At 39.7% G+C, this 144,179-nt stretch overlaps 4 protein-coding genes across 11 annotated transcripts; all 4 read right to left on the bottom strand.

Annotated features, from left to right (window-relative positions):
• Positions 1-3,203: 3,203 nt before the first annotated feature.
• Positions 3,204-8,310, bottom strand: EAPP (E2F associated phosphoprotein). Its single transcript, XM_064423975.1, has 6 exons — positions 8,152-8,310; positions 7,498-7,679; positions 6,763-6,861; positions 6,302-6,425; positions 5,349-5,468; positions 3,204-3,830 (listed from the first exon to the last, which is right to left on the bottom strand). Exons 1-6 carry the CDS (start codon positions 8,223-8,225, stop codon positions 3,566-3,568), a joined length of 864 nt encoding a protein of 287 aa, XP_064280045.1. The 5' UTR covers positions 8,226-8,310; the 3' UTR covers positions 3,204-3,565.
• Positions 8,311-10,158: 1,848 nt separating this feature from the next.
• SNX6 (sorting nexin 6) lies at positions 10,159-38,202 on the bottom strand. 2 transcript variants are annotated; one of them, XM_064423974.1, is made up of 14 exons: positions 38,133-38,202; positions 37,925-37,972; positions 32,386-32,490; positions 30,530-30,640; positions 28,805-28,926; positions 26,714-26,837; positions 25,408-25,503; positions 24,048-24,153; positions 21,552-21,627; positions 20,260-20,299; positions 19,044-19,130; positions 17,990-18,149; positions 16,853-16,938; positions 10,159-10,365 (listed from the first exon to the last, which is right to left on the bottom strand). In XM_064423974.1, exons 1-14 carry the CDS (start codon positions 38,136-38,138, stop codon positions 10,312-10,314), a joined length of 1,221 nt encoding a protein of 406 aa, XP_064280044.1. In that variant the 5' UTR covers positions 38,139-38,202; the 3' UTR covers positions 10,159-10,311. The 2 variants fall into 2 exon arrangements, with proteins under 2 accessions (XP_064280044.1, XP_064280043.1); XM_064423973.1 differs by having other exon boundaries at positions 37,925-37,975; positions 38,133-38,191.
• A 20,167-nt stretch (positions 38,203-58,369) lies between these two features.
• On the bottom strand, positions 58,370-64,087 carry CFL2 (cofilin 2). Of its 2 annotated transcripts, none has more exons than XM_064423971.1 (4): positions 63,930-64,087; positions 62,205-62,512; positions 62,032-62,108; positions 58,370-61,940 (listed from the first exon to the last, which is right to left on the bottom strand). In XM_064423971.1, exons 1-4 carry the CDS (start codon positions 63,930-63,932, stop codon positions 61,828-61,830), a joined length of 501 nt encoding a protein of 166 aa, XP_064280041.1. In that variant the 5' UTR covers positions 63,933-64,087; the 3' UTR covers positions 58,370-61,827. The 2 variants fall into 2 exon arrangements, with proteins under 2 accessions (XP_064280041.1, XP_064280042.1); XM_064423972.1 differs by lacking the exon at positions 63,930-64,087 and adding an exon at positions 62,641-63,483.
• An 11,954-nt stretch (positions 64,088-76,041) lies between these two features.
• BAZ1A (bromodomain adjacent to zinc finger domain 1A) lies at positions 76,042-141,202 on the bottom strand. 6 transcript variants are annotated; one of them, XM_064423951.1, is made up of 28 exons: positions 141,185-141,202; positions 139,761-139,910; positions 132,530-132,808; positions 119,120-119,263; positions 112,515-112,616; positions 110,510-110,597; positions 108,818-108,952; positions 108,161-108,263; positions 106,014-106,180; positions 105,124-105,219; positions 102,578-102,716; positions 101,982-102,128; positions 99,529-99,624; positions 99,176-99,400; positions 98,354-98,519; positions 97,955-98,068; positions 97,291-97,415; positions 95,072-95,680; positions 92,329-92,492; positions 91,992-92,146; positions 89,319-89,467; positions 84,555-84,635; positions 81,832-82,079; positions 81,511-81,734; positions 79,762-80,231; positions 78,585-78,727; positions 76,827-76,914; positions 76,042-76,297 (listed from the first exon to the last, which is right to left on the bottom strand). In XM_064423951.1, exons 2-28 carry the CDS (start codon positions 139,871-139,873, stop codon positions 76,107-76,109), a joined length of 4,761 nt encoding a protein of 1,586 aa, XP_064280021.1. In that variant the 5' UTR covers positions 139,874-139,910; positions 141,185-141,202; the 3' UTR covers positions 76,042-76,106. The 6 variants fall into 6 exon arrangements, with proteins under 6 accessions (XP_064280021.1, XP_064280022.1, XP_064280020.1 ...); XM_064423952.1 differs by lacking the exon at positions 141,185-141,202 and adding an exon at positions 140,593-140,713; XM_064423950.1 differs by lacking the exon at positions 141,185-141,202 and having other exon boundaries at positions 139,761-140,085.
• Positions 141,203-144,179: the final 2,977 nt, after the last annotated feature.

Here is a 144,179-nt window from a genome sequence, read left to right as displayed (position 1 = left end):
CCACACCATTTTCTTGTAGTCACTAAATATCCCGATTTTCTGGCTTTTGGGATTTTTGTCAGCCGCACTTCATTTGATCATATCTCCTTTCCAGAGCCTTTGTAAGCCTTTCTTTTCAGGGTCGCGAGATTTCGTTTCCCTTCCCGAAATTCCCTTTCGGGAAGGGAAACGAAATCTCGCGATTTCAATGGGAATCAATTGGGCAACCTTTGGACCAAGTCCCAGCACTTGACAGCATCCCGTGCCTTTTGGTGGGTTTGAGCTTGCCGAAGATTTTTTTCTTTTTTTTCCAGTATCCGTGCCATGGCTCTCATATCTTCCCCTGCCAGTCGTGTCTTCCTCCTCGACTTTTTGCCCTGCCTTTGCAGCATCTGTGAGCTTAGTTTTGGCATCTTTTGGTCCTTTGCACTGCACATCATAGAATCCTAGCCCATTTTCTAGTAGTCACTAAATTTGAAAAATTTTTTTTTTTTTTTCTTCAGCAACCATGCCTTGGCTCTCATATCTTCCCCTCCGAGTTGTGTCTTCTTCCTCGACTTTTTGCCGTGACTTTGCAGCATCTGGGTGCTTAGTTTTGCTAACTTTTGCTCCTTGCACTGCACCACATTTCCTCCCACACCATTTTCTTGTAGTCACTAAATATCCCGATTTTCTGGCTTTTGGGATTTTTGTCAGCCGCACTTCATTTGATCATATCTCCTTTCCAGAGCCTTTGTAAGCCTTTCTTTTCAGGGTCGCGAGATTTCGTTTCCCTTCCCGAAATTCCCTTTCGGGAAGGGAAACGAAATCTCGCGATTTCAATGGGAATCAATTGGGCAACCTTTGGACCAAGTCCCAGCACTTGACAGCATCCCGTGCCTTTTGGTGGGTTTGAGCTTGCCGAAGATTTTTTTCTTTTTTTTCCAGTATCCGTGCCATGGCTCTCATATCTTCCCCTGCCAGTCGTGTCTTCCTCCTCGACTTTTTGCCCTGCCTTTGCAGCATCTGTGAGCTTAGTTTTGGCATCTTTTGGTCCTTTGCACTGCACATCATAGAATCCTAGCCCATTTTCTAGTAGTCACTAAATTTGAAAAATTTTTTTTTTTTTTTCTTCAGCAACCATGCCTTGGCTCTCATATCTTCCCCTCCGAGTTGTGTCTTCTTCCTCGACTTTTTGCCGTGACTTTGCAGCATCTGGGTGCTTAGTTTTGCTAACTTTTGCTCCTTGCACTGCACCACATTTCCTCCCACACCATTTTCTTGTAGTCACTAAATATCCCGATTTTCTGGCTTTTGGGATTTTTGTCAGCCGCACTTCATTTGATCATATCTCCTTTCCAGAGCCTTTGTAAGCCTTTCTTTTCAGGGTCACGTGATTTCGTTGGGAATCCATTGGGCAATCTTTGGACCAAGTCCCAGCACTTGACAGCATCCCATGCCTTTTGGTGGCTTTGAGCTTGCCGAAGATTTTTTTTTTATTCCACTATTCGTGTCATGGCTCTCATATCTTCCCTTGCAAGTCGTGTCTTCCTCCTCGACTTTTTGCCCTGCCTTTGCAGCATCTGTGAGCTTAGTTTTGGTATCTTTTGGTCCTTTGCACTGCACATCATAGAATCCTAGCCCATTTTCTAGTTGTCCCTCAATTTAAAAATTTACAGACAAGCCAGACCCTTTTTTAACGTGCAGTTTGAAAATATCAGGCTATAATAGATATTACAAATAAAAAGCAAGAGTTTGCCTCTTGGGCACACACCTGCATGAAGACAGAGAAGGATCCGGAATTAACAGTACAGTGGCTTCGTAGGCATAAATACCAAATACGGGAGCTCTTTGTGCTTCCATAAAGAAGCTCTAAATGTGCTAAATAAACATAAAAAGGCAAACTAATTATATGGTAATACATCTGACTATTAATTTCTTCTTAAAAGATATCATCATAGGGAAAAATAACAATAAAGTCCAGTACTTTCTTCTACTATGTATTTGTAAATATACGTATTTAAATGTACAACATTTATCTGTATTACTAGGCATTACTAGGCATGTTGTTTTACATGATCAGTGGCAGAACAGTCCATGCCAGCAATAGCAATATAAGCTCATCTTCCACTGTATAGAAAGAAAATTTTCAGTTTTTTGAGACCTTCAGGAACCAAAAATCCAAATATCATGACAATTCCTTCTTTATCAGAGTGTCCGGGTTTTGGCTGGGACAAAGTACATATTCTTGTCATTAACTTGGATTTAGTCTGAGAATAATGTTCTCATGAACACCATGATGTTTTGGTTGTTGCTACATTAACTACTAAGGCCCCAGGACAAGTGACCAAATTGGCCAAAGGGATATTCCATACCCTAGAATATCATGCCCAGTATATAAACTGGGCGAGTTACCTGGAAGGCAGATGATCACTGTTCAAGGACAAGCTGGCTCTTGGTCAGCAGGTTGTGAGCAGTTGTGTTGTGGTGGATTGACCCTGGCTGGACACCAGGTACCCAGCAAAGCTGCTCTGTCTCTCCGCTCTGCAAATGGACAGAGGAAACACACACAAAGGTCCATGACTAAAGTATTGGGAGAGCTCACTCACCGAATACCATCATGGGAAAATCACACTGAACTTGCAGATATTAACTGAATTTATTACTAACAAAATCAGAGCAGGATAACGAGAAGTACAATAAATCTTACTTTCCCCTAACTCACCCTGCTTTTTGGGCTCTACTTCCCCCACCAGAAGTGCAAGGAGACAGGGAATGGGGGTTATGGTCAGTTCATCACCCATTGTTCCAGCCACTGGTCCGGGAGAACTCCTTCCCCTGCTCTAGTGGGGTACCTCCCACAGGAGACAGTACTCCACTGACTTCTCTAATTGAGTCCATCCCACAGGCAACACTTCTTCCCAAACTGTTCCTTTGTGGGTCATTTTTCCAGAGTGCAGTCCTTCAGGCAAAGCCTGCTCCAACAGGGGCCACAAGTTTTATCAGAACCCTTGCTTTAGTGTGGGCTCCTCTTGCTGTGGGTTTGCAGGTCCAAATTTTCCATCCCACTGGGGGAGGGGGTGGAGGGAGTGAGCAAGCAGTTGTGTGGCCTAGTTGCCAGCCAGGGTAAAACCATAACACAGACCACATGTGCAGATCTACCAAGAACAGCCTAACGACATCAAACATTCAGACTGAATGTTGTTTATCCCTTGCTATAAAATAACCAATGCAGCTATGGAAAATCAGTTACTATAAAGTGTTTATTCCAAGAAGCCATTCTAATACACACTGAGATAATGAATGGGTAGTATATATACAGGGAATGATCACAATATACAGATCTTACATGGTATTTACAAAATATTTAATCCCCAATGATAACCCAATGACAACCGCCTGATGGTGGGAACGAATATCACTCTCATACACACGCAGTTAACGGTATGCTTTTTATAAACTTTGCAAAAAGTCCAACCATTATAAAGTTCTCAGATAAAAATGCGCATTTATAAGATTACATTTTCAAAAAGGCGAGTGTGCCTGCATTTCTAACACTTCCCATGCTCTTAAAAACACACAGGATTTTTCCCTCTGCATTTCCCTATTAGGAGTGGCTGGCCAGAACGTTGAAGAAGTGAAAAACTTCATCTTTATCCATTACTGCTACTTCAGTTGAGCATTCAGTACATAATACTGGATGATATATTTCCTCTTCTTCTTCATTTGATTGTATAGAGCCAATTTCTTTGCTGTGCTTCATTTTCTTACTTCTTCTCTTTACCTTCTTTCTGTATTTCAGTATCTCCTCTTTGTTAACAAAGCAGTTCATCACAAACATTGCTCTGTACTGTGTTTTGTAAGATTCATGTCTGTGGAGAAGGGGAGAAAATGCAAGTCATACCATTCATACAACTCCACTTCCAAGAAATCTGTTACCATCACTGAATATGGGATTAAAGATAGGAAGTAACATGCCAAAGGGCTGAAAGCCAAGTAAGTAGGAATTTTATAAACAGAAGTCACAGCTACAAAAATATAAAAACATAGAATTGCAGCCATCTGTTGTTTTTTAAGGCATTTTTAAAAAATACTGTCTGTTGCTGAAAGAAACGCCCTGGAGTACAATGGTATTGGAACTGCAGAATTATGCATTGCTACATGTACCTCATAATAGTAAAAGATCAGGAAACTGTGAGTGTTAATGACTCATCTACTGGCACTGACATCCTACAATGTCATGCAAGTCTGAAATTCCTTTTTTATAAATAATATTGACATTATCACGCTAGAAGCAGCATGTCTATAATAAAACATCAAATTTCAGCTGTCATCAGTCTTAACAACTGTATCTGTATGTAGCAAAATTCAGTACTGTAGTTCAATTTAACACAATGTCCCTCAGGCTGCAATTTTACAGCAGCCTGAATGAATACAACAGTGGCTGCAGAAGTCCAATCTCAAATTCTGCTGGCTTATTGCTTGTATGACACTGTGCTGAGCTATTGCAGTAGATTAAACCCAGGAAAGACCAGTCTGACAATAAAAATATAGTTTTCTGTTACCTTCACAAACTGAAATACTTAACTACAAAAGAAGGTCAAGGAGTACCAGTGCCAGCAAAGCAAAAACAGAGAAAAACAGCACCCCGTACTTAGATGATTTCAGGCTGCTGTGGAATTTCATCCTCTATCACCAAAAATACTCAATAAATGACAGGTATTTTATTCCTCATTTCAGAAGATTTCTTTCTACTTCACTCCCAGTTCTAGAGTCCTTTCCTTAGCACAGGTTAGCAGCACTAACTAGGCCTGCAATGCAGTCAGATACTGACGAGTAGCAAAACACACTGTGGACTCTCACCTAAATACCTTCCTGGCACTTTTAAATGTAACTGCACTCAAAACCCTAACTGCTGAGACTCAAACCAAGCAAGAATACACTACCTTTATTTTGCTTAATCCTCCTTTAACAAGCAGGATTTGTTAAACAAGGAGAATATTTTTAGACAAAAATAACCTATAATAGCTTTATGCCGCTAAACATCAAGCCAAAATATATATAGATAGGTATCTCTAAAATCCCCAGTCTGCCTGAAATACCTGTTGAGTCTCCACAATTATTATTTTTAAAAAATTTTACCTACTCCACTACACTAACATTCTACCCTGTTCTTCCCCATCTCCACACTGCAGGTTAAACTGATCATCACTCATACAAACCAGCATCTAACCCTAAATCTGACTCACACCTACCTGCCTTCTCATTATTAGGGCCACCTTGCAAGACAGAGTTGATAAAAATCCATAGATCAAACTAAATATACTAACAATACTACTGACCAAGAAAAATAAATTACAGAAAGACCCCTTATTGTTCACTGCTGTTACCTCTGGCAGTCCAGGCACAGTGTTGTCATGCAGGCAGGGCAGTTCAGAACAGCATCACTATTTGGAACAGCCGCGGGTTTTGCCTGCCGCTGCTGCGGTGCTCTTCTCTGGTTACGGTACCTGCCAGTTCCAGAGAGGAGGAAGCAGAGACAAAAAGTGAAATTACATGCCCTTGCTGTTGGTCATATCACTTCAATGTCAAACCTTTCTTTGCATTAAAATACAGAAATTAATACTTGGCTCATTCTGGACACCTTTTGCATTAACTCAAAGAACATAAATGTGGACGTGAGGGGAAAACACATACCAATATCTTCTGATTTACAGAGTATTTTCATTTGGGGAGACAAACACATCTGGCATGAGAATTTGTGCCTAACTATCCCTGTCCTCTGACAAAGCAGGCATCTCTAGTACGATCTCTGCAGGCAACATTCATTATCTTATTCAACAGATTGAAGTGGAAAATTTTACTTCTGCTGCAACAAACATTTTTCTACTTCAACCTTCAAAAACCCTCATTAAAGTACCTTTGTATTGTTCCTGTTTTCTCTGCACATTTTGTGGCTTGCTAAGTTAAAAGTTTTCCAAAACCAGAAATTCAGCATTTATCAGGAACAAATATTAATCAGCAATCAAATTATCTTGCAACATTTTAATTCATAGCATGATTGTTCAGACGAGATCTACAGACAAAACTGGCTTAGAGAATTTGGAAATCTTGATTTTAAAAATTCTGAAATTCTGTGATGTTTTGAAGACTCAACTTCCATTACACACACCCAAAACATTTTATAGGCTTTAGAATTTCTTGTGCTTTAAGTTTATATATAAAAAATAGTTTCATATCATGGATTTGACAGCGTTGGTTTTTTCTCTACATTTACCATTTTCATTTAAAATTTTCAGTTGATGTTAAGCATTTTATAATTCAAATATTTATGGTTGCTTACCCTCTCCTCTGTGAGTCTACCCACTCTTGGTCTCTGCTGTCTTCTTCTGGGTCATACAGCAGCTCATCATTGGAGAGAATCAGACGTTGCTGATGTTTTCTGTTTTTCCGGACATCCTGTGTATCTAGAAAAAAATTGTGCAAGAACACATTACATCCATCAGACACAAATTATCAAAATATACCATATACAATTTCCAATTTTCATTTCCCATCATTGCAATAAACCAAAACTGGAACTTAAATGCCTGTCTCATCTGTCCTCCAAGTGCATGACCCCAAAGCATTACATTGGCATACATCATAAAATTGCAGGAGCTACACTGAGATGATACAGGCTGATAATTCCCCTCAGAAATGCAGCCTTCAAAAACAGCCTCTTGACCCCCCAAGAGGATTTTACAGGATCCAGGAGAGTGAGTGGTACTATAAAGATGCCCTCCTCTTGCCTCTGTCATTTACCTATTTTATCTTCATCCTCTGAATCAGAATCAAAGTAAACATCATCATAGTATTTTGAAGTGCTGGCAGATCCAGTCAGCCCAGTGCTTGAGGAAGTACCTACAGATGAAATCAGAAGTGGTAAGAACACTAAAAGTCCCACTGAAAGGACAGCAAGTATAAAGCCCAGAACAAACCTTTACTTTCAAGTTACTGTGTCCAGAGTGCGCTGTTCTACCTGGGTGTGTTAAATAACAGCTCTCCCAGTTTATTCCCATACCCTTATCATTCACATCACTTTTGTTACTTCATTTACAGTCATTCTCAGAGCAAAGCTGCTCCCTTCTCCCTCAAAGATAAACTTCAGGTACCATTTGAAGGACAGTTTCTCCTAACACTCCCTTTAGACACAGAGGACACCACACCAAATATGCCTGTCTGTGCCCTACAGAATACACACAGGACATCTTTAGTCATGTGAAAAACATACAGGTGTTGAATAATGTTTCACAAACTTTGATTACAGTAAAATCCACTAAAAAAGTCCCCCAAAATTTCAGGGCCAGATGTTCAAAAATACCTACATAAACTGCCAAGCAGTCACAGCCCCTCTGCATCATAATTCCTGTTCTGTATGTATGTGTAATGTAAATACTGCTACATATTCTTAACTGTACAACCAAAACCTGAAGATGATTTGGCCACTAACACATAATTCATTATTTCATATGCAAGCAGATGTTAAGCTTGATTTACCCATTTCGGGTGATTTCCATTTCCCTTCCATAGTCTTCATGGTGGTGTTTAGTTCTGCTTCCATCTCCTTTTGGAACTCATCGTCACTGGAAGACTCACTCTCGCCAGTCAGGCACTCCCGTATCAGCTTCCGCTTCTGGTCAGGGGTGCCATGGAGGAGCACGTCCACCTCGTCCTCTGAGCTACAAGCATTGAAGCAGTACACATCTAATTATTACATACAGGCTACAACGTGGACATATCACTTGGAATGAACACCTGAACTGTGTGAGTGCACGGGAGAGCATTTACTCCTGAGTTTATGGGCAATATACATATTAAAACACTTTATTAGCTATGGGGTATTGAAACTGGTTCAAACGCAAAGGAGCTTCAGCCGGCTGCGTGCGGCCTGGCTCAATGCCCCGGCAGCTCTCGCTCCGCGCAGGGAGCTGTGCGGTCAGAAACACGCCGCTTTCAGGGAAATCGCCGCGGCTGATGTGAGGCCGATCCTCCTGCACTCCGCGGCCAGCCCGGGCTCGATGCCCAGCGCCGTGCGAGACCCACGGCTCGGCCCCGCCAGCGCCGCTGCGCGCCCGGGCCAGCACACGCCAGGCGGGACCGAGGCCCGCCGCAGCCGGCCCGAGCCCTCCCCCGGCCGGCAGCTCCAGGCACCTGCTGAGCGCTCGCTCCTCGTCGCTGGGCTCCTCCACCACGTAGGGATCATCCTCCTCCCGCAGCCGGCTCATGGCGCCGCCGCTGCGCTCGCCCGCTGCCGCAGCCAGGCCCGGCCCGGCCCGGCCCCTTCCGGGCGCCCCGCGGCTTCCGGCGGCCGCGCCCCGCCCGGCCCGGCCCGGTTCGGCCGGGAAAGGCGCCCCCGCCGCCGGGGCCGGGCCACAGCGGGGCCCCGGCCGCTCCCGGGCCGCCCCGCAGCGAGGAGCGGGCAGGCGGGTCTTCTCCCTTTTCTCCACGGAGTTGCAGGTCCTCGGGTCACGTACTAAGTACTTTTTTCCAGAGTTACCGACACAGAGAGCTTTAAGAGACACACCCAATACCAAGAGGCTTGGAAAAAATTTAATGAGCTAGTAACACTCAACAGCAAGGACTAATCTAAAAACTGTTCCCACATCCTACTTAAAATATTTACAGTATTGTTAACTATATATACATTGTCATCGTTGTCCCTTGTATTTATAGATGAGTTCCTTAGGAATTATACCTGTTATATCTAGAAGATGAACACAGTATTAGTGTAGTAGGCATTGCTGGGAATACTCTCTGTACTAGGCAAGTTGCCGAGACCCACTGGGCACTGGGCATCGAAGCCTGAGGTGATGGGTACATGAATCAAAGCACAATGCAAACTTCTCTGTCTTTGCTATGTTTTGATGTGCAAGACAGCAGGGTAAGTATACAACACTGTGCAATTCACCCTATCTGAGAAAAACAAAACAAACCACACACGTCTGTGTGGCATTACAGGGCATCTGTAACCAGACGCTGACTTACACTGATCTGCATTGCCAACCACAGCATTCACCCAAACTTCCATTCACCCAGCTGCTCCACTGAAGGCCTGCAAACAGCACATATTGCTTATAAAGCAGCAATCCCACTGTGAAGAGACGTTCTTCAAGTAAAGCCTCATTTTATGACATCGTGAAACTACACAACATAGCAGCACCTCTTGGAAAAGGGTCATAGTTCAAGGAAGGGAGACCAATCAATACAACTAACAATACTGGATTCTTAGCTCTAAGTCTTAAGTCCAGTTAGCAGAATGAGATCCTCTTAACACGCTCCTTTATAGGGGATACCTTCACTTTTTTCCTGAAGCAAAACATTTTATCTGTATGACAGTGGAGCAGTATTACTTTTCACTCATATTTTATGCACCTTCTGAACTCTCTTCTGGTGCTTTATTTCCCCTTTCTCAAAAGAAACCCAGGAAGCTCTCTCAAATGTACTTCTGCCAAAGAAATTGCAGAGTCAGCCACCAAGCTCAAAACAATTTAAGTACACTGGATAGGAAAGTCACAGACAAACAGATAAAACCTGAGAATGCAAGTGAAAAGTACTGGGCGAATAGTGTCAGACCAATCCAATATTTAGTCAATGGTTTTTACACGATGAATAGAGAAAAAAAAAACAATCTAATTTACTAGAAAATACTAAGCTTATAGATGATACAGTGTCTGCATCATTTTAGAAAAATCACTGATTTCATGGTTTATTTTACAATAATTGGATTAGTCTACAAGTTAAGGCAAACATACTAATGCATCTGCTTTTCTTTTTAAATCATAGTTATAAAGGTTACACAAAGTTCTCCAAAATTTCTAGGAAATGTTCACAATTGAAAAAAAGATAAGTTTTTTGATATAAGTACATGGAAAAAAAACTAAGACAGTGTATACAATGCCATTATAGTAACAATATTCAAATATCTAATGGTAATATTTAGACCATTTGAACAATGTGCTTCAAATGGTGATCTTCAGAAATTACTTACAAAGGTAAATAAGATTGCAGCTGTATCATAGTATTCATAACATGAACATTATTATATTGGCTATTTTCACAAAACCCGAGCATTTGGTTTCTGAACAATGAAAGCATATAATGATTAAATAAACATGAATATGTATGTATAACAAGTATGCTGTTCATATAGTCTGGAGCTACTTTCACATGTTTAATTCTTTTGAAAGAAGAAGCTTGCTTATGTGCACTTTGTCCAATGTTTTCTCCAGGGAATTGTAAATGCCTATTTAAAGTCATGAAAATAAAATCCAGAGGAGGGCAGCCCTTGTTAGTGGGAGGACGGAACGTAGCTTATGTGTCACCATTTAACACTGCCAGGCAGCTCTGCAGAAGCTGTAAGTTACCCTGTAAAAATAAAGAAAAATATCACCACATTTGTCTTCTTTCTTTTAAGCCTGTGACAGAACAATGTTTTTTAAATAGCAATGATACAACTAAAGAAGAATAGACAGGTGTTAAACTTATGGAAAAATATGTGTAATAACTTTTGTATTAAATTTTTTTTGTATGTAGGAATATAGTGTCACGGAAATAGAGAGCCAATCTGAGATACAAAAATAAGCACTTAATACTCTTTCATGTTTCTTCCTAGAGATCTAATCTGGCCACAAAAACTATTCACTGCAGAGCACTGTCTCAGCAATGAAATCCACAGTTGCAAAGCTTAAAATATTTTATATAGCAGGGCTATTTCTCTGTCTCTAGAATGAGATCCCCTAAGTCTAAGTATTCGTGTGTTACTGAATACCGTGAATACTGTATTCATCAGCAAATATTAAACGATTCATAGCACTCGGGATCTCCTCCCTCATAGCAGCCATTTGACGGCTTTGTTCAAGGAGGAGGCCCCGTTAGACAGACAGCAGACTGATTTACATGCTTAGCCAGGTGACTTAGCCATTACAGCTGGAGCTACAGAAGTGATTATCAGAACATTAACTCATCTTAACTCTAAGCCATGCTCTGGCTGCCTTTCCAAACACAGTTTTTAATCTTATTTAAAGCATTCTGGCTCTAACATAAAAATACACAGACTGGTTTTCAGGTATCTGAATGAATTTAGAGAACTGATACTGTTGTGAATAAAGCAAATGTAATTGATAAGCCAGAATTTATTTTGCAGGAAAAAAACCCCACCAAAACAACTCAGTATTCATATGTTCATTCATGTATGCTTACATCACTTTAAACTACGAGCTATTCACTATGAAATACCTGTACTACATTTGTTCCCAAATCTGAAATCTCTGTGTAAGAAAAAAATGTTGGGCTGTTGACAGTGTTAAGAGTAATTCCTGTCAGGTTCAGATAAAATGCAGGAACAAAGCAGTTTGAATGCCCAATTACGAACATAGAAGAAACTGCTGACTTCTAAAAAAATTTTGGATCAAAAAAGAAACATATAAAAAATTCAGACACACAGAAGCATGTAAGTATCTGTGATTTCCATGTCTTTCATAAACAGTCCACAGAAGTCCTTAAGAATTTGTAAATACTCCTTCAGTTAAAAGAGCTCCAATGACATTTGACAGATAAGCAGGACATTCATTCCTCAGCACCAAAAGTTAAAATCATAATTCTATGCCCCCTTCAGGTTCTTATAATCCAGATTAAGCAATTAATTGATTTAAAGGCTTGAAAGCAGATTCCCAGTTATGCCTACTAAATCCTCCTCAGTCTTATCTAGAAGGCAGCAATATCAGTTACAGCTTCAACAGCTTTTTTGTCTCTTTATGTCTACACTGGCAGAGGACAATCACAAGCTATTTTTCAGACGGTTGTAATTCGGTGATATGAAGAAGTTCTATATAAGAAGATACATGAGGACTTGGTGGTCCATCTTTGTGGGGTACAGGATTCGTAAATTTAAGGTCTCTGCTACTGAAAAGCTGATTCTTGACTGCAATGATCTAATGAATTGAAAGGAATACTTCAGTCTGAAGTCTTCAGTCTTCAAATAGAATTCAATCTGAAGTACATTTATGGACTGCATACATTACCTGTAACTAAAGTGTGACAATCTTTTGGCCATCTTATTACAGAAGCACAAAGTATATTTGTAATTTACAGACCATTATGTAGCACTCTAAAAAAAAAAAAAAGTTACCAGAACATCCGTGCTGGTTTTGGCTGAGGTAGAATTAATTTTCTTCTCAGTGGCTAATATAGGGATATATTTTGGATTTGTGCTGAAAATTATGTTGATAACATAGAGATGACATCATCATTGTCAAGCAGCTCTTACTCTGCCTTTCCTGCTTCTTGTACTGGCACGCTGGAGAAGTGGCTGGGGGTGCACAGGAGATGGGAGGGGACACAGCTAGGACAGCTGACCCCAAGTGACCAAAGGGATATTCCAGACCATATGACATCATGCTCAGTATATCAGGTGGGGGAAATGAGAAGGAAGAGGGGGGCATTCAGACTGTTGTCTTCTCAAGTCACATCCCTGCTTTCCTGAAGGTGGATGAACATCTCCCTGCCCATGGGAAGCAGTGAATAAAGTCCTTCCTTATCTTTGCTTGTGTGCATGGCTTTTGCTTTCCCTGTTAGTCTTTAACTCAACCCACCAGTTTTCTCACTTTTCTGAGTTTTAGCTGCCAGCTGGGGTTAAACCATCACAACATCCTTTACACCACAGTTGTTTCCAGACTAAGCCAGCCAGTCTACTCAAATTTTCAAAATAGGCACATAATTCATTTTCATTAGATCAAATTTACAAAGTTCACAAGAACCTTATTTGTGATCCTTGTTTAAATTATAATAAATCAAGGACAATAGAAACTGTGAGCCATTACTCCTTGTGGATGCAGTATCTGACATACTTGACTTATATCACCACAACTTGAGAAAGTCCAATATATTCAGACTCAGAAAAGTGTTTCTTGCCAGCTCACACTCCTAAGCTGCAGATATTAAAATTATTGGCAGAACCAGAATGACAGAAACACCCTTTTCAGGAAAGAAAGAATTACTGACAAAACATTTCAGCAAATCCCTTAGCACTGCATTTTGCTTACTTCCTTCTTCTATCAGTTCCAAACAGACATCTGTTGCTAGTACAGAAGAAAGAAATTCTTTTTCCAAAAAACCCAAAGAGGCAAGAGTGTATATGTTAGTATTTGTGGAAAATATATGTTTCTGTTTATTTAAGTGAAGGAAGTGGCTGTCTTACTCAGTTGCAATTCAATGTCAAAAGACTCCAAATGTACAGCCAAGGCTATGAATGTCATATGATTATAACTGTAGGAGTTTCACCAGCTATCAAACCTCCCTTCCTGAACATGAAGTCCAACACAGGAATACTTCAAAATCCAACCATACTGAACAATGCACCAAATTCAGATTTTGCACCAAAATGGCCAAACACTTACTCAGGCCTTACATTAGCTACAGCTGCATTAAGTCATGAAGAAACACAGAACTAGCCAAACAGAAGCTAAGCACTACCTAGGGCAATAATCATCCAGAAGGGCCACAGAAGAAGAAACATCAGTATGTTTTGAGTAGGTCACTGACCAACGATAATCTGAAGCTTTAGTTTGGCAGCTATTATAAATAAATCTAGGGTACATGCTGCTGCTAAGAAGACAGCTCTCTTTTACTGCCAACCTTCCCAGACAAACTGTGTGTTTTGATACAAGGGAAAACAAGACAAAGTAAAGCTTAGGAAAACCCAGAGCAGCTTTCAGCACTTTCTTACTATGCAGCTGCACACACAATTGTGCCAACGTAAGGGAAAGGAAGAGTCATGCATCATCATCCTTCCTGGCAGCAGTCTGCCCTTTCATCAACTTAAAGCAAACCCAACCGACTGATTTTTAGTTTTTTTTCAAAATTCTTGAGTTGCAATTCAAAATAAGAGGATATCAAAAATAATTCCAAGAGGTAAGTTATAAGGAAGTAGTATGAACATAACTGGGCAGAGAAGGTTTACTTTAGAAATTGTATGTACAGTGTCCCTGATTTACTGAGTTTATTTCCCTATGGCCCTCCAGTCTTCTAGAGATACAGACAGGTATAGCTCGCAAAATGCAAGCTGTGCCTCAGAACCTTCTCTCAATTCTTTGGTCACTCTGACTTCTGTGCAGCAACCTCTGTTGTTTTGGGATTTGTGTTTTTCTTTCCACACAGAGCAAGTAACTTTAAACTGCAAGTCAAGCAGCAGCCTTCATTGTGTCTGAATTCCTCCAAAAGAGCCTCTCAGGTGAATTCAGCACCTACTGCTACATCATATTTCACCTCTGTTTTTTGTGTGAGGCAGCTCAAAATCCAGAAGACACATGGCTAGACTGATTCAGAAACAATGCATCTACATGGCATCCTAGTCTGGAGGCACTCACTACTGAAAAAAACCCCATAATTGAAGACTTCTAGGAAAAGTCTAGCAGTGGGTATCCATTGTCCCCAGACCTCTTCCTTATTAGCATTTTTGCTGGAAGCAAACACGTACACTTGGGTAAGAGGTCATGTTGCAAAGTTTGTCAGTACCTGCTCCACACTCAAATGACCAAGCAATTGCCATTTTGTTGCTACTTAAACTTCACGTGCCTGCCTCCAGTAAGTGCAAGAGCACAGAGACAGAGACTGCCAGCATCAGGAAAAGTATTTTGCCAAGAACCTAGAAGCAGGGGGCTTTTGATCTGACATCATTGACTGCCTACGTGAAAAACATAGCTTTCTTTTATGCTTCCATCAGTCTTCAGGAGGAATTAGGTGTCCAGAAACAGCCCAGCTCACCTCAGTCAAAACCAGGGCTACTTACTCCTTGAAATGGAAGCATTGTTCATGACTTGCATTTCAGTCATATTCCTCTAGCACTGCTCTTCCCACATCAGGGCACAATACTACATTAAAAAAATCCCCAACAAATAAGTCTTTTAATATCTTATTTTTTCCTTTTATGGAACTAACCTAGAAAGTGTCCACCAAACCACTTCATCCTTCACTAGCATACAGATTAATAAAAACCTATCCATAAGACTCTCTTCAAATACCTTGGTTACTGCATTCATAAGAACATTCCCCATTATATAATGCTGAAAAATACAACCTACTGTACTTGTAAATTTTGTAATACTCAAACCCAGAATTCACAGAAAGAAAAACACAGCAACCAAACTGATCCATCTGTAGCAGCTTAGCTTGTTTGTGAATATGAAACAGTGGCATTGAAAAAGAGACTTTTCGAACCTAGTGAGAAACAAAACATCTTTCTTTCAAGAGGCTACATTATTTGTTAATGTTTCAAGATTTATCATTCTTAGTCAAAACTACCTTCTATTATTGTAAAGCTTTAAAGATTCAAAACTCTCTGATGAATGTTGTGCTCCATGATGAAGTAGGTGAAAAGGGTCAGCAAAAAAATTCATCTTCAAAAGCAGAACTACAATTCAAAGCTTCTATTACAGCTTCATGTACTCCTTGTTATTGAATTTACTAAGACAAGGCAAGTCACAGACAGACTATTCAAAGAAATTAGTGTTAAACACAAGCTGTGGCAACAAACTAAAGCTAAAAATCATCAAGCACTTCCAGGTACTGAGGACACAGGAAACACATATCAAGTTGAAAGCTACAGAATTTAAGCATCTTCCCCCTGCATTCCACAGTTATTAGCTGTCAAAATTAAAAAGAATATTATTCCAACATTGTGACTTGCATAGTTAAAAGAAGTGATTCTTTAATGGAAGACAGAGACATTGCTTAAGCATTCCACTTCAAGGCATGTGGAGACTTCAGCAGAATCAGTTACAAGAGATGATGAAGAGTCAATGACTGAAGCCAGACAGAGGCATTCCCTTACTAAAGCACAAGATGGCAAATCAATAAAAACTGTTCAAGTGAGATTGTCAGGACTATTTGAAGTAAAGACTGTTTATTTGAAAAAAGAGTCATGTGTTCCATACATTACTGATTGCTTTACCAGCAATACATAAATATCCCATGAAGCTGAACTTACACCTACAAAGATCTTTAAAAAGAAGTTCCTCAAACAGCCCTTATTACTGCACATGGGTTTTACAAGCAATGGGTTTAGCAGAAGGAAGAATGACACCATCGACACTACTGAAAAGAAAGTAAAGCAGCAATACACCTCTTAACAGTCCTTTCAACAGATATATTCTGAGTTAATTCATAGCTTCCTAACCAATGCAGTTTCAGATTTGAAGAGAAATGCTAAAGAACTGATTTTTAAGAGAAGGCTGCCTCCAGGTATAAGACTGTTCAAATAAGACTGTTGTAGTCATCCATGAAATCAAATACATTGTGAAATTTAAGGACAGTACAGGCCTCCTGAAGTTCTTTTCCCACAAAAATTTATTTTCCTGAAAAGGCTATCTGCAACATGCCTCTTTTGTTAATGGTTTAGAGTTTAAAGGCAAAAAGGTTCAAAAAGCATACTCATCATACCAGACAAGCCAGTGTGATCTCGTGCTTAATATCCTATACATCAAGTCCTAAAATCTGGCTAACAGGAGAAACCACTTCTTATCTCATAGTGAAATGGAGAGATGAAGTTTTAAAAATGAGTAAGTTCTCAAATTCTGCAGATGTAAATATCAAACAGCCAAATAAACATAAAACTGAAGGCAAAAATGGCCTTCCAGTTTTCCAAAGGCACCTCAAGCATACCAATCTCTCAGAGACACCGCCTATACTTCACTTTCTCTTTATTAAAGAAATTTAATCTTTCTGGACAATACTTAACTTATAATTCACCTTCCTGAATGTGAAGTGTGTATCATACAACAACTGTAGCCATTTTGGTTAATCAAGTATATAATATTCAAAATCACTTGAAATATAGGCCAAAAAGGATCACAGTTACCTTAGCATGCTTCAATTCCAGTTCTGCTAGTTCCACCAGATTTTTTCTGAATGCTGCAACTCTTCTTGTTTTAAAGTCTATCAGTTCTATAGAAAATAAAAATGGACTCAATTAACTGTATCCCTGCTAGTGACTTCAGCTATTAACAGACATTCATTCAGGATGGAAGAGGTAAAGGGTGAGAGAAGGAAAAAAGAAAAACCTCACATTTAATCTCAGCACATTCTGGGCTCAAAAATACTGCAACTCAGTTGGAAGAAAGCAAACTATCACTGCAATTCCTCACCTCTAGGTAACCTTTTGTGGACATGAAGCTCTTTTGAAAAAAGACTGCCAAGTGGATGCTTTTAACATTTATTTCTCTTATTCCATCTACACTGCTCTTTCAAGGCTGATAATTGAAAGTCTTCAGGGAATATACTAAGCTAAAACTAGGGTGAACAACAGTATGCCTTCTGCATATACTGCTGTGGCTAACAGGATCACTCATTCTCCATTGTCTCATTTACAGGAATCATTAACCAGATTTACAGGCTCAAACAGCTCTTCAATGATAAAAACAGGAGAGCATGGTATTTAAACCTTGAACAGATCTGCCACAAGTGATGACTCAGATACCTACTAACTCACTGAAGTTTAACCTAAAAAAGACAGTAAGCTTCCAGGAGAAAAGTAACACGTAAGTAAGGTTCCTTTTCTCTATTAACTCTGTAATGCAGTGAAATCTCATTTCATTATTTCTCCCTTCTCTAAAGTAGTATCGGATCTATGACAGACTGGTGCCTTCACAGAAGAAAGCCTAAAACCAAAAGGGGAATTTTAACAACACTAAAATATTTGTTTGCTATTACTGCTGACAGTTATCATTTCATATCCTAGCTTATGTTTGTGGAAAAAAAAAGCTTTTTTGTGCAAACAAGTAATTTGCACCTAGACTTTGCTCTACCTATCAGAGCTATGAGAAGCCAAAGAAAAATAGAATTTGAACTTTCTAAAATAAATAATAACTAAAAGATCATATTCCTGCTTAGGAAACAGTACAAAAATCTATTCTTATTAATTACATTAATTCTCATTAATAACATAATAAAATGTTAATTTTCAAGTAGTAACACAGATCAAGGACCACCCAAATACCTTGTTTGGCTGATTCAGAAATTTTCTCAAATTTCTGACAGCATATTTGCTGAGTAGTTTCAGCTTGCAGCACATCTTTATTTTTTGCTCTTGCTTTATCCAATGCCTTATTAGCATTTTCATAATCCACTAGTGACCTAGATCTTCTATATAGGAGATCCTATTAAAAAAACAAAGGTTGTATGGAGTTTATAAGACTCTACCCAAGGATTTTATTATATTCCAATAATTTAACAAATCAAATAAATTTTAGTCCTTGTTGCTGTATTTCAGTTCTTAGTAAATTATTTGCATTCACTTTACTTCATCCTCCAAGTCACAAGAATGTCCATACTAGAACAGATCCACAACATAATACTGTCTGGTCTCCATCTTGTCTGACAGAGGCTAGCAACAGATGGCTTAGATCAAACTCCAAAAAGCCAAAGAAGGCAAACCATGGGAAATTTCACAGCTTCTTAGATTAGAAACAAACTACGTTTAGATTATGTATCTGAAATACACACAGAGCCCAAGAAGTAGCAGTAACATTTTTTGTGCAACAGTTTGTGATCTTCTAACTACAGACATTTACTGTCAAATGCTTGCTCATTCTGTGATGTTATTTAACCATATCACATCAAACAATAGTAAGAATGAAATTTTCTGTAAGCACAGAATATCAAATTCAGCCCATGTGTTTTTGTATCAGCACTAGTTGATTATATGGAATATCTAATTTTAATATTTAAAAAAAAAGCAAATAGCTTGCAATTACAAACAGCAAACACGCTGCAAACACAAGAACAGCCCTTCCAGTGTTTCTCATTACTGAATGATTTGGCCTTGACAAGTGACTTACTCAGTTCCACACAGTCAGTCCCACAACAGCAACTACTTTGTTACTCCTTATATTTAACAGAAATGGGTTTTACAGCTAAGAGAAAACATGCAGGCTAGAGGAGGCAGCATTTTAATCTATCTATATTGTGAGTTGATGAGCCCATATCACTTTCTCTCTCTTTTTTTTATGTTAAGAAACCACAATTTCACTGAACAAAAACCATAGATTCACCTTAGCAGCTTGGGATTCCCTAAGGTAGTATTTCAGAAGATCAGAAAGCTTAAGATCTTCATCAGCAGATACTCGAGCCTCTATTTTCTGGAAAAACAAAATAAACCACCATCATAAAACAAAAAAAAAAACAGTAAGCAAAAGGATCAGCTTAAAAACATCCAGACTTTGGGTATTCATTTGTATGATACAAATTAAGTGTAAAATATGCAGTATATAACAGATGGTCTTTTTCAAACACTAAGATCAGGCATTAATGACAGGATACTTAAAGATGCAAAATCAGAAGCATTATTAGGATTTTGTATTAAAATGTAAGGAATAAGCTGATCTGCAAGCAGTAATTGACAACTGGCTTTCTATATTAAAAACTGCTTTTTTTCCCCAATACCAATTATATTAATCATATGCTAGAAAAAATGTAGAGAAACAAACCTATATTAAGAGTTGCACAAGCACTTTTATGTTGTTGTTGAAATCAAAGGAAAACAAATTTTTAAGGCACCTTTGCAGACTAATTGTGTAACTGCATGTGCTAAATGGTCTAAAAACCAATAAACTAATTTGCTTGCATTTGAAACAGATTAGAAACAGTCTGCAAGTGCATTTTTAAACCCCAATTTAAAAAAAGGATAATTTCTGAAATGTAACATTTTGAGTTAAAGCAAGTAATTCTGTCAATTTTCTTTAAAGTATGTGTTTATGCAGATACAATTGTCAGCTTAGGGAACACACACATTTTTCATTTGGAAGTTTTTCTGATACATGGCATACATCTCTCTAACAAGCCAAATAAGCAGGGCAAAAGAGAAGATACATGAAAAACTGGTTACAAGCATAAGCAACATTACTTTTGAGTCAAATAATTGCAGAAACAGATCTTGGCTCCAGAAAAAAAACAGTATTACCACCTTTTTTTTTTTGATTAAGGATTCAATTTCTTTATTTCTTTTATCCATAACAAGTTCTGTGATTACCAGTAACAAGTATGCAGGACCTCAATGCATTTTAGAGGAATAGAAGGGTATTACAGCAGACTGCCTAGAAATGTTTGGCAGACTGAGAAGTCCTAAGGTTCATTTTACAAAACACAACTGAAACCTTACACTTTCTCCTTCCATACTACACATTGCTTAAATGCTCCATCTAGAAGCACCCATATTAATCCACACATTAATGCCTTGTTGACACATGATGTCCCTTTCGTAGTACATACCCTTGTTTTGTCAAACAACTCTGACACCTTCAGAAAAAACCTGTGCAAAGGAAACAGCTCATATTACAACACAGTAATTAGACTGTTCAAAACATTCTACTTACACTACAGTCTGTGTCTGGCAATAAAGATTGCAAAGGCATTGCTTACAGTTATAATTCACTGGACTCAGAGAACATACTAAGTTTCAAACTTCAAACATGTGGGAACTGGGCAATGTAAGAAAGGCAAGGGACAAACAAAGCATAACAGATGGATATTTTTAAGTAAAGAAAAATTGCTCAGCTCCTCAAGGATTCTTTATGCTTCTGTGAATTAAACCCCTAACACCAGAACCATGGTCAATGGTCTTACACTATTATCAAGTGTCCTTTACACAAATTTGAATGTACTTTTCTTCACACAGTAAACATGACATATGTCATCCTACTTGGAATTCAGGGATACTGAGCAACAGTGTGGCAACATCTCCACTGCAGGAGACAATATGCTTCAGTCTTACAGCAGACTGAATTACAGTCAAATGATACTATTTTGACAGAAGGTAGATGTGATTTCTGACACACCCTAATGGACGACAACAAATATCAATACTATCATCAAAGTATCTGGTATACAAGCTATCACCATATCTGGAAGTACATCACTGTAATTCAGGTATATTAGAAAGTTAACTTTCATGTCCTACCTGTCATCACACTGACACCAACATCACACCGTGTGTGTATGTTGACAAGCACTGACATCTTTAAGGTAGTTAACTAAGTTTTACTGTCAGATACACCAGACTTCAAGCAAATCACTGAAAGATTAAAGGACAAACATCTGTACGTAGAGACACTGTTTAAAGTTCTGGGGATCTCTGTAGATTCCTTTGTTTTCCTAAGGGCAGTAAACTTCCCAAAACAGCAGAACTATTTTTCAGGATGTTGGTACACTCAGAAAAATCCATATACTCCGACTGAGACCTGTGCTTGCTGCATATATCAAAGCATTTTTTTTAAAATGGTGAAAGAATTCTGGGTTTTTTCCTTATTTGATAAGGACTTTTCCATCTCAACTGCGCAATTTTCTACACTTTAGAAATTAGCATTTTTTCACAGACGAATACTAAAACAAAACTGTTAAATGCAGCCTGCCAAAGAAACGAAATAGTAGAGAAGAAAATGTTTTGATGTGATACAGCTGTAATAAATTCTGCTTTTCTCTTAACAAGAGCTATGAATCTCAGCAGGCCACCACTAAGACTGCTACACAGCAAATGACCCTGTAGGTTATTAACAATATCTTACTTGCATATATCTGTGGAGTCCTGCGTTCCTAATGCATATAATGAAGAACCAATTCTATTGTAGTCATCCGCCACATCTAGAAAAACAAACAAGCACTTTTACTACCTCATTCCTCTTCTTTCTGAAAATTTTGAAATTCCTTTCTTCAAAAATAGGTATATTTCTAAAACCACATGCTTCAACACAAAAGTAGAAATAAAATTGCGATCCCATCACTTAATAGGAAGGATAACTTCACACAACAAAAACAGTGCTTTCACCAAATTGCAAAGTCTGTAATTTACCTAGGAGTATTTTATGCAATTACAACCTGCTAGGTGTATTAATTGTGCAATTTTTTTTTTTGTTTTATTTTGGTGGAAGACTTAATGGTTAAAGTCTGAATTTAAATTTTATTTTAAAACTATTTGAGGAAAAAAATCACAGTTTAACAGCAGCAAAGTCTGTGTGTTTGAGAGCAGTTAATTGACTACGAACTCCAAACTACAAAAAATACAGCACTATATACACAGCACATTGTCTAGCACATCCTTATTTTTAGAAAACCCTTACCTCTTCAACAAGCAGTCACTGGTTAAAGTAGCATTAATGTTAAATCACTTTAAACAATAAATTATAAGCAATATTTCTAAGAAGGCTGCATAATTTCACTAGTGAGGTATTGTTATATAATATAAGAAATATAAAAAGTAAATTTGCACACAGAGCCTTTTTAAAAACCTTTAGGTATTAACTCAGTGGATGATGAAAACTAACAGATCCAAGCAATGAACAGGAAAATACATTTGTTTTGTTATTTCTGAAGTTTATATGCCTTTAAGCAGAATTATTTTTTCCTAATAGCACAACCTTAACAGATTGAGTAGGTCAGCCTCCACATAATTCATTAGTCCATATGTATCAATGCAGCTGGTTACAGTGAAGAATGGTATTATGAAGCAATTAATCTCCCCTTCTATTCCTCCAATTTCAACATAAAAATTGATTTTCTGCTGGAAATGGCAAGTTGGTGTCTCTGCAAGACCTGCAGCTCTGTGTTGATCATGTTATCCATAAACTAGAGATTGCCCATGTCCAAAACAGGTTTCCCAAGTCATTGCTCTACTCCTCTAGCCAGAATTTCAAAAGGTGCTATTTGTCACAGTTTGGCAGAAGTTGTCAGTAAACATTGTACGTGATTTGAGCCTGGAAACCAATGAAGCTTTGTCATGAGTTTGATCAATCCTTTCCCATCAGATCCTCTACAACCTAATTTCAAAGGATTTTCCCACTTCTACAACTAATGTTAAAGCCTTTCTCACTCTGTAAATAAATCTTGGCACTTCATTACCATGAATAAAGTTCAGTTCTCATTTTAAGAAAGCAACCAAAACCACCAGAAACCACTTTAGGGGGTAACTGAATGCATAAGCAGGGTCCTTAGCTCACTGAGCCATAACTGACTCTTTCCATCTTCTACCATAGATACTTAAACTACAAAAGACTCAGTGTTCATGCAACAGCAAGAGAAGCATCTGAAGAACTCAGTAAATTCTTGGTTTAACATCTTATGCAGTATCCGTTTTAGAGATCTTATCAATGGAGATTCATGAAAGGTTTGTGACCTGGTTTTGTATGAACTGTATTACTTTAGACAGCAAAGACAGTATCTGAAAATCAGACCCAAACTTCAAGGAACAGACAGAATCTGGAAGATCAATTTTGATTTATCTAGGCAGAAAAACTTAAAATCAAGGGCAACACAGGTCAATTTCTTCTGAGCTTCTCAAAACACAGTAATCCTAAATCAAACACAATAGTCCTAACCCAAAGATTTTTCATTTTCTCAAATAAATGAACTGCACTTGAGAAGACCATCTAGAACTTTCAGAAATCACAATGCCTAGCACTCAGCTCACAAAGACAAATCAATAGGCAAGTGGTAAATCTTGTCTCAGTAAGAAAAGGGATCCTGCAAACCAGGCTACTCAATGTATGCATTGCTATTTCCATTCTAAATGGCTAAAAAATGGAAATCTAGTCTAGAACCAATGGCCCAAAGAGGAGTTTGCCACGAGCAAAGGTAACTTTGTTAGCAAGATAATGTCATGCCCAGTTTGCCAAGACATTGCCCTCGATGGAATCAACCACATCTAGTCTACAACAACTGCACTAGGAGTAAAATCACCTGCACTGCCATATTACCCACCTCTACACCTAAATGACTAAATCAGACTTCAAAAAAATACTAATGCTTAAAGTGTATTTCTTTTCAAGCAGACAGCATGAAGAATAAATATATACTCAGTGTTGCACCAGGCTGTTCTTACTCCATCTAGTTTACTGCAGCAAAGCCTAAACTTAGAAAGTCAGATTGAACTTCTTTAGACTCAGAAGGCTACACTTGGAGAAACGAACTCACTTTGCACATGCAAAAAATAAACTAAAAATTACTTCTCCTCACTAACAACTTCTGTACACCTTAATCAGTACTATTTGCACCCTGAAAAAACTCACTTTTATGTGATCTTGTCATTTTATCAGATTTGGCAGAAGCATCTTTGACTCGGTTGTGATATTCTACAAGGAATGTTCTCTCATGTTCAAAGAAGTCATCCACATCCTACCAAAAAAGGGAACAATTAATAAAACAGGATTTCACCACTCTCTACAGAGCAATTGCACAGTAAAGTTGCACATTTCACTGTTGCCGTGACAGGAAATGCATCTGGTTTTGTTCTCCAAAACACCATTTATATGAATTGATTTGTTCTCCACCTATATCATGACCTTAAGTTTTATTAAGAATTTAGTAAGAATTAAGAATTCGCAAAAAGTACGCTAAAAGTCTATATAACTAAACATGAAGGAATAGCAAAGGATCACCAAGGGTGACAGAAAAACAGAATACATGTAATCTATTTAGAAAAAGGGGAGAAGGGATGAAAGTCACCCAGCAGCACAGAGGCTGGGGTCTCAGACAAGTTGATTTGAACTCCTAGCTCAGAACACTGATCTTAGTGACAGACTGCTTTCAATCTGGTAAACAAAGGTAAATGTTAATATTGTCTGTAATATAATTTGAGATAACTGGTTTATCCTTATTTTCATAAACCTAAAATAACACAGATGCTCAATACCATGGAATAGCCTATAACATGGGCTTTGAACAATATTACAAAACTGGAAGTTATTTGGACTTTGTGTTTTTCTCCAAGTCATAATTAATCCATGGTTATATCCACTTTCCAGCAGTTTAAAAAAATATTTTAAACCTAGAAACTTTTAACTCTTGTAAAAATTGCTACCAAATGGAAGGTCACCATTAGAAAGAAAAGAGATTAAAAGTCATCCTCTGCAGAATTTCTGCTTGCTATGAAAGTGATCTTGTAGCTTTTGGAAAAGTAAAAATTAAATTGAATTTTCATTACTTTTTTTTTTTTCCTCAGTAACATTCTTACACCTACTGGGAAAAATCATATAACCTCTACTGCTGCTCCTTGAAACAGCAGACAGATTCTGCAAGACTGGGAAAATTCACTCCATTAGTAACTTCTGAAAAGAAGCAGTTGTCACATCTAGTTCTCCTTTCCACTATATAAAATGGCAGGCCTGAGCAAAAAAACCCACCAACCAGATTATCAATTATCTATGTATAAAAAAGGTGCTTAATTTCATAGAGTACTGGAAAGGCCACAAGAAAGCTCTCAGTTATTTTGCATCCAGGCCACAAGTTCTCACCCATGGTCTACCACTATTCTTAAGTTAGATATCACTATAAAAATCCCATTTTTGTACCTATGTAAAATTCTGCTTCATTAAAAAAGGTGACAAATGTTAATACATTTTAAATCTTGCTATGTGAAGCAGTAATCACCTTTACTCCTGAAACAATGACACCATCTGCTGATTTAACCATATTTTTGAAGAAGTCTTCAAGTTTCTCTTTCTTATTTTTCCCACGAACACTCAACTGAAAAACAAATTAATTTATCATGTTAATTCATTTTCTAGAGGCAATACAAGCTTAAAAAAATTAAACAGAACTACATACCCCTACTTGCTATACTTAAAACAGTTTTCCTGTTCTCTGTTTATTCTTGTACTCTGCACTAATGGGGAGAGGGCACCTTGCATACAGAATTAAGACTACCTCATTTACTAGATTTTTTATCACCTAAAATACCATTCTAGGAGGAAAAAAAAAAAAGGAAAAAAAAAGATCAGCACCATTCTAGCACCTGCAGATAGTACCAAATGTACAGAGTGTGCATTTCAGTTACCAATAACACAGTATTTATCATGCACAGTATAGCTGAGTTGATGTAACAATAGTTAATACAGCCATGTTTCCCTCTCTGGTGAATGGCAGATCTTTGACATCCAGAGGATCATGCTGGTTTAAGCCTCCTCACACTCTTCCTTGTCCATCTAACTGTTCCCAGTGTAAGTAAACCGAGTGCCTGAACCTGCAAGCATTTCTACATCAAGCAACAGAGGAACATATTTTGAATTAAGTATGTATGCAGTTGAGCCAGTCTGTGTAATAATTTCTTCCACTCAATGTTGATTCCCGCAATTTTAAAAAGTAACTGAACCTCTTGGCAGAATAGGAGCACACATTCTCCAACACCAAAGAGTTATGAATCCAAAAGTACTCTCCATTATCTCAATTCAGTATGTTACATGTGGATAGCCCCACTAGTCCAATACTCAGAAAAAATTAACCACGTTTTCACTCACATCATTATCAGAATATTTCATCAGAAATTCTCTCCCGTTTTTGTTAGCAACAGAATTTACACCAAATCCTAAAAAATTAATGTTCCATTTTGTTGCATCATTCTTTCCCGCAGCAAATAAAAATAATTCAAAGAGTGAAAAAGTATACTGTCAAGTGAAATCACCACCAAAAGCTCATCTTTTTACTCCTAAATATACTGGATTTCCAGTAATATTTTTGATGCTGAGGTTAAAGCATACAGTGCATTTATTCCCCAGGTGGCAGAAAACAAACTGCTACAGACTAAACGAATTTCTAACTTTTATGATACAAATATGTCTGGCATGAAGGAATTGATGTAATTTGCTCCAGGAGGTAATTCCCTCTTAATCAGTTTTCCATCCTACCATAAAAGCACATCTTGATTTCTCTTGCCAGCAATTCAGTTTTCAATACTCACATCCTGATTATATTCCAAGAATACATGGAAATTTAAGTCCTTTCTCAAAATAGGATGTGCTGCCACGCGACACAAAAACACTTCATGCATTGCAACTGTCTTCTTGAATATTGCCAAATATTCACTAAAAACAAGAAATAAGACAGACATAAGAACTTCATATGAAGCAATTAAGTTTGAGATAAAGCTAGTGAGCAGCTTTAAGAGATCCTCAGTAAGGGTACAAAATTACAAGCTGATATATTGGAGTTTATCACTTCAATGTTTGATATAGACATAAATAAATACTGCAGTGTTAATACTAGGGAGAAATTTGAAGCCCAAACACATTACAGAGAGACTTTTAATGAAGAGTCAACAAATACACTCCAATTTTTACGGTGAGCTAGCAGACACTGGTTTGCTGAAAGTGTAACCTCATTTCATTGTCCTTTCCCCAGCACCCCAAAATTCAAGAAACTAAGGTACAGACTACAGTCCCTCAGCCCTGTGTACTGATGTGCAAATTCCTTCCTCCCCATCTCCATCCCCTTTCCCATTTGCACCCTCCTTACTTATTCGTATGTTTATGTAGTTTTGTTAGCTGTTTAGACAGTCTTTTATTTCATGTTAAAGCACCTAGCATTTTTGAGCCAAAGCTTACATTGATGTCTCACTTCATAGTGGCTCTAAAAGTGAAATTAAGAGCTGCATTTGGTAGGTACAACAAAAAACCACATTTAACCACAACAATCACATGGTTGCCCAGTTCAGCCAACTCAACTTCAACGCAATTACTCACTTGGAATTTAATTAAGAGGAAGGCACTCTTATCAATACAAGTTTGCTAGAATTCATTGTGCTTTGCAAATTCAATGAGTAAGATGCAACTCATCTAAAAATGAGGAAAGGGCTCTTTTTCCCATTCTGAGGTCAAACAGTGAAATTGTAATCAGTGCTGTTCCTTCCACTATGTGCAAGGAGGTTAAGATTTACATACCAGCAAACCAGCAGGGCCAGTGTTGGGAGATGTTTGATCTCAGTGAGAGTAGTAGTCATTCAGTGAAGACAAAAAAGGAGGATGCAGAGGATGGAGGTGGCAGTAGAAGAAACCCAAAGTTTTCTGTGTTATCCAACCCCTAACCAGACCACAAGAGAATCATGATCAGGGCCGCTGGAAAACCAGATTCTTTAAAATCTATAGTGTTCTGCTAATTTCCAGTTTTCTGCATATGAAGTGTATATCTACTCTGCTATAAATTATGTTGTACATATCACTAATACAGAGCTTTTTAAGACATTTGCTCACAGCAGCTGAAGTTCGGAGAGAAAGCAGCAGTTGTAAGAGTTCTATGTACTTTTCTTGCCAATTCAGAGCTCTTGATAGAAGCAGTCTAGAAGCAGTGTAAATATACACTTGAAAACTGAAACCAATGACAGGAAAAAGATCAAAGAAGTGAATGCATGATAAAGAAAATGGACGAAGCAAGGAGAAACTTCACTGTGTAACTCAATATGGAACAAGAAGCTTCAGAGCAGTTATTTCAATATAAATTAAATTCATAGTAAGGGAAAATAGTATTTTCAGGAAGTATATTCTCCTTGTGGAAAAAATTTTTAAAAAAAGTGTCAAAAAAGGAATTTTCTAGTAATCTTCGTATTTCTTGGGGAACAGAAGGTTGGCATCTAAGTTTACAGAACCAACCACATGCACAACTCCCTACTCCCAATCATTGAGTGTATTACCCTGAAGTCTAATTATACTTATCAAATGTGGAATACCAGAACTAAAAAAGATAGAGGCTATCTTCTCCCTTTGCAGGTGTTCTGTGAAGAACAGGATCTAAGTACTTTCTTTCTTATGAAAGGATGCTCAAGAACAAGCTAATTTATTTCCTGTTTCAGAAGATCTTCCATGAAATTATTTCCACAATTTTCCTAATGGCACTGATCATGATCACTAAGATTAACCTTGGTTATAGAACAACTGGATTCTCAAGTCTGTGTTTCACAGAGAACCATTACAGTGAGATCGGAAACATGGGACAGCAAACAGCATTAAAAGTTTTGGAATATAAATAAATTAATAAAGTAGTAATCAAGTCTACATACGCTTCCAGTTCTTGTTTCATCTTGGTGAATTCTTCTTTAGTCATTGATCCTTCCCCTTCTCCAAGTTTCTGCAGTTTCTCCCTGGAGGCATCAAAGTCAGGCCTGGGTGGTGCTGGTGGAATCTGGAATTTAATCCAATTTTTTTTTAAGTTCTCATTTTCTCAGTCAAACAACACCCATTCACAGTACAGGAACTGTAGACTGCCTGCAGCTTTTTAATACATGTTTCTCTCTTTCATCATTCATTACAGCATTTCTGGATAAATTCCACTGCATTTAAACGCGGTCTCTCTTACAAAAATTTCTGGATTTCTCTTATTCATGAATTATTCGTGCTACATTACTACACCAATTTCGGTCAAGTATCCTTGAAGATTACTAAAGCATTAACTAATGGCTTCAGTTTAATTACAACAGAAGCCAAATAATACTTCATTTCCCATGACAATGACTTAAAACTTGAAAAAATTATTTTTAATTAGTTTTGGTTTAGCTTATTTGGTAAGGATTATTTCTTGTTTCAAGAAAGAAGAAAAAAAGAAAGAAGAAAGAATTCCACAATTGTTTTCACACCATCCGTTTCTAACTCCCCAAAACTTTAAACCAAGAAAACCATTCCCTATTGTTTGCAGGCACTGGCTCTTTCTTGCAGCACTGTTGACATTAAAGACATATGTGCTGAAGTAACAAAGCCCCCAGTTAACAAGGCTGTACATTAATTTTGTAATACAGTATATTAACACTGAAAGAGAAAACACCAGAGTCAAACTAAACCTGAATTGGTGCCAGGAAAGGAACACAGAACCAAATATGTTTAAATTTTAATTTACTGATATTGGCCCATTACATTAACATATTACAGAAAAAAAAGAAAAATCCAGCATCTAGATGGTCAATCGTCTGAAACTAGTTGTTACCACACTGAAGGTCTAATCACTTCAAGTAGCTTCTCTGACTATGAAAAGACTAGCTCAAGAATGGTATGACCATCACAGATTATACTCATTATAATTTACCCGCTAATCAATTAGAAGTATCTGTTTACCATATGAATCAGCAAACATCCCCCAAATACAAAACAAATACTAAAGTTTCATACCAAGATAACAGATATTCCTATTTGCAATTAGTGTATGAAAAGCAGCACCATTTTCAATATTCAGTATCATACGGTGCCTGTTTTGAGACCTCTGTTCCTGGAATGCCTGAAATTAACTTCAAACTGTAAGTTATTATATATTGAGGTTCCCTGTAGTTCTACATGGTATTTAAATTGGTTTTTCCTTCCTCTTATTTATAGAAAAATCATTCTGATCTTTATAATGAGAACTCGAAAAGTCTACCATTTCAGCTAAAACAAAAGAAACATGAAACTTGTAACTGAGTTAAACATTAGCTTGCAGAAACAATACCAGCAAGTTACACAGTTCAACCTCTCCCACACTTTTAACACAGTGGCATAAAAATACTCTTGGAGACAAATTAAACTACTCACTTCTTAGGAGTAAAGGGCAAGAAAGTATGACAGCTACTGTAGCTTTCTTCCAAGCTTGCTTCAACCATTAATTTTGTGTAATTGCATAAAATGAAGTATTAGAGAAGATTATCTGATTTCATAAGGAATGAACACCTGCTGTTTCCACTGCATTTAAAAGCAGTCTCAAGTAGTTTTGATCCAGCCCACAGAAAACGGCACATATAAACCAAAAGAATACCAGTACTTACAATATAGCCAGCATAGTCCTCGTTCTCAACAAAAGAATCATGAAGCCAAATAAACTCTTCGTGTTGCCGGACAACAGAAAATTCGTTTTGTTTGAAATTTGGTAAGGAACTCTAGAAGGGTAAAAGGAAGTAGAATTATGGGGGGAAAGGAGACACAGAGGAAGAAAAGCTCAACTAAAAACAAGGCTTTTCATTACTACATGAGAAAAAACCTTGAGGGAACAACAAAAATGTGCCCAAAAGCTCATACCACAGTAATTACCCTCATCTTAATTAGTGCACCAATCAGTTGGCATGGGTTACCATAACAGGTTGTAGAGTGCCTGCTCTCATCATCATGTCTAATATCTTTATTAATTTAACCCTGGAGTTCTGTTTAGTATCTTTACTGATGATCTGGATGAGGGGACCAAGTGCCCCTTAGTCAGTTTGCAGAAGACACCAAGTTGGGTGGAGATGTTGATCTGCCAGAGGGCAGGAAGGATCTGCAGAGGGATCCACATCAGCTGGATCCACGGGCTGAGGCCAACTGTAGGAGGTTCGACAAGGTGAGGAGCCAGGTCTGCACTTGGGTCACAACCCCAGACAGTGCTACAGGCTGGGGGCAGGGCAGCTGGAAAGCTGCCCAGTGGAAAAGAACCTCATCAGTGGCTAGACATGATCCAGCGTGTGCCCAGGTGGCCAAGAAGGCCAATGGCATCCTGACTTGTATCAGAAATACTGCAGCCAGCAGGACCAGGGCAGTGATTGTCTCCCTGTGCTGGACACTGCTGAGGCCACATCTCTAATCCTGCATCCAGTTCTGGGCCCCTCCTGACAGGAAAGACACTGAGGTGCTGGAGTGTGCCCAGAGAAGGGCACCAGAGCTGGTGGCAGCTCTGGAGCACAAATCTGATGAAGAGTGGTTGAGGGAGCTGGAGGTGTTTTGGCTAATGAAAAATCAGAGGTTGACCTTATCACTCTCTACAAGTATCTGATATGAGGCTGTAGCCAGGTGGGGCAGTGGTCTCCTCTCTCAAGTAATAGGTGAGAAGACAAGAGGAAATAGCCTCAAGTTGTACCAGGCGAGGTTTAGATTGGATATTAAAAGAATTTCTTCACTAAAAGGGCTGTCAAGTTTTTGAAGGGACTGCCGAGGGAAATGGTTGAGCAACCACCCCTGAAGGTATTTAAAAATATGTAGATGTGGCACTTAGGGACATGGTTTAATGGTGGAGTCAGCAGTGCTGGATTAATGGTTGGACTCAATCTTAGAGGTCTTTTCCAACCTAAGTGATTCTATGATTCTGTAATCAAAACCCAAATGGAGAAATCCTGGGCAATGCACTCCTGTGCACTCTAATTTAATGGTGAGAGTGAGGGAGGAGATAGGATTGATGATGTCCAGATATTTTATTCAATTTCAAATATTCTGTCACTCTGCAATCAATAAACATTCAAATCTAAAAAAAGCCATAAACAACAGTAATTAAAAATGATCCCTGAATGTAATACAATTACAAAATATGCTTTTAGAATCTGAAACTATAGTAAGATCTAATCAAATGAAAAAACTATACTTTAGTATATTCATGTATATTAATGATTCTATCTGCAAACAGGCTAATTAATAGGCATGGGAATGGCATAACAACACATCAATACACAAAAAATGAACATAACTTTCTTATAAACTGTTTTTTAACTCTTTGTCATCTTTTTCTTATGCACTGCAACTACACAGTCTCATAAATATGAGATAATTCTACTTTCTCATTTCCTCTGGATTGTGTTACACTTTGTTTCAACAAACAGTTTAAGCAAACTCTATTTTGTATATAATTAAGAACTGTTGCGTGTACAAAGCCAGGTTTTACCTTTGTATGGACTGTGAATTTCACTTTATCCCTCTCACTGAGTGCATCTGAGATATCCACTTGCAGAGCAGCATCAGTCTGGAGATCTACATTTATTGCTCTAAGCTGAAGAAAAATATATTTAGCTTAAAAAAAAAAGGTAAAGTATATTTCCATTATTCTTTATTTGAAATGAACCCTGATCCTGCAATGCTGAAGACAGATCACAAAACCCTGCAACATTAAAAGATTATTTCCAGCAGGAAAAAGAAATTCCAGTAGTACTCCCTATGAACAAATAATAATCTCCTTTACAGTATGCCTTCTTAGTGCACTATTTTCATTTCTGTAGATTGTTAACTTGCTAGTAATTGAGATGCTCAAGACAAAGTACATTTACAGGTAGCAACAAGTTTGGTAGGTTTTTCTCTTTATCATCCCCATTCCTCTAAACTGACAAGCTGTTCTAAATATACTTGTAAAGGAAATTATAAGGATATTAACAATTGGAAAAGTACTTTTAAGAGGAAAAGTAGTTCTATTTCAAAGAAGCAAGAGCAGTTATAGACCTGATTTACTCACACTGTCTTACACTATACTGTTCAACATATCTCATCATATAATGAAAAAGCTTAAAAGAATATCCTGAACTTCACAGAGATAAGTCTTCTTGGAAATATTTTTTTTCTGAAAAACCCCAAAGCAAAACACTTAAATCCAAGACTTTGATGTCTTCAAAATGAGCATGAGAAATGGCAAAAGTGCAAGGAATACATGTGTTTTTTTTCTACAGGACATGAAACCTGAACTCTTTCACAAAATAATTCCAGTAACATTGAAAAAAGAAAAAGATAAAGTGATCAAATATAGCAAAACTGAAATATTATCTAAGCACCACAATATTTGACAGTAACTGGACCAAAGGCTTCAGTACTTGGTGCAACCTCATCTAGAGCCCAACTGGAAATTCAAGTCCCCTCACCCTTGCACCCTTGCTGTTCTAGAGGAATTTGTCCCATGACAATTTCATCATCGTGGCCAACAGACATTTGGAATGTTTTTACAAGCACTAATGCTTACCCTGAAATCTTTTCCAATCACATTGTCAAAAAATATTTCAACATCATGCTCACAAGGCCTACTTTTTACTGAGGCATGGTGTTTTCTCTGATGCTGCATTTTTTCTACAAATATCCCGTTCTACAGTATAAAAATGCTTTGCCATACAGAGATTTGGACTTTCTCCATAAATTTTTTTCAGGATTGCATTTTAAAGTCAATACTTAAGCACAAAAATTCTTAAGTATTCTCAAGAAAGAGTACAGAAGTTACACATGAGCAGATTTTGAAGGTAACACTGTGAGGCACTGGAAAAGCTCTAGGACAGAAGCATCAACTGCCATATCTTGTTTTCCATAAGTTACCTTTATATTAAATCATAGTGGTCAGATCCCACTCTAGTCTTGCTGTTAACCTTGATGCATGGACAACTCTTGCCTAAGTAGCAGCAACCAGACTCGTGGATCTAGAATTAGTGTGTTAAAGTAAACCAGAATCATGCAGTCGAGCATATTCTGCTAAGGCTAGCAAAATGTAACTGTTCAAAAACTCTTACACATAGCTTTTCCTTACAGTGATGTTGGAAATCATTAAAATGACTGCACAGTAACATATTCACACACGTGATTCAGGCATTGCCTTTTGTTTTTCTTCCCCAAGGTTTAGAGGGTCACTGCCTCACACAAAGGCATATTATCATGCAATGGTTTCTTGCAGATCACTTCTCAGAGGCAGAATCTCCTAGCTCCTACTGAGTTTCCAAATGCTTACCATCTAATTTAGGAAAGAAAAATATAATGACATACCGATGTCTCTCTTATGTCATGACACCACATTTTTCAGTGTGTAAAAAGGTTTTTGTGGTTACACTGTCTGGGGTACTGTTTGTTTTTCTCTGGGCCCCCCAGAATACATTAACAGACTGAGTACTCTCAGCAAATAATCTAAATTATCTAAATGGTATTTTTGTAATCTTTCACAGGTCACAAATATTTATATCAAAATACTTTTGCTCCTCCTTTTTTTTTTTGAAGTGGTACTATACAAAACTCTAGAATTCAGTACAGCAGCTGATCAAGTTTGCCATTAGAGCATACCCAGTGCAGTGCAACCAGACTATATGCACTATTCCAAATTTCAGATACAAAAGTCCTATTTATGCTGAGAAAATTAATAACTAAATATGACAACTTCACCCATGACATACAGCTGTAAAGGACTATTTGTTTGATTTATACTGAGTTGAGTTTGTAACAGTTTTGAAGAGTTTAATCATATGTTAAGTTATGCCATGTAGCCTGACTGCCAACAGGGAATATTTTCATCTGCAATGGTAATGAAGCATTTATGAAAGGTGTCAAAGACAATCAGAAAGTTGAAGGACTTTAAATGTATTCATGTGACACAACGAATCACATTGCATTACTGGAAATTGAATTCACAAACAACATCACTGCACCACAAACTTAAACAAACTCTGCATCACTACTTCCAAAATAAAGCTGTCACCAATGGATGGTTTTCTAGTGACAAAGGAAGTAGAAAATGAAAAAAATAAAAGAAGTCTGATACAGATGAAAACTGAAATGAACGTACCTTAAAAGTATGGAAAAAATAGAGATAGGGTAGTATTTTTATCTTGCCCCCCTCCAAGTCTAATACATACAATATTGCATGATAATTTTACGCTTACATATGTTATCTACATCCATGCTGAACAACGTGCAAAACAAAACCTGATTTAATTACTTTACAGTTCCCTATGCTATACCAAGAAAGTCCCTACTCTATTCAAAGGGTCTAGAAAACACCAGAAGCCAAAACCCAGGCCAGTGTTACAGTACTAACTGAGAACACAATGCAAGGAGAGGATTTAACATCTAAGTTCTTGCTTAAGGATCAATTATACTTCAAATGATAATGTAAGGAATTTGGTACAGACAAGGGAAACAACCAAGTGTTACATTCCTAGGTAATGTCATCCATTAACAGTAACTTCCCTGCTCTAAGCTCTTTCAAAAATGTTAGAGTAAAAAGGACCCTATCTTCAGCTGGCTCTTTACAGACAGGCAAATACACAAAACAAGGGGATAAAGAATACCTCTACAACAAAAGCCGTCGAAGTGTTTTCATAGCATTAAGCTTCCAGCTGACCTGTTCTAAAGGACAGCTCATTTCCACTGAATGAGTATTACCTAAAGATCATATAGATATAAAATACACAAGGCAGTACTAATGGAGCAATACTACACCACTTTACAAAGCATGTATTGTTTATGTTAGAGAGAGCACAAAAATCCCAACAGCACCCAAGTTACACTAAGCAAATTCAATCCCATCCTATTTTCTAAGTGAAATTCAGAAAAGCATTTCCCACAAGTTCATTTTATGCAGACCATTTATAATAAGTTCCTTCTACAGACCACCCACTGCTACTTCCTCAAAGATGATTCTCAGAGCTCTGTTTTACAGTTCTCCAGAAAAGGCTCCATATGGTGTAACACCATTGTCTGAGAATTACTCTTCTGTATGGCATCAGCATAAATTCCAGCCCTCTTTCATCCCACCACCCCAAGATTAAACTTAACACAACTGTAGCCAATAAACATGCTCCTGCAGCAGCAGAAGTACAGCTGTCACAGCAATATCTGAATTCAACAGAGGCAAGAGTATTGATTTTCAAAACTAAAAGCTCAATTACTCCAACTAGAAGTTGCCATCCATGTTTCCAAGTAAAGGCTTGACCTACTCATTATTTAATTGCAGAGAAAGGTAACAAATCAGAACTAGGAATCACTTAAAGAAAAGATGCTTATTTTTACTATTTCTACTTAGAAAAAAATATTACAGTTTTGAAGATTAAAGTACAGCAAATCCATTCATGAACAGACTGCCATACTGCTTTTGATTAACTTTCTGTATCACAAAAAAACCCATGCAGATAAGAACCTGTGTTTTAACCCCAGGTATTTAAGACAGAAAAGAAAAAATTAAACCCCACAGTAATAGGTGGTTGAAAATAAGAAACTCTAAAAAAACAAGGGAAATGAGAAGGCCACTGTTCTAGTTTAATTCCTCAGTACCAGATGAAGACACAGGAGAGAAAAAAAAAAGACTGGATTTGGCCAACTGAGATGGTAAGTCTTACAACAGTGCAAACAAGACTGCTAAGAGATTTCTTAAGGTTTTCAAATTACCTTGTGAACTCTCAACAACCTGTAGCCTTAGAGGGAAAACTAATAACCAGCCAAACAAACAAGTTTCACAGGAGGTCAGATCCACATTGTTATGTTCTACCTGCACCTTCACATAAAGGCAACTTAACTGTGCAGATCAAAGCTGTTCCTAAGTACCAGAGAGAACCTATATAAAATACCTATGTAAATAAAATTCCAGTTAGTAAGCTCTTCGATCCTTGTTCTGAAGACACTCAAAGGACAACAACGACAACCTCCTCTCTCTTTTATCCAATATTCTTAGTAAAGTAGCTGTATACGCAAAGACAAAAGCTTTCTGGTGGCCAGAATTGGCCTGATACAATATTAGAATACCTTTTAAAATTTCTGGCCATGAACTGGAACACAAAACATGCACTGAATTTAACATCTGACTATGGTGTGCATGATAAAACTACATACCAACACAGTGTTTCTCAGATTTTTGGTTTTTTAGTAATATACTGTATGCAGTCACTTCAATAACCACCAACAGCCAAGGGAACCTAAGCAACCCTGAAGCTGCTCTCCTACCTTGCTCACAGTTGGTCTTCCTCAAGATACTAAGTGACAGGGATAATCAGTCTGACTAAATTATAGTAGGTTAGCTGATTTGTGCTTAAGTGTGGCAGTCAAGTTAAATAAAGATGGATACAGCAGTCAGAAGAGAAACTAAGGCCAGAACCAGAAAGACAGAGAAAAAGGTTTTCTCAGTAAGAAATTGTGGCATCCTGTCCCAACAACAGAACTTCTCTTCAATAAAGAGTTTATTATGCAGCATGTGTCTGCAATGTCAATGTCTCATTGTTATCTATGGGAGAGCCCCTGGGCCTGAAGGGAGCAGGGAGGGCAGGACTGCATCGCCCAGGCCCCAGATCGCGATGGAAGCCGGCGCTGCCGGGGCTGGGCAGCCTGGGCAGGACCGGCAGCGGGAGAGCACAGAACATCACCTCCGGCCGCAGCCCCCTCCCCAGCTATGCCAACGACAGCACGAAAGAACTGTCCTTCCAAAACTTGGGTGACAGCACAACGAAGAGCACACGCACAAGGACGCCGATATCAGCGGGAGGCTGTGCCAGGAGCAGATCGCGGCGGACGGACGGACGGACGGACGGACGGACGGACAGCCAGCCCGGACGCTCGCAGCCCAGCATCCCGCCTCCGCCCGACACCCACGCGGCGGGCTCGGGCCAGCAGCGCCCGGAGGCCCCCGAAGAGGGGCCGACCCCGTTTCCCCCACGCCCAGCCCCAGGCGCCGGGTCCCGACGCCTCCCCGCGGCACTTACACCTCGGTCCTCCTCCGAGAGGAAATCTGGGCCGTCGTCCGAGCCTTCCTGCTTGGGGGCGAGGCGGCGGCGCAGGCACGGGGCACGGAGGGGCACGGCCGGCGGCAGGGAGGGTGAGGGGAGACAAAGCGCACAGGTTAGCGAGGGCCCGGCCGCGCCGCCCGCCCTGCCCCGCCCCGGCCCGGCTCCGCGGCCGCCCCGGACCCACCATCATGGCTGCTCGCGGCGCTCTGCGCCCGCCGGGGCCGCGGCCGGGCGGGGCTGCGGCGCGCGGGGCGGGGCGGGGCGGGGCGGGGCGGGGCGGGGCGGCGAGCGGCGCCTCTCGCGAGGGAGCGGCCGCTGAGGGGAGGGACGGGAGGGGAGGGCGCCGGGCGGCGCTTCGGCGGCGGCTGCGGGCGAGGAGCGGGGCTGGCCCCGGCCGGGGCGGTGGTTGCTTGTGTCGCCGCCGCGCGGTGTTGCCGTGCGCTGCTGGGGCTGGCGGGTGCCGGGCCGCGGGTGTTGAGGGCGCCGGGCGTGCCCCGTGCGCGGGGGAGCGGCGCGCCGGGCCCAGGCCGGGGCCCTGCGCTGCTCCCCAGCCTTGCACGTTTGTGCAAGCAGGGGTGTGAAACTGCAACGACAGCGCGAGAGATTAAGAGGCTTATAATATGGCTTTGATTTTTGGGCAGTTCCGTGGTTTAAGATTGACAACTGCCTGTTTCATACTAAGGAGTGGGGTCTCTAGATGCCGCTTTGTCTAATGCAGTGAACAGGTCAGCATCCACACACTAAAGCGGATGTAAGCGTGGAGGGAGTCTATGCCCGAGACTGCATTTTTGTGTGAATCGGAGGTAGAGCGGCCAAGACACGGCCCCAGGGTGGGGTTCCATGATCAGCATGCTCCGATCGCGGTGCGGCCCAGGGATGCGGGCAGGTGTGGACATGAGCGCTCCCACACAGGAGAGCCCCAGCCCACCTGCAAGTTAAGACTGCAACAAATTCGTAGTTTCCCTTCTAGCTTGGTTTAGCCAAGTCCATCCTTAGTTACAAGCACGAGTGGGACAGGAGCACTGCTTGCCACAGCAGCACCACATATTTTGATAGAATTAAGCCCAACGGGAAACTGCACCTTGGTAAATGGTGCTTGTGTAGCCTCAAGATAAGTGAAGATAATGCTTTCTGAACTCCACACTGCTTAGAAGAGTGCTTTAGGACTCAGAAAAGGAAAAATTTTTCATAGTATGGAGAAAGGTATTTGAGTATGCATTTTGTAAATAATTTTAAAAGCTGTTCTTTAAACAATTTTCAAGTATGCAGCCTGTTTCTGTCTTGATACAGACATGTGCAACATCATCCAAAATACTGACTTACTTCTGAGGTTGAGAGAAATAAAATATTTTATGAAGTACAGAGAAAGTATGTGAAAGATCTCTGATTAAACACCAGCTTTGTCATTCTGAAGGGGTAAAGACAAAGTCACACAGGAAACTGATTTCTGGGGTTTCACCTGTATTAGTATCCTATTCTGTGCACGTTCTGGGTTCAGTATCATATACCATTCCACTCAGCAAACATCTATTTTTATGGAAAAAAAAAATTTGGTGACAGATTAAGTTTGCTTTCTTAATATTTATTATTTACTGCTGATACATTTTATTAGAACCAAAGAATCCTGGTCAAAAAGTTGAGGAAATGCTTCACAAGGAACAATGACACAATGTCCTGGCTTGTAAAATAAGCATGTATTCTATTTTTGCCATCTGTTGGGGGTTAGGCAGTTTTTCTTATCTCTTTCAAGAACAATGACATTGCCAGGAAGATAATCTCCTGCTAATGGGCTATTGAATTACTCACTGTGGCTGGTAAGATTGGTTACATCACCCCATTGGGACATGCTCCACCCAGAGGGAGGAGCCAAGCATCCCTGCCACCATAAAACAAGCATTTCTGAGACCACAGACAGGCTTCTTCGCTGGATTTCCGAGAGGAATCAGGAACCGAGGCCCAGCTGCTCCTTCGCCGCATTTTCAGAAAGGATCTACACCCTTCTGCAGATCGCCGCTCCAGGAGGAGCAGCCACCATCTGGCTGGACTGCTATCAACACCCTGACTTCTCAGGGTGTCAGGTTTTTCTCACTCTGCCAGTGGTTTTTTGCTTGTGCTAAATTACATTGTTATTTAGTTTGTTTTTTTTCTTCCTAGTAAAAAACTGTTATTCCCATTCCCATATCTTTGCCTGAAAGCCCTTTTAATTCTGAAATTGTGATAATTCGGAAGGAGGGGGTTTACCTTTTCCATTTCACAGAAGGCTTTTTGCCTTCCTTCACAGACTCCTGTCTTTTCAAACCAAGACACACAATTTTTTCTTACGGGGAGAGCTAAGTAGATCGGCTGACTAGTATGAATCTAGCAAGATGACCATCTCAGTTGCATCTGCAAAAAAAAAAAAGGTTATATTGCTTTCCAGTGTGGCTCTGGGAGCATGGGCTGGTCATGTTTTGGTTGGCACAGAGGCTCATAAGGGACCTGGTGTGGTAAGAAGTGTCCCTGCCCACAGAGGCATTCAAACTAGGTGATCTTTAAGGTCCCTTCCAACCCAGCCTATTCTATGATTCCACGATTCTATGGTATTCCATAACAGCAGCAGTGCTGTGGCTCTAAAAGTGGATACCAAAAGATGATACAAAAAATACTACTCTTTCATCCTGTCCTAATCAATTTATCCCAGGTCCATGTCTTGCCCTACTTTTCTCCCCACGCTCCTCCCCAGTGCGTGCTGCCTGCTGTTTCTGCTTCAGCAGCCGAGGCAGATGGTGTGTGCTGTGGGGACACCCTGGCTCAGAGTGGGAGAGGAGCATTGCCTCTTCTCACTGCTCTTCTCTCAACTCTCACCTTAATAAACCTGCTCTGCAGCTACAGGAACAGCTTCCTTTGACAGCTGAGCTCACCCTACCTGTAGAGTTTCCATCTTGGCTGTTTGCACACTCTTTTCTATGTCTATGTAACAATAATAAATCCAGTCAATGAACTAAATATAACCCAGGAAGAATGAAATTACAAGTTGCAACTGAGACAATCTGACAGTCCTTTGGTCTGACCGCATTCCTACCCTCCTCCACACACCTGGCTGTCTACACCAACTCTGGTCTTCAAGCAGGCCCTTACTCCTGTCAACCTATCTCACCAGCAGGAAAATTACATGGGATAGAGGAGGTGGAAACTCTTTTAACAGCGAGTTCCACTGGCTCTGATAAACTGTATGGATGGCCCATATGAACGCAGTTCAAAACCAAAAGGAAGGAAAGTCTTGGGGCTCTCAAATGACATCTTGAGAACTTATTCCCTTTACTAGCAACATCCTCCTTTAGCTCCAGGACACACTTTGACTAGCTCAGCTACGCATTTTTGGTCTCATTTTCCCTTCCTTTTTTCCTAATTTTTTTCTCTTCAGATACCATGTTTTCTTAGTCTCATTTCAGCTGCTAAACCCTTGAGGCAAGGAGCAGCATTATCTTGAGTTTACAGAGCTGTAAATACAAGGAGGAACCGAACCGTGCCAGTTAGGGGAACTCTGCCGCCCTATTGTAACCCGTAGTCTCCCGATTTTTAAAAAGCATCCACCTGCAAAGACCCATAATGTCAGTAGATGGTGCTATATCCATATTTTTCGGAATTCTCTTCGGCCGAGGTTTGTCCAACCAATAGCATTTCCTTTGTGTTTGAGCGTGTTATCCCTGGAAAATGAGAAGCCATACAATTTAAGAAATATTTGGCTTTTATCAGAGAATCACTGGGGAGATCTTCAGCCTTCCCACTCCATGGCATCATGTAATATAGTGCTGTCTGCACTGGATGACTCACCACAGAGTGATTCAATGGATGCAAGCATTTGATATAGGCAGGAACTGTAGTTCTGGTATTTCATTAGCTGATATGTTGGGTTTTGGGGTTTTTTAAGTGTGAGGAACTATTCTTCATGCACTTTTTTGAGAAGTTTCTCGACTTCCCTTTCTAAATCTAATTACTCAAGGTTTCCTTCAAACTACCTCATGTACTGCTGTTCATGTGAAGCTCAAATACAGCATCTTGCAGTCAAACTGTGGTTGTAAGAACCAGCTTTCCTGTATGTCAGTAACAGATTAATTCCTCCTTTTGTTTTGAGATAAAAACACTTTATTCCCTTACATCATTTCAATTTTCTCTACTGATACTAACTGAAACTGTATTAAGGACCCATATAATTAAAGTTTTATGGTGGTGCTTTTTTATTTTATGACAGAACAGATAATTACTTTTTGTAAAAGATTAATCAATATTTACCTTTTATTTCTTTGGAAAACTAGGCTTTTAAATGTAATGTTCTCATAAGTTTAAGGCTGAACAAGAAAAAGGATTCAAAACCTTATTATAAAATCTGTCTAAAAAGCTCAGTTAGCAATAGAGGCTTTTAACCTGTTATGTAAATAGATCACTTTATAGCAAAAAATGGCCATCAAACAGATCATATTTCCTTAGAAACACAAAGAGGATGTGTTATGTAGGATTAAAAGAACAGACAGGGAAAATTGTATAATGTTATAGAGAAGAAAGAGAAACATAGCTTAGTACTGCTCAGTAACTTCTAGACACTCTGACGAACAGTAATTTCCATAAGAAAAGAAAATAAGTATCTGTTCCTCAGTGTGGAATAGTCTTCTGTGAATTCCAAAGCATAATGGGGACATATGCAAATAGTAAGGATGTGTGGGTTTCTATTCAGACTGCAGGGACCCAGAAAAGGCTCGCTCTGCAGTTTTAAAAATCCTGGCCTCCTTGTGCAAGATGCCAACTGCATGTATGAAGCTATATTGTAATGCAATTCTTCCCTAGGAAATAATCAAATTCTTTCTTTTTAAAATTCATTTAAATGGCATTATAGGCATTGTCTGCCATGAATGACTTGGTGCCCATATGCAGCTTGACTGATGCAGAAAGTTGAGCTATCTAAAGCCTCATTTTTCACCAGTGCCACGAACCTACACCAAGAAGCTGTAAGGGGAAGAATATATTATGCAGTACATACAGGTAAAATTCACTTTTCTGAGCTCTGAACATATTGACAGTTTTTTTCTTCTTTGGATTGCATGCTGTTATTAACCTAATAGTCATATTTCTATAACAGATTGTAGGCCATCACTGATCTACACAAATTCTTGATTACAAATGCGTGCAAAAGGAGACTGCATCTCCCATAGCCCCGATAGGATTGTCTAGGAAGGAGCCTATAAAGAAGTTCTCTTCTCCCTGGTTCACAGGGATGCATAGAAATGTTTATAAACAAGTCACAGACTGATCAGCATCAGCTGCCTACTCTGGATTTAAAGCAATTGAACTCATCTCTTTTCCTAAACTCCAGTCCCTTCTTTATAAACCAGATGAAACATGGATGCTCAGAGAACATTCTGAACAAATTCTTTTTAATCATTCTTCCCAGTTCTTAATGTCCTTTTTTTAAAGAGAAAGCCAAAATTTCCTGCCTCACCTTTGCTCCAGACTAAGGGTTGTACTTGTACCAAGTACAGCCCAAAATTCTTTAATTTTTTATTGTAACAAAATTTATTATTATAACAGGAAAAAAAACCCCAAAAACATTTTGGTGACATGATAGCTGAAAACAGGGAGATTTTTTAAAGTTATTTTTAGATCTGCCTTGTTTAATCCATGTGCTGTGGAGGGCAAAAAGAATGCTTTGGGATATCAGCTTCACAGCAGTCTTAACTCTGTCAGTCAGTAACTGCAATGGTAAGAGCATTATGGGAGACTTCTCCAAAGCAGTGTTATTACTCTTTTTGTGTCAGATGTTGAGATGAGTCTGAGGTAAAAATATCAGAAGACCATTTACAGTAGTGCTTGTCACACCTAAAAACAAAACCTCAGTATAAATAAGGCCTTGTTGATGAAAGTGTGACCAAGAAGGATAAAAAGCAGATTTGCTAAGACTGACCTCATACACGTCATTCCTCAAAGGGCAGCTCTGCCCCAGCAGGGCAGCGCCAGGCAGGGAAGACAAAGCAGCTCTTGTCATGTCTTGTCACTGGTACAATAGTGGGTATCAGGAAGGGCTGCACAGTGCTGCTTATGTTGTCAGAACAGACTGAATGACACTTTCTGCCTAGTTCAGTATATATTAGTATTGTTGGGGACTACTAGTCTTTTGCTCCCTGTTATCTTATTGCCTTTTATCCTAATATTTTTTTGGGGTTATTTTTTATTATTTTCCCCTCTTTTTTTAATAGTTTGCATTTTTCCTTCCTAATATCTTATTCTCTTTCCAATCTGTCTCTTCCTTTCTCTTTGTTGGACTACCCCATTCCATACCCCAATTTCCTTTGGTCTTGACTGAGGGCAGCTGTCTATTCTCTCCAGTTTATTGCAAAATTACTACTTTCTCCTGTGTAATGAGCTCATTCAATTTTTGGCTTTTCTTAATCTCAGTCTTAGATTCAGCCTTCTGTTCTTCTATTCTGCTCCTCACTGGCTTCTTGGTCACTGATTTTTGCTATTGTACTCTTGAAAGAGACACTCCTCTGAGTTCTCCTTTGGAAACCTTAGATGTCTCCCAGTGCTTCCTCTGAATGCCAGCAGTAGTAGGGCATCACTTGCAGTGTGAGAGGATGTGATGACCACTAACATGTTCTGCCTGAGGCAACACTCATGAGCCAGCCAAACACTAACTGGGTATTCTTTGTCTTCCTGCACGTATCAGGTGAGCCTTACCTGACCAGCATTCTAAAGATTTTCTGACCAAAGTGGTCTCATTCAAAATGATCAAAGATAAGAAAAATGCCAAAACATATTACTTCTGACAAGTTTACCAGAGAAAAAGCTTTGTTTGATAGATGCCATCAAGCAGCATTAAACCAAAAATCATCTGAGGCATTATTTAATGGCCAGGAACAGCTCTTCAACTGTGACAATATCTGACTGAAAAGCAAAGCTGCTTCCATGTCCAAGTAAATCTGTTGTGACATTCAAATTACAGCACAGCTGCATGAAAGTAGCCACCCTAAAACACATCCTATGTTTTATATATGGTCTCAGACTCCTGCTTGCTCAGAGGTCCAGTAAAAAAAATAATTCTACACTGCATCCAAATGTGTTCCTTTCTATGTAGTATCTGCAGAGCCGGAGGCATTAGGACTTGAGAGGTAGTCAGAAAAAAAAATTGGGCCATGGAGACATTGGCTGGCCAACCAATCACCTTCTTTTCTCTTTTTCTGACTTAACAGCTATGGAGATGCAGATGCTTGTTAATTTTAAATTGTGTTTGACAGCCAGTTACAATAAGAGGCATGGGTTAAATGCAGCCACAGAAAGCACTCACTGTTTAGCTTCACTGCAGTTTTACTTCCAGCTGTCTGCTTTTGAGTTAATATCTCCTGATTCAGCTTGATTCAACTGATGGTGCTCACTGCAAGCAGCCAAGATGTACAGGTTTATCATAATAGCTGCACTAACTGATTCCCCTAGTGTGACCACCAGCACTTGAGCTGCAGCCCATGCTTCCAGACAGGCCAGTTCTCTCAGTCTGGAGATGATGAATGTAAAACAACCAAGGGTGCCCTTTGGATTAAGCTCATTGTCATCACTGAACTCCAGCTGGCAGCTGAGTACCTCACAGCTGCTCACTCACTCCCCACTTCCCACCCCAGTGGGGTCAGGAGGAGAATTAGAAAAAGTTAAAACCATAGGGTTGAGATAAGAGCAGTTTAATACTTGAAATAAAGTAAAATATAAATAGAACTCACATTAAAAAAACCAGTGATGCACAATATAATCGCTCACTTCCCCCTGGCCGATGCCCAACCCATCACCAAGCAGCATTCGGTCCCCTTCCAAGTAACTCCACTTTATATACCGGGTGCTCAGTGTTAAGGAACATCTCTTTGGCCAGTTTGGTCACTTGTCCTGACCATACTCCCTCTCAGCTTTTTGTGTACCTCCTCACTGGCAGAGCATGAAACAGTGAAAAGTCCTTGGCTTGGGGCAAATACCACCTAGCAACACCTAAAATATCGGTGTGTAACCAACATTGTTCTCATACTGAAATGGAAACACAGCATTGTACCAGCTATGAGGAAGGAAATTCACCCTATCGCAGCTGAAGCCAGGACACACATCAAAGGCCATGCTCCTGCTGAGGGGGAAGTCATGCCATGTTAATAATCTCTATTTTTGAGAGTTATTTCAGGACTATTACCCACATTAACAAGATAATCAGTAATGCACCTCCTTCCACTCAGCTCTTCTGCTAGTGCAAATCAATGTTTTTCCATTAATGTCAATGGAGCTTTGCTTATTACATGAAGTCAAAATCATTATGTACAGTTTATTGGCTCCAGTCATTTTGTAATACTCTACAATAGGAAATCTTTTACCTCTGCTTCTTTTATAAGATACAAAGGACCCATGCAGTTTCAGGTCATTATGTTTGTTCTAGTCCCACCTTCTCAAAAAAATATCCTTTTGCTATCTCTTGCTTGAGGGGGCAGCTATGACTAAGTGGCTGAACAAAACCTTCAGATTTACCAAACCTGCAATGCAGCTTATTTCCCAGCATTAAAGGCAATGCTATTTTTGGAATTCAAACATTGAAATCTCCCCATCCAAAGAATCAGTGCTTAGGACAAAGGTAGGCCTTTACAAAACAGTGTAAAGTTCAATTGCAAATGCACCTAATAAAGGTCTTTGCTAAATTTTGCCTTTTGCTTCTCACATAAACATTGTATTTGCTGTATATTTCTTATTTTACATCTCAAATAATCCAGCCATAGCACTGAAAACTGAGGAGTTACAGTATGTCCTGGCAATGGATTCCCCATCCAGTCTGGGCTGATTTTCTTAGCTCTGGACTTCATGTAATCCTGTGTCCCAGGCATATACTCACAAAATCAGCTCTGAGCCACCAACAGCTAAGAATTTTACTTAATCATGATTACTTTATCTCAGTGTGTACATTCATTTCTGATCCGTAAAACACACCAGTGTTCTGTAGTGGTACAAGTTTGTATCGAATCCTGCAGACAAACCAAAACTGAGTCAGTACCTGTGGGACAAGCTGATGGGAAAGAACACTAAAATGTGCCATACTCATGATTCATGAGGTGACACATCCCTCTGCAATGCCTCTGAACCAATGCCCTAAGGTACACAGCTCCCTGATTTCCACACGAATCATAAAATGGTTTGGCTGCTTTTGAGATATGATTGTGTGTGACCTGTAAACTTTGTGTGAACTAAATCAAATTAGAAGGGCAAGTAAGGCTCTTTGTTAAATCTACACATTTTCAGCTTAAGTCCCATCCCAATGTTCTGCCAATTCTTCTAACCCCCTCCTCTTTGGGTCACCTGGTGTTTACATCTGGTTCTGAATCTAAAACACATCAATGCTGAAATTTTTGTGAGGATGTGCAATGTCACAGCTGAGTCTGATTGATTCATATTGGGCAACAAGGCAGTCATGCAGGGCTCCACAGTGAGATAACAGCATGGTCCTTAATTGAAATTTGGCTAAATGATGTTTACAGAATTTATGAATGCCATCCACAATAACATTTATAGCGGTTTCATTGTTTTCATATTTCCCCTCTTTGTACATTTTTGAGACACTGTTTGATAATTATTAACAAAATATTAGAAAATAATTTTTACTTTTTTTAGCATTTTAATTTTGAACGAACTATCAAATATTTGGGGCTTAATTTATTAACAATAAAATTGAGATCTCTTAATATTAGTTTTAAAATTTAACTATGAAAGAGAATAAATTAACTAGGTAGCTGCCAAAGTATGTATCTCTGAGCTGAATAATGATCAGGATTTTATGACACATTTGGAAGGGAAACATCATAAAAGATAAAGAAGGATCAGAAGTAGGATAAAAGTACACCACTTATCACGGATAAATTATTCTAGACTTGTTTGATACATTTATTTGATAAAATTATTTGTGTTCTTTACAGAGCTAGATTCTAGACCTAATCTTGCTGGACTCCTGAAGGTATTTTGTATAATACTAATTAAGATGAACATCAAGACTAACATATGAACTGTAAAACATATAAGAAACTGACTGAAGAGTAGTCTTCTGTCAGGAGAAAGGGAATTATTAATGGAGTTTCCTAGATTCACTTTGGGAACAATCTTATTTAATCTTCTCATTAATGATCTTGGCACAAAAAAACAGGAGGTAAATGAGCAAGTGAAATCTGCTAAAACAAAAAACTGGAGAGTACTTCTGGTACGGAAGAGGACTGGAGTATCATGCAGGAAGACCTTCATGACCTCAAGGACTACAGTAACAGAAATAGGATGGAATTTTTAGCAAATAAGGCAAAGTGGTGATCTTAATGGGCCAAAAAAATTTCTGTAAAAGCAGAGGAGAAAAAAGAATTAAATATACTAGTCATGTGATATAATCAGACTTCTATGAAAGAAGGCAGAGGATCCTGTGATGCAGAGAAAGCAATGCATTAATATCTTCATAATCTGTAGTGGTAAAGCATGGTCAAATGTGTCCAAAAAAGAGATTCAGACTGGACCAGGCACCAAGAGGTGCTGCTAGAACAATGAAGGGGATGAAGAAGGCTATCTTACTGGAAATATCTTGGTGTGAGCATATTAAAAAAAGGGAATATCACATCAGAGGATAAAAAAGGGGAGGAGAGGGAAGGCTATTCTAAGTAAAGAACAATACAGGTATGAAATAAAATGCCCAAGAATATATTTAGGCTAGTATTGAAATAAGGCCTCGTGGCATCCATGCAGGATTCTGAAACATCATTCCCATCATACTAGGAAAAAAAAATTAAGTTGCACTTGTTATGTTTGAGAGAGGGGGGAGGAAGAGGAGCAATATGGCTTGATTGCAGGCAATAGCCAATGATTGGAGTGAAAGCTCCATTGGCTAGGGTCAGGTTCTCTATTTTCTGTCAGGCAGATTTGCATAGAAAAACAATGTGCAATGTACAGACCTGACCTGTACCACAGCTGCAGGTATGGGGCTCTGTGGTCAGCCTTGCAGACGTTTTGGGTGCTGTGGAACACCATAGAGCAGGAATATGGGTACCTTTGTGAGCCTGTGTACCTTTGGCTGTGGCAGCCCTATCCTTCATCAATGCACAAGACCAAGCAACTCCCGTGTGAGAAGAAATGAACCAGGCAGCTTTGACCTGCTCAGTCAGTGCACCCTGGCAACATGTGGAGCTCTGAATTCAAAGCAGTAACTGATTTTTATAGCAGTAACTTCCAGGGATGCCTGACTTCCCAGATTGTGAGTCATGGAAATATTTCTTGGCATCTTGTCATTGGAGCTTAGGCTGAGAAAAACACATTTACTTACCTCTGATCAAAGACAGGGATCGGGAGATGATTCCTGAAGGAATGAAATTAAACTCACGGTGATGTTAAGCCATCAAAACAAATAAAGAATTGTTCTGACAACTGAACCTGATTTTTCAAAAAAGCTCACCCGGCTTATTAAAGAGAAGTACTAAACAGACAAATAACACGAGTAAGGCATGTGTTAGATGTGGAGATGTTCATGTTATGATCTCTAAGAGCTGAATCTATGAAGTGCCAAGTGAGCTGGATAGGATGATATATCATCACCATGATGATACAGACATCACTGTATCCGGTTTCTAGATGTCTGCTTCCTCAGCACTAACAAACATAGAATATTTGTATAATTCTGGAGGCAGAAACCAGGCAAACAAGATCCTGACCAGTAACCAGTGCCCTTCAAGATGCAAAGTTATGCTGCAGTCAGTGTGAAGGTGTGTTAAAGCACTGATTTGTACCTTGGCAGTATCAAAGGGTAAGTCTTGGCCATCAGACCAGGCTGTCACACAGGAACACCAGTGAAAGCCCTAACCTGCAGTGCAAACAGAGACTGGAGTTCTCATACCTAGTTAGGGAGCTAACATGTGAATCAGAACTATAACTAGTCACAAAAGAGATTAATTCAGGTTTCTTCCATAATGGGTAGATTTTTCTAATGTTTTTTTTTCTTTCTAATGTTTCTTCTTGATTTTCTAATCTTTTTTCTTTTCTTAGTTTTTATAAAAAAATGAGGGAACTTACCCATTTATTAATTAATATTGCAGTAAGACTGGCCTGTGCATTGTTTCTGCTGAATCTAGTGCTGTCAGTTTGTGCTGGTCACATTTAAAGTACCCATACCACACTGGGCCACTGGGGAGACTGGGACAGGAGAGTCCAGATTCTGCCTTACAAATGGCCCCTGATGTTAATACTGCTTTCTGAACTTAAATTCACAAAAATGAGGAGCGCTTCTGTGGGCATACAAAGAACACAAAGAGACAGTACATAGGGGCTGATCCAAAAAGGCCACAGTAGATATGAATGGCCACACGATAGTAGCATTTATCATTGCTTTTGGTTCATTTAAAAAGTGAGTACTATCAGGTTACATTAAAATAATTTTGATTAAAAGAATTATGCCTACATTTCTTGTATATATTGAGACCCATCACTTTTCAGTCTGGATTCTTTGTTGCCTAAAACTGCAAATCTGTGTTGCATGCTCTGAAATATGCATAATGCTGGCAAAATGTTTGGCTTCATCTACTGCACACCCAGTGCATTTCCCTGCTGCCATTAACATCACACCATACTGCTCTAATGATTCCAGACAGTAATGAACTTCTAATAAGCATTTCTAACTTCTGCTGATTTTAATGGAACTACACCTAATAATGCTTGGATTACATCAATCCTGAAAAAAAACCCCTCCAGCTTCATTTATTTTTAGCATACACATGCACTGCTTGAATTCCAAATACACATCAGGTGAGCTATTTTCCCCATTATTTTTGTTTTCTAACTAGTCTATAGTAAGTTCCTAATTTACTTTCCCACTTAAAACACCACTAGATATAATTCACCTGGAATGCTAACAGGAAAGTGAAGCCAAAAAACAAAGTTTTTCTCACTAATTAAGTGAACAAAGTGAAACCCAAGCTCTGTAGACGTGCTGGCCCTTAGATAGTCAAAGCTGAGTGACTGTGCTGTGCATGGAGCATGCTTGCCTGCACCCTTCAGAATGCTATGGCATGGCAGCATTCCCAGTCTCTGAAAGCTTGGAGTCAGAACTTCAGAATCTGAGGAATTCAGTTAATTCACATCACGGATTTCATGAGGGAAGGGTGGGCAGAACACTGTTCAAAGGAGTGCAGGGAGGAAGCAAGAGCTGGGGCCAGGCATGCATGTCTGACATGTGTAACTCCCAAATTTCACCTTAAACACTGAAATGCCTTTACATGTCTTGTGCTGCATGAGCAGCAGCTGAGTGTGGATGAAATGAATTTCACCACTGCTCTATAGGAGTCAGAGTGCTGAAGAATACACAGTTTAAAGTATGTGCATAAGCAGAAGTTGAGATGCCAATGATCATTGGGTTTTCCAGATTTTTACCCCAGGTTTGCCAGCTAAGACACAACATGATGATGTCAGAATCATTCATTACCTACCAGAGACCCAGATATCTGATTGTTCTGCTCTTTGTTAAATACATTGTGAGTATACACATCAGCTGTGTGATACATGGACAGAGAATGTCCAATTCTTCCTGGAGGTGCTGGATTTCCTGTACAAGATACATTTAACACTGGAGTCCAGCATCACCTAGAAATGCACTGAGCAACATGCAGGAGCATGGTGGCTGTCATCAATCATAAAACCATTTATAAAATCATAGAATCATAGAATATGCTGACTTGGAAGGGATTAAAATTATTGATTCCAGCTGTTAACCCAGCAGTGTCAAGTCTACCACTAAACCATTAAACCACATTCCCAAGTACCAAATCTACACATCTTTCAATTACCTGCAGGGATGGTGACCCCACCACTTTCCTGGGCAGTGTGTTCAAATGCTAGACAACCCTTTTGGTGAAGAAAGTTTTTATAATATCCAATCTAAACCTCCCCTGGTGCAGCCTGAGGTCATTTCCTCTCGTCCTGTTACTTGGAAGAGGAAACCAATCCCCACCTGGCTACAAACTCCTCCTTCAGGCACTTGTGGAGAGTGATAAGGTCTCACCTGAGCCTCCTTTTCTCTAGGCTGAACAGCCCCATCTCCCTCAGCAGCTCCTCACCAGACCTGTGCTCCAGACCCTTCCCCAGCTCCCTGGCCCTTTGGACACCCCGCATACCAGATGCTGACCAAGGCAATTCTCAAGAAACATCTGAAACGTTTCAGGCATTGTGCCTCTCTAAACAACCAAATAAATAAAACCCCAGACTTTTCCAAAGCAAGTGATAAGCGTAGATTGACAAATTCACTGCCTGCTCAGAGCACCAGAAATGAGAGGGGGCATTCAGCCCAGCATCTGCAGGAATCCCCTCTTATCCCATGTGTGTCATTAGAGTGCCTTCATTAGGCTGTCATATAGCACCCTCAGATGGCTGTACTTCATAAATCTCTTCATCAGATTTTTTTTTTCTTTCTTTTTTAAAATTAGGAAAAGGACATACATCCCTACTGCAATGCTGTCAATTCCTAGAGCTTCTGACTGCAGAGAAAAGCCCAAGGAGATGAATAAGCCTAATACAAGGTTCCAAAAAAGGAAGCAGATGAAAACATTCAAAAGATATTGTATTAATATAATTTCTGATTATACAAAAGGTTACTTCAAGATTTATTGAATCTAAATTTTTTTAACATGTAATACTGTAATATGGCCTCAAATGGTTGCAGCAGTTTTCTATACACTTTATAATACTGACATTTTTTCAATTTTACTAGGAACCAGTGCATTTGGCAATGAACCAGTAAGCCATGCAATTAACTTTGAGCTTCTGTGTTGATACACAGTTTATTTCACACTATTTCTACAGCTTCAGTTTTCAATATATCATAAATTCATGCATCTGTAGCATTTCCTCACACTCTAAGTACTTAACCACTTTCATGGAAGTTAACAGCTGAAATCAGATGCTTTAATGATTGCAGAAAAAGGAGAGTTCATGCTTCTGGCACTGAGAGTGTAAAATAACCCAATATGGCAATTTCCCATCTAAATGGTGAAGTCTGGATTTCTGAGTTAAACCCCATGGACAAAATGGAACTGCTCAAACATCTCAAGAGATTATTTCAAACTGTTTGACACTGTGGTAAACTTTGGTAGTCAGGTTTACAATTTGAACAATTTCTTCATAAGGATTCATATTCTTAATAAAAGAAAACAGTAAATAGATCAAAAGTGGTTTGGTTTGTGGGGGTTTTTTTCTTGTTTGCTCTCTGTTTATGATGAAGACTAAAGGACACGTCTAATATGAAGGAACAGGACCAAAGGAAAATCAGAACTAGCAGGGAGCAAAAAAGTGATGAAAGGAAGTGAAACTGAGATAAGTGAGGTAAATAAGAGGATTAGAGGAAGCAGGTGAGCAATATCTCAGGGATAAAGCTTTGGAGGAAGGGGAAAATGCTTTGGAGGAGATAGGACACAGAGCAAATCAAAGGCAGGTGAAAGGCTTGGGTTTGTCATTTTCATCTTCAGGGAAACAAAGACACAGCAGGACACTTACACCTGTTCAAAGGGAACTAAATGTTACTGTCTATGAAAATGACAAATTCTAATCTGAGAATATTTTTTATTCCTTTGCATACAGCGTGGCTTGTAACTTCACTACTATTAAATGAATTTAATGTGGGTGATAACAGATATAATGTTACCATAACAGCCTTTCTGTGCATTCTTTCACACTGTGCCCAACAGATGGAAAATCAAGCCTGATAACTTTATAGGAATTCCCCCCAAAAGATTTAGGGAAGTGGTTGCTTCTATAACCTTCAGTTTAATTTTCAGACCCATAAAAGATGTATTTCTTCAGAAATACATTTCCACTAGCTGGAAATCATCTTTTAAAAGACACAATAGATGATTGTGAAAACATCAAAACATTGATCACAGGTAGAAATATTCTATATTTATCAGGAGAGCTCCAAGTTTATTATAATAGAAAATTATCTCCGACTAATATCACAAAGTAGCTGGAATATTTATGTCTCTCAGATGCTGATGCAACATTGATGAGATGGTGTATGATTATTTCAGGATTAAGCACTACAGTAATAATCTCATTCCCACTGAGTGCTCCTAAATACTCTCAGCAAACCCATTTGTCCCTCTTCCTTGACTGAATCCCATCTCTGTAGAAAGAAATAGCTCCATAAAACTGGGTCAAGCAAACAGTTTAGTCTTTCCTACAGAAACTGTATATGTTACATATATAATACCTTCTTCCTTTGATAACAATTTCATCCAGTCCATATTAGGCTGAAACATGATGCAGTGTGGGGAAAGTGAGAGCACCAAAACCAAAAAATTAACAAAAAGGAAAAACCAGATCCTAATGCATAACTTCAGGAATAAAAAGTAAAGTGCTAGCAGAGAAAAATATAAGCTTTTTAAAGCTATTAATTTTTTCTCCCAAAATATACCCTTTTGTAACTACAAGTTTTTATCTCATAGCTCAAAAAGCATTAATACTATAAAGTGTGACTTACAAAAATCCTATATTCTTGTCTGTTAACCACTGAATGTGATCCAGACACTATTTTAAGAAGAAACTGGGAGGGTCTGTATTTGCACACAATGTAAGATGCTGATGTGAAGAGAAGTAACTCTTCTCACATTTCCACAGTTCACTGTTACAGCAGAAAAACTGGTTATTAACACCTTGCTATAAAAACAACAACCAAAAAAAACAAGATAAAATCTTACCCTCACTATCTTCCATACAAGATAGCTATTAATTAACATAAGATTCTGAATTACTATTACTGTTAAATGTATATTTATGTGTCATTATTACTTTGTGCACAAATTAACTGCAGATAAACACAGAGCCAGCCACAGGCTTCTTGAATCTGGTGTGCCCAAAACAATTACTGGAAGTATTTCAACTTTGTATTTTCTCTTACCACAGTTCTTTTCTGGGGTTTTCCAAGACCGTGCACAACTCATCTGACAAGGTCATATTTTGTACCTGCAGGTACAATAGCTGCAAACAGGTACAACAGCTGAAAACAATTATGATGCCATAAGCATTAATTTCACTGCTGCATTTTGGCTTTATGCGTCACGGTGGGATGAGACACATTGCTCTCTCCCTTCTGGTAATCAGAAAAAAAAAATTAAATTTGTAGCTGAGATCCTTGACTGTATTACCCTAAGAAAAAGTTGTAATTGCAGTCTGTCCATTTTATTCAGAAACAAAAGGTGAAACACTTTAAATATTGATACCACAGTGACCTCAACATCTTCCAGGAGAGGAAATGCATCCAGCTATGTAAAAAAGCAAAGCAAACTGCTCTGATATGAATGCTCCAGCACTTCTTCCATCTTATCACAAAGATCTATGGCAGGTGTTCAGTCAGGAACTCCCTGGAAGACCACCTAACTCTCTGAGAGTTGTCATTGTCCTTGCAAAACTTTTAGCTCAATAAAATAAATAAATAAAATTGATTTCTATTATTACTAATTTTGATTATGACCACTTTTAAATGTTCCTCAAGCTGTGTTGCGAGATTACATTGGCAGTGCTGAACACTAGGCAGTTAAAATTGTAATGGAGTGAGTGAATTAAAATAATGAGATCAGAGCAACTGCCAGAATTATTAAAAGGTTATATATCTAAATATAGCTTGTCCTGAAGATATTTCCAACCAGTGCACCTGTCGAACTAAATCGATAAAACTGGTTAGAATCAAAGCCAGGTGTTTTTGTCAGGACCGGTAAAAAGAAAACATTAAAAAGTTGTTATTACACCCAGCTTGCAAAGTCTTTATCTGAGCAAAAACATTTGCTCAGAATTAAAACATCCTTTCCTGTTTCCACAAATTTTCTGTGTTGGGCTATTCCACACCAACCTGAATGAGGTGACCTTTCATCAGAATAACCCAGCAGTCAGAGATGGCACACAGGGCCAAACATGTTCAGTGGCCACGCAGGCTAATACCGTGCATTTGTTTCCTATGGGTGTTCTACAAGATGCCTTTCTACTTTAGTCACACAGAATAAATATTGTTTAGGAATTCTGGTTACTTGGAAGGAGAGTTCTGGGAACTGAATTTGAAGTGTGGATGCAGAGAAATAATGCAGCACTACAAAAGGAATTTGTCAAGCAGACGACTAAAAATCCTCAGGTGACAGATTCTGCCTCAGTATATTCAGTGAAGAGCTAAAATTATGCTGCTGCTGCTGCTTAAAAGAATTTATGCAGACAATGAATTCTGTGGACTGGGAAGTGTTTCATCTTTAAGTCATGCTTAAATAACAGGGCTAAGATGCAAAAATATGACCAAGAATTATATTTGTCACTTGCAGTCACCTAATTAAGAACTACATCCGTTCATCCTCAGTGCCCGTGTAATAGCATAATTATTGTATTCGGTGTAATCAAACCCCACACATTTTTAAAGGATTGTTCAAATGCAGCTTAGGTGCATCTCTCCATGTGACGTGGCTAACCAAGAGCACTGCTGTAGCAGGGCTTCACTTTTGTAGGAGTTAACCACATTTCACTGATAAAGAGCTGTGTGTTCACATTTCATTGCATGAAAGCATTGAGACAGTTGAGACTGTGGAATCAGTATGTTCAGGCAGAGCAAAAGATAACATAAGCCCAGTCATTACAGCTGCAAACTCCTACTGAAATTAAAAGGAAACAAATCCTCTGCTGTAACCCTTTCTCCCCCACCAGATGTACAGGTCTCTATGAAAAACCTGCTGCTTCTAAACCTTCTCTGCTTCTCTGCACCTTGTTTGCTACAAGCACATTCCATTTTCTGTTGAAACAGCCAAAATGGAAGAAAAGCTTAGCTCTCACATCAGCTTTAATAGAAGGTCACAGATGAAAGCAGTGCTGCCACTACGAGGAAGCAGACACAAATAAGGCTCTCTAAACTGGTTCTCAAAATCCAAGCCAATGTACACCCTGCAGCTGTGCTCACCAGAGATTAACTGATGCTTTTATAACTTTCTGCATAATAGAAAAGGTTTCAAGGGGCACAATATTACAGCGGTTAGTTTTTCTAAACCAAACTCCTACAATCACAAACAAGAGAGAGGAAAAACAGATACTGAAAGGTACAAGTGGAGATTGTCTGTAAACCTTTACAGAAGACAGTGGTAGGGATTTGCAGTGACACAGCTGTTTTTAAAAATAAAGAGCTGGAAGAGGAGAGGCATGATTACACATACATTTCTAAGCCTGTACACACAAGAATAAAAATTAGGCTAGCAGTGGGAAATTGAAGTTTGTATATTATTTTACAGTCCAAATTGACATTTAGAAACTTCTAAAATAATCAGCAGCACCTTCAAGCTTTTTTTCCCCAATCATTAGTTTTCTAAATAATTATGAAGCAAAGCTGACAACAGAAACATTAACCTACAATGAGTTATTAAAAAGACAATCACAGAATCTTAGGAATGTCAAAATTACTTTCAGTACCTCAAATTAGCACAGTTTTTCTCTAAGCTTTACAATGTAAAAAGACAACTCTGTGAAATCATTAAGCAAACATAAATTATGTCACCTGTTTGAACATTCTACGAAAAGATTTAATTTTTACTGCTGTACTTTTTTTTCAGAGGTTACAAGTAGAACGCATAGATAAGTAATTCAAGAAAGAGTAAGATGTATGGGGGTTATTGTAGATTCAACAGCATGGGAGGTGAGGCAGAAAAATGTCCAAATTCAATAGGGTCAAGCACTGGATATGAATTTAGTAAACACAGTAATTTTTATTTAAAAACTTCAGAGACCTTTCATTCTTTTTAATGCACATTCTTATGTATGTTCACCACAGCCATGGAGAAGGCTTATGTTAGACAAACAGTAAAGGGTTTTTGAATGCACATTGTTAAAGTCTGCCTTCCCTGGAGAATCCAATGAAGCTGTTTCTTCACAGCTTTGTTTATAACATTAACTATTCCAGATAACATATTCCTAGATCCAAGAAATCTTATATCAACAAGAGACATGCCACTGACACCAAAACGGTGATATTTTGATCTTTCTTCATAGAGTCAATTTTTTCACACTACATCAGTTCACTTCCTTCCCTGTATTAGAAATGACTTGCCAGTGTAAACATACTTTTTTACATTTACTATATAAAAGCCATCTAATTTCCTGAACACATGAGCTGGGATCGAACAAAAGAAAAAGGTTATCTGGAACCAGCCCACTAAAAATTTCTTTATATCCATCTCCAGAGCCACCAGTGCTGGCTTTTGCTACTGTTGGGTATTGAACTGAATGGGCAGCAGATGAAACCTAAAAATCCAGGTATTCCACAGCTTCTTTCACAGTATCTGGGCTGCTCCCAGTCCAAAGGGAACAAAGTGATTAGCGTAGGTGCTGTCTAGCACACAAACAAACTCAACAACTGAAGACATTTAAATTAATTTTATTTATACCAGGTTTTCAAAATCAGAAATATTTCAAAGAAGTTCAATAGACAGGTGCTACATTGATGATCTCTGATCCACCATTAGTGCCGTGTTTTCACTCTACAATCATTAACTCGCCACCACAAACTAAAGGGGACTTACAGAAGTTTATAAAAAATAGGCAGACATGAAAATTTGGTTTATACTGGAATTGGCATAAGAGAGTAAAGCTTATTATCAAATTGTGGCAATCACTGTATTCCATCACTTGTTTTGAGGGAAGGGTAGAGAAGGGAAAGTCTTCCACTTAGCGAAACACTTTGGGTTTAACAGAGCATACTCAAACTCCGCTTCATGATCTGACTAGGAGCGATTTTTACACTCAAGTCCATATAAACTTAAGCTTTGCACTTCTAAAATCGCCACAAGCATAAACCTCACTTACATACTCTAGTTTTGGATTGAGTTCCCTTTTCAGAGAAATCAAACCCATCTATCTATACCTCTTCCAGGATTTACCAAATCAAACAAAATTGCTGGCTTTGAAATTTTTTAGAAAAAAAATGCCATCTCTGCACAAGCTACTCTCATGAAAAATTTATTTAACATTTCTTTATCAATAAAATAACTGAGGCCAAGATATCCAAAAGTCACGTCTACACAGAGATACACAGAAGATATTCAACTTGAGAGGATTTTCCTCCACTTCTTGATCACAATGAGGCCCTCACCATTTTGCATAATGACAGAAAACAACAGCTGACAAACCATTTTGGAACAGATGCCAGCTGTCTCTCATTTGTTTTATAATTCAAACAGTAACAGTTCTGTAGCACTTTATTGGTTTTTGTTTTTTTGTTTTTGTTTTTTTTAAAATCGAGCCATCTGAATTGGACCTCACATCAGTCAGTCAGTCATTCATTTCAAGAACAAACTGAAGGCTTGATCCTTTTGGATCCAAAACTTTAATTTGGTAGGAATCTTACATAAAGACAGTTTGTGCTTCAATTTCATAGCTAGTCAGACTGAGTGAATATACACCTAAGCTAGTTTAAAAAAAAAAAAAAAAACCTCATAATATTCAACTAAGAAGCCACAGATATTTTTCCGGACTGCAGCAAAGACAAACAATAAATTTAAACACGGTACTCCTTAAAAAAAGTTTACTGTCTAAAATGAAAATTCAAATGGTTTATTAAAATTTAACATTTTCCATTTTGGCTTTTTCTAAAGAAACAATTTATTCCTTGTGAAAATGCAGTTAAAAGATAATTTCATTTTACTGTACTGAGCTCAAGTTAAACATAAAGCACAAAGATCTTTACATTAAACTGGGCTTTGCATACAACGTGAATGATCAGAAATGGACTATTTTGAGGAATAAAAAGTTGTGGGTTTTTTTTTTTTTCATCTAGACAACATGCATACCATCAGTTATTTTGCAATCTTAAAAGGTACCTGAAAGGAGAGTTTTGTAGAACAAAACCAAGACTCATTAATACACTTAGTAAGTCAGTGGTCATCATGCCTTTTTACTTAAATTCTAGTAAAGTTTAGTCTACATAGAACAGCAAACACAATGAAGTGTGCAAGTCATAGGGATAGCCAGAAGCCTGAAATAAAGTCTTAAAGTTCTACAGGACAAGAGAGCCTAAACACAGTACCACTAGGTTACTTAAACTATTGCGGGGGGGAAAAAAAGACAGAAAGTATTTGGATTATTATCTGCTTCTTTGTTGAAAAAGGGCTATGGACTGAACATAAAGAGCCTGCATTTAAAAGCTCCACAGTTCTACTCTACCAACTTTTTAAAATAAGGTAATGATAAAAGAGCATTCCTTCTAGCAGCATGTACAGTTCAGCTGCCAGTGGCTGCCTAACAGCGCTCCTTTATGCATACCAGGAGAATCATGTCCAGTTTTGCCATTTGTGGATAACGATGACAAGATACAAAAGCATGTGTTTGCCATAAATAGCTCTGGCTAACGGAGGATTGCTCACACAGAGCAGATCAAATTCTCTATAAGGAGAGCATTATTTGGCTCCCAGCCAAAACACGTCCCCTATGCAAGCCTCAGTAGTGGCAAACACTTTCCAGTTCTATTTACATAGAAACTAACAAGTAGAACAGTTCATTTAGGCTTATTCTTGTACTGAGTCGGTCTAACCGTAACACTCAAGAAATAAAAATTATTTCCCCGCTTCCTACTCTGCATGTAACTGTTATTACACATCATCTTACCCAGAAACACAGCAAGCTGTAAAAACTCGTGCAAGGTTTTACTCTGCCATGTAGAACTTTAAGAACATTCAGGTACAAAACACACTGCATGGTTAATTACTTTGTATTTTTTAAGTTTCTGACATAAGTGTTTCATGGAACTAATGGTCTCCAGTAGTGGTAGCTTCTTTACTTTATGGTAAACTAGGAGCAGGTCCTTTATTCAACGGCCAGAACAGAGCCACAAAGTATTGTAAAGCAGTGCCTAAGTCAGTATTAAAAACTTGCATTATTCAAGATGAGATTAATGATTGTTTACCTTTACAATACTTTCCACAGAAGTTATTTGAAATATGCTTAAACACTTAAAAACTATTATTTTCCAATGAAAACAAGGCAACGTTCTGTAATAAGCCACAAGTTTTATTGCAACGTGGCCATTTTTGATCTCAAAGAACAAGGTTCCATTTAAGGCTCTTTTTAATACAGAAATTGCCACCATGACTGATGTTTTACAAAACTTTAGTGTTTCAAGACTCACATGGTAAACAGATAACTTCTACTCCTGTTCAGTAGTGTACATTCAATGGAAAACGAAAGGCATCGTAACAGCTACTTCATTTATAAAGATATGCATGTAACAGGAATGAAACTGAGGTACTACAATAATTTGATGACACAGTTACAGCAACTTAATTGGCATTCCTTGGGGGGCGGGGGGCAGGTCAAACATATTACAAAAAAGTGCTTTAAATGCATAGTGTTGTGTGCTGCCATGTCACAAAAATAGGCTTGTCAAGGCAGGTGAGGTGTATGAATGCACAAGAGCCTCATGGAACTGCAATCAAGTGCAACTGTAAGTAATACTGTAGAGAGTCTACCATCCGACCAGTGGACAATACTTTCAAGGCATTCGATTAGCTTACCCTTTGCTGTCTGCTAGACTATTTACATTAACTATCACATTCATTGAACATGTTGCAAGGAATGCCTGCAACGTCAGTTTTGGCCAAGAGTATGACGTGAAAGCATTCCTTGAATCCTACATACAACTACCAGGATTAAACAGTCTAATGGCAATCACTGGTAGACTGCTTAACAATGACATCTCCTTCAGGGCAGTGGGGAAGGGACTTATTTTTTGAGGAGGGGAGGGGATGGGGAGACTAATACTATTCCAATTGAACGAGCTGCAGAAATGGAAGCTCCTTAGATCCAGATGGCACTTGTCTGTCTTTTTATAAGGGTTTTCCTTCAAGTGAAACTACCACGTTGCCTCCCAATTTCTCTCCAAGTGTTGAACGGTCCTTAATATCATCCAAACCATTTACTTGCCACTCATGTTTAATACCTGAAAGACAGATGGACAACAATGTACTTGTGAGAACCTCAACAACTAAATGGCACAGTGGTTAAGGAGAAAAACATTTTTAGGTCCATACCTGTAAATTTCTTTTTAATGGCATCTTTAGAGCTTGCGTAGATCATCTTGCTTTTTAAAGGTGCACTTTCAGGAGCCCTTTAAAGAAAAAAGCCAACAACAAAACAGTTACTAAGTCATCCAGCGGTAGCTCCAGAATATTCAATTTTGACAGCAAGCTTTGCTTTCACACACCAGAATATAAATACCAGGTCTTCTTTCTTAGATTCCTTTGTCTCATATGTGGCATCATACAAAGCGTATCGGCAATCATTCAAAGGTAGCAACTTCACAAAGGCTGTGTAGGGGTCCTCCACAGTATCACCAATGTCACCAACCAATATCTGCTTTGCCTCCTCTACAATTATTTGTTTTTTGTCATCACTTAAGCAGAAGAGAACAGCTTTCTTTCTTTTTTTAATCTCTTCTGGGGTTGAAGATTTCCTTACTTTCATGTCATTAAAAACCTTTATGACTTCATCGTTCACTGTTACTCCAGAAGCCTGTAAAATGAGATCAAAGGAATAACTTAAACAGCAAAAATTAACACTCACTAGAAGAAGATGATAGCCCACAGTGCTAGATAAAGAAGTCTGCCTGCCCCCGTAAGAATAAAAATACTATACTCAACCTGAACACACTATGAATTTAGTAATATTTGTAGGACTGGAGCAGGGGATACACAGGAGGCATGAATTCAGTAGTTTCTTGTTGTAGATCTCAGCATTTTCAGCTGCAATTCTGGACAGCAGTTTCATACAACCAGTCACACAACTGTACTACTCACACAGTTTTCCTCTACCTTATCATGCATTTGGCTTATTTGGGGGGAGGGGAAGAGGGAGTGATGAGGGGGTAGGCACTGAACACAGGAGAGGAGTTTGTAATTTTCGGTTGGGATAGGAGGGGGTGGGGTTTTGGTGGGTAGATTTTTGTTGGCTTTTTTTCTTTTAGTAGAGCAAACGCTACAGCAGCAGCTCACATCCAGCGCTGTCATGACTCTCATTTTGTTGAGTGAGGTAAGGCTCTACAAGCAGCACAAATGTTTTCTGCATTGTGTCAGCTTCAACACCGCGCCTTAAGAACTCCCGAATTTTACTTCAAACTGCTGCGGGAGTATTGTTTGACTGCTCTTCGTTCACATAAAAATACCGATTACAACTGTACAGCTCCCCATAAGGGTCGCAAGCCGCTCAAAACCAGAGCCTGAACCAGCAAGGAAACAAAACACCGGCAGGGCAAACAGGGAGCTCCAGGCAAAATGAAAATAATTTAGCAAGCCCCGCTGCGAGTGAGCAAGCGAGCTCAGCCCATCTGCAGCGCCCTTGCTCTCGGTCCAGCAATTACATCTGCCGAGGCAGGCGCTGCCAGCGCAGGCTGCCCGGGAGGGAAGGCAGGTGCGCGGCTCGCAGGGAGCCGCCGGCTTTGTCCCCGGGGGCCGGCGGGCCCCTCTCGCGCTTTGTTCGCGGGGACGGAGGGAACCCCGCCGCCCGCGCCCGCCGCCCGCGCCCGCCGCACCGCGCCCCGGCCCCAGCGCTCCCGCACGGCCGCTCCTCGGGCCCGGGCACCAGGCGGCCGGGCGGCGGCTCCTCGGGCCGAGTGCGGGACCCTTCTCTCCGCGCCCACCGCCCCTCACCGCACCGCCGGGTACTCGCACGCCCGGGCGGGGCCGCAGGGAGCGCCGCGCCGCCCGCCCGGTCCAGGCCCCGGCCCCCGGCCCCGGCCCCAGCCCCGCCGCCCGCAGCTGCCCCGCGGCCGCTCCCGCGTCCCCTTCCCCCCGCACCCGGCTAAAATTAGACTAAAATGGCCGCCGGAGGCCGCGCCGGGCCGGGCCTGCCCTGCTCAGCCTCGCTCGGCTCCGCCGGGCCGCGCCAGCGCCCGCACCGCCCTCCCCGCCCGTCCGCGCCGCGCCGCCCTTACCATGGCGCCGGGTCCCGGGGCGGCGGCGGCTGCCTGCGGTGCGGGGCTGCTGCACGCAGAGAGCGCTGCGCTGCGCTGGGGGCGAGGCGGGCGGGGACTCGGCCGGGCGGGGGATGAGCCGCAGCGGCCGGGGAGGGCCGGTCACATGGGCCGCGCCGCCACCACGTGCCACCGCCGGCCGCGCTGGGCCGGCCCCCGCCGCGTAGGGCCCGCAGGCGGCGGGTCCGGTGGCTCGCAGGGCGGAGAGGGCGGCAGCGCCGGGCTGCGGGTGTCTGCCCTGCGCCCCGCAGCCCCGGGCAGCCCCTTCGGCGGGCCCCGGCAGCGGCCGGCTGGCTGCCTGCGGGCGAGGCGGCCCCTCCGCGGCTCGGAGCACCAGCGTCAGGCCGGGGCGCGATGGCGGCGCGGCTGCTCTGAGCCGCCCTGCCCAGCGCTGCCCTGCCCCGCTCCGCCCGGCGCCGCTCCCCTGGCCGAGGCGCTTTCTGCTGCTCGAAAGGGTTTGCCCCGGATCGCGGCTCGTGGCCGGGCGCCGTCAGGCTGCCCGCTGACCCCCGCCGGTGGGCACAGGCGGCATTGTGCCGCTCCGTGTGGCACCCCGCCTTGTCCCCGCTGAAGGGGATCTGTGCTGCTGCCCCGGGCTGTGCAGGGAAGGGCCTGGGCACACGGGGACCTGGCACAAAGAGTGCTCTTTTTGCGGTCTTGGCAGAGATGCTCAGACAGTGGGGCGGGACACAGCACGTAGGGCAGAAGGTGCATTGAAAGATGAGAAAATGAGTTACAGGAAAACAAGGAAGGACAGCTCTCCTGACAGTGTTATACTGTTCCATGCTTCCAGACAGGGCTTCAGGCACAGGCAACAGAGCATTTTATCTCTAGCCCATCCAAGTGGACAAGAGGATTCTCAGTCCTGTGTGACTCTGCACCTTGAACTGGTGTGTCTGAAAACCAAGAAATCCTAAACACTGAGGACCTCCAGGAGCTGTACCTGTGAGTCTCCAGCCTGCATTGTGACCAGCCAGCTCTTTCTTTCCCAAACACTTGAACTGCTAGCAGTGTGGTGGTAGAAACCGACAAGCCAGTGTTTGTCAGCAGGTGTGAATGTGTATTAGATTCCTCTATGTATTTTAGATACATATATATTCATATATTCATACTGCATTGTGTGAGGCATATGTTGACATTTCTTCCCCCCCCAGACACTATTTTTCTAATGTCCTTTTGAGTTACACCCGACCCTCTGGGTATGTCCTGCCCCCCAGATGCAGAATTCAAGACTGATTAGCATCATCAACATCCAAAATTTGATCCATCAGCCTTAAAATCACTAGTCCAGAGCTATATTTACTCCTCAGCTCCTTATAGCCACACATTCAGAACTTCCTGCTGCCACTGAGCTCTGTTCAACTCGAGTCTTTTTTTCCCAGATGATGGCCACTCAGTTACTTTTACTGCCTGTGCAAGTGCCAGCACTGTGGGTCTCAAGAAGGAGTACCTTTATGTTGTATTTGGCAAGCAGGTGTAGCTGTGCCCATGTGCAGTACATCCTCTGGTGCTACTGACCACAGTTGCTGCCATGGGCTCAGCAAACTTCTTCTAACATGTGCACAAGACCAGAAATCTGGTGTGTGAGTGCCCTAACTTCACACTCTTGCAGAGCACCCTCAGCCACCCACATGGGGCCTCTGCCCTGCACATCCCAGGCTCCTAAAATGAAAAGTGTGGAGTTACCAGCTCCAGAGTTGCGTGGTTGGATAGGTGCTCCAGGGATGACAACTGCAAAACTGTGCATGACGTATCCTCTGTTTTTAACACCATGGAAACAGAATAATGAATCAGAAGTGCTTGCTACTCTCTTCATCTCACAAGGTGCATACTTGAGGTACCCAGGCACTAAGGGCTGCTGCTGCTGCTGCTGCTGCACATCACTGACTGATACTTGGCAGTCACCAAAGTACAGAAGCAGCACAGGCTGAAGGAGGAGTATTTTCTGACTTTACAGAAATCTCTGACAGAAATTAGTTTGCCAAAATTTGAGAGCATTTCTTAGAGGTGAAAAACAGGTCACAGGTAAACAGAAAAGGGGCTTCTTATTTTCAGTGAAATTAATTTTGAACTCCTGGTGACTGCAGTGATCAGAGAAGGAATTTGTGACAGAGCCCAGTGGTGAACTTTGGAGACCACAGAAATGGCCAGTATCCAGCCAACAGCAGTAATGACCAAGCAAATCTTACTGCTGAAGCACACTCAGACAAAGCTGGTTCCTCACTTCGGCATCTCACTGCACTCGGGAAGCATCGAGTTTCACTACCCCTGTGCCACAAGACCCGCATCCCACCAGGCACCACCGAAATAGCCCAATGATTCAGAGAGCCCAGCAGCAGCAGCAGTAAAAGCTTTGTGAATGATACCCTCTGCGGAGCGCATGCCTCTGAGGAAGCCCTCCAAGGCTCCCTTCACCCTCTGTGGATGGAAGCAATGACTCACCGTGAAGCAGGAGGCACTCTTTGTTTGGATTCAGCTCTGGGTGCTCATTAGTGAGAAATTATTATAATCGACTAAGCTGCCTTATGCACTGGAGCCCTTTGGTATCACAGTCCTTTCCTTTAGCATGCTGTGCACCCTGTTTGTTTTCTCATCCTCACTGAGCTCAGTGTTACCACTTGAGCCCCGTTTCCCATGGAAGCAAGGCCTCTGCTGGGCCTCCTCAGGCACCCCCTCTCTCACTTGGGCTAGTCCTTGTCTCAGTGACTTCTTAACTTGTTAGCTTTTTTAAATCTGACAGAAAAATGGAGCTCACAAAAGTAATTAAGATCCTTAATTAAGTAATTAAATTTTATAAAATAATCCATTTGAGTTAGAAGAAAGTGGGGCTATATGTCTATCAGTCCAATTCAGGAACCTGTTGGTTTCTGCTAGGGGACATTGGAGCTCTTATGGTGTAGCCAGATTACCTTCAAGAGGACTAAGCACAGAGAAAGGAAAAGCAGAGGAACTTGCACAGATGCACATTGAAATAACAGAGAGTCTCAATACCATTCAGTTCAAAAAATCAACCTGTCAAGGGAGAGAAATCCACAGGAAACTGCATCTGGTGAGATCTCTTGCTCAGGACACTTTTTTTTCCCCCTTTACTGACCTGCATACCCCTGCAAAACACCAAGTTTCCCTCTAACAATTCTGTATTTTCAGTGGGAGTGCGAAGAAAGCCAGACAAAGTCCAAACTTTTGGTAATGTAAGAGAGTATTAGAGAAAAGCTGTGAAATGCTAACATTGAATCTTTTTCTCTATTGACATTGCAGATACATTCCTCAAAAAAAACCAAAAAAAAAAAAAACCACAAACCCCCATAAGCAAAAAAACAATAGTAAATATATTTGACTCTTAAGTTGTGGGTCCTGTCACGATTTTGCTGCAAGTTAGGAAGACTCGCAGTGCCTCCCTGTGAGCTAGCTCAGAGCCTGAGGCGAGGGGCAGCGCGCCTGTGCTCGCGTGAGGCACGGATCCCCGTAAGGGCGGCTCCAGACTCCACTGTCCCTTTTCCACAGATCCCTCGTGCTGTTCAAGCGGCCTCGAGCTGCGGCGCGGTCCCGGCGAGCCGCTGTGGCGGGGCAGGGAGCGGGGCGCTGCCGCCGGGCCCTTGCGTCACCCGCACCGGAGCCGCGGCCGCCGCGCCGAGCCAGGACATTCCTGCCGTGAGTCACGGCCCGGCCGCTCCCGCTGCCGCCGCCTCGCAGCCCCGGCCCGCCAGCTGCTGCCGCGGGGCCGGGAGCGCTGCCCGCCTGCCCGCCGCCTCGCCCGGGGCCCGGGAGCCTTCCCGTCCGCCCCGCCGGCTCGGCGAGGGATGCGCTGGCGGGGGCGGCTGTGCCCGCCCCAGCGCTGCACGCTTCGCTCGGGTTAAGCAGCTCCTCCCCTGCCAAGCGGGGAAGGCCCTTTTCGGCCCGTGCAGGGATGCGGCTGAGGAAAAGCCTTCCTTTTTCCTCGTCAGCCACCGGCGTTGCCTGGACGAGCTGCCCTGCCGGCCCTTTGCCAGAAGGGCAGGCAGGAGGAGGCAGCAGGGATGCTCGAGGAGCAGCAGCCGCGTGTTTGTCGCGGAAGGGTGGAATTCCCCCTCTCCCGCCGCGCCGGTAACTCACACGTGTCGCTGAATCCCAACGCCGGGCAGCCACGGGCCTGTCAATGGACAGCGAAAGAGAGGTTTAATTAAAATGTTATGGCTCGCAGTGACATCCTGTTAGGGATGGTATTTAAACACAGCAAAAAAAGGAAATAAAAATTCGTCCTGTGAGAGAAAAATGAAAAATAATGGCAGAACAGAACAGAACAAAAAAATTCCTTTGCAGTTTAAAATACGGGGAAACTTTGCTCAGCCTTATTAATAAAAACAGAAGATAAAAATGACCTTTACATAATTAGCACGTATTTGACTTTTACAAGGGTTTACACATTTGCAGCACTAGAAGAAATAGCTACTGTTTATCCTGCTAGCCTTTATAATTCCAGTATGCCCTATAAAATGTGTCTTCAACCACTGCAGTGCACTTTTGCTATGCACATGCATAAACAGCACTCAGCAATTTTTAGTTTCCCCATGTCTTACAAAATGAGCAATAGTCCATATGCTGGGAGTCTCCAAGTTCCTATCCTCAAGCTTAGAAAGTCAAATTCTGCTGCCTCTTATGCTAGGATTTTAGTGGACTTACCATAGCACAGAACCAGAAGTTTTTGTTTCTTTTTAAAATCAGAAGAGAGATAAAAGTGTGGTTTCTTTTCTTACTCTGTGTTGTGGCTCAACAGTTAGTTCTTTGCTCACAATATTATATTAATTATATTATATTACATATTATATTTAGTATGAAAATATATTTACACAAAGAAGGAGTAAGGACAGTACTAGTGTTACTGAAGTGCACATCTACAATTCTCTTAGCAGTGAGTTCATCTTGTTTATGTTTCTGAAAACCTGTTGAGCCACAGAGCAGTGACTCCTCTCAGCAGATGAGCATGACAGCTGGAAAGGGTCATTTCTTGAACAGCCTCAGCCTGGTTTGCAGGACAAGTGCCAAAAGTTAGGATACAGCCAGCCATCTCAGCAGATGGCACAGTTTAAACTGGTGCACCTCCAGGAAAAGGTGGCAATGGTTTCCAAAAGCTCTTTTCTTTAGGATAGGTGAGTGCCGACCTTTGAGTTGCTGGGACTGGCACATAATGTGTATAATGATTCAACTTTCTGTTCTTTTTCACAGAACCACCCCCACCCCCCAAGACAGCCAGGGTTCCTGGTGGGACAAGGAATTCTTGTTTTTCTGTGCCTGGACAAGTGCAAAGCAGTACTGTACACAGACTGTACAGACATTTCAGTCATTAATCCCAAGTTTTCCAGGCTTGGCCTGATTCTGCTACTAACCTGCATTGTTCTGTGCTCCTTTTCCTGCTGGGGTTATGTCACCATGTTGGAATAAGGCCCTTAGAAAATGGACTGCTTCTAATCATGATCAGTACTTCTATGATATTGCGGGTCTGATTTAAGGAGACATCTTTTAAATACAAAAAAGACTCACTGGTAAAGGATCAAATACTCTCCACGAGATAGATGGAGCCACAACTAAGTGTGAAGATGGCAGAGGTTAATTCATATGGCCTGTTTTGACTGGAAGTTGTAAAGGTCAGACAAAAAGGACAGACACTTTTGGTTCTGGAGTTTTAACACTCTTAAAATTGCTCCAGACAGATCTGGGACTCAGTTTGCAGCATTGCATCTGAATGAAAGGAAATTCTGTTTGATGAAGGTTGACTCCAAACGTTGGTTCTAAGAAACCTCTTAAAAGCAGCAACTATGGAAACAAAAGATGCACCATCTAAACCTATTCAAGCATTTCAAAGCCCCCTCACAAGACAAGGTGCTTAAAAAGTTGATAGCGCCTTTTAAAACCACAAAGTTTTTCTTTTTCAGACAGCAGTCTAAAAATAGAACTTTAGCTAAGCCTAACATGCTAAATACATGAGTTGAGATCACTTTCTGGTGGTTGAGGATGGGCTTTAGGATGACTGAGGCCTGGGAATATTTATAACCATTGCTGGACCGTGGGGCCTGTCGGTCAGTGCAGAAGTGTCCTCTGGTGACAGCAGCACTCACGAGCTGTGCCAGGACAGCAGAGCCCAGCATGTGACTGATGGTGGGATCTGCACAGGAATGCTCATGAAAAGCAACTGTGAAGCCCCACGCTGCCCAGAGTCAAATGCAGAACTGTCATCCAAACATTTTAGCATCCTGCCTCCTATTTCTGCCATTTTGAACGCAGAATTCACAGCAGCTGAGCCACAGCACTGCCTGTCTCTTCAAAAGTCATTTCCTCTCCAAGCTAATTTTATTTGTAGGGTGCTCGAAGGAGAAAAATTAGAAAGCACATAGATTATAATACACGTTCTTATAGGACTGTTAACCTAGGAACTATCAATATAAATCCTAAATATATTGGTAAGACAAGACTAGCACATTGACAAAGCTGAAGTTGGACTGTGTGCTATCCTAGCAGAGCAAGGTAATCCTTGTAAAGGATTCCTTCTAACCTATGTTAGTCAAATAAAGACCCTTTTTCTCGTGGTTCTTTGAAATCGATCTAAGGAAAGAGACGAACAACAGCAGAGAAGACAGAAGTGAAAGCTGATCTTCCATGGCCATCGGCCAGCGTTTTGGAGAGTATGCTGTCATGTAACATCCTTGTAGGAAACTTGGCCCAATCAAACATTTCTCTCATCAAAAGCGAGTGACCTGAACAGCTGGATAAACGTTGTGAGCATGCAGGGAGGCGCAGGCAGAATGCTGGAGCTTGCTGCCTTCTCCTCCCTCTGGCAAAGGCTGTGGGACATCGAGTGGGCTGAGCACCTCCAGTGCTGTGTACCCAGAGCCGCTCGCAGGGCAGCCGCTGATACAGCCCTGTCTTTGGAGACCCAGGAAACACTTTTTTTTTCCTTCTTTCACCCCTAAAAAAATTTAGAGTTGCACCTAAAAATATATATATTTAAAATTAATTTCAGCAGTTTTCCAGGAAAGAAGCACTACAAACACAGGAAACTGATATATTATGGTAAAGAAACAAACCTAAAGTTTGTCTCAGTACAATTTTTGGAAAACACAGGTAGTCTGTGGCTTTCTGCCCCCATAACCTTTCAGGTGTAGCTTGTATTGACGTGCATTTTAATGCACTCCAAAAAATGCCTTGCATTACCTGAAGGGAGCCTACAAGAAAGCTGCAGCGGCTCTGTTTACAAGGGCATGGAGTGACAGGACAAGGGAGAATGGCTTCCCACTACCAGAGAGCAGGTTTAGATTATGTAAGAGGTAGAAATTTTTCACTGTGAGGTTGGTGAGGCACTGGAACAGGTTGTCCAGGAAAGTTGTGGCAGTGTTCCCTGGCAGTGTTCAAGGCCACGTTGGATGGGTCTCTGAACATCCTGGACTAGTAGAAGGTGTCCCTGACCATGGCAGCAAGGTTGGAACAAGATGATTTTTTGAGGTTCCTTCTAACACAAGCCATTCTCTAAGTTCTAGGATTCATGAATCATAACCATTGTTTTAACAGTCAGTGACTTAGAGCAGTTAAAAATCCCAAACTTTGCCTAATTATATACACATACATCCACAAATACACAAACATATTTTAGGGATGGTGCTACATCAGCATCCCTATTGGGAAACAAGGTAATCAGTTTACTTACCTGCCTTTATAATTCTTCTGATTTGCAGCACAAGTTATTTTACCTTTTGCATCAGTCTTAATCCAGACATCATCTTCAAACCTGAGTGCTCTGAAATGGGAAGCTTTCTTATTGGTGGTAATTGGAGATTCTCTGAGCAGTTTTTACACAGGCCTGATACTGGACATATATTCAATTGAGCACTTCAAAGGCAAGGTTTGAATACCATTGTCTAAGGAAACACCAAATTAAGGGAAGTGGGTAGCTGATGAAGGGCAGGAGGAAGAAAAAAGCACTTGGTAGCAGGCTGAGAAATCTCAGAATGTCCCCTTGCAGCAGGCTGGGTAAAGCACCAGGAGCAGCTCTGCAGAACTAGATTATGTCACTGTTGTGAAGATCAAGGCACTTCAGCAGTGCAAGGGAAAGTTACAGCCAAATACTGTACAAGAAACTTCCTGCAACTGTCTGGACACTGGCAACTTCTTTAGAGTGAGAAGGCTCTTGGAAGGCAGAAATAGTCCTTGCTAGCCTCAAGAAGTGTCATCTAGAATCGCTGATCAGTTACAACAGGGCTCACCAACAGGTAACACGATCAGTGGTAGATATTATTTATTGAATACAAACAGATAAAACTTGGAAGAGACAAGATTGCTGCAGGGTAAGGGTTAACTCAGTGGTTACATCAATGATTCATAAACCACAAGTGTAATCTCCTAAATCCTAAAGTACCAGACAGATTACCAGTGCAGCACAAACATGGTGCTGGGTAGGACTCCAGCACAGTCTGCTGTCCCCAGAGACCTGCTCCCTGCACATGTCCATGGAAGGCTCTTCACTTCTGCACTATGACAGATGCAGGGACAGCTGGTTGTGGGGCAGCTGGTGACTGCAGTCAGTGGAGTGAGGCTGTTCAGGGTCTGCCTCTCTATAACTATATATTCAGACTGGTTTTCAGCTGCTATGTACTGGTTTCTAATGCCCATATTTGCTAAGATTATGCTAAGATCATCTTTCTTATTGTTAATACTAATGTTTAAGTGCTCTGTGCTGTCTTAAAACCTCACCCCTCCACAAAAGAGGCATCCAGTAGTGGCTGCTGGGGTACCGGCCCCAGCTCAAATCCCTCACGAAGGCTCAAACCTTCTCAGGAAGAAGAGTGCTAGCTCACATCAGTCATGTAGGCTGCCAGACCAAAGCAACAAAGCAACACAAGCTTTCCAGCATTGTTACAAGCTTCCAGAAATGAGACTTTCAGCAGGTGAATCTGACACTGGATATGCCAGTCAAGGTCATTACCTGCCTCCTAATACAGGTGAGGGGACTTGGTACAAAAGTCCCAGCTACACTGGTGTTGACACCTAAACATGCACAGTCAATATCAGCTTGACTGCAACCACCACAGAAGGCTAGAGCCAGCATTTGAAGTGGCCTTCTCCTTGTGACCTCATCCTGCTTGGGTAGGAAGGGCTGCTTCCAATACCAGCAGTCACTGTAGGGATTGGTCTTCTGCATCTTTGGTAGCCTGTGGTGGCCAGGAGGTGAGCAAGCTGTCTTTGAGGAAATGCTGGTGTTTCCTGGACAAGAGAATCCATTGGGTTGGGAGCCCAAAGGGACTGGTCCCAGAGCTGTTAAAGAGTTATGTACAAAAAAACATCAGAAGAAATTGCCTGGGGTAGTTATTCAGCTCTGACATGAATGAAAGGGGCAGAATTTGCACAGCAGGAAAAGCAGCTGCTGTTGCAGTATCCAGATACATGCCAGGGCTAAGATCTATGGGAGCTACTGAGAAGGGTAAGATTTTCACTGTTGATCTTGCTAAAATGCTTAGAGCACAGATGCTACACTTAAAGCTCAATGAAGCCTACTGCCCGTTTTCTCTAAGAGTCTGGTACAGCCTCATTACTTTGAGTCCAAAATGAAGCTGTTCACCCTCTCCATTTTGACACCTTTGTGAAAAACTTTTGCTTGGAGCCCCTGAGAGATACTGTACAGATCTTACTCTGATGGTAACATTGGGTGGAATGGCAGATCACGGATGGATGAGGAGCATGAATATTTCAGGCCCTAAGACAAGGAGGGAGATAGAAGTAACTCCCCTTTTCCCAAAGGCCATAACAAGATATCCTGACATGGCTCAGGAAAAGCATTACTGAAGTCTGCAAAAGCTTCAAAGGAAGTACCAGACCAGGCAGTCTGCTCTGAGGAACTTGGTTCATGCCCCACGATCACCACTAAAGCCAAGGACAGTCAGAGCTGAACTGCACATATAGCAGACAGGAGTATTTTAAGCACAGCTGTCCAAAGCAGAATAGTACCTCCTGTATTTCACCTTCAGTGCATGTGAGTGAGGCCTCAGGCTTGCAAACTTAAAGGGAAATTTGTAACTTTGCTGAGCACAAGCATAGAAACACCATTGTCATAAGCAGAGATTTGGGTTGGACTGTTTCTACTTCCTCTATCCAAACCCAAAATTATAGCTGCGTTGTTGAGGGGATGCTATTGAAGGAAATAACCCTGGAAAAAGACTGATAGAAATGAACAGCTGGGAGTAGGTTTGGAACAGAAATTATTTAAATTACATCTGCCACAGATAGACTTATTCAGCTCACTGTGCCCCTCCTCAAAATGTATTCACATTCAAGTCAATGGGGATTATTCATGTGAACAAGAACAAGCACAACTGTTTGTGCAACCTACTAGGCAGGACTTTCACAGCCTCTCAGGACTGGACAGATGCAGGGGTATCAAGTACAACGTATACCCTGCAACGAAGGGGAATTTAACATTCTTTACTGGGAGCCTTTCTTTTGTGCGAACAGAAAATGTCTCTTAAATCTGGACAGAGATGACAGCTCTGAACTGACAGCTTTCTGTGGAAAGCTTCCACAGAAAATGGAAGTATTAGCAGATGTTTCTGAAAAAGATCCCTCCCCCTTCTCATTCTTATAATTTTTTAAAATTATTTTTAAAAAAAACCTGACACAACAACTTCAACACTTGAACTGATCTGTCTCCTATCCACCTCCATCCATTCCCTAAGCTCAAGAGAATGCCCATTCTCACCACCTCTAAGGCAACGTAAGCACTACAGCAGCCAAAGAAAGCCCACAGCAAGTAATTGTTAGGAGCATATTCAGGTTGGAACCCTTTAACACAAGCTGCATAAACACAGGGGGAAAAGATGCTGCTGCAGCAGCAAGCCTCATGTTTCAGCTTTTCCTACCACTCCCTCCCATCCCCAAACTTCCACTCCATACTTTTTTCTTGGAGTATGGTGTATCTCCAAGAGGGCAGGACTGATTTAGTCTTATAAACTCAAACTGAGTTAATAAATTTAAATTAATAAATATTGAAAATAAAACTTTCAAGCATACTAAGGATACTTTAAAGAAGCTGCTATTCAACTGAACAAATCTGTGAGTTTTTACACACTAGAGATCCAAATGAAAGATCCATACAACTTACACTACTCACGTTACGCCAGACATACTGATGGACACTTGCATCCCTCAGAGACCAGGTATCACAGTGGCTGCAGCTGCCCAGAGTGCTGGCTGGGGTACTCACATTGGACCCACATTCTGCGGTGCTGCCTCCAGCAAATTGTCCTCACTGGTAAATGGGAAGGTGGTGTAGCAGTACAACTCAAGAGGAAGTCCAAGCTCAACATACTTTGAAAAAATGTGTCACTTTATTTGTACAATTCCAAAGCTGAATGTAGAAATTTAAAAGAACAGTCCTGCAAATTTACTCATTGCTAGAAGAACTGCCAGGGACACGAGAAGGTATTTATTGATTGATCATCAAGTCAGAGGGGAATAAACAAACAAACAAACGAAACCCCACCCTCCAAAATTTAAAGTTATGGGACTTTTTTTTTGCCCCAAGTACAAATTTTATAAATACAAAACAAATTCACAAATTACTTTGAATGCTAAATAAATATCTACTTAATAAACTCAGACCGAATACCTCCAGCCAGCACTGGTACAGTACTTGAAAAGATATGCAGTTGTACTCATTAGTGTTGAGAAGATATGCTCAAACAAATTTTAACAACACACACAGTTTCTTCAACTGTGCTACAGCAGAAGATTTTCTCTGAGTTGATAAAGCCCTCAATACCACAGCTCCTACAAAATCTAGAGGATGAAACAATGTTATTTTGTGCAGGAAAAAGCAAAGTACTTCTGGAAGATATCTGGACACATGAATGTATTAAAAATGTACAAAACCTCTGTAAACCAGTACTGTATCCAGTACATCTATCAAAATTATTAGACACTGAATAAAACTGTAGCAAAGGTAATCTTTCCTACATTCTCCTGAGTGCTTAATATTATATTGAGAATATAGTGCAGGCCACACTTCAAGGTGGTTAAACAGTTGTTATTGCTTTAAATAGACATGACGACTGCGTAATTTAACAATCCATTTTAATGAACGTAATAAATTCCCTCAAATAATCCTTTGGAAGGCAGAGGTTAGATTCGTGACTTCTTCGCCGCGGGAGCGGTGTGGTCCACGTTACCAGATGTGATTGGAAGTCCAAGCTTTTGAGCCTGAATGTGGAAGAAAGCCTGAAGTCTAGTTCCAGCTTTTGCTTCACTTGTGTTACGAGGGTTGTATTCAAAGCAGTTCGAAAACATCAGCTCAATATCTTCAATAAATTCAGCTAGGGAATGAAATAAATTAATTTAGCATGTTTTAAGTCATCAAACAGCAGTGTGATAAACCAGTATGACACCAATAAATTAGTACAGTGCTCCTAGCAGAGCTGCAACACAAAAATATCTTTAAGTGAATCAAGTTTCTATCACTGTATCGGTGCTGTTCCATGTCAACATTCTTTAGTTTCTCTGACTAGCAATACAGGAAATACAAATCAGAGACAGGACCAACAGTACCTTTTGTAATTATTCCATCAGTGTCACTCTTTGATATTAAAGGCTTGAGAACTACCAGAAGTTTCATAGCTGCCCATTTCTTATCTATGTATGTTAGTAGGAAAGGAACTATGTTCAACAGATTTTATTTAAAAAAATATTAGTAACTGCCCTTTTAAAAAACCCAAAACACACCACAAAACCCTAAAGCAAACACAATTTCAGCTTTCTAATCATCCAACACAGTTCTATTTTAGGACAAGCATTTAAAGTGAGAGAACATGGTACAATATACCCCTTTCAATAAATAATACTTACATGCTAACTTATATTCACATTTATTCACTTTTTCACGGATTATATTTAAGGCAATAGGTTTTTTGATTATATCATAGTAGTCCGGTACCTAAAAAAAAAATATCCAAAAAAAAAAAGATTCAAGGACAAACAAATGGAAGCTTAAATTCTGCCTATGTAAAACATTAAAGCAAATCATGTATCAGTAAAAAGCATTTATGTTTTGCTTTTAAATAAACAGAGGAGTCCTACACAACTACTTTCATTCCCTGAACTGAATACTAGTTTTCAGGCACTGTTTTGTTTTTCTATCATTCAAGTAGCAGATTACAACAAACATTAGCCAGCAATTTAATAAATAAATCTACTCCTAAATGCCCTGTGAACAACTATAAGAAAATTGCATGAGCAGATAAGCATTATGCTGTTCCAGCTATTCCCATCTGTCAAGTACAAAAATTATTTCCAGTATTTTAGATTTTTAATTTTTCCTGCAATATGTTACAATGTTAAAAGCTCTTTAATCGTGAGTAATAACCATTTTGACTCCACTACTATTCCTTCAAAATTCAGAGATTACATTTACTTGTGTTGAAGAGCAACAAAGGAGACTGTACACAAGTACCAGAGAGAAACCACCACTCCAGAACAACTTCTACAGGGAGGAAAAGGACTGCCTAACTGATCATTTGGATCCAATTTTGAATTCCAGTAAGCACCAAATTTAGGGTGACTGTCTCACAAAGTAGGGTGGGGGAAGCAAAAGAAAAAGGTATCTGATCCAAACATGACTTCCCCTCCTCCAAGGAAAAATACCCACATGCACTATCATGTATGTTTTAAAACCAAGATTTTGGTTATGGCCTGTAATTTTACTCTAGCTCAAGTGCAACCTGCAAACGAACCTAAAGGAAGAATTAGTAGAGAAACAGAATTAAACTGACATATTTTTCATTCCTTTTCTTTTAGGAGTGCTGTTATGTAATTACTAAAAGGAAAGGTATTTTTCTCTTTTTGGCTTGCTGTGCACTGCCCATTCAATGTATTCTTTACATTGTCTTAGAAGCAGCTAAAAGTTTAAACCAAAATATCTATCATAATGAAGAAAATGGTTTTATTTCAGCAACAAAATTAAGTTGAATTCTCCATCCTTCCTTGCATTCACCAGATTCTTGCCCTTCCCAACATAATTCCAATACTCTAGTAGGCAGTCACTAATCTCCATTTCATTCAAAATTCCTCTCCTCCTCTATGCTCACTTTGTTCATTCACATTTGTACATCATTCTCTTTGTCCAGAGAGATTAACTTCCAACTATTCATGACTCTGAATTCAGTGTCTCAGGTCTTCATTAAACAGCTATCATTGCTAATTTTAGCAGAGCTCTTAAACACCAAACTCTAGATCCCCAAGAATGCCTGTGCAGAGTTGCACCAGAGGCCTTGGAAAGGACAGGCACTTTGGTAGGGTCAGATAGTTCCAGCAGTGCCTTACAATGGACAAGCCAGCGCAGCCTGCAGAAAGCAGCTTTGGGAAGTTTTATTGCAGTAAAAACCTCTGGAGCAGCACTTACTTTGGGTACCCATGTTATCATCCAGTATTTTGAAATTTAAACAAGAGGGAAATTAAGAATGAAGCTACAGCATCATCCTTTTACTGCATAATAGTTAAGATCAGTGTGATGTTGTTTCTATCTTGTTTTTATCACGTCTGTTCTCAGAATGTCTTTGCATAAATGAAAGATTAATTCAACTAATTAATTAATAACCACAAGGTTACCTGGATTTTGGAAACCAGCTTCATGAAAGGCCAGCTGTCATCATGCCGCACCAGTTCCACTATGAGTTGTTCAAAAGCTGAGAGCTCATGGACTCCGCCCTGACGGCCTGAACTTCTCCTGTTCAGTACTGGAGGAGACGATTCTGGAAAAAAACCAACCCAACACCCCACCAGATAAAAATTAAAGCCTGACAAGTAAAATAAAATAAAAATAATAAGAAGTTGAAACACCATTACTTTGGGATACTAAAACTGTAGTTTAAAAGTGCAAGGCATGTAGTTTGGCCTAAAGTATTAACTACACTCCAGTCTTGTAATTTACTACTAAAATGTCTCTCTTGTCATACATGCTAAGTACCAGGCCTTAGCTGGGTGCCTCCTCCACTGCATTAATTTTGGATGTTATTTTTCCTTCACTGATTTCAATCTTAAAACAATTTGTTAAACACTTGAAGAAAAGCCCTATTAGAGAAAAACCAGAATAAGCTGTCTGCTCCTAACTTTTACTTTCACAAAACCTCTATTCAGACTGGTTTTATCTGCTTTCAAGAATAGTCAGCAGGGTAGTTAAAGGAAAAGCTCAAAAATTCTGAATAGTGACAGACAGAATCTGTGAAGAATACAAGGCTGCTACACTGGAGTGCAAGCTCTTTTACACTCTTCAGTCTCACACTGAGTCCCTTTTGTTTTTAAAAGTTATTGTATCTTTCCAAGTATTTCCTTACCATCAAAGTATTACCTTAACAAGCAAGAACATTGTTAGCTCTATACCAGGCAGACAACATTTTTCTTCTGGTAGCAGTTTCTTGTTCTGTGTGTATATTCCCAATTTCACTACCTTCCCCCTATTTGTGTTCTTCATGGTTTAATTCTTTAATAAAATAAAATCATAAAAGCTACAAGTAAACATTTGCATTTGTGTAGGTTAAGGCACTTCCAAACTTTTGATCCATTTATTATAGAGCATATTGTGTGCAAATATGAAATTTCAAATACGGATACAGTAAATCTCAGATAGCTGAAAATTTTAAGGTTCACTTCTGTGAAAGAAAAACTGTCTCATTGGAAGTGGCAAAACTGCCTTCAACCACTACTCATAGTCTCCATGCTCTACTACACAAATATTTCAGCAAGGAACAGAATGTGGATTTTGCTTTGATAAACACATTTCTCTAACCTGTAGATTGTCGTTTTCTGCCTCTTCTCTTGGGTTTAGCAACAGGAAGAGAAAGCTTTGAAGCAGAAACTGGGAATTTCCTAAGCCGTTCACCGGGGTCTGCAGAATCCACAATTCTAAACCCTAAAGAGTTGGAAGGGCTGTTTCCCAGTGTGTTATCAGCTCTCTTTCTTCCTCTTCGTCTTCTCTGAGGACCGAGTAACTCCACAAAAACATCTGATGGTAATGAACTTTGGCTCTGACGAGTGGTCCGGCTATTAAGTCTTAAAGTGGGCTTTGTCACTGCTGAAGAGGCTGATTTTATGTTTCTTAAACCTCTTCTGGTCATTTTGGATGAAGATTCAGTTGGCTGGCTCCGAGAAGCGTATCTTGCCTGACGCTGGCTGTTCTGACTTGAGAATGGATTGTTGAGCTTGGCTGCTCTCATTTTTAATGGAAACTTGACCTGAGATCTTCCTTGCTTTGATGGGCTACAAAGTGAACAGTTATGTTTATTTATTCCAAAATTCCATTAGTCTATTTTCCCTCAGTTTTCTAATTCAGCATTTAAAAACCCCAGCCAGTCAAGGCTGAACTGGTAAGCAGCTGGCTTGTAACCTGATGCAGTCACCCATAATCACCGTTACCTTAAATACTCCTCTGGGGTCTCTTAATGAAATATTACGTGGAGTACAAACCTTAAAGAAATGCTCAGAATTCTGATCACCTTTGCAGCTTATTCAATAGGAATACATTAACTGGAGCACCAGCTATCAATTTCTTGAAATCACTTATTTCTCACAGCAAGTGCTAACTAGTAGGATTTCTGAACATTATTATCAGCCACATAAATAAAGTGCAGTTGTAAAATGCTACTTATAAGAGTTATGCTCTGGTCAGGGTTTATAACTAATACTCAAGACTACCCTTCCTTTACAGGGAAGAGACAAGATCCCAGAGATAAATTTATTTTCCGAGGACATGCACATTCTCTCCAACTGCTGAATCTCAACTGTCAGAGCTGCAAATAACCTTGATTTCGTCAATTCAAAAGACCACAAAAAAGAGAAGAAAAATACTCTGAGATCAGAAGTTTCCTTCAATTTTTACGTTGCTGGCATGTGCATCAAATAAAATTTTTTATTGAAATTATCACTTTATATTATTTAGTTGATTGTGTAAGTGCTTTTTGGTTGGTTGTTTTTCAAAGAGGTTTTTTCTTGGGTTGTTTCTTTGTTTGGGTTTTGTTTGTTTTGGTGTTATGGTTTGGGGGGGCTTTTTTAGGGGTAAGGGTAGCTTGGTTTGCTTGTTGGCCTTTTTTAAACAGCTACTGCATTAGTCCTCAAGCCTTTCCAGTGTCATGTGGCCTCCTCTGATGGATTGTTTTCTCTAATGTTCTAATGCTGTATGCATCTAGTCCTACAAAATTCAGAAGTGGACAAAAATAATTCCAGATTTTCTCCAGAAAACCTTTGCTGTTTGAAACTCTCTCCACTTCACATTCAAACAGCAGCTGTACAGAACTGAAGCTCTGATGGCCTTCTCTCACCCACACATTCAAAGCTGGAATTTTTATCCTGAAAAGTGAACCCAAGTCCAGTGGCGCTAGCTTTTGTCAGTATTAAATCTTTTGCTAAGAGCCAAATTCACAACAAGCTGCCATTTTTCTAAAAATAAACGTATTTTTCAAACTAGAGTTTCAAGATACATGCTTATGTGAACAACTACTCCAAAAAATGATCAAGGTGGTATTTTAACAAATCTATTTACCTTATCTCTTCCTCCTCTTGCGATTCATCCTCCTCATCTTGCTCTTCTTCATAATGCTCCTCCTCACTTTGTCCCATCTCATCATAGTTTGCCTCTTCTTCCCCTTCTAGTTGTTCAGCAGTCTCTTCATCACTTTCCACAGAAGGTCTCTGCCTGGAGGAGAGGCGTCTAGAGCGCTGTTTTGGTCTGCACTCTGGGCAAAACCAATCTCCTTCAGGAATGACCTACAAACGGAAGGGGGGAATGAAGAGAAAAAGCATTAGCAATATGCAATTTATTCAAGCTCTGTGTGAAAATAAGCAGTTCTTTCTCCTGAGATACCTTCAGCTTGGGCCTGATGCAGTACGTGTGATATCCTCGGTCGCAGCCGTCACACAGCACCATGCTTTCTGCATCGCCCTTCTTCCGACACACCTTGCAGCGAGCGTTGAGGATGGACTTGGACCAGATGACGCTTCGGTCCAATGTCGACAGGTGAAGGAAGACTTGGGACAAGCTGGTAGAAGAAAGAAGGGACTCTCTCCAGCGATCCAGAACTGTTTTATAGGACCGTCCACCATCACTGGCATCTTCCATTGAAGAAGGGGATTTAAAAAAATGAGAAAAATGACAAATCCCCACAGAATTAGCAAACTTCTTTTTCAAAGATCCAGGTTATTCTAGAATAAGAGGTAATACTCTGACTGTCAAACAGACAGCAAGTAGCAAACTGACAGTAATTCAACCTTTGTCTTATCTCTTCAGTACTGGAGTATTTTCTCCATAGTTTCCAACATGCTGGAGCTTTAAGATTTTACTCTTCAATACCTATTCAGCTTAGAACTTGCAAATACATACGTCATTAATAAGACAGTAAACTCAGATATCAGATACCTGGAAACCTAATTTGATTCAATTTATAAAGTATAAAACATTACTTAAGATAATGAAAAAATGATCACATGTCCAATTTACCTTCCTTTGTATTTACACCTGAAAATCCAACAGGTTTAAAGAAAGTACGTGAAACTTCACTGGCAAAGAACAGCTTGAAAGGCACTTCTCACCCACACTTGCTCCAGCACAGTGTTCCAGAGAGCCTCACTGCTCTCATTCCTGCCCTGCACTCTGCCTTCACAAGCACCTACATCTCTGTGCATCTGACCAGGTTGGGGGACTGACCTGGATGAAACGTAACTGTTTCCCTAGTACCTTTTAAGCAATGTAGCACACAGGAGGGACCTGTGGTGCACATCAAGTGTCAAACCAAGTTAACACCTCAGTCCCTAGTTAAGTTAAAAATAACCAGGGAAGGGAACAGGGGTGAGAAATGAGATGGTATTTTCAAATAGTTTTGGGTTGCAATCCAGGCCATGGAAGCAGCCAGACAAACACACACACACTGAGTAACGAGGGGGACAGTACTGAATGGGAATGGGCAGCTGGGAACTAGAGAAGCAAATAGGCTGTTTGAGAACCTGAGAGAAAATAGAAGGTATAAATGACACCCTGCACTGCTGCTGCTGAGCAGAAAGCTGATTTCTTTATTGAAGCTGAAAAGTTATTTCTTGCATTTTAAAGTAAAAGAGGGTTTGAGGACAGGAAGAGACCATACAACAGTGCTTTTGGTTATAGAGATGTCTGCAGACTTCCCTTCTAAAAGCGACAGTCCAGCTACTACTGTGTGACCTCAGCTGATTAATGATGCACTCCAGTATATAATGCCACCCTGCCTGCTGGACTACTGACACTGGGCCCATGAATGGCCCATGATGCACCTGTCTGCCAAATGATTTATTCTCATGAATAGGAAGAGAAAATATCTAATAACAAATAAAATGAAAGAACAAAAATGAGACTAATTGCTCTCCTGGCAAGGCCCTTCTGCCTTCTCATCAACTGGCTGCCAGGATTTGACTAATCTTGCATACATTTGCATTAGCAGCAAGCAGCACAAGAGAAGTGACAGGAGAAGGCAGAGGATAAACAGGCAACACAGCTTCATAAATAAAATACAGCCACTCCTGAACTGCAAACCCATATTTCCTAACATTTCCTACTACTGAGACTTTAGGCTTCCCATGTTAAAATTCAGTCTTCTGAAAACAGTAGATAAGGTCCTTTTCACAGTACTGTGGTATATCTCCATGTATTTTTTTTATTCAGTAAGAAAATTAAAATCACTTAAATCAGATTTTTACTGTAACTCTTACTCCTAAAGACACTTTATCTTAAGCATATATATAGTCTGGCAAGCATTTCTTTGGCTAACAATGACAGTTGGAGCATTATTACTTTTATTTGGAGGTTGTTTTCAGCCTGGATTGGCTCACCAATATAGTTCATCGCACAACACAACAAATATATTGCAACTGTGAATTTGCAGAGCAAGTAGAGATGAAAATTACTGACCACAACCTGCTTTAGCATGTCCTGCTGCTGAAACAAACAAGCCAAACAACACCCCTGTTTCAGATCCCAATTTGTAAAATAAGAATAACACTTTTTTCTTCCATCCATCATCTTTCTCATTTATATTGTTAACTCAGAGGGAGAAATGGCCTCTTTCTTTGTGTCTGAGCAGCTCTACACTGCGCAGTGGGATACCCTTCTGTCAGCTAAGTCCTCCAAGCCTTGCTACAATGCAAATGAAGTCATTTGACAGATCTATGCACTCATCTATCAATAGCTAATTGAGTTCAGGGAAAGGTTTTCCATTTTAGTTTTTCTAGAAAGGATACGAGGTTGCACAATGCTGTGAAGTATCAGAAAAAAATGGGGACATTAAAAGAAAGGGGAAGAAAACCCCAGGATTACGTGAACAGGCAGATTTTGGTCCCAAAGTGAAAAAAAATACAGTTCTTTATTTCTGGTTCCAGAAACCTTTTTCTTACTTTTAAATATTTGAGCTGTATTTGTTTCTTGTTTAAATCTTTGGCTTCATTACCTTCAATGTAAGGAACTGGCTACAAAATTAATTAAGTCAAAACAGTAAAAAAAGAAAACCTGATAAAATATTCAATGCTTTCTAATTCTTAGTAATACAAGTAACATTTAAAATTTACCATCTCTCTGACTAGTCTTGTCTTTCACTCTCTTCCTCCTTTTATACCCCCAGTGGTGCCTTTCATCATCTTCTGCATTACCTAACATTAAATTCATAGAGTTATTTCAAATACCTTTTTGAAGCATGGCAGATTATTTTTTAATTAATTTTTATATTCCATAAATGTGTAGTCTAAAAACACGACTTGAACCATGAACAGTGGTTCTCAATATGTGCAGACAGTGAAGGGTAAGGGAGTACTGTGCAGGGAGGAACTGCACATCCCAGTGTTCACTCTGACACCAAGACAAACAGAATGCTTGAACTAAAAGCTCTGAATCCAACCCTGCCTTACCTTTCTGTCCATCTCTGGTGCAAATGGCCACAGGAGCAGACACTAACCACAGCTTTCTCTCTCAGCAATTTGTTTGGTGCCTGCTACCACAAACCCCCTCACAGCTCAAGAAATGTAGCCAGGTTATGGGCACAGTTCTCAAGGACCAAGAGAATCAGTTCATCAGCCCACTTGAAACAATGTATTTTGGATGGTTTTGTGCAGGTGTGTTCTCAAGTATTAAAATGATTAAATTAACCTCTCAGGAAGGAAGAGTCATGGTCAACCTCATCTGCTCCAATTACAAGGCACCTTCTTTGACTGTCTTCCTTGAAGAGTAAACAAAAATTCTGTATCATAAAAAAGCCCATTTCCACCTTTGCTGCCTCTGCTCATGAAACTCTGCAGGGAAGTAATGAAAGCATAAGAAAAAAGTATGTGTATATATCTATTATATCCCAGGATACTGTTGGAAGATGTCTGATACTATTATGAGGACAATTATAAACAGGAAAGGAAACAGCTTTGGGAATACAGGAAACAAAGAGAAAATCTAAAAAGAAAGGAATTTAATAAAAACAAGCAAAAAGGAACAAAGAAGTTGGTTTTGTTTTTTTTCTGTCATGCAAGAAGTGCATGGCACAAGTTACAAAGCAGGCAAATGGTTCCCTCCATCAGTCTCAAAGGTGCTCCCATGAATTAGAATCCAACCTTTTGCATGGAAATCTGAAGGATGCTTAAATGACTGAAGTCCTGAACTAGTCCAGGAGGCAGACTTTTTTTGTGGATGCCTCACTGAACTCCAGGACAACCAAATCACTTCATCATTTTATACCTCAATTTTCACATCTCTGTAAAAGGAATGATGAGACCTATTACTGCACTCCGAAGTATTTTGAAATGCAAGGAAGAGTAAAAAAGATTAAATATTTTTCTTCTTCTTAAAAAGAAGAAAAATTCATAATAAAAACTGCTTGTATTTCTTCCTTATCAAACAATTTTTTTTTTCTGAGAAGCAGGACTTCAGAGTTTCCTTCAAACAACTATTCAAAAAAGAAAAAGGCTTTTTTACATCTTAACTCTGAAAATTTTGAAGGAAAACAATGTACTGTAACTACACTCCCTCCTTTCCATGAGTCTCCTGTAACATCACCTTGGGTTGCACTGAAGGAAGAAAACCCAAATTTTCATAGTAATATTTAATGAAAAGATTTCAAAAAGACAGTTCATAATTAAGAAATGCATACAATTTAAATCATGTTACATTTGATCACCAGACAACAGAAGATTAGTGGGCAAGAAGCAGCTCTGTGAGGCTGAAGGGGCCATTTCTGGGGTTTCCAGATCTCCTTTCACATTGCTATCTTCTCTGTCAGTCTTTTCTTGCTCTTCCACTTGAACATTTGGTATGCACCTCAACTCTAAACCTATCAGAATCACCAGCAAGGCTCTTGGCAGCCTGATAGAGCCTCAAACAAAAACGGAGCTGAGAGGAGCAGCTGGTCCTTTTATTGCTGTGCTGGGTCCCTTTGTCTGCTCTGCACCCTGGAGGCCACCAGCATAAACCTGCCAGTGACTGCAGGGAATTTCAGCGTGCTGGCTTTAGGACTAGCAGCCATAAATGAAAACTAAAAATTGTTAAGTATGGCTCCATTCCCTAATAGGAACAGAGCAGATAAAGACAGGGATAGAGAAGGCAAAGAAACTTCACAGTGAAAGCAAGAACTGAAATAATGACAAAGACAACATTTTCAGTGTGGTTTAAAGCAGAAATGCAGGGGCACTCTTTTTACTACAAGTGTTCCCCTCTATTGCTACAAAAGCACAGCTCACAGCACTTGCTTGACTTCCAGTATTTTTACTTCAATGGTAACTCAATCACCCAAAAAAGTTGGGATGATCAGATTTAACATGAAAAACAGATATGCAAGGCATTTTGTCCAAGGGGGGAGTTCCCTTGCATAAATGGAACAACTATTAAAAAAATCCCTCCTATTGGAAAAAAGAAAAAAAAAAAAGGATGAGTGCAGAGACACAGTAATCTATGTAAGAACAGTAAAACAAAACCAAAAACTCCTCAAACTAAACCCCAGCGGTTACAAACTCAGAATTAATTTCTATCATCAGAAAACTGTTGGTTACACTCTAGAGGGGTCAGGGAAAAAAGGCATCAGAGCTTGGAGCACACAGCAGTCCTGAAAAACAAGTGTCCACTTTTCATTAAAAGCACTACAAACACCTCCTTGTCAAGCTAAGTAGAGAACATTTCTATGTCTGTTGTACATATACAATCTTGCCTTCATTCAGATTCACCTCCTGCTAAAAGCAGCCCATTACGCAACTCAAAACATGAGACATTTGGCACCAAAAAGCAAGAGGGAACCTGACACTGTCACTTAATGATTAGGGCAGCAAGCCAGGCCAGAGGACACCTGGGATCCTGCCTGCTCCTCAGCAATGTAGGTTATTCTATACATTACTGTAATCTTAGAGCAGTCGCATTTTTCACAGCAGAAGAGATGCGCGGGCACATTACAGTAAACAAACATCAGAGATTTAAGACACGCAAAATGTGTATATTTGCTTTCCTTATATACTCCCTTTGCCACTCAGTATAAAACACCTAAGAGAACAGAATTTCCAAGTTAAAAAAAAAGCCAACCCACCATCACTACAAAGGTAAGGCAAAAACATGAACCAACATAAGATTATGGCAGAGTTGAAACCACCAAAAATAAAGTTTTTTAGCAGTCTTCTTTCTCTCGAATACTTCTGGGGCATTTTTCTTCTTTTAGTCTTTTTCCTCTAACTCAGGATGCACGATCAATGGCCACAGCCTGCTAATAACCATGTTTTTCCCCTTAGGGGAATAGTCACAACTGTCAGCAAGGGACTGTCAGCAAAATACTCACAGACCTCGTATGGAAATGGAGGCATATAATGCACAATGTATTTACAACTTGTACATGAAAAGTAGGACAAATGCTAGAGGCACTGTCAATTAACTGTTGCACAGGTTGCAATCTAGTCATACAGCAGGAAATAAGCTGTATCATGCCTGGCTTGGAAAGTGCACACATATTTGAGTTGACCAAACACTCAGCCAAGTAAAGCTTTTAAACAGCTGCAGTTTCAACTATTCCCGTGCTCTCCCCTTTCATCTCAATCATTTGCTGCACTTCCCTCTTCTAGAGGTCATCACACTGATATCAAAAGCTTGTGGAAGGGAACCCATGCCCACGTGTCAGTCTCTGGCACAAATCTTGCTCAAAGCCATCTTCAGTGGCAACTGATACTCAGACAGCAGGCTCCATGCAGGAGCAGCCAAGATGCAGAAACAACTTCGGGTCAACTGTGCCAACAGGGCATTAACATCTTGTGTTAACACACCAAAACCTGCATTTTTGTCTAACAGCAGAGTGTGCCAGAGCAGAAGGATTTTATGCACAGTGACTTTCAGAGGAGAGTATCAGTCTACAAGGGTGTGTAGCAGTTGCTGCTCTGGAGGACCCTGGAATGCACTGTGCTGGCAAACCAGAGGTGAGAGGTAAAGCAGCCCAGCAAGCACAGAGCACAGCTCATCCCCAGTGTGCCATCGACACAGGAAGTCTGACCAAGACAGCCACCTTGGCAAGGAGGAACTACCTTGACACATTTCTCTAAGATCCAAGTCCACTTCTGAATTGTAAAAGGATCCTAAGGAATCCAGACCAGAGGGATCATGGGAGAACAAACTGACTATGCACTTTGGACCTTCTCTCTCACCTCTGGAGCCTCATCAGAGGAAGTCAAGTAAGAAGTGTCAAAGTCAAGCTGTAATCCTGCTTTGGTTTTAATTTTTCTTACAACCTTTTATTTTGAAGTTTTACAGCACAAACTCAAACCCTGAGAATTTTAATGTTTACAATGTAAGTATTTCCTATACTTGACTGTAAGTATGCTGTTATTGCTGAACAAGGTGATCAAGGTAAATTAGGCCTATATTGCTTTCACTGAAACAGTATAAAAAGAAGAAAACATTTTTGCAACCTAGAACTGCATGATATACTGGTCTCAACAGTAATTCTGAACTACAGTGCCCCCCCAGAAAGCTCGATCATTTCTGCCTAAGGGTACAATTTGTCTGCCAATGTATCAGTATAACTGTAGCAACACATAAACAAGGTCACTGAAAAAAATCTATGTTAAATAAGCACGCATTTAAGAATTTGATTGTTCATTAAGACATTATATATATACATATATATTTTAAAAAATCAATATATATGTGGGGGTGTTAAATTTTTGTTCTTTTCCTCAGGATGTCCTTCCAAAGCATCCAGTCTTACAAAAGAAGCAAGTGGGTTTGGGGTCAGGGGTCTTACTGCAGTGTTAGGTTGGATGTGCTTGGTTTGTTAGTTACAAAATCTTACACAAGACCAGAGACATAGTTTCAATCCTGAGACTTACCAAGAGGTGCTTTGAGGAACCTGCGTTCAATTCCTTGCTCTATCTGAAGCAGTGCCGATGCCAAGTAGTGGACCACATTACTGACTGGCTGAGGAGTACTTGTGCTTGTTGATGCAGCACTTGGAGCTTCGGTTTTTAACCCAACAAGTCTAGAAGAGAAATGTATTAAATTATCTTTGAAGTCTCTGAATACCAGAGGATACTTGCAAATGTGTCTACAGAAGTTTCTTATTTTAACTCCATGTACTCGCATGGATTACTGACATGAATGGGTACCACACAGTGTGATGAGCTATCCTAATGCTTATGTTTGCTCAGCTAGCCTAGCTGATCTAGACAAATCATCTGTAGGTAACAGTTATATAAATTGCAAGAAATGTGGATGACAAATTTCAAAACAATTAAGATTTCCAGAAAATCTGATGTGACATCCATCAGCCAGTTTATGACAGATTTCTGTGAAGAATGTAGTCCCAACAATTCTTCAGTGAAAACACTTCCAGTGGCAAAGTGTAGTCTTTTAGAACGCATCCACCTGCAGAAGTTCAACTACACAGAACCCTATAATTCCAAAGATTTTTGAAAAGAAAATTAAAAAATAAAAACAAAGTAATTTTTAGATGTAAATCAAGAATTGTTAACTTTTATGTCCTCATGCTTGGAGGATCTTTATAAAATACTAATTTTTTTATGTATGGGTGGTTAAAAACCCTCCCAAACAATTAAAAAAAAAACCTAAAAAAACCCTGAAACCAACCATACAAACAAACAAGCAGACCACCAAAGAGGTAGTTTTCCAATAAAACGGGAACAAAAGACTAAGTAATAATTTCACAATGTAGCTAATCTTTCTGAATCATGAACATTAAGTAATGTGTAGGAGAGCAGCTCACACTACTGAAAATGAAATTCCATTTCTACTTGTGATTTATAAAAAATTACTAATTAAAACTGTCTGGATTGTGCCTTATTCTCGTGAATAAGCAATGCTTTTGGTTGTCCCTGTTCTTTTTTCACACTTAAAAGCTGTTCATTATATTTTGCAGTCACACACATTTTGAGAGCCTGAAAGCAAATAAAAAGAAAGCTGCAGAGTTATTTACATTTCACTAGTCAAACTCCAAGGTCTTAATGAGATGTCACTAGCTCTGAGGTGGATAAAAAGCCCCACATCAAAAGCAATCTGTCACATGATTTCAGAATCCCATACTCTGATTTAATATGCAAGACTTTATTAGAGTAGACTTTATTCAGAAACTCTGATGGAATCAGTATCAAATGGAAAAAAATTAAGCTACAAAGTTCTGCAGTTGAATTGAGAGTTGGCAATGGAACAAGTACCTAATGTTAAGTGGAAACAGATAAATTTCAGCTTCTTAGTTAAAACAGTGGAATACTTCTATATTGTGGTTTTCAGGAACCAAATGTCTGTAAATTGTGTAGTTAATAGAAAGGATTATCCCATCCATTTTGCACGGAACTAGAGAACTCTGATTCAAAGGACAGTCTTACAGGAAAATTCTAGTTCACAGTGATGAATGAGAACTGAAATGAAATGAGAAAAAAACCTGAAGAACTTCAAATTCCTAACATCCAACAGAGCATTCATTAGTCCACTCAGAAACACAGCTTTTATAGAAATCTAACAGCAGAAACGTCACAAATATTTAAGGCAAACAGTATATTAGTACAATGACTGTCTTGAAAGAATCTTTTTTCCTGAAGTATTTCAATATTCACACCCTATCAAGAGACACAATTTCATACGCATTAACTATATTAAGGTAGACCTTTATTTCTGACAATTTCTGACAAGTATGCAGCTTCGGAGAATTAAGAATTTAGAAAACTTCGTCATTTCTGAAGTTTTATTTACAACAAGAACTGCTGTCAGAGAGCCATACCTGTCTCAAATGTTTAAAAATCAAACACCACAAAACACTTTACAGCTACTACACTGTAGGATTTGAGGTTTCCTTCCTTTTACTATGTTGCAGCTTGCTCCACAGAAGTATTATCATTCCTAAATGATGTAACATCAAATCTCCATTTCGCTGCTAGGCTTAAAATTAATCCAGACCATGACCAGTTGTCCTGTTGGCTCTTACCATGACTCACGAGGTAAGTAAACATGCCAGTTCAACCAGAGATTTGTTACCATTACCATTTTTCTTTTTCGACACCATTAGTCTTTTCAGAAATTGAAGTGTTTTGATTTTGTTGTTTTGTTTGGTGGTTTTTGGTTGGGTGTCTTGTTGGAAGTTTTTTTGTTTGTGTGAAGTTTTTTTGGTTTGGGATTTTTTTGGGGGGAGGTTTTTCTGAAAAACACATCATCAATTGCCAGTATCATTTTACCCTGCATTTAAAATTACTTCAAAATGAATCCACATGTTCCTTTGATAATTACTGTTTACTTTGAGTAGTGTAATACCAGAATACTGAAAGATGTAAAAATTGATGCCTTAGTCTTATATGGTAATAGAACAGCATCATTTACAGACTATAAACCAAAGTAAAATCCTGCATTTTAAGATTTACAGTCTTAAAAATCACCATGTGGAAGAATTTGAAGGTAAAAATAATTTGAAGGTCAAAAACTCCCCAGCCAAATAAAACCAGAGCACTGCTATAAAACTCAGAGAGAAGAACCATTATTTAAACTATAGCTCTTACCTGTCTTTCACAATAAACTTATCATGATCATCAGTTTCCATTTCTTCAGCTTCTTCATTCACAGTTTTAATAATGCCATTTTCTTTGTTTTCATCATTCAGAAACTCATATCGCCCATGTTCTAGGGCTGCTCTCCAAGCCTGTCTGTCTGTAACCTGAAGCAAACATACAAATTTGAGGTTTCTAAAGAATCAAAGGACACAAGCTTTTAGTACCCATTACTATCTACATTTAATTTAATTATGCTTTTAGTAAAACCATTGCATGAAAGAGTTCTCATTTAGGTTACAGACTTGATGGCACCATTATGTTCTTACACTCTACCATTTACAAGTACCTTAATAGCCCCCAATGTTCCTTGGTAGATCCTGTCTTCAATGTCCAAAAGAAAGTCCCTAAGTCTCAGTTCAAGCTGCTTCTCTGCAGATGGGTGAGATCCATCGTGGACATTCTGCATCCTTCCCCGTCCTACAGGAGGTCTGACATCACTTTGAGGTTTTTCTGCAAGAACAGCAAGTAATTTGGTGTTAGTAGATCTTGTTCCTTTAAAGCAGCTGTTGGCAGAGGGAACAACAGTACAAGACAGAACAAGCTGAAAACATGGGTTCAAAATTCCCTTCCTGTAAGTAGGTGTCAACACCAACATCTGTGCCAACTAAGGAATCTGATTCAACCAAGCAGGGTAATGATGACCAATACATGATTGGCATCCACTCACAACAGCTCGTGAGAGAAATCCTTGTTAATTTAAAAGTAGTTATTTTGTCTTAAAATTCTTTGAAAGTAGTAGAGCAAGGCTGGTGTTACTTATCTAAGAGGAGGAAAAAAAGAGAATGAAGTCACATTTCTATTACTTGATTGCTCTTACTTTACAAGAGAACCCTTCAACTGTCTTTTGTGCATGTATCTTTATCACAGAAACACTTACAATCAGCATGTGCAACTGAAAATCATAAAACCTAACAGAAAAAGACAAGATAAAATCTCTTAAAAACCTAACCTTGGAACAAAACAAAAAGATAAGATGATACAGGCACAGACAAGACTGACTGTGTCCTCTAATTAAAGGCAGTGAAAAAAGGAGCAAGACAACATGCTAATTTATGAAAACAAGGTGAGAGCTGATGATGATGGGCTTTCAAGTAAAAACCTACTCCCAAGAGAACTCTAAGTTAATGCAAAAACTCAAAAGCCACAGGAAAGAGCTGAAAGTCTGCCCAAATCCTAAGTTAGTCTCGTAAGTCTGCATAGGTGGTGAACATTTTTGTTCACAGAATTTACCTTAAGGTACATGCAACAATTTAAGAGGTATTTAATAACTAACAAAAATAAAGTGTTGCTAAGAAAGCACGGCATGAATTTCTAAGGTGCTCTCAATTGCTGAAACAATTCCCTGTACTGAAAGTCATCATGCAAATACTCTCAAAATGTAGACTAGCAACTCTAATGGCTGGAGGTGGGAAAGGTCTTTTTTAGTTTAAAAGCAAAGAAGAAATGCATTATTTTTTCTTGAGTAGAACTAGAAAAAGCAGAACTAGAAAAGCAGCAACTGCTTTTCAAGTAACTGACAAGAAGAATTTAGTGGATACAGGAATAAAATCAAGTAATAGCACATATCAATTTTATTTCCATGCTCTTTTGAGCAGGAACTGAAAAAGGCAGAAGCACAGGCCACACTGCAGGAGAACCCCTCTTGTCCTACAAATCATTTGAGTGAAGGCAAAAGGGCAGCATCTGGAGTCCACAGCAGAAGAACTCCCAACCCAGGACATCTACATGTGGCTATTTATCCCTGCTCATCACAGAGTGGTGTGGCACCATTGATTATTGGACCACTGCATTTGAATTTTCTCAATCACTATTCAAGTGAAGATTAAAGCTGCCTCTTTTTTTAAAATTAAAATCAATTATTAAACAGTTTTTCTACAGTTCTAACATTAAAAGAAAAGAAAAATCTGTGACTGTGGACATCGAGTTACTTCAGAGAAGAAAGCAACATACAAAACACAGATAAAGGTGCAGCAATTAAGAAAATAAGGAACCATATGTACAAACTCCAACATATCAGAAGGTGACGGAGATTTTCTCACAAAAAAAACCCCAATATAGAAGAAGGGCCTCAAAATAAAGCTTAATTACTGTGCAAAAACTCTGTCCTGTGCTAGTTTCCACCAAAAGAAATGGTAGATCAGTTATAAATTTAGCAGTATCTGATGTGCTCACAGCGTGTCCTAGCATACCTGCTCCAGGAAAACAGAATTTATGTCTGCTGTGAATAATATTCCCTTGCCCCAGTATAGATAACCCCAGATCCTCAAGGTAATTTGTCATAATTAAAAACAAAATGCAATTTCTTAAACACCACCCTAGGGAGTCTCACTTTGGTAACACTGTCTACCCACCAACACGCTATAAGCAAGCCAGCTGTAAGCCTGTACATGCAGAGTTTTATCTGTGACTGAAGCCAACACCTTGCCAATAAATGGCAAAGTACTTGGCTAGGAGAAAAAGGAAATAGCCCCAAATCCTAGGTCTAGGCTGGTGTTCAGTACACTCCTACGTTTAAAAACCCATAAAAACATCTGCTATCCTGCTGCTTCCTTCTGTACTGAGTGTCTGCCAAAGGAAGAAAAGGGAAACAAAATCCAGAAAAGAATAATATCACAAAATTCCACTGCACTGATGTTAATCCATGTAACAACCAACCTAGCTACATGGCTTTTTAGCATGTATTAACTTTTATTCCACAGTTAATCTTTTTCCAAAGTTAAAATTACTTCCTAAAGTTATGTGTTAAAAGCCAATTCTGGTTAACTAAGCAGTAAGATCACAGAAAAAATTATTGCTTTTTTTTAGCATGAAACACCAGAAAATACCACAAAGATCTGTCAAACAGGAAGAAAAAAAAAATGGAAGGCAGGGAAAAAAACCAAACGTGTTTTCCATTGAGTGAAAAAAAGCTTAAGAATAATTCTTAGATCTTAGAAATTACAGTTAAATTAGAACTAGAGATTTCTATAATAGTCTATATAGAAGTTTTATCTGTAGAATCAAATTAAGACCAAGAACCTTTCATTTACCTGGAATATGGAATTTCTCCACAGGAAAACTGCTTAGTTGTTCATATATTCTACTTTTTTCTTGTAAAAGAGTTTCTTTTAAGGCACTCTCCCTATGTCCTCGGGAATTGAGAGCCTCTAGGAGTTGGTCCAGTTGTTCCCGAGAACTGTAAAAGCACCAACGGTTTGGTTTGTATACTGGCCTTGGCACCTCTACGACAACACTGGTATGTGAATCTTGGTCAATATTGGAGGTAGATTCAGAGGATTTCAAAGACTCTCCAGTTTTACTGAATACCTGAGGTTCATTTGTGCAAGACTGTCCACTATTCTGAAAGGAAGAGGTTCGAGGCAACAACATGTCTTCTGTGAGACCAGAATAGTCCTCCTCTACAAACAATCCAGGAAGAGAAGGGAAAATCCAGTAGCGTCGGTACAGGCGGTCACGACCTAACGGGGTGATATTTGTGCAGGCTGTTGCGTTCTGAATCTTTTCTAACAGTTCCTTCTCTTTCTTTTGTTGCTCCTGTTTTAAAGCTTCTTCATCTTCAGCAGTAAGAGGTTCACTCTTTTCACAAGTGGTCTCTTCTTGTCTTGTAAATTCTTTAAATCCATTTTGCCCTCGCCTTCCTAAAGTTAAAAGAAGTGTGATAGCAATTAATTTACAAATTTTTTTTACCAAAAACTCAAGTAAAGGGCGAATTTTAGTACTGTCCCTTTTTGGTTATCCAAACTTACACCGTCAAAGACCATCAGCTCAGTCAAGAGACAATAGTGGTTTTATTATAGAAAAACTCAAGTGATTAACCCCCATTCCCTTGAAGAACAGGTAACCACTTTAAATACACCTTCAGTTTGCAGAAACTAGACTAAGTCTCATTTACTGACACTGTCACCTTCAATATCATACAAAATCAAAATTTTAAGAATGCAAAAATGTATAATAGAAACATCTTATAAGGATAAAGTAAAATCCTAGTAATTTCACTACTGAATACAAACAATGATCCAGTATTTATTTATCATACTCAAAATGATGATCTTAAACTGCCAAATGTCTCAAAAGACCAGAATTCCTACATAGCAGCTTTTATGGCAAACTTAGCTATCTTACATTTAAAAATTAAAGTGATCAAGTATTTACTATTCTTTCCCCCCCCCCCCATTTGTACCAGCTGAAAACATTTCAGTTTGCATCTTTAATTTATACCAAAGTATTAAGTCTTGGTTGTCATCTAGACCAGTATGTCTCATAATTGATATATGCAACCTGAAAGGTGCACTCAACACTCAAGTTCTACCTGTTTCCAGTGTGACCTTCAGTTCCCTAGCTGTGTGAATGAAATAGTAACACTTGTTTGTCATTCAGTCGCAATGTTTCAAACATGGGTATCTGAGAAACCTGAAATTCTGATTAAGATCTCCTTGCTTTTTCATGGCAAAGCTGTTACAAATATGTAAATCTGTATTGCTGAATGACTCAGAATTTCCATCCCAGCTACTGTCAGGAGTTGTACAAGTCTGCAACTTAAGTCCACAATCATCCAGGATTGTCACTGGCACAGACACAACCATGAAGCCTTCCCAGCAGAAAGACATGGATAAACTAGCAGCCCAAAGCCATCAACAATTCTACCTCCTGTGATGACATCTATGTTTAGTTAGGAACAGCAGGCAGCACCATTTACTGCACTGCAGTTCCTACTAGCACCCTGTTGACAAAATTAAATCTAGACATAAGTCTGCTTTTATTCTTGACTAGGAGGCATGCTGCTTCCTTACAAAGGAAAACTACACCCAAATGCTTGATCTAATGTTTTCTTTTCAAATATCAGTTGGTTTTGCACTTTACTAAAAAGAAAAAAAATTAAAAATATCAAACCCACACCATGTCCTATTAGATGAAACTCCTACAACTCTCTCTATGAGGGCAAGTACTTGTAATGGCAACACCATAACATTTATTAGGAATTTAAAAACCCTCTTAGGAAAAGAGGAATCCACACAGCATGTATGGAAGACAGGAAGAAACAGAAGTGTGAAAGAACATACAGCTGACCATAAGAAGTACACCAGGCTGGCTCAATGTACAATAGTCCACTGTGATCATGCTCGAGTGTGTGTGTTTCCTTAAAAGAAAACTAAAGCAAAGACTAATGCTTTTACTATAAAACACAAGAGCTTGCCAGATGCATGCAGGCAGGTGCACAAGTACACAAACAAATCCATTACAGCATTACCTCTCCGTCGTTTTTTGTTTGGTCCCAGCTCTTCTTCATCCTCTGTGACTGTGTCCACGTCTTGTTCTTTACGTTCCACCTCTTTGCTCTCTGTACTAGTATCAAGCTCTTCTCGTTCCTCCTCCCTGACACAGCAAAATAAACAAACTGTGACTAACCAGCCATAAAAAACACACAATAAAATATGGCATCTTTGACACAAGGAGTACTTTTATCTCCAAGTACTTAACTAGTAAAATACCTATAATGCTCTTAAAAAATAAACTGTAAATTACAGACTATATTAAAGCCCAAAAGAAACCTACTAAACTGTAAATGTGAAGTTCTATATTAAGGACTAAAACCTGCTCTTTGGTACCCACACTTACATTTGAAGAGTATTATTATTATTATAATCAGATCATTTTTTGAGACATCTTAGGGTAGTTCTATTGTAAATTTTTTTCATGTCTAAGTAAAGTTTCCTTCCCAAAATGTACCGTTCTGTAAAATGCTTGTTACACGTTTTTGCCTCATCTATCAAATACAATTCATACCCTACAGAAAAACAGGCAGTTCTTACACTTTGTATATGATCTAGTCAATGAAACTACACATGTGAGGTCTGGCCACGAAGCTGAAAAGTGCTCTATGTTATATATGACAGTAATACTATGTATCATACCCAACAGATATTTCTACAGCAGGAATTCTTTGCTCCTCTTCTTTCAGCTTTTCTTGTTTCTCTTTCATTTTTAACTCTTGTTCTTTTAACCTTTCTTCTCTTTTCTTACGTATCCTAATAGTAAGAAGGATATAGAAAACCAGTTGCCATTAATCCACTATCTGGTCTGTCCACCAGATAGTTTTCTTTTATACTAAAACATCATCCAAAAATAGCAGAAACATGAGAAAACAACATTTAGCACAACAACATTTCACAACTAAGTTTCACTCCTGCCTACTGTCCCAGAAAACCAGCACAGAACAGAAACATTACTAGTGTTTCTCATATGCCTTCTGCAACTGAGAGATTAATTTCATTTGTAGCACCAAAATTTAGTTTTCCATATCCTAGTCCTACCTTGCTGCTGCTGCCTCTCGTTCTTTGCGATGCTGTTCTGCCTTTAATTCCCGGAACTCCTGTTTGGCTTGTCGCAGCACATCAACAGAGTCCTCAATGAAATCTCGAGTGGAGACCAGAGTCAGAAGTTTCCCACAGAGAGCATGAAGGATCTTCATCTTTTCTCCTAATAAGATTAGGACTGATGTTTATATTTCACTATGTAACTGATAACAAGCCTAACTCTTACAGACTCCAAACTGTATTTGTTCTCACTTAAGAAAAAGTGAATAAACATTTGTAGTGCACTAGGTGCACTCCCAGAGACATTTCCTGAAAGCCTATCTGCTTTGCTCAGAGACACAAGCCTTTATTTTTAATTTATTAACTTTTACCACCAAAATTAGTAAAATGCAGTATTATCTTCAAAGTAGAGATAAAGCAAGAGTTGACAGAAATTCTTCTCTGTTTCCAAACAATGAACAAGAGACCCAAACACAAACAGGGAGGAAAAAGCAAAGGCTGAATCAAACACACCAGTGCTTTTCCAGAGAGATACCTTTACTCAAGTTAACACTAACATTTTTTAAATGGGATGAAAGAAAAGCTACTCAGAACTAATGAGACTGCCTAGCTCTGCAACCTCTGATGTGGTGGGATGTGCTTGGGGGGACTGAAGCATAGGGAGTGAGTGTTGGTCTACTTATGACCCCCAGAGATCCTTTCCAAACCAAATTATTCTATGATACAATAAATTTTGACTATTATTGGTCTGAAGCACTTGCAAAACTGATCACTTATTGAGCAATCTAATAATCCCTAACATGCATTGTCTTTTATTACCTGGCAACAAATCATATACTGAGGTACTTGAAAGTTTCTTCAAGAGACCAGGATTACTTAATCTCAGCTCCATGCAAGCATCATCAGTAGTATCAAACCCTCCTCGTTTCTGGTAACGGTATTTTGCATTGGCTGACGTTACATCAGCACCTGATGCTAGAATGTGAAGTCTGAGAATCTCAGAAAGAGTGCAGCTATCAAGATCCAAGCTTTTCAAATTGCAGCCTACAATTGAGAAGAATGAACAGTTATTTTATACAGATATTTAAATGGACATAAATATAAAAATAGTTCTTTAAAATACAGAGCAAAATAATAACAGTAACAAAACAAGAAGTGAAACCCACACATACCCTGATGTAACTGGGGCCATGCAGCTGCCAAAGTTGCAACTGCAGACAGTGCAGATTTTGTGGGGTCTGCATCTTCATCCAAAGCCTCTGTTAAATCTTTAAGGAAATAAACACTTTATTCTAGTGCAAATTAAAACTTGTACTGTGGAGGGGAGGAAAGGAAGCTGCGTTTTGAGAGTTGCAGACAAAGCGAAAAGAGGGATGATATTTACAGATGCATCAATGTATTCAAAACTCAATTCAACATCCAAACAAAAATTTACAGATCTTGAAATGCAACTAAAAGAATCCAACTAAAAGCTAAGGGCATGCACCACATGCTACATATAGGGAGAACACCATCTATGCTGTTAAAGCAACCGCAACACGCTGAACATGCACAATGGCAACACAAAAGGCAGCAAGAACAAATCCAGGAACACACTTGAAAGTACAGACAAGTAGCAATGCAAGAACACCTGTATTTCCTTTCCTCAAACAAACCATTTTTCTTAACATAATTTTGTTTTTAGGAAGCATAACTCAAAACAATAATGGATTTTGATACTGACTATCACCATTCATTTGATACTTTCTATCTGTAACTCAGATACAGCCTGTTCTGCACAAACACAATTACTAAGACATGACAAATAAATCTTAATTCACCAAATCAAGCACCTGCACTTAATGACCATCACACATAAGCAAACTGACCAGGAAAGCAAGGAAGTGAAAGGGAGAAACAGCAAGTTCCTGTTTCTTAAACAAAGGTTTCCTCAGCAGTTACAGGTATTTCTCCAGAGGGTTGGCAGAGTATTTTCAGCAGTGCATGCTGTTTCAACAATTTCACTTTATTCAAATCCAAATTATTAAGCAGTTAAAGTCACCAAGTCAAAACCACAAATACAAACCATACAAACAATACATAAATGCAAATCCACACTCTCTAGGATAATTTATGTTGTTTGAAAACTGTCACCCAGACATAGCAAAATGAATCTCTGCAACCTCCCCTCTCACTTTAACTATACAACACACTTTGAGAAAGAACTGTACACCCCAAAACCACACATCTGTGGTGTTCCCTGTTGCAGAAACGCTGCCTGTACAGAATTTAACTGAGTAAACATGCTGACTGCTGCTAGTTTGGTTAGCCAGAATTACAAAGTCAAGACTATGTAATTCTTTTACGGAAAAGAAGACGTCTAAACAAGAATGACAAGAAATGAAAGTTCTGAGGGAAGTAAAACACAATAAATAAAGTACTTTACCCACAACTCTGCTAAACTAGAAATAAAATGGCAGACTATTGCAATTGTCAGCCCCATTATGTCAAATTAAAATACGGAAGTTACAGTACGATTTTTTTTTCTACAATATAGAATCTAATAAACTATTCCATTATTGCCTGATAATCCTTGTTTGTATTGCAAAGGCAATACTCTCAGTAGTTAACGAATACAGTTTAATAGCTAAATTCAACAGTACTTAAAATACAGTCTAAATTTATTAACGCAGTCTCAAATCTCTATTCAATTAACAAGAGCAGCCACTGATACTGAAGACAGTGCCCACGCTTTATATAAAGATAATTTATAGACTGGACATCAATCTTAAGCCTGAAAAGAAACAATCTTCAAGGGAGGAATTAAAGGAACTTTTGCTTAACTCACACACCTGACTTGGAGGGGCACCATGGAACTCACTTGACCTCAAACAGGGAGTGCTCCTATGTACTTACCTCTAATGAAATAAAGGCTAGTAGGATGGGTCAAAACTTCTCCTTTAGTCAGCAAATTTGGCAGTCCATAAACACAGGACCACAAATTTGCAACAAAACCTGCACGTCTTTCTGATCAGTGACTAGTATACACTGAATGCCTCTAAAAATGGTGACAACATCAGCTTCAGAGCAAAGACCAAAGTCAGAGTGACTGTGAGTCTTTAGTGAACACACAGGGTAGGATCCAGGAGATGTGGATGCATAACTTCAAACCTTGAAGGACAATGAATATTCAATTCTCCATTACAGTCGTGCTGGGGATTTTTAGTTTTTAATCTAGTTAGGTACAGATTTTTTTACAGATACAGATATCTTTGAGAAGACTTAGGAAAATGACTTGTTTCCTGACCCTCAGGAGAAATATGTAACAGTGCTGGAGGAAGAGGAGGAAGGTAAAAATGCTTCCTGCGCCTCCAAAACACAAGCAATGCTGTTAAAAGCTTATTATGCTTTGCTGGATACAATCATAGTAACAATGAGCTTCCTTTTTCTCTATTCCCCCCAAACCCTGAAGTCCATGCCGAGTTTAAGGCTTTAATTTCCGATAAAAGAGAAAAACAAAGCCCATTTACATACAATATCCATGCATAATACGACAAGGTTAAACAAAGGAGTGCCATGTATCATGCAGCTTAAAGTTAATTCCAGTGCAACTTCAGCTTTTCAGCAGTAAAATTAAAGATCTGACCTTTGGTCTCAGCATCAGCTATTTGATCTTTGGCCACTTCCTCTTCCTCTTCGGCCATTGCCTGAAAGATGGCAGTCAGGAAGAAAAACAGCAATTCACATAGTGGGCCTTCAGTGTCATTTCCTACAAGAGCTTCCTCTAAAACCTCTGTGAATAAAGTTTAAGAAGCGTCACTTTTGCCGCAAAGTTGGAAAAAAAATTATGTACTGAAGAATGAAAACATTTTTATTCCTTCAGGTATGATAATTAAATTACGTTTCCATAATTTACTGCATATATTCCTAGAGTAATGGTGCCAGAAAAAGTGCTGAACAAACACTGTTTTCTTAATATAGAACTGCAAGAAAAAAGTACAAGTAGCTCTTTTGCTAAGCAGAATAACAACTTGTACTCCAAAACTAATTTTGATTTTACAAGTCCCTTGGAGTTGACCGTGAACTGAAAACTGGATTGATATGCATGTGTTAGCACTGACACATTAAAGCCACATAGAAAATTCTGTAGCAGTGGTACTTGTGCGCACTTAAGACGTTTGGTCGTTTGGTAGAAGGGAAACCACCACAGTGGGGCACCTTGCCACATAAGCCACAACTTGCCTAAAGTCACTCCTTCAGGAAATTCATCTTGAAGATCAAAAAGTTCCCCAAAAGCATGTAAAAACTCCAAAACCATCAGAGCATCACCAAAGATCTCAGGAGGAAGTCTCGTCTTCACTGGCACCGGAATGGGAAGTTCCTGCAAACCAAATGGGACCACTTAACACGGTATTTGGTTTGTGCAAAGTACACAAGTCATTAAAACCAAAGAGACTATTATTCTAAGGACTGTATTAATTGAGTTTCTCTGCATTTTATTAAAACGAGTCCCACAGGACATATGATCAGTTATCAGTATTATCACTGGTGTTACAATAACTTTGGAAACAGAAGAGCATGCAACTTGAGTAAATTTCTTTCTCAAAAATTTTATGTTCATGTCCATGAAGTTTGTATCTTTCTTAAATGAAGTTAATCTCACTACAAGTTAAAAACTTTGGCTGTCATTGGCTTTTTCCTTCATACCTGTATTATTTCACAAGAGTTTTGAATTTCAGTTTCCTGAACTGTCTGGACAAGCAAAAATAAACATACTCTTAAAAGTTACTTATGATTGCTTGCAGAGACAAGCAAAAACTCTAACACGTTCAGGTAAAACACACCCTTCTAGGATATGCAAGATCATGTCTAACATATGTGTGTTCTGGCACTGGGTTTTTTGCATTTGTAAGGCACTTACGGTAGCTGAAGACATTAAAGGGAGCTGATATAACCATATAACAAAACTATTTAACAGAGACACCACCTCCAAATCACAGATTACAGTGCCTAACATCAAGTTTGATTTTGAATTACTATCTTCATGTAATCCTTCAAGATTTGTCTTCATTTACTGCTTCTTAGCACACATAGTTGAATAATTTTCAGAATGATGGATCTTTTCCACAAATGTTCACAAATATTAAGAAGAAGAAAGCCGAACACTACGCTTCTAAAGAACACAGTAAGATATTTCATAAATTTCCAGAGATGGGAATCTTTTCAAAAGCAGTCCTCACCCAAACTCATCTTTATTTATATTCTTGTCAGTTCACAAAACCACAGAATAACAGGTTATTTTGAGTTGTAAGGACCACAAGGACCTTCAATTCCAACTCCTGGCCCTGCACAGAACCATCCATGTGAACCATTCTGTGCTTGAGAGCATTGTCCAAATCGTTCTTGAACTCTTTGAACTCTGTCAGTGCTTTGACTACTTTTCTTGGAAGCCTGTTCCAGTGCCCAACCACCCTCTGGGTGAAGAAGCTTTTTCTAATATCCAAACTAACCCTCCCCTGGCACAGCTTCAGGCCATTCCTTTGAGTCCTGTCACTGTCACCACAGAGAAGACATCAGTGCGTGCCCCTCCTCTTCCCCTCACAAGGATGTTGTAGACTGTGATGAGGTCTCCCCTCAGTCTCCTCCAGGCTGAGCAGACCAAGTGATCTCAGCCATTCCCCATACAGCTTCTCCTCCAGACCCTTCATTATCATTTTTTCACTCCTTTGAACACCCTCTAATAGCTTAATGTCTTTCTTATATTGCAGTGTCCAAAAACTCACACAGTACTCCAGGTGAGGCTGCACCAGGCACAGAGTGGGGTGAGTAGAGCAGCAGAGTCTCAGTGCAGTGATGACACTGCTTTTCCACCCCTCCTTTTTTCTTTCCAGTAGAAATACAGCACCACTGTTTTCACAGCTTTCTCTCCTTTTGGCAAAGGCCTTTTTAACTCTCTTCAGTTTTTTTTCCCTTTCTACATAGCTAGGAGTTTTCACTCCCATCTTCAATGGCCATACAGCTCTCCTTGCAAATATGTTCAGCTATCATATTCCTCCCAATCAGTGCTTTCCCTTGAATTCATTTAACACTATATTTTATTTCCACTTGCCCTCCTTGCACTTCTTACAATTCCCTGTGTACCTCAAACTCTCATCTTTGTGTTTCTGACTATTTACCTCCCTGCCAGAATGAATCCAATTAAAGTGTACATAAACATATAACACAAGAAAAATCTTCTGTTGTGTACAACAACACTATACCCATGTGTGAAACCTAAGTTCTTTGAGAAGCAAATTCTTGTGACTTTCTAGAGGTTTCCAGTATCAACATGAAAAATGCTCATTAAACATGACATATATAGTATATTGCTACAGTTTAAATCAAAAGAAGGCCTCAGGAAGTAACAAGCCAATGTCTTTTCTAACCTTCACAGCCAATAATTTAGTTTTTTCATCACTCAAATCTTTTACACCTAAGTCACATTTTGGTAAGCGAGCTCATTTTGTATACTTCAGAGAAAAATCAGGTATACTCAGTACCCCTCACTCGGTAATGCCAGCACATTGAACATACTCCATTGTAGACTGAGCACAGCCTGTACAGCCTTTCTGGAGGTTGAAAATGCAGATGCAGATCATCCCATTAGCATTGCCACTGGGAAATATGTATTACACACTGCAGGTGACTCACAGCCTCTAGCATTCCTATCAGATCTAGATTTTAGAGAATCTAATCCATCTGGGGACCCTGCAAACTAGAATCTTCAGCTATTCCAAATTCAATCATACCTTAAGGTCATCACACTCCATATCTTCTCTAGGCTTACTCCACTGTTTCAGGTATTCCACATATTTTCTTTTTTCCTCACGCAGCTTCTCTCTTTCCTGAAAAAATAGTCACAATTGTATATAAATACAGCTAGATGGCCTTACTGCAATTTCTAAAACTGCACCATTTACTATTCTATCATACTGAAAAACAAAACGTCACATTTAATTAGAATGGAGTAATCTATTCATTTTTATTTTGTATAAAATGGTACTGGCAAAAACATTTAAATGAGGTGATACGTTGTTGGATTAGTTGTTGCTTTTGTTGGGGGGCGTTTTGGGTTTTGTTTTCTTTTTAACAAAGTGGCTAAAGAAAAAATATCAAAAACTAGAGAGCGTTTATTAATGTTGCCTCAAAACATCCATTCAACCAGTGAATGTGGCTGTGGTAAAATATAGTGCTATGTATAATTTCTTCATACTCAACTTGACAAAAAAGTTATTTAGCAATTTACATCCAAAAAGAATCCACACAGAAACTCACAATCATTAGATATGCTGTCAGTCTGATGCAGAATAGATACTTCAAAAAGACAACCATTACATCAAATAGTTTTATGCATTATTGGCAAAAAAAAACCCCTAAACCAAACACAGAACTTCCGACCTAAGTTCAAATTCAAAATGAACTTTTGGTAAACTAAAATTATAGAGAATGTTAACCAGGAATACAATCCATCAGCAAATCTTATAACTGCCAATTCTTCTGAAGTGCATTTCTAGAAACTGAAAATGATTAATGGAAAATAACTTCAGAGTAAGAAACAAAAAGCCATTGTACTGTTCCACTATACTAGAAAGCCATTATACTGTTGCTATATGAAACAGATATACTTAAAAAGAATTACTTTTTCCTTTTCCATTTTGAGTCTCTCTTTCTCTTCTTTCTTTTTCATCCTTTCTTCTTCCACAATTTTCTTTAATTCTTCTCTCTTCTTTTCCTTATCTTCTCTCTCCTTTTTTCTAGCCTCTATAGCATTTGCCTTCTCTTGTTTTAATTTAGCTTTTTCAAAAGCTATAAAGGAAAACGACAAACCTGAGGTTTTTTTTTCTGTAAAATGTTAGTTTTAACTGATAAACAGACTGTATTTTTATAATTAACATATGAAAAGATATGGTTGTTGAATTGTTTCCACACCAACCAGAAATTCAAACACTTGGAAGTTCTTTAAAGAATAAGTTTCAAGCCTATGTATTAGACATGTTTTATGAGGTTGTCAACAGGTAATAAAGTTAAATATATCTAGTTTTATGAGTATACAGAAGGTTATTACTTGTTTATTGGTTTCTATCAATTGACATATAAAGATGGTAACTGATTCCAACATATAATTACAGCAACATATTTGGTAATGACTGGTTAATAAAAGCATGTCACAACCAGGTGTGGCACACAACCATGAAGTATCTCTAATAGTAAAAACCTTTAAATAAGTGATCTTTAAATATTTAGTTCTTACTGAATTACTGAAGTCAATACATTTGAAACCTCTGTAGTATTTCAGTGTGTTTTGCTCAAATTTTACTTCAGTTACACAGTTTAAGCTGAACTTTAAATGATAATAAATGCTGCTGCCTAAAGAGATGCAGATTTCTTCACAGTCATGTGTACAAAAACAACAGGATACAAATTTTCACTTTCTGTGGGCAGACAGTGCCCATCAGCCCACACACACAAAAACAAAAAAAGGGGGTCTTACTGTTTTAATTGAATAAACAGAAAAGCTAGAATCATATGTGAATGAAATGAGAAAATATCCTTACTCTTACCAAGTGGATAGTTCTAACAACAAAAACTTCCATTGTATTTTCCTGTAACATTCTGAAAATGGGCTAGGTTCCTTCTACAGATAGCTACTGCACTTAGCAGCAATGTATGCATTTGGCTAACAAAGGCAGAGAAGCTGATCCTCGGGGTGTTCACACACTGAAAAGGTTAATTTTTCAAGGTACTTAGTATTTTGCTACCTTTCCACATTGTGAAAATGTGTCTTAACCACCCCTCTAGAAGCTGCAGTTTCTGTCCACACAAGAGAGGAAGCAGCTTTGACGCTGATCAGCTGTTACCTCGGTCTGTGCTGCCATTCCCAGCACATGAACAAATAGATGATTGTTGTGCAAGAATGTGGACACACAAGTTTAATGGAAGCCATGAAATTCTGGTGTCCCCATCTCTTATACAGGAGAGGCCCAAAGCAGTGTCAGACAACTTTGCTGTTATTTAAGCAGACGTTGGACTAGTAATTGCCATCTTAAAAATTGTATCTTCAAGAAGATAAAAGGCTGGAACCAGAAGTTCACTAAAATACTTCCACAGATGAAAATTTTTCCACAGGAAGGACAATCCTTAAAATCCAGAAGACTATCTCCTTGTCTGACATTTGTCCTTAAGAAGACATACCAATTTATCTAGTTAAACCCAAACAAAAGGCATATGGGTTCCTTTACTTAATTTGAAATCAAATTTAAATTTATCAGGAAAAGGTTAAAACTAACCCAAAATAATTCAATCAGTACAAACTAAAAATCTCTGAATCTTTTAAAACCAAAAAAAATTTCAGACTATATTTCAGTTCTTTTGAATTTTGAGATTGTTGGTAGGAGGAAAATGCATAAATGGAAAAACTAAGGGATTTGTGTTACACATTCTTGCTTTGATATACCTTCAGCTGGTAAAATTTACACATGATTTCACCATCCAAGCTTCTACAAAAAAATATTTACCTCTTCATTTATCTGAGAAAGAAATCAACACAGCTGGACCACAAGCTTCCTACATTTCCCCAATTTAGTCAACTAACATGGAAAAAAGAAAACAAACTAGGAAACAAGCATGCTAACTGTTGAAAGGAGCACTTGGCCATAGTGGTGTGGCAGTACACTCTTAACACATTTTCCCTTTGAAAGGTACAACTCCAAAAATACTCTAATTGTGGCCTGCTCTCAAATCTGCAAGAACTAGTTCTACTGGTCATATGAGTAAATTTCAACTTACCTATGGCCTGCACATCATCTTTTTGCTTCTGGAACCTTGCCCTTTCCCTTGATACTTTACTTTTGCTTCCTGGGGTGTTTTGTTTAGGTTTAACATTGTCCTCCTGATAGAGAATTTGGAGGTGGAGAGGTTAAAAAAAAAAAAAAAAAAAAAAAGAGCATAATAACTACAGTGAAATCACCAGCAAAAGATACTCCCAATTTTTTAACTGTTCTGCAGAACATAATGAAGTAGTATAGTGACCAAAAGTCTCAGTGTTTAAATACAGGCAAGTGACCTACCTGTATCTGAGAGCAAGTGACATAATTTTATCTGAGAGTTCAAATTAAAGCTTTTTAGTAAATTATTTATTAGTCCCAGAATGGAAAAGTACTCTGTCTGTCATCACAACACACTGAGAAACTAGTTTCTTGATGGGATCCCAGAAATAATAACAAAAATAAGATGATAACATATCAATTATGATCCCTTTTACCACCTTAACTATAAAGCAATTACTTTAAGAGCAATTGTGGAACATATCCCAATTGCTCTCAAAATAAAAGAAGCACGATGTCAACCCTGTATTTCAAATCATCTGAAAACTCAGACAACTAGAAGAACTTCATAGACCATGCTGATATGCCTTCATCTGGGATTAAAAACATTATTACTTACAAGACTTGCAGATGCCCTCTTTGGAGGTCGCCCTCGCCGTCTTCTTGCAGGACTGAAGATAAATGTGGGTGGTTCATCAGGAAAGAAATAGGAGAAGTTTTGTTCTGCTAAATTATATTTTTCAATTGATGTTGCCTTAGTAAGAAATATAAAAATAGATATTAATGGTGAAGTTCTTACTTTTTAATAAATACAAGCTAAAATAATCTAAATATAAGCTAATTAATCAATCATTAATTCACAAAAGAAGACAATAAGAGCAACCATATCCACAACTACTTAACTGAGGATAAAAAAATAAAGCTCTGAAATAGTGTAAGTGAAGAGTTAATCTACCAAGTGGGTAATGATAATAATGTACGCAGCACACATCTGAAACTAGAATTTGGCTTCATTTGGTAAGATGTTGTTTCTTTATATGCCTTTCAGCAAACGCAGCTCATCAGTGTCTTCCTAGCACGTTACTGAAGTGTGTCAAGAACAAATTTTGACAAATAAAAGCGGGAAATGAACTTTTTGAAGAGTTATATAATTCTCTATTATTTCTGGAGGAAGATTTTTCCAAATTCTCAAAGGTTCTTTTCAAGTCTCCTTTCTCAACCAGATGACTTCAGGAAATCTGCCCCTTTTGGACAATACAGATGAGGATACAAAGGAGATATTCCAAATAGGACATGTTCACATAACTGAAATGCAAGGCAATCAGCAAGAGGACAAGAAGACACTCCACAGAAAGCCCAATTAAAGACAAGATGACAAATACACAGAATATAACAATTTTCCTGAGACTCCAGAAAGCATCACTAATAGATCACTAGTCCTTAATGTGGTACAGTGAGGTGGGTCAAAATGACCACTACCAAGCCAAGGAATGGGGTACTTTATCCCTTTCAGCTCTATTTTCTTCTACTTCCATTTCTTTAGAAGAGACAGACTCTTAGAGTTACAAATTTATTTAGAAATTCATTGCCTTTGTTATTTTCCACAACTTTCAGAGGCAAGACTGTCACTGACTTTCCTCTCTCTGAGCCTTCCTGTGCAGAATGAGCAGTTAACAGCTGTATGAGAAAATAACAGACATAATAAAAATCCCTTCTACTTTCTAAAAACAACAAGATAGCAAGGATGTCATGGTCAAGGCTGCAATACACAGTGAAGGAGTCTAGGGTCTCTTGTGGTACAGCAAGCAACGCAATGGAAATTGCTGCCTTGTGCGAAAAGCTGCTCAAATTCTCAGTCCTCTGGTGCCCACTAAGACGTGAACTTTAGTCTGAGTTGTTCTAAGTATCACCATATATCTAAAATTACAAACATACACACAATCAAAATCCAAGGCCTTAACAAAAACCCATTCCAGCCACCTAAACTCTGGTACCTGTCTCACCGAAGATCTGGAGACTAAATTCAATCTATTACAAAATATTTTCCAGCTAAAATAATTAGAAGAGAATAATACTGGTTTAATGTACCAACACAAAAACAGTTCATTTTCATTCAGCTTAGAAATACCAGGTGCATACCTTGAAGAATGAAAACTATTCATGTGCTAGACTAATCAAAAGTATATTATACTTACAAAACTCTAAATTTGACGTAGTATTTAAAAGGAGCTCTGAGCAGCTTGTAGAGAAGAGCAAAAAAATACTAAATAGTGTCAATATTCTATCCCACAAATTATTTCTTCTCGCTTACCTTAGCTTTAATTACTCCATCATGTGGTTCACAGTGTTGTTTCAGAAAAAGTTTAAGTCTATCACGAGAAAAGAGATGTTTCCTCCGGCTGTATTAGGAAAGAAAGGAAGTATTATCAACTAACATCTTTAATTAGTATTTAAGTACAGCCAAAAGTATGTGCAAGAATACATATGATTGATCTTTTTCTTATTTTCTTAATTATAAATAACACCCTTACTATTGTAATTAATAACCATTCTTTGAAAGCCCAACTGAATTAAAATTTTCTTTATGAATAAAACAAAACACAAGTAGTACATGAACAGTTGGTTTATGCATCTGCAATTTTTATTTTGAAGATTATGTTATGTCCTCTTTTATAAACACCCTTTTGATCCAAGGTAGATCCTCCAAATACTTCTTAAAATTCCTAAATAAAACTCAAGTTTGATTGTGTCAGAAGAAAGGGAGGACAACAAACAAAGAGAGACAGCAGGAAAGCAGCATTCATATCTCTCAGGTAGGGAGGCAAGCCAACAAGTGACAAGGTGAATTCACACACTTCTCAGTCAAGCTATGCCACTCCTTTCTACAGCACAGTGTGCACTCTACTGGCTCCCGGCATTCCAGGGAACCTGCATTATTTCATGGGAAGGAAAAGGCTTCACCACACAGGAGTAGTTAATGGAATAATAAATCCTGATTTGTGCCGGAACTAAATGACTTGTAATCACACAAACTGAAGTTTGTTTACAGCATCCAGTTTATATAAAGTTTTGATGCACAATCTACTGTAAACATATATGTTAACTAAATTTGAGACAAATTTGCTATTTAAGAAGCGAAACTTCTACACCTTTCTATTTTAAATCAATCTGATTGCCAGTGTCTGCTCTAACATTTCAAACCAGCAATGCTACCAGAGTGCTCACAACACCAATAGTTATTACTGTTATTAGAGTTCTCACGCTCTCTTCCATCTACTCCATCAATCACAACTGTAGCCAAGGTATCAGAAGTCACAGCCTTGCAAAATGTGGAATATATAAAAATTTTCTTAAGAAAGGATGTCCTTTGATATTTGATCTTCATATACTTTCAAGCCTAATCAATACAAAGGGAAATTTAATGCATGAAACAGACAGCTTGGTTGTTAGCTACTATAAGTGATGTCCATGTGTTAGAAAAGGGCAATTCTACCAGCAAATAATTTATTTAAGGTTTAGGGCTGGACATGCTTCAGACCTAGGTACCAGCTCAGACAGGTACCAGTCTCAGACCTGCGGGGAGGTTAGCAAAGCTTGGGAATAAGAATGCCCACTGACAGTGGTCACAAAGAACACAGAATTTAGTGGTCACAAAGACACATAGCAAAATTCCCAAGGTAAGGAAACTCAACCAAGCAACTATACCAAACCAGCTCCAACTGGGTAAAAGGTGATTCTGCAGGGGGAAATCTGTGGCCACCAACTCAGGACCACTAACACAAGAAACTCACTGACTCAAAAGAGAAAGACTGAGCAAGTGGACTAATTGATTAATTACTGCATCTTATGGTAATTAATTGGAATCATTAACCAACAGAAAATAGAATAGTAATTAGTAAGAGAATTTATGTAACTTGTAGCCAATGAACACTTATTCTTTTGCTTGCTAAAACATGCTTGATTTATGGAATACCACTGACCACCTAGGCTTGTGCATAAATAAAGAACCTGTCTCTCTTGAGTGTGTAATTATTGGCTCGCTGCACACACAGGGTAACTAATCCGATTTTTGCAGACAACAACAGCAGGTTTCATCTGTATGCCAATGAAAGCAGAGACCTGCAAGGAGTTGGTACCTATGTTAATGCTAGCAAAGCGTGGAATCCTTGGTACAGAAGGTCTGTATTACAGTATTTTGCTCCAGTGCTTTTAATTAACAGCTCTAATATAGTTTTATAATGTCATTTTGTATCAAAAAATCTTACACAATTCACAGTTACAAAATATAATTTTAACTTCCACATACTAATTTTTACCTTAGTTGAGATGCTTTAACAATAACAGCTTCATATAGGTGTTTTTTAATAGGTTGGACTTTGTATTTGAACAAAGAAGGATCAATTATGGCTTTCTTCTCCCTAGGAAAAAAAAATTAAAAATTAAAAGTTTACATTCACGTATCATCAGCCTCATATTTTACACATTTAATATATTTATATGCCTAAACAATGGATTTCTTGAAAATACCTAGCTTGTAACTTCCACCGTAGTAAAGAGAGTATGCTAACTTTTCTGCTACTATATCTAAATCTGCATTAAAACCAGTTCCTGCAAGGAACAGGAAGAACAATGAAGGATGTTTTCATAGCAAGGAAATGGAAGATAAGAAAGCAAGGAATAAAGAGAGAGAGACAAGTAATGAGACATCTCTACACTTCAGAAAATTGTCTCCTTAATACTCTAAGTACTCATGATGGCAACAGGAAGACAGAAAAAAGAAGAAAAGATGATGAGAAAGGAATCCAAAAGACAGAAATACATAAAATTAATAAAATCAGTAGCCCTTGATCTACCAACTGCTTTGCAAAACAAGTAAAAACCACCTAAAATATTTTTCCAAAGTAACACTTTAGGAAAAAAAACAAATCAAACACTTTACCAATAGCATAAAATAACAGAAAGTAACAGAAATGAAAAGATAACATATCTACATTTCAAAATAAATTCTCATCAGGTTACACGCTTCATTAGCCAAAGAGCACTTTCCTTTTACAGGTATTGGTACAGAGATCTAGTTGTTTACCCCTCATGGAAAAGATTTCTTCAATTTTAACATAACATTAACTGTTTTGTTACACCTCTTCCTAGGTGGATAACACCCAGGTCTGATGTGCTACCAAAATTCACTCCTTTACAAGAAAGAGGGGTTTTGCCATAGACAATATACTTTTCTTAAGAAGAGTATATTTATGAACAGACTTCATGAACAGAGCTCAACTAGTAAGACTTCATTTAAATAATGTTGCATTTTGTCATTAAACAACAGAACTAACTTCTCCTGAGGTGACAATTTGTAATCAAGACTTGTACTGCTTTATCAGGATGAATTCAGTCATCATCTTATTTCATCAAGAGAGAAAGTTGAAGCAGCTATGTAGATGAACTAGGAGATTTAAAACTATGCATTTCATCACTGTCAGTCCTTCCAGCATTTACAAAATGCTTTCAGGTGGAGTTAGACAAAATAAACCAGTACATCACTTGCTCATGTGCTGCTCTTTAGCCTTGTGAAAAACATGCACAAGATGTTGAGAACTGTACTTTGCAACACTGCTGAAAATAAAATTTGCTACCACTCTTGTTTTTCCCCACTAACTCTGTGAAAGAGAAATACAAGAAATGAAGAAATGTTAACCTTCCAATGTCTAATAAATACATTATTAATTACAGATTAAATGAAACAGTACTTATTAACCATTAGTGTCATTTCAGATGAGAATAATTTGCAAAGTTCTCAAGAAAAATAGTTTATAATGACTAAATTATCAGCATAGTTAATAATAAATGGACTGACAAAAAAAGACAGACTTGGAAACAGCAACACATCTACTAGACCTACATATAAGTGCTCTGATATGCATGCTGCATTTTGCATGATACTGCAGTGCACATCATGCACAGTTTAAGTCTAAAGTTGATTCACTCAGACCAAACACAGTTTAAGGAATGTAACAGAAAAAAGCCCACCCAGCTATTCATATTAGCAAAACAGAGATCAACTGTAATCCAGTTTATCCACTGGCAAGACTTTAACATCTTTATGTAAGCTTGTTAAAAGAGCCTTCATATTCTGGTCAAACCATGACTTGGTCTTCCATGACCACCTTCAGTCTCAAAAATAGGAAAGCTAAAGTAATGAAGGCTGTCCCCAGGAATTTTTGGATAGTATGAAAGACAAACTTGCACCTCATCACACACCACTGCCTTTCCAGGCCTTTGGTCTAGTAAGCTGAGGAATGGCCCAAACAGATAATGTTCAGATACAAAATAAAAGGCATCAGAGTTCCAATATTAAGCCAAAAGTATACCAGCTTATTTATACATTTTGAATACATTCTAAGCTTCAATACTGTCTGCAATCAAATTCAGGGCCCAAAGAATAATCAAATTTTCAACTTTTTATTGTTAATCTTTTCTTCTTAGTTCATGTAAATCTTTCTCAATTTCAGTGGATATATAATAGCCCAAATGTAATTTCAAAATACACTACCATTTTTTCTGCTTAGTTTCTGAGTTTCCAGTTATTATCCCAAAAAGTAAATATACTTCTGACATCCTCCTCCAAATTCAGAGTAAAAATTTTGCTTAGTGCAAAAGAGGAAGAAAAAGTCATGCAATACACAAAGCAAGCTTTAAAAATTATACAGATTATCTAGCAGTTTTAGCATTAAAATGCTATATATTATTTTTGCTCAGATTTTATTTTGTAAAGCATTATATAAAACACATTAGAGTTACCAAGGCTTAGATCCATTTCACAGCAGAAATCCCTTACAAAAAATCTTCACAGCATAACTCTGACACACAACCAAATCCAGAGGAAAAAATACAGAGTATTTTGTAACTTAGTAGGTAAAAACTACAACTGACTCACCCATATTACACTAATTTCTAGTGCACTCAAGTGAATTGGTTAGTACTTGTTTCAGAATCTTGCATTTTTAATAAGGTTATACTTTGGCATGGTATAGGTGGCCACATGACCTGAACATAAATTTCTTCTTACACTACAGCTATGCTACATTCTGACAGCACAGTACTAAGGCAGCAGTACCAAGTAACCTCTGAGACCTTAGAACCATAGAATCATTAATGTTGGAAAAGGCGTCTAGGATTGAGTCCAACCACCCAACTGGCCCCACCGTGCTCATCACTAAACCACATTTTCAAGCGCCACATCCACATGGCCTTCTGAACACTTCCAGGGATGGCATGACATCCCTGGGCAGCCTATTCCAATGCCTGATGTTTCAGTGGAGGAATTTTTCCCATTATCCAATACAACCCTTCCCTGGCACAATTTGGGGCCACTTCCTCTCATCCCATCACTTGCTACCTGGGAGAAGAGGCCAGCCTCCACCTCACCACACCCTCGTTTCACGTGGTTGTAGGGAGTGCTAAGGTCCCCCGCAGCCTCCTTTTCTCCAGGCCAAACAAACCCTGCTCCTTCAATCTTACCCTTCTGAATTACCTTGCCCAGGACACCTATCTGCACTATCTGGTCTGAGTCTTGCCACAGCCATCTGAATCTTACTGTATTTAACAGAAATAGAAAAATTGCACTGAGAAATACGGAGAGTTGGAGGATCCGGGATGCTGTCCTGAAGTGCTAAAATGACTGCTGTCCCACTTTTCCAGAAAAAGGAAGTGGCTTTTCTTCTTCTCTTTCACTAAATCTGGGAATGGAAAAAACTCCCTTGAAGAGTGCTAGGTAAATAACACAATCATTTATGGTCTCGTCACGCTCCAGTGCAAGCCTTACACAGAGGTAACCTGTCAGTAAACAAATCCCCATGGCAAGGCTGCCTCTGCACATCTCTGAAGGTTGCCACTGACAAGCAACTCTGTACTGAGCAATAACAACACTGCCCATTCATAATTGCAAATATTTTCTGCAACTTAAATAAAATTTCAACAAAGACACAGAGCAAACAACCTGAAGACTGTTAAGAACAACATTCTAGGGACAAGACAACAGCACTTTGCAACAAAATCCTGACTTTTAACTTTTTCGTGAAGATTTTAAGGTGCCTTTGGATCCAGGTACTTTGGTTTTTCCTTAAACCATAAAGAGGACTACCCATCGTCATTATTCTTGTATTCAAGCAAGCAATGTAGGAATGAGAGAAGAAGAAAGGAAAGATAAGAATTGCAGATGAAGAAAGGTTTACTGTACTGAAGACATTACATAGCTTTAATGACAAGCCATGCCCATGTTTTGACATATCCAGTTCATAATTTTTTTCTCCAAATGAAGTTTAAAAACTCATTTCAAGGTGGTAAAAGACCTAGATGGTAAGGCTCCATTGATATCATTTCCAAAAACTGTTACCTCTTATATCCCAAAACTTACAGAAACAATTAGCCCTTCCCCAAAATTCATCTTCAATTCAAACTGAGCAAATACCCAAATTTACTGCCATAAACCAGCCAGCAAACCAATTTTTTTTTCTAGTATTTCTGATGATGCTTGATGATTCACACTATTCATAGCCCTGGCAAAAGGAATGACATGAATAATTAAGTTGCAGCTGAATTGTATGCATTTGGCAGCAAAAGCCCCTCAAACCTCCAGGGGCTGAGTACTGAGTGCTAAAGCCAACACAAGAGTTCAACCTTGCCTTTAGAAGTCTAGCAGTTTAAGGTGTGAACACTGCTATTCCATATGACCACTATCCTATGGTACCAGAGGCTCCCAGGGCATACCTGAAATGTTTTAAGAACTCAGAAGATTTGCTACCTTTTCCTATGTAACCCAGGCCTTAGAAAGAAAGCAGACTGTTTTTCTGAGGGAAAGTAAGAGCATCATAGCCTCTTTCTTCCTGTACCACCCCAACTTTTACTGAAGAACACAACAGAAAAGGTCAGCAGGAACATTTGTACAGACTGCACAGCTATTTCTGCTCCACACAGACAGGAGGAGTAGGGTCACAGAAAGGCTGGGATCTCTAATGACATCTATTTTCAGTTAAGATTCTCTAGCCTTACAGATTCTTTAGGAAAAATATTTGCAGATGGCCTATCAATCTGTGCTGTGCTCCCCTCCCCCTCCCTCACAAACACCCTGAGCATCTGCTGTACCATTGTTTAACAGCACTGCAGCTTTGCACAAAGACTGGGTCTCAAAACCTGGAGATTTGTGTGCAGGCTGAGGCAAACTGTCCTGCACATAGCAACTTGACATTGGTCTCAAGGTGACTAACAACATCCATACTCTCCACATGCAAGTCTCTCCATAAACAGCAAAATATAGTCTCTGAAAGATTAGTGCTGCAAAACAATGTCATTCAGTTCAGTGGGATTTCATTGTTATGAGCAATGGTATAAAGAATCTTATATGCCAGCACAGAAAAATTCTTGACAATGCTTTACTTACAGATAGGTTTTACACATACTGCAAATAATACTTCTCCAGTCTGCATACACCCAGAATATATCTAGAAAATTACTGTTACTACACTCTCACATTTGTTATAAACAGACTAACTTAAAACTTACAGTAAGCATTTTAAAGACACAAGAGGTTTGCAATTTAACTTGCAGCATAAATGCTACATATGTCACAGAACACTGCTTCAAAAGCCTGTATATTCTCACAAGAACTCCCCTTCTAAGAGAAAGAAATTATTTTCCCTCCCTTCTCTGCGCTGTCAAAATAACTAATCAGCTGGGGAGAATCACAGACTGGGAGTGCAAGACTTAGTCTTACCACCAGCTCTGGATGCATGGAAGTGACAGCACTATAATGGATCAATCCGACAGTCAGCTCTGTGCATGCTAGCCTAATTCCAAGAATAACCTCCTTTCAAATGCCACATGCCTTTTGGAATACTGAAAATACATTCATTTTTTCAAATATGCAGGACATCTTCATGAAAAACTTAGACACTGCCATCAAGAGACAGCAAAGAAATTTAAAAATTATTTATCCCATGTTATTTTCTTAACCAAGTGAGGAGCTCTACCCTAGTTATTCTAGGCATGTCAGGACATGACTGCATCATAAAGCAATCAACCAGATTAACTTCTGCATCCATGTGACATCTTAAAGTAACAGTTCATGCAAAGCCTGTATATTGCTAGATCCTAGATTAGGGCCCACTTCAAACACTCCTCTTTCATCATCATGCCTGTGAAGCATAGAAGTCTTTCTTCTCATTATACTGCTAGGATAGGCTCAATTACTGCTCAGTAAAGGAATATTCCAACACAATAAACAACACAGCTACAACCAAGAAGCTCTCCTATTCAATGTTATTAGGCTATTCCAGCCCATAAAAAGTTCCTCAAGACAAGATATACAGTATCACTGCACCTAACATCATAACCAAATCCATAAAATACAATGATATCTTTATATGGACACATACACAATGAAAAAAGCTTGGCATGTTTTTGGTTTTTTGGACACAAACACAAGAAGTCTCTGGGAAGACTTTTCAGAGAGTTCCAGTAAAAGTGTGTTGTGTCATATGGTTATCTCAACTCTGAGCCCCATGATGGAAGTGAAGTGATACCAGACTGCAAACATGCAGCACTTTCTGCTACAGCAGCACAGATTTCCCCAGCACAGAGAACTACCAAGAGGTACACACAGCTCTTCCACCATTGCTCAGCAAAAACACTGTCATTGCAAAGAGATAAACAATGATTAATCTGTAGGTATTCCACTTCTCATAATGCAGTTTTCTGGTGCCTTAACATAACCCACACCTCTGAAGGTTCATCTTGTCACCTTCAGCTGTCTGAATGCTCACAATCCATACAGATCAAGTAATTTGTTTCAGTCAGACTCTGACACATCTGGCTTTAATCTCATTTCCACCCAGTCAGAATGCCACACAGTAAAAGTATCACATACCCGTTTTGTGCAGAGCTATTGTGCGTTTCTGAGTCGTCACTGTCGCTGATAACAATTGTGTCCCCATCAGCACTGCTGCTGTGGCCATTCGCCATTCCGTTGTGATGGGTTGGAGCTATGACTTCCAAAACCTTACACTGCAACCTGCAATAAAACACAGACATTTATTAATGTCAAAAGTCTTTCACTAGTACAAGGAGCCTAAAATTGTAGCAGATGTTATTTTAAGAATACGTACATAACAGAACATTGTATTGTCTACTAAGTAAGTAACTAAGAGCCTTGAACTGAAATACTAGGTAAAATATTCATTTCATAAGTACCATGTAATAAATGGACAAATTCATCTGCTTACACAGCTATCAGCTTCACTTCTCAGGAAAACAAATCAAGTTACTTCTGGCTGTGAGGGTTTTGTCCAGTTCTCATTTAAGTAAACTAAAAAGTTAACTTAATGGGCTACTTCAAAACTAAACAACAAAACTTCTATGTTATTTTCATAGCAGTCTAAGAAAAGCAAAAGATTTTGAGATCCCGAAGTATTTTTACTTGTAAGAGATCATCTTCTACTACTGTTGATGACCTAAATAAACAAGGCTGAAATGATCATTATGCATCTAATCTTAATAATGTCCCATTTATCTGCTGACACATATTAAAGCTCCATCTGGCATGCACACAATTGACAAAACAAGCCTATTCCTTTGCCATCCTGAATGTTAGTTATAAAAGGGAGAATTAACTACATATCAAAAAGCATAATTAATCAACACTTCATGCTGGGTAACTGTACTATAGCTGTACTATAGCTATTCTTAACCACTAACTTTCACCCCTTTCTAGAATTCCATGGTTTCTATTATTTAGCTTAATATCCTTGTCTGATTCATGAAAATTAACTGCTGTAGTCAATGGATGTTGTCACATTCTACCACTGAGAGCTCAAAGCATGGAGGAAAAGAGCACATAATTTTCTTCTCAGTGCACCAAGCAGTCCCACTTGAAATGCAAAATGTAGAATACATGAAGCCCTAAGCTTGAACTAGTGGTGTCACACTTAGGCTAAAAACAAATAAACCTCATGAAATCCATGACAAATTCTAAATGTTCTTCTATCTGAACACTGGCAAAAAGGAAGCAATGTCAAAATATCTCTTGAACATGTCTTTCTGCAAGCAGACAGTACTACTCAAAACTTGCACACACTTTGGAAAAGACTGGGGGTAGAGAAAGGGAAAGAAAAGATGGTAGCGACTGGAGAAAACCCCAAAGAATTAAAATAACATAATAACATTAAAATATCCGAGGTAGTATTCTTGTAACATTAGCAAGGATCAGTAATGCAGTTAGATTCTGTAGCTGCTCTCTCCAATAGGCAAGGAGGTCCAGAATGCTCCAGCATGTTATTGAAAAAAAACGAAAATAATTTAATTTTTAAAAACCAACGTAACTATTTACATCCTTCGATACCCCTAAAGACAACAGTATGACCAATGCTTCCAGCATCCATGGGGACACGAGAGCTGCCTGCATGCAGAGGCAGCCTGAGCCCACCTGGGCTTGCTGGCCACAGGCACACTGCCATTCCAGTGCAGCCTGTCTCGTTCCCAAAGCTGGCTGGTCTGGGGCTGGAAGACAAGTCTTCCCAGACAGTGCAGACCATAAAAAGACTCTGTATAAAGAAGCCAGAGTGTCCAAGTATAGGAGAGGTAGAACCTGGTGACTGTTCACAAAGTCAATCCAAGTCCAACAAGGTTTATTAAGGCCTGGCCCAGCACCAAACTCTGAGTCCTCTAAGTAAAGTCTATTATTAGTAACTTGGTTTTCCAATATTTGGAACATCACAGTTACCTCTTCATACTAAATAATATGGAACCAACTGCATGACAGAATGTGTATTATTAGGCTGGGTTTTTTTAAAATACAACAAAGACCATCTCCTAAAAAAAGACTTCTTAGTGGAATTCGTTTTGTTTCCGATTACAAAATACATTTCCTAGCGAGTCCAACTCAAATGACGCCACCCTTCCAACGCCTCACGGAAGCGCAGGGAAGCTCCCGCCACGCTCCGGCAGTGACGGCGCTCGCCGCTAGAGGGGGCGGCACCGCCGCAGCCGCCGCGCCGCGCTGACAAAGAGGCGGCAGCGCTCGCACGGCCCGGGCCGGCCTCCTGCACTGAAACAGGACTCGAGCCACCGAGGGGCTTTCCAACACCCATTCTACCTGCTCATCCTTCGAGCAGCCCCGTCATTTACCGGGAATCACATCTCTGTATCTAAGAATGGATATTACATATTCTATACGCTTGATTCAATAAGCGGCAAAATCCCCAATACAGCTGCATTCCACTCCCGCCCCCTTCCCCTTTATTTTTCAGCAGGAAGAATGACTAACAGATTGAGCTATCTCAGAAAGGAAGTGATACTCCATCTTCTGTGCCATTCAAATCATTACCAGAAAGCTTTGGGGAAGGAATCAAGTGAAACACACGTTACCTGGTGCAATAAAAGCACAATCCTGTGCAATTTAATGCTTACGGATGGGCAGGAGATTAAAGACAGTGATGCAACCATTGCTTCTGGCATTAAAGAAATAATCTATGAATGATTTTTTTAGCCTGTAGTCAAGTCATGGCTAACAGCACCAATTCCCTGGACTAAGTGGCAAAACCACTGTTTCTAGTGCAAGTGGTCTGTTCTTCTCGATAACCTAATAATTCCCTGAGTTCACTCACTACAACTCTTATTTTATATTATAAGGCACATAAAACAACACAGCTGAAAGCTGAAGCAAGACATTTAAATGAAGCATACTACTTGAATTACTTCCTAATAAAGATACTTCAATATCTTTACACATTTTATGTCAAACCATGCTCACTATTCCACAAAACTAGATTTGGGGCAACTCAATCTAAAAAGACAGCAGCATCAATGAACATAGATATGTACCCTAAATAGCCCCATCAGTCAGGAAGCACATTCTTCAAATGACAATAAAAGATTACAGTCACACTGAGTGAATCCCAAAGATTTTCAAAATAAATTGAGAATAGAACTATTAGGAACTTGCACACAACAGTCCCAGCAACTCTACCTCAGACACTACTTAAAACAATTTTGCTTACCTGTTTCTGCACTACAGGCTGTTATCAACAGTGGGGTCTTCTGGCTTATTAAAAGGATGGCCTCATGCTTACAGATCTGTTTTTTTGTTAGGCTCAGAAACTAAGATCTTTGAAGTCTCTTATAGTAAGGGCTCCAATAAATGCTTAGCCTTATGGTTTTCTCTTTATTCTTTTTGAAAAACCAAAACAACAAAGAACAACACAGGAGTCCAAAGATTTTCAACAAAGCCAGAGTTTGGTATCACAAACATAATTTATTTTTAAAGCATGTCTTCTCTCTCAAATGAAGAACTCTGAGAGCTTCCATTGATTTCCATGAACGTTGCGTAGGGCTGGTCAGCTACACAAGCAAAAGAACAGAACTAACTCCAGCAACCCAAGTGTTATGAATAAAAAGTTATATTTTTTTAGGTTGCATAGTTAAAAACAAGTCAGACCAGTTGCTGTAAGCTAGTTTCTGCGCTAAGGAGGAGTTCTTCAATTACCTGTTAATGGCTGGTGATTAACCACTGTCCATAACCTGATGCTGGCCGCTTGCCAGGGAGGGACACCAGGACAGACCCTCCAGGTGAAGAGACTAGGAGTGACATCAGAGCCAGTATGCAGATGAGAAATGCACTGTGCCCCGAATTTTTACAGTTTTTCCCAGGAAAACCCTTAAAATTATGAGCCAACAAGTGACCTAAGTGACATCGAAGGATGGGAGCGTAGTCCCGTACCTGCTTGGATCCTTTTTGCTTCTCACCCTAACCTGAAAAGATGTTGATTAAAGAGACGCCCCGGGATGTTAGACAAAAAAGCAGGAATCTGCTACTCTCCCGTGAGGACAGAATCCCCAGCTCTGCCTGCAGACCAGCGGACAAAGCTGCATCATCCTCCTCCTCCGTGCCACGCCTGGGAGCAGCGGCGGCGTGGGCGCGACCCATCGATTTCTCCCCACCTGAGCTGATTCTTCTTAATAAAGGCATTAAAAAGGAGAAAGATCTCCTGCCCATTTATTTCACAAGGGTTAGGGACTACAGACTGCAGCACAGGACAGTTTTTTGGGAAACCCAACTCAGTCTCCTTCTGCAGAAACTATTCTGGACTGTGCTTAGAAGAGCCTACAACTAACAGAAAACTAAAGTTTGACTGAACCTTGTCACTCCCACAACTCTAAGAAAGAAGCAGGTTGAAGGAATACAAAAGCAAACTGCACTTGCAGCCTAGGCTGCTGTTCCACAAGATGCAGAAATGACTTAACAGCTCCTGTCAAATGGGGAGCTCTTCCTTTGCCACTCCTCTTTCCAGCCACATACATGGTGCTTGCTTTCTGCAGCTCTGCAAATCATTTTCATTTATTAATTGTCATGAAACTGGATTCAGCTACCTAACAAAACAACTAAACAAAAGAATATACATTTAAAAAAAACCAAAATCCCTAACCCAGAGTGAAACACTGGGTAAGCTTGTGTCATGATCACCTACTTTAAGCAGCTCACTAAAGGATGGGATGAGAACTAGGGCACATGCAAGATAAATGGGCACTAGGGCACTGAGACAGATAAATGCAGACGAGGATGGAGAGCTGTCCATCTACTCAAGAGGCGGGGGAAGAGGGGCTGCCACTGAAGACCAAGGTGAAGAAGTTTTTGATTACCTCAGCCTTCTACTCATCCATTGTTACCAGCAGTCTATCAGGGGGTTACACCCTCTTTGACCTTCCTTTTCTGGTTAACACACATGTTAAACCCCTTCCTGTTATTCTTTCCACCCTTGCAAGGTTCAATTCCAGCTTTGCCTTGTTCTTCCCAGGTCACCTGTCCGTCCTATCTTCATCTGTCTGTATATTTGCTTCTTTCTCTTTAGTTTGAACATGAGGTTCCTCCTCAGCCAGGCCATTGTGCTGTTCTCCAGCAGATGTCAGGGTGGTTGAAGGTCCCAAGAAGGACAAGAGCCGTGAGCGCAATGGGTCCTGTAGTCAGCAATAGTTCCTGACAAAGCAATAAGGCTTTGTCAATAGGCTCCCCTTGATCAGGGTGCCTGCAGCAGTCACCAACCACTTGCTTCCTTTTGTTGCCTCAGTGTCTGATTTGTATCCACAGGCTTTCAACCTGCTCATGGCTGTTCTTCAGAGACAACTCTTTACACTCAATCCACCTCTTGATGTAGGAAGCAACCTCTCTGCCTCTCTTCCTCCCATCTTTTCTGAACAGCCTGTAGCCATTGATGGTCACAGTCCAGTCGTGGGATTTGTCTCACCAAGTTTCAGTAATGGCAACAAGGTCATGGCTTTCTAGCAGCTAAGTGGTTTCCAACTACTGTTTGTTGCTGACGCTGTGTGCTTTGATGCAAAGGCACCCTCAGCTGGGCTGTCACCTGTGTCACCTTCCTAGAGGAGCACACCCCTGAATTCCTTAAGAGATAATTCTCTGGTGGCTTCCCTTTTGGTTTATAATACCTTAGGAGACCCTGGCTCATCCCCCTAAGACTCCATGTTCCAACATGGCTCACACATTTCCAAGTCAGTATAACATAGATGCACTTCTGATGGGCTACCGATTTCACCCCCAACACTGGCAAGCTGCACCCAGGCTCATCTCTGCCAAGCCTGGTCTTATCCCTTTCCTCCTTCAAACCTGATTTTAAGCCTTCTCAATCATCCTAGCCCGCTCATGGACTTTTGGATAGGCAAATCCCATTTGTCTCCAGCAGGCCTGGCACCATAGAAACTGTCCCATGATTGCAAAAGCCAAAACACCACTGATGGCCTTTAAGCCACATGCTGATCAGGTGATTTCTCCTGTTCCTTTCACAATTTTCCTCCCTGATACCAACGGATTTGAGGAAAACACCATCTCTGCTCCTGTTCCTTCAAATCTGTTGCCCTAGTGCCCTGAAGTTCTTTTTGACTGTCATAAAACTTCTCTCATCAACCTTGTCACTGCCAACCTGCACAACAACTAGAAGTGGGTAATAATCAGAGGGCTCAATTAGTCCTGGCGTCTCCTGATAACATCCCTTACCTAAGTCCCAAGGAGGCAGTAGACTTGCCTGTAGAATGGGTACAAGCTGATATATGGGGCCCTCAGTTCCCCTGCAAAGGGAATCACCTACAATCACTTTTTCTTTCTTTCTTTCTTTCTTAACACCCAAAGTTGTGATCCATCGGGCTGACTGACTTGTTCTGGGGAAGCTCCAAGAGAGAACTTCATCCCCACTATTATCTGCCTGACCTTGACATTACAGAGCTTCATACATTTCCTTCAAGGGCACTTGGAAAGGAAGGGGAAGCTGAGGGGGAATTGTCCTATCTCCCTAGACAGGGACCTGTTTCCATTCACCCATACCTCTTAGGTACCCCCCTTCTGCCTGATGGTGAGAGGGTCAGGGTTCCTCTGACTCTTACCAAGCTTCCATCCTGCATTTCTCTCAGGGACTGAAGGATGTGACTCTACCAGTCTGTTTTCTCTCATGCTCCTTCATACTCCTCAGCCTTTTCCCTTCCTCTTTAGAATGAAACAAACCAGAACAAATTCTTTCATTCATCTCAGCAACTCCAAGACACGTACACAAGCTATTATGAGCTGCAGAACAGGCCAGGTATCTCCATCTACCGCTTCTGGAGAAGTAGGACACAATTTAAACAAAGAAGAGAATCTGCACTCCAGTAACAGGCCAAAACCATTACAGGATACCAGCTTAAAAACCTCGACCCTACAACTACTGGCACTTTGCTTCCCAGTAAAGTTCTTCCCAAATGCCATGCAGGCCTTTACATCCAACCAAGGCTGGCATTAGAGAGGCTCTGAGAGGAGAGACCACTTCTCACAGCTCCTCCATTGAGCATTCTGCACACCAGCTTTTGATCTGGCTGGCACTAATTACTCTGACAGAAATAATAGTCTGGTATTCAGCTATGTCCCCATTTCAAGTCCAAAAAACAAGATACCCTGAAGGCTCAGATGAGTTGTAAATGTGTCTCTTTATGCTTTATGATAAGCAGACAAAAACTATCCCTTAGATGGCACATGGCTCTTTCAAATGAGACAGTGGGGGAATATTGCAACACTTCGAAGCCAAATTTTAAAACAAAACCCACAATGATCAGTGAGTCAGAAGCAAATTCACTTTTTAAGACACACAAATGAAAGTAATGTTTTTAAAATGCCAAAATTTAAGAAGCACACTTTTTCTAACAGTATGTAAAGTTAGCTGAATACAGAAACCCCCATAAGAATAATACAAGAAGCTGTAGTAGCAAGTGCTAAAAAGCACCAAAAAGCTACAGCACCATTCTGTTTTGTCAGCTTTTAGGAAGATTTTAAGAAGCAAATGTCAAGTAAGTGCAGTCACTCATCTCCTCATCCTAACAGTTCCCATACGCTTGAGAGTAATTAAAGAAGTAAGAGAGACAAGATCTGAAGGAGTAAGTGACATCTTTTACTAAGCTAACTGATACTGTTTAATGCACACACAAACAAAAGCACACAACAAGGAGACATGTTTTATGCTCATAACGGCTTCCTGAAGTACAGAAAGAGCTGCTGCTTTTGAGTTTTAGTATCTTCATTTGTCTGTCAAGTTATAGTTAAGATTGTATGTTTCAAATTTCAAAGAAACTAGTAAGAAACATGGTTTTGCTTAGGACAAGAGCACGTACAGACTGCCTCCTGCAGAACTAGGACAATACTACACTGGTATATGTATCATTTTGACTGCCCAGCCTTTGGTTCATAACATTGTACTGATAAAAAACAAGTAAGTACTAAAACAAACCAAAACCTTTACCTTTGAATTTATAGTTATAAAATACAGAGTGTGAGAATCAGACCTACCAGAGACTGGCAGTGCCAATTGTTTAACAGCTGTTTAACAACCTATAAGAAAGGAATTGCAGGTTCTTTCCCATATATCATCATCATATAGCTGCCATTAGTCAAATAGAAACATATTTATTAGTCAACAAATTTACGTTTACATCCCAAAGGATTTAAGGGCAGTGGAAAGTAAATTCCTTAAACATTATTTTTCCAGGCCAGAAGTTGACTGATCCTTAAACAGCTATGCTGAAAAAATGCACACTGTATTTGCTTTATGAATAGGTAAGCTGATCTCCAGTATTATCAAAAATGCTGTTGTTTCATAGACATCATGCTAGTTTTGATATTTTCTGGAATTCAAATTCACCTTGCAAAATAAAGTAGTAAACTTGCTTCGTATACAGGAACCTACATTTAAGCATTACCACTAAAAAGCCACACAATTAGTAACTATAATTTAAATAATTTAAATTCTCTGTAACTCATCAGTCTAAACATGCAAGACACTTTGTCACTCTCTACCTAGTGATCTTATTATATAATAACTCATCCTAGCACTCAGAAGACAACTACAAATATCTATCTATATATATAGATATAGACAGATAGATATAAGCAACTTGCCAGTTTGAATAAAAAAGTTGGAAAATTAGCTATAACTTTATCTCTTGCAAGGATTGTCTTCCACCATCCTAACTCCTTATCAGCTACAGTTTTGACCAGCAACATGTTTGGCGTGCCCCAGTTAAGACTTACAGAGATGAAAACAGTATGTAAATCTTTTAATTGGCCTAATGCAATGGTTAATCCACTCCTAAATGAACACTCCTAAAGCACTGGGACACCAGTGAAACAATTGACGTGTTAAAAGAAGTTTGATCTCTGATTATGTTTCCTGCAGCCTGACAATTATCAACATCAGATCATTCAAAGCAGAGAAAGGATCTTAACCTACTTAAATATATGATCAGATGCAGCAATCTTCCTAACAGAACACCATCTACTACTACTGTAAGTAGGCTCATTTTTGAAAGCATTCTGGTGTTGCTTGCTAACAGACATCAGGCAAGTATTCTTTTGCAGTGGTGTCATCTAGTGGTCAAATTCAATGAAAAAAATATATTCCTTTCTGTATGATTTTCTTCCTTCTTACACACTGACCTTTAAGCAATCTATTTCAGTCTGTAAGTGGCTGACTTTTTAATTAAGTGCCATCCTAACTGATGAACAAGAATTGGTTGTGCCCCAACCTACACATGGGGAAGAGAAGACATCACCACATAAGCTATTTTTAAGAGTGGAGGTAGCGTTGTCAGATTTCCTCACTGCTCAAGTCAGACCAAAAGCTTAGAGTTTAATTAACTAGTTATCAAACCCCTCACTTACCAATCCTCATAAAGAAGGATGGCATTACTTCTTGTGATAGCACACAGATTCAGAATACTGACAATCAATCACAATAGGTTGTTTACATGGGCTTTAAATGTAGATTTTCCTCCAACAAATTAAAGTAGTTGTAAAATCCAAAAAGCATGCTGCTGACTTCAAGCAGAAAAGAACAGGTCTTACTTCTGAGCAAGTCAAGCTGTTGAAAGGGTTTTTTTTTTTTTTTTTAGTATGTCTGAGGCATTAGCTGAGGTTATTATTTTTGGGTAGGCCTTCTATACCACATAGCTTCAGCTTTCAGGTAACTGTCTTCAGATGTCAAAATGTTGAAAATCCATTTCACAAGTTTCAAATATCAATAATAAAACATAGTACTAAGACAGCAACAAATGGACAGGTTACTGCAAGAGACACTATTCCTTGTGGAAAATCAAAAGACCAACAAGTACATGATGGGTCTTGAACTTCCAGTTCTGAATGTCAAATATGGGAAGCAATTCCAGTAATGTGATCAACATATTTCCTCTTCTTCAATAAAATGTGAGCTAAAACATTAGCTGCTTATTTTATACCTTAATTGCCCATGGCTAACATGAAATATTGCTCTAAGCCTCCCCCCAACAAAATCTCAAATAATTTCCATGCCTTTTTCAATAAACTACTTTCCATAAACTGCAATGTGACATTCTAATTAACAATATTTACAATGTCAACTGGTTTAAATTCTTTAGCAACTCAAACTTAATTTTAGATTAAGTATTCTCTTTTTATTCTATAATGTTTCTGACCAATATTTCAAATAGTAATTTTGTCTTTTGTGAAGGCAGTATTAGGAAAATATTGTTACACAATTCCTACACTTCTTCAACTGGAAGTCTGAGCACCTTGTGTTTGAAAGCATAGCACAGCTGCCACTTTGGAGAAAAGTCAGACACATACAAACCAAGAAAGATGGCAGTTTTTAATCAATACATCACTTGAAAGGGTTAAAGCGCAAGCAGAATATCTCCTTGCGGCTTCTAATAGATTGCCAAAATGCACCCATAATTTTTAGAGACCACCTGAACACGGCATATGATAGGACTGGGGGGGCTTTCCCTGCAATTTGCTACTGGTTGACAACAGTTGTTGGAGACACCAAACATACAAACAAGAGGAGGACAGTATATCCCAAACTCTCTTGAGTTCCTCTTACCAGACCTTAGTAAGAAGGCACAATTAGCCAAATTCAAAACTGAGCAGCACAGCAAAAGGCTAGAAACCAGAAGAGACTAAGATCAGAGAAAGTAATGGAGCATTAGACACCGCAAAAACCAGAGCACTCAGGTTTCAAAAAATCCCAGCATCTTCCTAGACTCTGAACAAAGCACTTGTCCTCTCTTTGCAAATCAGCTGTCATGTCTTGCAGTATTATAGACAACTTCATATGCTCAAGGATAAAAACATTTATATTAAGCCAAAATGCTAAGCCTTCTAGTGTTTGGGCTCCCTAACACTTATTTTGTTCAAAATCTAGAAACTGCAAGCTATCTTAAAAGAATATTACACATGCAAAGTCAGCAGTTATAAAATAAAATATCAATATTTAAATTGTTTGAGCAAGCCTTGGTTACACATACATTATGTAGTAGGCTTGGCATTAAATGATGCACAGAGCTCAGAAAACCAAAAAATCCTGCTGACATTACACATGCAAAAAACTTTAAAAGCAGTGGAAGAATTTACAACACCACAAAATAACTGGGTTTTCATGATCTGCCAAATTCTGTTGCTCTCATAGGATGCTATTACAATATAGATGGACTGTGATACATTTTTCTAGAAAAGATCACAAAAATGTAGCTGCAAATGACAAATACGTGCAAACAGTTCTGCTGAAAAGCCGTATTATGCACAAGTAACATGAGTTGGTACACTTAATCCCCGATGCAGTACTTCAAAATGCAGGTCAAAGTCAACTGTTAATTGGCAGACAAATAACTACGCCTCACCTCCTCCCACTTGTATTCTTTAATTATGTACCTCTGAGCATAAAAGTCCCTCCACATTACCATGCTATTTGCAGTGTTTCCCGGATTTAGTATTAAAGGTCGGAACTAGCTCCCTGCTATACCTTTGTCTACAGTATCAGTGGCATACAATCAGCTAAGGCAAGGTTTTTATTCTTCATTTTACACCAATTTATACTTATGTAGTTTAAAATATACCATCTCTAGCAGGCTAATTTCTGATGGAAATAAATTTTATTTTAAACTTTGTATCTTTTGAATGGTATCCAGCCCATCTCGCACACTCAAGAAATTAGCCTATATCCTGTTCACCTACTGATCAGTGAAAGTGGAACATACACATCTAACAATTTTGTGTTTATCTCAACACAAGTTTGAGTAACCAAGAAGGTTGAATTAAAGGCTGGTAAAAAAAACCTGCAGCACTCTCTTAAGAAGATATCACAACTTTACCTTTGGAAAGCTATAATGCACATATGCAAATATTTTAGAAAAGTAACAGAAAGAGTTATTCTTGAGGGAAAAAACTTGTTGAATATTTGTTTTTGCTATTATTTTGGAAACTAATTGTTTTCTACCTCTGAAGATACTAAGGCATTTCATTGAGCAAAAGAAAAAGAACACCTGAACTATACTGACAGTTCATAATATAATATTCATGTTTCTAAATAAACAAATAAAACAAACACCTTATTCTCTAAGCAAAATAACTGCCAGTGGTAACCTCAGTCTAGTTGTTTGACAAGTATAAAGATGAGAAAGAGAGAAAGAAACTTTGGATATACATTTTCCATACAGAAGGCAGTAACCCTGCTGAAGTTGTTCTCATCCTGGCTTTGCAGACTGGCACTTTACTGGTTGAAAAGGACAGAGCAGTGAAGAGAAGGAAAGCTTTTCTATTAAGCATTGACCTTATGTACATAAGTTGTAAGGAAATTGGTATGGTTATGTCCTGCAGTGCATCGAGATTTTTCTTCCTGGTGTAATACAAAATTTGCCATAAATAATATCTGGATCAGCCACTACAAAAACTCACACAGAATAACTGTTCTCCAATGACCATTTTGAACCAGCCCACTCCTATCACCCAACAAACACCAGACTATGCACTAAGTATCAGGCTACCCAGAGGAGTCCCTTCTACTCGGAAGTGTAAGCTGTCACCTACCTTCTGAAAAAAAGCAAAATAAAATGACTTTACAAACAATAAAAACCCCAGCAGCAATAGCTGTACCCACAAAGGTTTTAGCACCAATCTGCAGGTACATCCAAGCTAAGCATGTTTTTTCACATCTTAAACCTCAATTAGGTGAAACTGTAAACTCATTTAGACAAAATATGGGTGTTTTCTGGACCCCTCATGGAAGCTGCTTTAAAGAAAGATCAAGCTTATTTAGACTACAGATATAAGAAAGAACACATTTGAAGCTTAAAATTCTTCCAAGGTTTTAATCAGTCTAAGACAACAATAAAAACATTTGCAGTAAATACTCCAGTATAACAGTAAGTATAACACTAACTCTGAGAGGGAAGACACCTCTATCAACCTAAATTCCAGATAATCAAATATTATAAACATTATACAATTAATTCCCAACTTCACTGATAATGTAATCACAATTTTTGCACTACCTAAGAAGTAAAAATCCAACATTTATCAAGTATTTTAAGCTTTCAGTAGTTTGGCCATTAATTCTGAATGATTCATCAAAACTGTTGTGTATTTCTTAAATTTCTATCTTCCTCTAACTTCTCATTAAATCTTACTCTACAAACAACCCACCTTTCTCACACCAAAAGACCAACATTCCTTTGCAAATCCACCACACAGACAAAACAACACGCAAACAGTGTCAAAACCTGAGAGCACTGTCATATCTCCACAGCTGCTTCAAAGTGAAGGGAAGGTATCAAGCACAGCAACACAATCCAGCTCTTAATTAAAGTAGGTAAGCGCCGTAATAGTATCGCCAGCGTAAGCATCACACCTCACTCGGATGTATTTGTTTGATGGAGTTTATTACCCTAGGGTTTGGGTTCAAAAATGCACACACAAACAAAAATAAGTATTTTTAAATATACTTACCTTGCACCATTATTTCTAAGTACTTCCACTGTTTCATCAACAAAATACCGATCCTTGATGTAAGTGAAGATTTCATCACAGATCTCATGAAGTCGGGTGCGATGGGTAAGGGTGGCCAAGTAGAGAACTGGAATGATGAGTGCCTCTGGAAAACTTTGAAGATTCTGTCTCGCCTTCTTCTCTGATTCCAGAGCTTCCTGATATGTGAGTCCTGGTTTACCTGTGACAGCACAGCTCCACACAAGGCTGTTGCACAGAATGGTGCGTTCAAAAAAATCACTGGAAAGAAAGAAAGGGTGGAGGGGGAAGAAAGAAAGGAAACAGTTGAGTTCTGACTAACATTTTAAACTTGCTCACAGTTAATTCAGCAGCAAATTGCAAATATCTTTTACAATCGTGAAATGCAAAAGCAGCTCTACTCCTCTACAGTTTGTAGATATCAAGGGGTATTTGCCATTTTTCAGCCACGGCATGGTAAATTGCTGTTGTACAACCAAAGTCTCCTCTCATTACAGACTAAGTAACAGAATCAACACCTACAAATGCTGCAAATAAATATTTATATAAGAATATTCGTATAAGAAGCCTTTTGCATAATCACACTGAGTTTAATAATAGGCGTCATATCGTCCTCGCATCTCCCCCATTTCCACAAATATTTGTAAGACGAGCGCCTAAAATTGTACAAACACGAAATAACTTCAAGATCACAAAAACATGTTGCAACTTGAATAAGTTCCAGACTTTGAGTGCCTTAACTCACAAACTAAAAGATGGGAGAGGTAAAAAATTAATGTCAAGTAGTTCTCTAAATAGTTTTTATTCCTTCATTGTTTGCATACCTCTTACAAAAAAGCACTGAAATATTTTTTCCTACAGATTCTTTTCCTCCCTTGTTCCGTTAGTAAATATTGATTCTCCTCCTTCCACATATTTCCAACTAAGGTTAAAATTGCATTGTTGTTACTGCTTGCTTACTAGCTATTATATTGGAATCAAGAATTAAGAGCTTTCATTAGTCAAAATCTGTCAATTTTTGACAGGTGTCAGAAGAACAGAGCTTATTAAAACATTTTCTAAATGAAGTAGATGATGCATCTATTCACAAAGCCATGTTAATACATATCATATACTATGGATCAGCGATCAGACAGCAAAGCAATCTTTCAATATGCCCCAGTTCAGACAATGCTTTTAGTTGCCTTTACAAATATTAATGGACTAGTATTGATAACTACTGAATACACACGACAAACCAAGGTTTGTTTTGTCTTTATCAGTCCAACGCAACTATTTCAAAGCACACAGTACTTTCAGTCAACTGCATGCTATGTGAGATACTTATACAGAAGTTTCACTTCATTCCTTTTACAAAAAACCCAAAACTAAACCAGTGTTCCCATTTTCAAAAGGACAGACCTGCTCAAATAATTCCTAGTAATCAGGTTAAGAAAATCGGACAGTTCACAATGAATTTTTTCTTGCAGTCTCCCTGCAAACCCAAGCTGGCAAATGTTCATCAGTGACACTGATGCAGATGACAGTGTTCACTGCAGATGGACAGATGAACCATAACATTTTGTAAATGAAAATGGAAATTTCAGATTGAGGACAATGAAGGGTCTTGGCTCAGATAATCCTTTCTGTATGAGCCCAGGATTCCTCTGAGCGAGATATGCTTCAGGAAGAACCATCAGCTGCAAGAAGGGGAAAAGGACAGAAGAGGAAGGGATAGATAAATTATCTGAATAATATTTAATAGCTACAGAACTTCAGATTTTTATATCATCTGCTATCCTGCTATCTACTTAATATATTTGACAGTACATGGATAATGTGGGCCTGCTTACTCTAAAGACAAAAAGGAGAACAAAGGAGAGAGACATAGATAAACTATTCTTCAAGATATGAAGAACAGATGGCTGTCAGTCATTCTCTGTGCATCTTTATTGTGTATTATACTTATTTAAACATATTAAAGAACAGGTTAGACAAAAATCTGTTTCGTGAGTTTGGATTGGGGTTTTTTGTGAGATGACAGAATAGATAAAATGTGATCTCTTCAGGTCTTGTGTTGCCCTACATTTCAATATTTCTGTATTAGAATAAGTAATTTTTATGGATGGATATTCAATGGATAAAATAGCACGTACTTCAATCTTCATTCAGCTGTGTTTCTACATATATTTTTGTGTCTCACCCAAGATAACTATCTTTAGCCAGGAAACAGAAAAACACTCTAAAGTGTTACTAAAAAATGTACCAGAATATATTTTTTAAAGATTAAGAAAGTAAAGTTAAAAAAAATAAAGTCAAGGAGGTATCAGAGAGCAAGGGAGAGACAGAGGTTCACACTGACAGTGTCCCTTTAAGAGCTGCTGTTATTCTTTGTGAGGGGACACCGGGCAGTCATGCTATTTAAAGCAGCAGCATTGAACTTAGAGGAGAAAAAAAAATTAAAAAAAACCAACGAAAAATATAATTTAAAAATCCCAGTCAACAAACCCCTTTCTAAAAATTCCTAATCCATGATTATTACAAGAACAAAATGCTAAGATTACTTTAACTGAAACATATTTGAAGAAAATATGTTCCATTTACATATGAGCATATTTTGTGTATCTAGTTTCATTCTCCCTCATTTCCTCTTTTGTTTTGTGTGGATTTTTCCCCTGCGAGTTTACACGGAAGAAAAAAAATAGTGTGAAAAAAAAAGCTACAATCCATTTTGAAAGCATTATTTAGCTATCTTTACCTATAGTGCACCAAAACCATCTGTGGCTTAGTCTGTTAGCAGAGTTTCAATGCAATGTTTTAAGGATCTCACTATAACTTGGTTTGAGAGAAAACAAAATCCCACAGTACACCACTAAATATACTCCTTCTCCAGGGCACATCAGTTACCACAAAATGCTTGACAAAGAAGACACAACAGCTACCAATCCAAGGAATGGCAGCAGCAGTGATACCCTTTCCCTTTACATGAAGGGTAATAATGCCCTTGATTATATTCTACATTCAACTTCACAACAGCAAGAGCATCTGCTGCTACATCACATCTCAAGCATTACCTATGTCTTTATCCAGGGTATTATGGTTTCTGGGGCTTCCTTGCTGGTTCAAGATCTCTGTGACTCTTGGCAACACGGAGGAAGAAGTTCATACAAAACACATCCACAAAGGTCACTTGCACGGGTGCGTCTGCATTTGAGAAGTCAAATGCAACTGCAGGACCCTGGTGATGTCCACATCAGCTCAACTACTCAAGGAGCATGGACTAAAAACTAATTTGTCTTTGTAGCTGTAATTAACACCAACTTCTCAGCTGGATGCCTCTTTTGATTTAATTAGTTAGTTTTCTATGCAAGGTAAGGCAAACTGTAAAATTGTCAGCAAATCATAGAGTGGTAGTTTAATGCCAGTACTCAGTAGGTATTTGATAGGAGGCAGGTCATTAACAGAAGCAAGAAATAAATTACTTGCAATCTCTGTGCTGACTACATTCACAATGGATATAAAAATCAGCCTAGAAATTACGGTGGTCTTTTTCTTGAATCAACCAAATATTCCTCTTGATTTTAAGATCGACTATATTTTTAGTGTGCCTCAAGAGCATTTATGGCAAATATTTACTTCCATTCATTTTCTTAGCATATGTTAAAAACAAGTAATTTAGTGTACCACAGGAGGGTAATCAGAGAAGACTAATTGCCATTCTGGATCAGAATTTTCTTAATACTCTTGGTCTCCAGAAGTAGTCAAGAATTTGCATTACAAATAATGCACAAAACAAACAAGAAAACCATGATAAATATTTTTTTTTCCCTTAATATTTGTAGGTTAATTATACATCAAGGAATACATTTAAAGTGATGAGTTTCTCTCCAAGAAAACAGGAAAATTCACCTAATTTAACTAAGGACACTTAAAAAGCCTTTTGAAAAAAACTCTATTTGACTAACCAAGAACTCTACAGGCCAATCTGTAAAGAAGTTTCACAAAGTTTTGAACATGAGGAGAAACTGCTCTTCCTCCCCCTCTCACATTCTAGAATGAGAAACATTCCTACCACTGTGTCTATACTACTCATCATTGGGTTTTTTTCAAATTATCTTCATATACAAGACTTCCCACACTTTATTAGTAGCTTTCTCTGCACACCTCTATCAGCTATTAACTTTCACAGACAAGGTGTCAAAGACTGGTGGTAACATCCCACTGGTTCAATATGTTTTTCATGCATTCCATACATCTCATGCACATCCATACTCGATTTTCCTACTTTGACTCCACAGATTTTCCTTGGTGGTCTGTCCCTCTAACCAGGAACATAACCATGCATGGAAAACATCAGCTTTCCCAGTTTCTGTTACCAAGGATAAATCTAACTGGACATACTCCCTCCCTTCTGAAAGGGTTACAAAATTATGTGATTGCATTTCCAATTAAAGAGGAAATACATTCTTTACAGGAAAGTCACTTTACAAAATACTAGTCTTGCTAAATTTTTCTCATATTAGTATAACGATTTCTTATATAGAAGAGAATAATACTAATGTGTGATTTCTAATAAACTCTACTAAAGCTGACACATGCATGGAAGCAGCTTTTCACCACTAAGTTTGTGCTCTGCCAAAAAACCCACCAAACAACCCAAAAAAACCAAACACAAAACCAGCTTGAGTCTTAAGTGTTTGTACTAGTTAAAAGCACTCATACAGTTGATGTAGGGGGTGAATTCAGGTTATCATATATATCTGTACAGCCCTCTTCATCTAGCCAGACTCTGTAATTTTTAAATTCTCCTCTCAAATAGTAGATTCGGAGAAATCTGACTTAGACAATGGCTTTCTTTCATGAAACAGCTAATACAGTTTTTAGGAAGTGGGCCCTCCCTATCCCTATTAATCTAATTACCCTTGCTTAGGCAAAAAAATAGGTAATATTGTTTTCAGAAGGCATTATCAATCAGCAGAGAGAAGGATCAGCATCTTTAAAACGGTCTAAAAGATGACCAACCTTATGTTCTCCAGAAATTTATGCCACAACTAACAGTAACCTAAACTTACAATCCATCTGCGCCAGAACACTTTGCTAGGTAAAGAAAGCACTAAATTTGCCAATCCAATGCACCAATTTTACCCAACCTAACAAAAAGGGCCAGAAAACAAAATCAACAAAAGCAAACCATTACCAAAAAACACACACACCCCCATACACAAAAAACAAGCATAGAAGAGTTTTCTGTAGTCTTCCCAAATACCACATTCTAAGGCCTGACCTCTCAGCTAACCACCTACTGACATTTCTAGGGATCGCCTGTGGGAACACATCTAAATTTACTCCTTAATTTGTGAACTTTGGTTAAGTAAGGAATTTGGTCTTTCATACTTATTGACAACACCTCTGCAGTATAAATAAGCCTGTCAGAATTCTTCTAATAGTCACCAAACATTTTGAGAACAGACGTTTTTAAAGGATACTTTTCATACTGAAATTTTAGTAAAACTACGCATACCTGAAACATATTTCCCTGTGTCAACGGATTTTCCCAGTGTCAACAAATACATTAGAGTCATCTAATGATGTGATAATAATTGTAACCAGAAAAGCAGCTTATCAGAATAAGCAATTCAATATCAATAAGCAAAGCAATATCAGAAGCTGGGGGAGGGGGACTTAATTCCTACAGAAACAGGAGGGTGTCACCTCTCCCTTGTTAGGTTCTTATACGCCCTATCAAGAAAATACTCCTTACAGAACTCCCAACAACATAATCAGCACCCCGAGAGTATATAGTTCAGGGAACAGTAAGGCATTGCCCTTCAAAGTTACCTAATCCAGCTTCTTTACAGTTTTATTAAGTGTATTTGAACAACAAAAACAAGTCTAAACATGAAAAAGATTTAGGTGTGCTTTTACTTCAGATGTTGCAAACTAAAAGCATTTTAGATTTAACCTCATAAGTCTGCACATCTTCAAAAAATTATAGTTTGGATGTGGGGGCCTTTTGTATGCGGGAATGTTGCTGGATCAGACTGGTGGTGAAAACCCGTAATTTATCGGCTTTTGAAAAACGTCTTGGTAAATACTTTCTGTCCATTGTTCTTACAAGCGGTGAAGTGAGTGGCTGCAAGTTCGGGACTACCCGTGCCATCCACCGTCACACGTTAACGGGAATTTCACCTACACTGTTCAGCTTTGTACACGCGGGGAAAAATAATAATAATAATAATAATTAAAAAATAAATATATATATATAAAGGATGGGAAGAGCGATAAAAGCCTCACTAGGAAAAAAGCCCCTAAGGTGACAGGTGCGCTCGCTGGGCTTCAGGCGGGGTTTAACCCCCGGCTGTGCCGCCCGCCCGCCCAGCCGGCACGGGAGGGCTCCGGCGGCGGGACCCCTGCCCCGCCGGACAGGTGCAGCGACCCCGCGCCGCGCTCCCCCGCCGGCCATTTCCAACCGGATCAGCCGGCAGCTCCCCGCGGAGGCGGGGCGAGCGCGGCCCTGGGCGGCGCGGCGAGGGCCGGCAGCAAGGGGTTAACCGCGGCGAGAGCCGGCCGGGAAACCCAGCCCGGAGAAGCCCAGCGGGCCCGGCAGCCGGTGCCCCCTGCCCGGCCGTCAGCACAACAATAGGGCACCGGCACACGCCGGGCGGGCGGCCCCGCTGCGCCGGCTGAACGCGGGCCCGGCGCTGCCCCTTCCGCGGGGCGGCCTAGCGCCCTGCGCCGCCGACACGCGGCTGCCGGCGGGGGCGGACGGGAGGGAGAGCCCGAGCCCGGCAGACGCTCGTTGCCGCCCGCCGCCTCCCACACGCGCAACTTTCACTTCCCCGGCAGGGGCGACACCGCGGAAGGAGCGAGAGAAGGAGGGGGGAAGGTGCCGGCTGTCTTCCTTCCCCGAGGGTGAAGGGGGCCGCGGGGTACCCCCGCCGAGGAGGGGCAGGGGGAATCCCTGCCCCAGGCGAGAGATCCGCCCTCTCTTCCCCCAACCCCCTCGCGAGGGCACAGGCTCGGCGCCAGCCGCGGTCCCCCACTCACACCCCCCGGCAAGGCTCCCCGCGGCGATCCGGGGAATCCCCTTTCCTCCCTCCCTGCCCGCCCAGGTGTCAGAGTCCTTGGGGGCTCCAGTCGCTCCCTGCCCGCCACCGCCGGAGCGCGGGGGGGTTGGCGGGGGAGTCCAGGACGGACATAGGGACGCGGACACCGACACGGGGCTGTTTCTTACTCGTAGTTCCTGAAGATCTCATTAGTGACCCTGCAGTGGAAAACACGCTCGTCCGGCCGGAGGTCGGCGGGGGGCTTCACCCTCACGAAGGGCTTTCGGTGCAGCAGCGGCATCGCCCTGCTCCAGGCTCTCTTCCTGCCCCAGGATCAGCTTCAGGGGGTACGGGGAAGAATAAAAAAACACGGAGGGATTAAGCGAGGCAGAGGAGCCCACTAGCCCGGGGAGGAGGGAGCGGGCCCGGCGTGTCCCTCCTCCCGGGGGAGCCAAGGCAGGAGCGAGCAGGAGCGGCGGTGGCAGCTCGGCGGAGCCTTTTGTGTGCCCGACACGCCGTTGCCTGCCTGGGACTGCGCGCGGACCAACGGCGGCACCTTCCTCCGCCTCCGCCCGCCTCACAATGGGGCCATGACGCCGAGCGGCGGGCGGAGGCGGCAACCCCCGCGCCAGCCGCGCAACGTGCTCGGCTCGGGGATACCCCGGCCGCGCTTTGTCTCCTGCGGCGCCCCTGCCTTCGGGTCACCCCCTTTCCCCCGCCTCTGACCCACACACGCCGCGCCGGACACCAACTTCCACTCCCCCACCGCCTCCGCCTCCTCCTCCTCCTCTCCGCAAAGCAAACACCTAGGAGGGGCAGCGCCGACCACTTATCTCCCTCCTTCCCTTCCTGCCGGGTCGCTGTCTAAGTGGGGTCCTCGCCCTTCCCGCCCCGCGCCTCGCCCCGGCCCGGCAGCTGCCGGGCTCCGCCGCCGCGGGACAGCGCGGCCGCGGCGCGGGGAACAGCCCGGCCTCCGGCCTGTCCAGCGGGGGCTGCGGGGCTCCCTCTCCTCCTGCCCACCTGGTGCGGCCGCAGGCTCTGCTCACTGCTCGGGCGGTGCGGAGCGCGGTCCCCCTCGCCGCGTTTCTTCCCTTTCCTCAGCCCCCCATCCCCCCCCCGCCGGCTCCTGGGAAGTTTTTGATCTACTTCTTCAAGCCCTCAATCAGGAAGAGCTGCGGGGAGGAGCCTTCCCCTGCTCTCCCCTACATCTTTATTGGCCGCTCGGTGCCTTCCAGCGTGTGTCACACAGGAAGACAGCGAGCTACATTATTAATTAATGGCTGAGAGGGCGCATCCTCCATTTTTGAATTATCAGCCGGAGACCTCCGGTGCGGAGGGTGCGCCCAGCCCCGCTGCCGGGGGGAAGGCGGCTCTCTCGGCGCGGCGCTGCGGCCGGGCCGGGCCGGGCTGCGGGCGGCTTAAGCGCGGCGACCCTGGCTCGGCGGTCACGGCTCGGCGGGGCGGCCGAGCCTGCGGCGTGCGGTGCTGCCCGCCCGCGCCTCCGCCAGCGGCGTCACAGCCGGTGCCGAGGGGCCGCCGAGCAGCTGTGACACCGCCGGCCCCGGAGGGACCCCCCGCTCGCCCGGAGCCACCCCCTCTCTGCCCTTCGTACCTGCCCTGCGAGCAGGGGCCCCGGCGCGTCTCCTGCGGGGCTGATTCCCGGCGGATTTCCCTGCGTTTGACAGTGCAGGGCCGGGCGCGTTGCTCTCAGTTACAGCCCCCGAGCCACAGTGCTATCGGCGGGGGCGTACGGGTGTATTTTGCAGAAAGTGCGATTGTATATAATTAAGATGAGCATGAGGGTTGTACGTGGGCCCCCTAACATTGCTTTTCTTCCCCGTTCACCGAAAATGTCATTAAGTGGTTTCATTAATGTATTCTTTTTTTATTACCTTTTTTTTTTAACACTAATGCATTTACAGTGTCATTGGTAATTAAAACTGGAGTATTAAATTAATTGCTTTCCTAAGAGTGCTAGCTAGGTTGGAAGACAAAAACCACAGAAAGTCCACATCCATTGTAATTCATTAGAACTAAGTGTAGTGTTTTTATTAAAAAATCTACAGAGTAACTGTAGAAAGTTCTTAGGACTATTGAGGTGATTAATATCTGAAGGCTGATCTCTAAATAATTCAACAACTGAAAATGCCATTCCTGCAAATAAAGGTCTGGTGCTGTTTCCTGCACCTGTGCATGGTTTGTTTTCTTCTGCAAGTAAAGGCAGCAATCGGCACTGCTGTAGCATGTGTGACTAAAACCTAAAAGAATGTATACATACAATCCATTAATTACTTTATTTTTAAAAGATCAGGTTTTAATCAAAAGCACTGAGAAATGTTAATGTTCACTTCCTCAAATTAAGTTTACAAAGCTTGAACTGCAAACCAGGTTAACTCCTGAGTCCTACCAATTTATTTTCATTTACCAGCTGGCTTCCCTTTCAGTTTTTATTTTCTCTCTAGCAAAGGGCACAAATGCTACTTGAATTAATGCCCTTGTATCTAACATCTGGTAATTTTTAGTCAACTTTGCCTCAAAACTGTATAGTACGCCATACTTATGACATTTAGTGTTGCCAGTTCTTAGGGTTGCAGCGATTTTGCAACACTTTGCTTTGTTTTAAGCTCTTCAGCAGATGTAATTAAATTGGAACCTCAGGTCACCTTAAAAATAATAAATCTCAAGTTTGAGAGAAATGCTGGAATATGCAGCCCCAAAAGGCTTACGAATTAGAAGGGTAAGAAAGCTTTGAGTTACAAATTTTTGTAAATCCTATTATTTTTAAGCCAGTATCACGATGTTTGGGAACCTGGCTGCTTTTTTTCGTGCTTGTATTGTCAGCACAGCATTATTTTAGCACTAGTTGGTATCCATGAAAAATGCATGAGCTGATAGAACTGTGACATCAAAAGCAAATTCCCTTTTCCTCTTCGCTCTCTCTTGCCCTCTTTCTCTTTTCTTCTCACCTTTTCCTCCTCCTCGTGTTCTTCCCCCCTCATTATTCCCTCGGTGATTTTCCAGTGAACAGATCCTCACTGAGTAATAGGGTTGCACTGTGTTTTCATGTTCTTAGGACAGAGAGCAGCAGTTCATTTAGTTTTCACCTTTGTTCTTTAAAATCTACAAATACAAGCTCGGGTTCTTCTTCCAAAAAGGTCAGCAGGACCTAGAACAAGTTTTTATGATGCCAGCTAAATGTCTGCTAAGTGGCATTGAGAAATCAACATAAAATAATTCTGAAACATCAGAAAAAGCTTACTTTCATTCCACAGGAGTATTTCTTCTATTTTAACACAATGTTTAGTCTTTACAATAATTTGGGACTTTTTTACAAATTGCTGAAAATAATTTTAATTCAACATGCAGGATGGGATGATTGGTAACATTCAGTATGGTTGTTGCTGTGGATTTCATCACAAAATAGCAAAAATGAAGCTGCTTTCCTTTTAGAAGATGACTTATACACTAACAGGTATATTAAGCATAGTTCCCTAGTCAGGAACATTGCAGTTCTCACTCACAGAACTTTAAAAATAGTTGTATTTGGAACATAAAATCTTATAAAACACTTGGTCTCTGTGCTTTGCAAGGGTAGAACAATTTCTTAGGGACAGAGTCAATGCAGGCTTGGGGCAGCATCCCCCACCCCTGCCCAGATGATCCTTCAAAGCTCCCCACAATTTGAAATTTTTAAAAAAATTCTTTCCACTGGATCCTTCCAGATTAATTTCCTTATCCTATTTCTGCCCCTCTTTAAACTACCAGGAGCTGCTTTATACAAAGATGCTCAAAAATTTTTGTTCAACTATGTCCATTACAAAATAATTCCCTATGTGATGGTTGTTATTCTGGAAAAAGTAGAGCACATGCAATATTTTACAAAAGGGTTGTCAGTTTAAAAATCACACTTGAATTTATATTGGAATAACTAATACTTGTCCAAATCATATACTTGGAACAGTGCAAAAGGAGAACTTTTATTCAGTTTTACCAATATTATCATGCAACTGGGAGAGTATTTTCTGCTGTGTGTTTAGCCACTAGCTCTCTTGGGTTTTTTTTTGTTCTTTTTATTTTTTTCCCCAATATTCCACTTTGTTCTCTCAAGGTTTTGCTGAAGTTAGAGAAAAAAATAATTGGATTTCTTCATGAAGAACATCCTTGGACCTTGAATGGTATGCCAGGTTTTCAACTCTAATTTTTGTAAAAAAACATATGGTTGAAAAGATAAATGTGAAAATGTGTAAATGATAGATTGCTAGTAAGTTCTTCTGTCAAATGACATGATAGCAATGACACCTACCTTTTTCCCAGTTTACTGGATCATATATAAAGGGAGAAGTATAACATATATGCAAGCATTCACTCATTTTAAAGCACTGAGTAGATTTTGGGGGACTAGTGTCATCCCTTTCAGTTCCAAATACTGTTTTGAAAATCCTTAATTTTTGTAATGTAAACATTAACCATAGATCACTTTTTTAAAGCTTAGGGCACCCAGCAAAATATTTATCCAGTTATGCATTTTATAACTGACTGATCCAGCTTTTTTTCACTTTTTGCCTTCTCTGTCACCTTGCTAAGTCAATTCACTCTTTTGATCATAT

The sequence above is a fragment of the Passer domesticus genome, chromosome 6, assembly GCF_036417665.1.
Source record: "Passer domesticus isolate bPasDom1 chromosome 6, bPasDom1.hap1, whole genome shotgun sequence".
Taxonomy (NCBI): domain Eukaryota; kingdom Metazoa; phylum Chordata; class Aves; order Passeriformes; family Passeridae; genus Passer; species Passer domesticus.
Note: the sequence above shows the minus strand (reverse complement) of the source record. Positions and strands in the feature narration are given on the sequence as shown.

What these genes read in the sequence shown, in the direction of transcription:
- BAZ1A (XM_064423951.1), bottom strand. Translation starts at nt 139,873, where the DNA reads ATGCCGCTGCTGCACCGAAAGCCCTTCGTGAGGGTGAAGCCCCCCGCC. An exon ending in AGCTGATGCTGAGACCAAAG is followed by an intron (nt 99,625 to 101,981) that starts GTCAGATCTTTA and finishes ATTTCCTTAAAG; the next exon opens with ATTTAACAGAGGCTTTGGAT. An exon ending in GAACATTGGGGGCTATTAAG is followed by an intron (nt 92,147 to 92,328) that starts GTACTTGTAAAT and finishes TGTTTGCTTCAG; the next exon opens with GTTACAGACAGACAGGCTTG.
- EAPP (XM_064423975.1), bottom strand. Translation starts at nt 8,225, where the DNA reads ATGAGCCGGCTGCGGGAGGAGGATGATCCCTACGTGGTGGAGGAGCCC. An exon ending in GAGGAGCGAGCGCTCAGCAG is followed by an intron (nt 7,680 to 8,151) that starts GTGCCTGGAGCT and finishes CAATGCTTGTAG; the next exon opens with CTCAGAGGACGAGGTGGACG. An exon ending in CTGTGCCTGGACTGCCAGAG is followed by an intron (nt 3,831 to 5,348) that starts GTAACAGCAGTG and finishes CCTTCTCCACAG; the next exon opens with ACATGAATCTTACAAAACAC.
- SNX6 (XM_064423973.1), bottom strand. An exon ending in ATGAAACAAGAACTGGAAGC is followed by an intron (nt 26,838 to 28,804) that starts GTATGTAGACTT and finishes TCTTGTTTTTAG; the next exon opens with TGAATATTTGGCAATATTCA. An exon ending in TGGAATTGAAGCATGCTAAG is followed by an intron (nt 10,366 to 16,852) that starts GTAACTGTGATC and finishes TTATTTTTACAG; the next exon opens with GGTAACTTACAGCTTCTGCA.
- CFL2 (XM_064423971.1), bottom strand. An exon ending in GACCTGGTATTTATATTCTG is followed by an intron (nt 62,109 to 62,204) that starts GTGTGTGAAAGC and finishes TTTTCTTTAAAG; the next exon opens with GGCTCCTGAAAGTGCACCTT. An exon ending in CATTAAAAAGAAATTTACAG is followed by an intron (nt 61,941 to 62,031) that starts GTATGGACCTAA and finishes TCTGTCTTTCAG; the next exon opens with GTATTAAACATGAGTGGCAA.